This window comes from Diadema antillarum, unplaced genomic scaffold (genome assembly GCF_040938485.1).
Source record: "Diadema antillarum isolate AM-2024a unplaced genomic scaffold, OU_Dant_1.0 scf00000053, whole genome shotgun sequence".
Taxonomy (NCBI): domain Eukaryota; kingdom Metazoa; phylum Echinodermata; class Echinoidea; order Diadematoida; family Diadematidae; genus Diadema; species Diadema antillarum.
This window is the reverse complement of record NW_027270942.1, coordinates 1473824-1618002: the sequence shown is the minus strand read 5'-3', so window position 1 is coordinate 1618002 and position 144179 is coordinate 1473824. Positions and strand designations below refer to the sequence as shown.

The 144179-nt window shown below is 38.4% G+C and overlaps 3 protein-coding genes across 4 annotated transcripts; all 3 read right to left on the bottom strand.

Moving 5' to 3' along the window:
- Window positions 1-88102: 88102 nt before the first annotated feature.
- Window positions 88103-97910, bottom strand: LOC139715643 (small integral membrane protein 19-like). The gene is made up of 3 exons (XM_071627201.1): window positions 97752-97910; window positions 92540-92673; window positions 88103-88685 (listed from the first exon to the last, which is right to left on the bottom strand). Exons 1-3 carry the CDS (start codon window positions 97868-97870, stop codon window positions 88621-88623), a joined length of 318 nt encoding a protein of 105 aa, XP_071483302.1. The 5' UTR covers window positions 97871-97910; the 3' UTR covers window positions 88103-88620.
- Window positions 97911-100324: 2414 nt separating this feature from the next.
- On the bottom strand, window positions 100325-128193 carry LOC139715678 (uncharacterized). Its single transcript, XM_071627227.1, has 16 exons — window positions 128175-128193; window positions 125487-125701; window positions 124771-124914; window positions 123257-123404; window positions 121780-121950; window positions 120234-120382; window positions 118133-118280; window positions 116239-116423; window positions 115294-115447; window positions 110428-110594; window positions 109357-109503; window positions 108362-108509; window positions 103342-103709; window positions 101989-102136; window positions 101253-101575; window positions 100325-100501 (listed from the first exon to the last, which is right to left on the bottom strand). The coding sequence occupies exons 1-16, from the start codon at window positions 128191-128193 to the stop codon at window positions 100325-100327; spliced, it is 2811 nt and encodes a 936-aa protein (XP_071483328.1).
- Window positions 128194-138649: 10456 nt separating this feature from the next.
- Window positions 138650-143652, bottom strand: LOC139715641 (divergent protein kinase domain 1C-like). 2 transcript variants are annotated; one of them, XM_071627198.1, is made up of 4 exons: window positions 143508-143652; window positions 141234-142094; window positions 140690-140895; window positions 138650-139023 (listed from the first exon to the last, which is right to left on the bottom strand). In XM_071627198.1, the coding sequence occupies exons 1-4, from the start codon at window positions 143649-143651 to the stop codon at window positions 139011-139013; spliced, it is 1224 nt and encodes a 407-aa protein (XP_071483299.1). In that variant the 5' UTR covers window position 143652; the 3' UTR covers window positions 138650-139010. The 2 variants fall into 2 exon arrangements, with proteins under 2 accessions (XP_071483299.1, XP_071483300.1); XM_071627199.1 differs by lacking the exon at window positions 138650-139023 and having other exon boundaries at window positions 140686-140895.
- Window positions 143653-144179: the final 527 nt, after the last annotated feature.

Sequence of the window (144179 nt, the reverse complement as noted above, 5' to 3'; positions counted from 1 at the left end):
CCCGAGGTGATGTGAAAACCGTAACCATGCCCGAAGCGAAGCTGAGGGCATGGTTATGGTTTTCACATCACCGAGGGCCTACATAATTTTAACTGTACCCCGAACATCAAGCAGTCATTATTTGTTTTATATACCGAAAATAATTCCAGAACATAGATACCGAAAATATAGATTCTAGTCTCGTTTACGGCACTTGTAAGTTGTAATCAATGCTGGTCGACAGCGCGGCGGTCGTACGTATCATTGGTGCGTACATGAGTGATCATCTATGTGTACACAGTGTATGTACGTACGGGGTTGCGAGTTTCGACTGTCTCCAAACCAGTCCGCTAGTCTCTTTTACAGCACGCTGATAGAATCGGTCGTATCATTGGTGCGTACATATGAGCGATCTATGTGTACGGGGTCGCGACTGTTTTTAAAACCTATTTACTAACTGTGCCCGCCCCCCGGTCACAGTATAACTCAAAAATAGGGCACAGCTATTTTCATGACTCCCCTTTTAACCAATCAGATGAGAGGATTCTAGAAATGAGGTATATAATGCGTGCTGATTTACTACAATTAATATTTCACAATTTGGGGCATTTTTGTGACGGAATAGAATTTTCTCTAGAGTTCTTAGGACATGCTCTCACACCTCTTAAATTTAGATTTTAGGGTTCATATTCCCTTATTGAGGACGGTCCTCATTTATGTTTGTGCGCATCCTAGCTGCGCAGGTTGGTCAGTAACGTAACAAAGAGCGTAGAAGCGCACGCACGAGTAATGAGCTGAGCTAGCTGCGTTGAGCACACAGAAATACATCTGTGGCTGAGCAGCTGCTAGTAGATCGAGCTAGAGTGTAGGACGTATGGATACCCGACAGCTCCCCACCGCGGCCGCACTGGGCGGCCTCGCTTGGGCTCACGTGCGGACTGTATACGCGTTACAATCTGTACGTATTACGCAAGGTTCAGCGGTCCGAGCCGCCTAGGCCCTACATGGTCACTGTAGCACAGCACTGATCGACGGATTCGGGAAGCTTGGAAGTGAAACTGAGCTGTTTCCATTTTCATTCCATATAGATCTGTTTTGTGTCGTGACACGCAGTTCATTAGGCCTATCTAGGCCTATTCATCAACACGGTCAAGTCGAGTGTTAAGATGCCTAGGACCTATATAGGCCGTCGTCGAGGACTATTAGTCTACTAGACTAGTTGTTAAGAACAACAACAACAACAACAACAACAAACATAATTATGACACACATTTCATCTTTAGCTTTAACAACTAAAACAATCTGAGTATCTCTGTGAAAATTTAAATTACATCTAAACTTGTCATTACTAATACAAAACATTATTTTTTGATTTTTGGTTACAAAATACAAGGTCACGAAAGTATTGCCTAACATGTAGTTATCACTTTCACCATTCAGATATCAATTTTTCATTACCAAATCTAGTGTAACAAAAGGAGAATCACAGATATCTTTTTTCCGGAGGGGGGGGGGGGGGGTACTCAAGGTACATCTCCACAGTTTACAACATGCACTTTACCAACCACTGCACCAACCGACAAATGCAATCTACAATCAATGCCATTATATCAAGATTTGTTTTTCCTTTGGAGGACCGTCAGAGTATAATGCCAAAACTCCCATTTCCTTATATCTGTTCTTCTTCCTCCAGTATCACTTTCTGCACATGGTTACAGCAAGTGGGTAAAGCAATTAAAACAAACAAGCATGTCAATGTGGAGTTTTCCACGCTTGCGTCCACTATCATTATGGCTGTGCAAGGGAAGCAATAGCAAAAACGCACATGGACCTTCTTTTCTGAATTTTTTTCCACCGTATCACTGCAATTGTGATACGTTTTTGTTTTTGTTTTTGTTTTTTAAACATGGAATTTTGAGTGAACCGCATGAGATTCACGCATCCATTCAGGGTATCCCTGGTCCCCGACCAGATTTTGGAGTTTTACGATGATTTCTGTCGCAAGGAGGCGCTGCTAGCACAAAAACGAGCATACGAACCCCCCATTTTTACAAATTTTCTGCATTAAGTAACCTTTCTTCTACAATTTGATGAATTTTCAAGAAAATGCTATGGGTTTTGAATGTACAGCATGACATTCATGAACCCCACCTAATCAGGACACCCACGATAGGTTTATAACCAGATTTTGGGGTCCTAGGATGATTTCTATCTTATGGGGGTGCTGCCAGCACAAAAACGAGCACATGAACCCCCACTTTTCATCGTTTTTCTACAATTAGTAAGCCTTCTTCTGCAATTTATCAAGTTTCATGAAAATGACATGGGTTTTGAATGTACAGCGTGAGATCTATGAACCCACCATGTCAGGGCATCTGTGCATAGGTTGCTGACCAGATTTTGGTGTCCTAGGATGATTTCTATCTTATGGCAGGGCTCGACACTAACGGTGGCGCGGTGGCCCGGGGCCACCAAAAACGCATGTCGGGCCACCAAAATTTCAGAAATGAAGCATTTGGTGGCCTGATCGGGCCACCAAAAAAGGTTGGATGTTTGCCTTTGGGCCACCAAAAATAGAAGTTAGTGTGGAGCCCTGCTTATGGGGTGCTGCCAGCACAAAATCGAGCAAAACTAATGAACCCCCACTTTTCCTTGTTTTTCTGGAATTAGCAAGCCGCCTTCTACAATTTTATCAAGTTTCATGAAAATGACATGGGTTTTGAATGTACAGGGTGAGATTTAAGAACCCACCCTGTCAGGGCATCTCTGCATAGGTTCCTGACCAGATTTTGGGGTCCTACGATGATTTCTATCTTATGGGGAGCACATGAACACGCTCTTGTCATTGATTTTCTGGAATTAGTAAGCCTTCTTCTACAATTCTGTCAACTTTCGTGAAAATGACATGGGTTTTGAATGTACAGCGTGAGATTTATGAATCCATCCTGTCAGGGCATCTCTGCATAGGTTCCTGACCAGATACGATGATATATGTCTCATGGGGGCGTTGCTAGCACAAAAACGAGCACATGAACCCCCATTTTTTTATTGTTTTCCTGGAATTAGTAAGCCTTCTTCTACAATTCTGTCAAGTTTCGTGGAAATGACATGGGTTCGGAATGTACAGCATAAGTTTTATGAACCTTGTCCTTTAGCTCACCCCTAACAGAAAACGTCCCTCACAAGGATTTGAGAGATTTCGGTGTTTTCAGCCCCGTGAGGGCGCTGCTTGCTCAAGAATGAGAATGTAAACCCTAACCTAAAAAACCTTTTCCTCATTTTGAGTACCTTTCTCTGCAATTCTTGCAAATTTGGAGAAAATAAGGTGGATTTTGAAATAATTATGGGGATTTAAGTTTGTCATTGCAAATTGTGTTGCAAATCATGGTCTTGATCCTGTAACGCTATCATTTTGGTACTGGACGGCAGATTGTCATATTCTTCAAAGTCCCGTAGAAGAAAAACAAGTCCATGAACATGTGGTCTTATTTACATATTTGGGCTTCGGATGGGTCAAAGTTACGGTATGGAAAGTTTGAAGAAAATGACATGGACTTCACCTTAACTGAGGAACGTCCTTAAAATCCATAATTATATGAAATTCCATAATTAAAGTTAATTTAATACTTGTCATACTTTTTTTTTTTGCATACCAATAATTTTAACGATAATATGTGTGTGTATTCATCCGCAGTCTTACACCCTGTAACTTATTCGACAAAACCTCATTTACCTTGAGTGTAGTCGTATCATAGCAGCAACAATATTTTAACTTCTAGTAATGATAATGTTCTTATATAGCGCGATTCAACATAAAATAGGTTCTCAAGGCGCTTTACATACATACATAATGAAACAAAGTTACAACACTGAGAAGTGGCAAACCAAATATCATAACTTCTACTACACGACTGTAGTATGTCAAGATAGACAACGTTAGTAAAATAATAAGAATGTATACACACACTTCGGGATTCGAACAGTGGAAGTCAATTCAATTCAATTCAATTTAAATAATTCATTTTTCATTCTCATTTTTCTTCCAGAATAAATCAGGAATTATATCGTCGTGCGCATGGCAGATTGTCATTACAGCGCTTCCTTGCGCCTGGTAGATTGTCGTTACAGTGTGGGAGTGCGCATGGCAGATTGTCGTTAGGGTGTGGGAGTGCGCATATAGGGTTAACAACATTCTGCCATGCGCATGACGATATTATCATAAGCATATATCAGAATGTGCGAAAGATTTACATTTAACAAAATAGGGATATACACACATATCGGGAAAATACTGAGTTATGTTTAGAGGGGGGGGGGGAGAGAACTGACAGGTCCACTAAAAAGCGATGCGTGTATATTGTGCACCAATCAAGAGTTGTTTTTTTTTAATCCTTACTGTAATCGCAAATACTTAAAGAAGAAATTTATAGGAAATGATATCATATAGATTGACTGTTTTCCATCATTTCATGTTATTTCGATTAATTTCTGACATAAATCATGCAATAAAGTTGTCTCTGCTTTGAATATAAGAATCTTTATTTTTACCAAATTTGAGCACGGGAAAAAGTTCGATACGGCTACGAAAAGTGCCAAATCTGCGACGTCACCAAATGTGTATGCAACCCAGTGGGATTTACGTATCTATATGCAAACTGTGTGCACTTTTCAGGAAATTGGTGTGTAATTTGTTGTCAATCTAGAATAAATCGTCCGCCAAAACTATTTATTCACGTCGTGAAATTGTTTGTTTGTGTTCATTGGAATCATTTTTTACACCCATGAATTAACGGAAAACAAAGTTTTAAACGCACAAAACCTATCGTCAGCTCAAGATTCACGATCGCCGTGATCAGCTGTTCCTTCGTACAGCCATAATTTGCTGTCAATATTGACACAATGAATCGATCATTGTGGGGGAATTGCGTATAGCTGAGGTAATCTTTATACATACTCATGAAGGATAACAACTAAGTCAAAGAGCTGTAATTGATTGGAAATCATTTTTATCATTGAAATCAGCTCAAGATTCGCGATCGCCGTGATCATGTGTACGCACAACAGTACCAGCAGAATCGGCAGTGAAGAGGTATTCCTTGATGCCGTGATTTCAGCTTGATTCTTCTTCGAAATGGCATGATGAAGGTTTGTTAGATAAGTGACCTTCTTTTTCTCTTGTATGTTGGTTTAAATTCTAATTTCTACCTCAACTTGCTAAAAAAAACCAGTCTAACAAAGCGGGAAACTGCAACATTTCCGTGCTGAGCAGCAGTCACGATACACGTGTTGCATGCAAGCATGCACCGCTGCTGCAGCGATCCCCATGGTATAACACGTACGTTGCACGTATTTCGTTCAAGTGTCTTGGTAACAAGGCTGTTTACGCGTCTGGGAGACGATTTGCATAAACTTACGCATGTTTCAGACGAATTTATGAATGAAAATGAGTAGCATGACATCATGCCATGACCATATTTGGAATAAGCAGAGGTAGAGCTTTCTGTAGGTACCAAATGTGTCAGGGTTCAACGCAGAATATCTAAGACATGATCGCCAAAAGAATAGTCATTTTCGCCGTAAGCGAAGGCGATTTTGGTCTTTAGACCATGGGCGTAAATCCCGGGGGGGGGGGGGATGGGGGGATATATCCCCCCCCCCCCTGAAATGGAGGAGGGGGGATGGCCTGTACAATCATCCCCCCTGAATTTTGAAGAAAAAAAATGGAGGAAACAGAAATGTGATTGTATCAATTTTGGCATATTGCATGATGTTTGTACGCCGGCCTTCAGACAGGTAACAGAGCTGAACAGTATTCTATCTTGTAGGAAAATATACACAATTTTCTCAAGCGCTCGCTCGCTTCGCTCGCTCGCGAAGAAAGTAACATCGACATACACTGTATAAGGTAAGGCTCAGACGTTGACAACGTCAAATAGTATAGGCCTACATGTAAACATGCTATGACGCGAGTAACTGGGGACCATCTGCAAAATATGTACGAAACAAACAATAACAAAAACTATATCGCCATAATTGAACCCCCTCCATTTCCTGAATCATTCCTGAGAAACGACAGTGACTGGTGACTCAGTCAGGATACATCTATGGGCATACCCAGGGAAGATCAGGGGCGTCGAATCTATCTCGGGGGGGGGGGGGGAGGGGAGGGAGGCAAAGGGGCATTTGCCCCGCCCCTACGGAAGTGTTTAGGCAGACGAATCATTTATCCCCCAAGCAATTCCCGAGATGAGCGAACTTTCTTCACGGAAAATTGTCCAAATATCGCCAGAACTATGCACCAGATCGTAACATAAACATGCAAAAGCTCCGCTATACAGGATCCCTTTCGATAGACTTTGTACACTTTTGAGATTGACGTATATTTCCCTAATTTATCAAAGAGTGTGCAGCAGATCTTTCACTTAACAAAAGCACCCTCATATGCAGAGGCGTCGATGGGGGGGGGGGATGGTTCCCCCATAAAAGTGGGACAAACAAAAGCGAAAAATATAGCTACAAACGGCAGTTTTTGGAGTGTAAAATATCAAAATTTTCAAGCTCGCTCGCATTTAATCGCTATGCCATTCTCCTGATGTTGCTGCCAGTGTCTGACAGCAGTTGCGCCCGGTGCGCCCCCCTTAATTTCCAAAGCGAAAAATATAGCTACAAACGGCATTTTTTGGACTGTAAAATGTCAAAATTTTGAAGCTCGCTCACTTCACTCGCTCGCATTTAATCATTATGCCATTCTCCTGATATTGCAGCCAGTAATTGCCAGCAGTTTTCGCCCGATGCGCCCCCTTAATTTCCAAAGCGAAAAATATAGCTACAAACGGCAGTTTTTTGACTGTAAAATGTCAAAATTTTGAAGCTCGCTCACTTCACTCGCTCGCATTTAATCATTATGCCATTCTCCTGATATTGCAGCCAGTAATTGCCAGCAGTTTTCGCCCGATGCGCCCCCCTTAATTTCCAAAGCGAAAAAATACAGCCACAAAGGACAGTTTTTGGGACTGTAAAATATCAAAATTTTCAAGCTCACTCGTTTCGCTCGCTCGCATTTAATCGTTATGCCATTCTCCTGATGTTGCTGCCAATAATTGCCAGCAGTTGCACCCGGTGCGCCCCCCCCCCCCTTAATTTCCAAAGCAAAAAAATACAGCCACAAAGGACAGTTTTTGGGACTGTAAAAAATGTTAACATTTTCAAACTCGCTCGCTTCGCTCGCTCGCATTCAATCGTTATGCCATTCTCCTGATGTTGCATGCTGCCAGTAATTGCCAGCAGTTGTGCCCGGTTCGCCCCCCCCCCTTAATTTCCAAAGCGAAAAATATAGCTACAAACGTCAGTTTTGGGACTGTAAAAAGTTAAAATTTTCAAGCTCACTCACTTCACTCGCTCGCATTTAATTGTTATGCTATTCTCCTGATATTGCTGCCAGTAATTGCCAGCAGTTGCACCCCGTGCGCCCCCCTTAATTTCCAAAGCAAAAAAATACAGCCACAAACGGCAGTTTTTGGACTGAAAAATGTCAAAATTTTGAAGCTCGCTCGCTTCGCTCGCTCGCATTTAATCGCTATACCATTCTCCTGATGTTGCTGCCAGTGATTGACAGCAGTTGCGCCCGGTGCGGCCCCCCTTAATTTCCAATGCGAAGAAGTATAGCTTTACAAACGGCAGTTTTTAGACTGTAAAAGTATTATGTCAAAATTTTCAAGCTCGCTCGTTCCGCTCGCTCGCATTTAATCGCTATGCCATTCTCCTGATGTTGCTGCCAGTGATTGACAGCAGTTGCGCCCGGTGTGCCCCCTTAATTTCCAAAGCGAAGAATATAGCTACAAACGGCAGTTTTTGGACTGTAAAATGTCAAAATTTTCAATGTAAAAAGATTTCACCGTGGGAGGGGGAAACCCCCCTACCATACCCTCCCCCCCCCCCCACCCCCCTCGCTTGCATCGCTCCCTCACGGTGTCATAACCGCTCCCCCTAAGATCAAATCCTGTCTATGCCGGCGATAGGCCCCACTATTTAGTAAGCCTTCGCAGTGATGTCGCACAGGCGGAGCAAGAGCTGAAATACCACGATTTAGTCATTCAATAATATATTGTGAATATTTCATTTTCTACTGTTTTTTTTAAAGAAAAAAACCAACAATTTCACCAAAAGTGTGCACCAGATCGCTGAATTTCAGGTCTGAAAATGCAAAATCTTCCTCGTGTGGGAGAGGGATACCCCCCCCCCCCCATATACACACCCTCCCCCCGTTCGGTCGCTCCGCTCCCTCTCACAGATATTTCAAAAACAAAAAATGTCTTCATACTTTTAAGATCTGATTTTTCGCCGCAAGTCATCTGACAAGCAAAAAAAAAAGCAACAACAAGAACAAAAAGTCTTCATATTTTTGCTGCCACTTTCCTCCCACTTTATATTTCATGCAAAAGAGTGGGACATCCGATCCCTGTAAAGTGTGCGTGTGAGGGGGGGGGGGGCACCAAGCTTCTCCCCCCCCCCCCCCCCCCCCCCCCCCCAAGGCTGCGCGCCGGTCCGGTTATGGGCTTGTAATCGTGGTGATGGTAACCATCCCCCCCCCCCCCCACTCCTCAGTACGGATTTACGCCGCTGCTTTAGACGTAAGATTTTGGCCAACTTTTGCGATTGACATCCCACTTTTCTCTTCAAAATTCCACATTTTGTAGGTTGTATATCGAAATGTTGTTGATATCGATCAGAAACTAGAAATTTTTCCCTATACAACGTGATACCAAACTGTAAATTTGGTCCCTGAGGTCATTTTTGACCTTTTTCGGGTTGTAGCGCGAAATCACATTTGCCGAGAAGTTTCGGGTTTGGCCAGAGCGGGTCTCATATAGCCGTACGGCAAATCAATTCATACACATTTGGTGACGTCGCTCAAATCCGATGTTTGTTGTAGCGAACGGAGCTACGTGGTCATGGAAATTGGGTGTTTTTTCATTCTCAAAAACAGTTTGGGGGTAAAGTTGCATCGTCTAAAAGACATCCAGTTTTATCAACTAGCTTCTTAGCTTTCCATATCAAACTTGTCATAATCATTTCTAGATTCTCTATAAATTTCTGCTTTAACACAAGTCTAGGAAAAGTAAATCCCGCCTCTCCCTCCCCCCCCCCCTCCAACAAACTTTTACCAAGTGTTTGTCAACATGGTAAATCTGCCTGTCCAGACTTGGGTGGAGGGGGTTGGTCACGGGTGCTGTTCGTTATTCCGAAGGTTCACTATTCCGAAGGTTCGTTATTCCGAAGGTTCGTTAATCCGAATCACACAAATTCCCTATACCTAGAGGTTCGTCAATCCGAAAATGAAAAAGGGTTCGTTAATCCGAACATTTGTGGCGTTATTCCGAAGGTTCGTTAATCCGAAAATGAAATAGGGTTCGCTATTTCGAAGGTTCGTTTATCCGAAAATGAAGTAGGGTTCGTTATTCCGAAGGTTCGTTAATCCGAAAATGAAATATAGGGTTCGTTATTCCGAAAGTTCGTTGATCCGAAAGTTCGTTGATCCGAAATGAAATAGGGTCCGAGACAAACCTTCGGAATAACGAGCTTTGTGTCATTTTCGGATCAACGAACCTTCGGAATAAAGAACCTTATTTCATTTTGGGATTAATAATCCTTAGGAATAACAAACCTTATCACATTTTCGGATTAACGAACCTTCGGAATAAGAATCTTCGGAATAACGAACCTTTGGAATAACGAACCTTCGGACTAAAGAATCTTCGGAATAACGAACTGTAACCGTTGGTCACGAGTCACTAGCATTATTTATTGTGAGACGTGAGCATGGTGAGTGGGTACATGTCAACTCACAAACATCTTATGCCGATGAGGTGTAAGCGATTGCTCTCACACTATGATGCAGGGCATGAATTCGTATGGATGTTTTTTCAATCGCTTTCATATGATATCTTTTTTCGAGGTAGAAGCACTTTTAGCACACAGCATGCATAGTGCAAGGGCATTGGCAGGATAACTGCATTACTGCTATATAGACAAAGCATCTGCTCCGCCGTTTTGCACTCATAATCAAATGGGTCATAAGTGAGTGTATGCTAATACTGATGGACATGGCTGCCAACATTGCCGGTCCATGAGGATAATAAAGCATAAAGCGTACAAAAATGATTCGTTCATGTTACAGTACATCAGCCATTGGCAGGAAAAAACAAGAGGAGTAAGTATCCTTTCTTTCAGTGGTCAAATACCTTCGAAAAATAGGGACAACACATTATTTTCAGTTCAATTCATTTATTTTCATTCTTTTCATCCTACAAAACAAAACACAGAATAAATCAGGAATTATATCATAGGCATAACATTTTTATGATAGGCATTTCATTTTTGTCTTATCATCTTGATAGGAGAACATCAAGCATGTTTTATCTTTTCTTTTCTTTTTCAGGACTAGTATGATGAGCAAGAGCGGCTAGGCATGTCATGTAAGTCCTATATATACTTCCAGAATATTGTATGGAACAGTGAATACACCAAAATGTTGAGTTTAAAACATGTTTACGTAATACTGGGTTTTTTAATCAATTCGAACCTTGTTTCCGTGTGGTATTATATCGTGTGTGGTATATGGCATCTGCCATGCTGTCTTTCTCACTACGGTAGAGCTGTTAAACAAGGACGGTGTGAGTCTAATAATAAATATAACAAACGAGTGGCGATACCAAGTTATGCAGCTGCCATTATCAAGAATTTTTGTGACTTGGCGCGTGTTTGTGCGTGTAGTTTTTTCCTTTGTTTAAAAAATCAAATCTCCTATCCCATTCAATCCCGAAAGTATGCTTTTGAGGACCATTAACCAAATGGTGCGATCGAAAAGTCAATATCATGCAAACCATGCAAACACACACTCATCATGCTAACACATGCTCTCCCCGGGCAATGCTTATTTGTTCTTGTCAGGGGAAGCTGACTTCTGGGGAGCGCAAAAATAGGTGCAAAGCATTCACCTAAACGGTTGTTTCACAATCAAGACGTCTCGTCTCGTCTCCTCTCCATCATTGTCCACCTCATGGGATATTTTTCAATTAAGGCGCCAACAGAATGGCCATTGTCGAAATCCAGCTTTTCACATTGACTAGCTTGCATGGACATAATAGGCCCACTGACTGACAGTTACCTTTCTTAGGTATGGTACAGAATAACATCCTCTTATTGTTGCAGGCAGGAAGAATAAGTTTTTTTATATTTTGTCATTTACTGGACGCATAACATGCCAAACTTCAACTGAAATCCTAGCCTGGTTGCAAGTAGAATACAAGAAAGACTCACAACGCACAAAGGGTATATATTGCTGGTCGGAGACTGTCCACTCGAGATCTTGTTTTGTTTTGTTTTGTTTTTTCCACGCAGGGTTTTTTTTTTTTCACGTGAAGGACAGAGTTAACCAGGGAGGTGAGAGGACGAACATGTCCGGATGTGTACACGTCCAAGGCTGGTTCTCAAGCCGTCCTGTGGCGCACGTGCAAGCAGCGCGTGAGAGGTCAGAAGCGACCTCTAGTCGGCAACGAAAAGTCGTCCCAAGGGCACTACTTATCGTGCCACAGGGGTCCTATATCATCATCGCTCTGGCAGGGTTTGCTTTTCCGAAAAGGTCGGCCCTAGACTGGAACCAAGGAACTTCTGAAGCTCCTTGCTGGAACACTCTGAATTGCATTGAAGACGCATTGACAGTTTTACTCGCAAACCTGCAGCCACACAGACTCTACACTGTTAATACCCCAAAGTGTTTGACACGTCTTCAAAGCATTCATACCACCGAAGCATTTCCATACCACTGAAGCAAACAGAGGCATTAAAAAAATCCAGGGAAGGTATGTGCAGTAACGGCTCGTCAGGTTTTATCTCTGCGCAGACCCATGGTCTATTCATTGCTTGAAAGGCGATGGAGAAACCCATCAAGTTTGGAGGATTACAGATCATGTGTGTGTGTACGTTTAAGAGCAGACGTCAGTGTCCTGATGAATGAACCGAACATTCTTCAGTTCTGCATGTACATACAATATCAACTGTAACATGCTTGACTCATAGGACGGCTTGCTGGTAATAGGCAATGGTCACCAGCAACCAGCAACTGGGACGATTAATGTCAAGCGTAGAGCCGGAGCCAAGAGCGAGCGCCATTCCTCAATGTTGTATGACCCCCTGAATGCAATAAAACGCTGAATGTCATATCAACCACAAATGATGTAATAAGTCTTAACCCGAAGTGTAATAATGGAGTCAACCCTAAATGTAAAATCTTTGAACCCTAAAGAAACTAACTTTTAACCCCAAATGTAATATCGACACAAAATATAATAACTCTATGCCCAAATTCAATATCGTCCCTAAATGGAAAAACTTTTAATCCTAATGTAATGTTAATCCTAAATTATTGCCAAAAGGTTAAAAAAATAAATCTGTATTTCTTTATCTTGGGAAACACATGGCTCATGACCCCTATATTTTGCACAAATTTACACCATAGCAAACGAATCACTTCACTAAATAACATCTCTTGATTAGACGCCATCTTGGCTATGTAAATTAGGGTCAAAGGTAAAAAATATTTATATTTGCATTTTGCGAAGTACATGCCCAACGTAGAGCATAATATGTCAAATGAATCGTTCCCTATCTTTACATCTTATCAGAGGTCAAAGGTCGAATATTCTTATTTGATGATATGTACATGGCCTGCTGCACTCATGATTATATAACACTTTTAGACAATGTCATGATATTATTATGAACCATTTTATGATTTTATGAAATAACACATTAATTAGACGGCTATCTTGGCTATTCAAATGTTGGTCAAATGCCAATTTCAGTATGTTATAGTTTATGAAATTCTATTCTGTTCAATTCAATAACAATTTTTATGACCCTATCACTTTGACAAAATCATTTAAAGCCACTTTTTAGCATCGGGAGCAGTGATTAAAAAAAAGCTCGAATTATCACATTTGATGCATATGTCTAGTTTAGTTGTATCATAAAGCACTACCGTACAAAACAATTCGCAATAAAGCCGAAATTTAAGTAGATATCACTAATTTTCTCAATAACCCATCACGGTTTATCATAAAACCTGTTTTTGATAACACTAGCGTTCACTTTTTGAATATTTAACAATACATAACACTGATCATATACTGATTAACATTTTCATTTGGGTTACTTTTATCTGTAACTCACGTTTTAGAACTATTTTGAAGCACTAAAGCTGTTGTATTTTTTAATCTGTAAATATTAGCAAGGTGCAAGTGACGTTTGTAAAATTTGACCGTTTTACTCCACTTATGAAATAACAAAGAGTATACCATTCCATAAAGAGAAATTCAAAGTTTAGTAGATGAAAATCGGTTTTGGAATGGCTGTGACGTCCAAAAAGAAAGTAAAAGCGATCCTAATAAAAAGTGGATAAAAAAAAAGTTGTAAAAAAGGTAGTAGAAATTGAAAAAGTTTACAATTTGATTTGATTTGATTTATTGGTTTCTGTATCATCATTGCATATGCACATTTATGTACAAGCATAAGTATAAGTTGTTCACAGTATTTCTTTTCCTTCATTGCGTTTGCACAGCAATGTACAGCAAAATGTACAACAAACATACAACAACGAGTAATACAGTGGGGCTACAGCATAAGCGTGGCTTGGATATTGGATATTCCATTGGGCATGCTCGCGGTAGAGCATGGTGGGAAAGTGCAAAGGGCGAATCACAGCATTGTTTGAACCTTTTCTACTGCAAGACAAAAATAACGATTGATTCAACTGACAACACACATTGCAGTGCACATGTCACAACTTGTTAAGCCCTATACTCATGGGCTATCGCTGTTAATTCGTACAGAACGTCGGAGATGTGAAAATGACACCTGTCCCCCGAGAGCTGTAATATACTCAACCCATCCTTTTGTAGGAAACACAAACATCACGCAGTTGGTAAAAAGAGGAAACGATAACCCTGAACTTGGCCCAACCGAGTCGTCTGGGGCCCCAATTTGTAATAATTTGAGATGGAGTTGCGCATTTCTTTATAATACATACTATACTGCCCAACGGATCAATTATACGCTATTTGTATAGTTCTTCAGTGCTCTTGTTTCATAGATTGTCAGGGACTGTCATGACTGTTTGTCAGATTAAGAGTGTGCTGTTCTAGCATGGGGCTGATAAAATGTTGGTGATATACATTATCATAATTATATAAAATGTAAGGCAAAATTGAAAATTGTTTGACATTTCCATTTGATGCAAACGCTGCATCAAATTTCGTTTCATCTTCTTTGTCACTTTATCCTTTTTTTATTGGTAACGAAACGAATACAGGGCTGTCATCATAACTAAACTTTATTATAATCAATGTATAAGTTATACGTTAATGTATCAGCAATAATGACTTTTTAAAATCTAACATTATAGAGTCGTGCTTGCTAAATTTCGATGAAGATGTGATGTTTTATGAATACACTAACCACTGCAACAGTATTGTTAGGCGAAAAGATCATTACCTTTGGACAATTTGCAAAAACGATCAATGTCAACATTCATCAAAAGAATCTTGTGGTTGTATATTTTTAAACCCCTTTACACGCGTAGTCCCATCTTCAGTGAAACCTTAATGGTGCCGCATGTTCCACTTGACGCCTCTTATTAAAGTCACTAAACTTGTACAAGAAGTGGTGTTTCTGTATGAAAAGGTGTCACTAACTTGCTCTACTCTGCTGCTATTGCAACTCCAATTCCTCTGTCAAGCTGTTGCCATGGTAACAGCAGTTACTGAAAGAAACAATTGGGAAGAGGTATTCACAGCAATACGGTCAAAGGAAGGTGCGGAGATGTAACTGATACCAAAGCAAGTCCAACAATGATTAAAAAAGGATGCAAAGGAAACGCGAACTTTGTCCGTCTCTTCGAAGTACAGACGTCAAATGATAACGATCATTTATCTGTTGCATTTTATCAACTGCAATGCTGTAAATCAAAGTCATTGAATGTCTTCCAGCTACAATGTTGACATATTACACGTGTCTATGGGACAGGAATTACAAGTGTCAGACATGTTATACAATTCAGAAGGCATGGCTTACGCAACCGCTCTTTCACTTCCGCTGCTGGACGCGTGTCAACTCACTGTGGTGCGAGCGTGCGAAAATCTACTGTGAATTCTCTTTCTTCCTCGCTGGTAACTTTATCTTAAATGCACAAGATGGGACCTATGATATATAAAGGCCTAAATATTCAGTTCAATTAATTTCATACTTTTCATATCAGGTAACATAAGAAAATAATACGAGGACACATTAGTGGTAGTTTGTCAATAGTGAACACCCATAAGAATATGTTTTATAATATATGACATATATATATACAGACCACGGTGCTTTCACAATCAACACGAGTACAGCTGAGCGTCATCTCCATTTATCCATGATTTAATCTGGTTGCATCTTATTTTGTACACGATGAAGGGGTAAAAATATTACATTCAACATGTAACATATAACATACCTTTACCCAAACACCTACTTAAGAGTTCCGGATATAATTCAATAATTACTATTGCAGCAATGCCCACCATGTTCGTAGCTGAAAATTTGTGAGTAAATTGGTGCATGAGGACGAGATTCGAGGTTATATTTTAGTGAATAATAATAGAGTCCCATATTTGGAGCAAAGTAATAAATAAATTTAAGATATTACCCAAAAAAAAAAAAATAGATTTGATGGTAACCATATAACAGAAGAGATATGAGGTCAACATGGAAACTATTACGCATTATGTGTGAAAAGTAAAAAGAAAAGAAATCATAAGAGTTCGCATTGACAAGTAAGGGTAAGGATAAAAGATAAACTGGCTGAAATAGTTAATTATCATTTTGATGACACTGGTCTTAATCTTTTGAATATGCGATGGGTAAATTCTGAGTATCATTCACAAGGGAAAAATTAAGGGCCAAATAGCGTACTATCCTTTAGTATAACTTGAGAATTGAAAGAGGAAAATTCTGCACAAGATCCAATTTTAAAGTTTATATCTAACACATCTGAGTTCATGACGCTTGAAAGAGCACAGGGCAAAGGTGGCAATTGAATGACATTCAAAGACTAATGAAAAGACTATTGCAGAAACACAAGACATGTACTGCAATACTGACATTGATTTGTTGCATAGCTCAAAGTAGCGCAGTATAGAAACTGAAGTCAAAGTAGCGCAGTATAGATATGAAGTCACGCTGTCATACCACAGCGTTGAAATAAATATCCATCGAGTATAGACATCGCAACATTCCACGCGCTGCAGGTGTAAATACGTTGATTTGTGTACTATGTACACACACAGTATGAGAAATGACCCTCACCCAATCTTCTTTCAGATATTCGAGGCCAAAGCAATGTGAACTTACAGGTATACAGCAATGCTATTTTCACTGTGACTGCAGGAAAAACAGAAAGAACAACAACTTCAGGATTCCTTTACACCTGCAGGGTATTCTTAGCAGTCATCTGTCACCATGCCAACCGAGTGTACATTCTAGAGAATGGCAATGACCGCAGCAGTGATAAATATCATATCTGGCTCTTGTAGAAATATGCACAACATCATACAGGAAACTTGAAAGCAACCACTTCGTTAGGTCCTCCAATAAAGTAAGAGTATCTATATCCGAGGTTCATTTCAAAGAGGTTGTTATCAAAACGCGAACATTGAGTATAGGGAGTGAGGGACACGATCAATTGATATGTGGGGTATGGGAAGGTGCCCCCGTTTGGGTGATTATCCCATTCACTCAAGCAATGCAGTGAAACCCAATGCGATACATTAGAAAGCAGTGAACGTAACAATGTATAACAATATATGACAAATTATCCTATGACAACAACATTATTACTACGCTATTACTATTACTATGGAACTGCATAAATTATCAAAAGCAGAGTATCCAAATTCTGGTATAAAAAAAAAAGGAAAAGAATAGAAAAACATAACAAGATCTGATAACATAATCATTCCCCAGTCAGAGAATTGTTTACGGTGCGTAACAAACGAAGTCATAAAATCACAAACTGACCTTTTTTCAATTCAGGCAATACTTTAATATAAACTTTATTAACTGGCATGATTTCAGTTTTGCCAGCGGTCAATATAGGGAAAAAAAAAAAACAGGCCAAGGCTCTGCTGGAAGGAGGGGGAGTTGTGACACCGTGTCGGACGATAGTCGAAAGGACGTGGAGGGTCATAAAGTTAAAAGAAGGAAAAGACGGACAGATGACGACATTCAGCGTGACAGGAAGAAGGATGAGGTAAACAGCAGCTGCAATAGGGAACTCCTTCTGCAGTCCCATTCCAAAGAAGCATCATCGATACAAAGCTGTCTTGCTTTGGTATATTTCTTTAATTCGTAAATGGTGTCACTTACATGTAGGTTAAATATTAATTTGCATACAAACAATAATATTGCACAGGTTGCTTCTGTTCTTCGTGTCATTCTGTTCTCTCTCTTTTTTTTTTTGTGGTCTTTTATATGTGTGTTTGTTTGTTTGTTGTTGTTGTTGTTGTTGTTGTTTTTTGGTCCAATCCGCTTTCCCAAAGTTACGTCAGTGGTTATGAATATCCAAAATAGCTTGTCCTTCATCAGATTTAAGAATTATCGTATGATTTTAGATATCCATCTCCTGCCTATTCACTCATTCAACTTCTTACTTCGTCATTCTTATCTTCTTGAAAAATAAATTGACATACACCCAGCACCAGCTTGTTTCCGAAATCAAAGGCCTTTGTATAGGCCTACTATTGGGGATACAGACACGTGCGAGGGCGCCGTGAGGCATTGATACATGACTGACAGCGCATTGTATTGTACTATCTCGCTTAATCCTAATTGCGACAGATTGAGGTCATCATTCTTCTTCCCTTCTCGTAATTTTCTGGGAGGGGAAAGGTAGGTTATTCCACCCACTCTAAGTTCCGCCGCGGTAATCATGCCACTCATTATTTGACGGTCCCAATGTCACCTGTGCAGGAACGAGTGCAAACGTGATCTCGCGGAAACCTTTTGAAGCCTTGGAGGAACCAGCGCAAAACACTTTGCTCACACACGGTTCAGAAAAAAAGGCAACAATAAACAATAAAAAGTAGTATTTCTAATAACAACATTCATCATTTTTTATATCAATTGGGATAGTTAATGTACTGTGAGAAATCATTCTTATGCGGTCAACTCTCACAGAAAAAAAAAATCTGGCATACCTGAAGAACATGTATAGTCGTAGAGGAAGAAGACACAAACATATTTCACTCAGCTTTCTTACTTCAAATACATCTGTAGACGTCACATATTATTAGTCAGCTTTGTATTCATATACATACTTTTTGTCAGAGCATGTTGTGCAAATTCCATTTCATAACCGCTCTTCTTTTATCGATTATCAGCATGCATGTAATGATTGTTATTGAATCTCTGATTGATATTGAACTAATGATTTCGACAATTCATTATCATGCAGATGATTGCAGACTTACTTTCTGACCAATCGTACAGAACAAAAAGTTGTTTTGGTCTACTATTTGGATTTTTTTTTTAAATCTTAGATGACAATAGGTCACCAGACAGTGTGGGAGATGAGCTTGCGAGAGAATAGCTGTAGCCATTAGCTGGCGGAAGTGTCTCCTCGAAGGACTACCTCGCAGAGAGTTTCGAGTGTACTGGACAGCATGACGAAGAGTAATGAAATGCCGGGCAAACAGTAATTGCTGTCATCGAAGGTCAACACCAGAATGTATGATTATATTACAAAACATGTACAGTTTGTTTTAGTGTTTAAATCAACTTAAAGCAAGAGTGCACAATGATTATACTTATACTATGTGGAGTTGTGAAAAGTCATTAAGTTTAATTGTCAGGGATGGATTCATGTTATGTTTCAGGTATTAAAAATGCTTATTAGAAGGATACACCTGTGTCCACAAAGGTCGAGTTACACACACACACACACACACACACACACACACACACACACACACACACACATACACACACACACACACACACACACATGAAGAGTGCTTTGGCGCAGGATGAAATGCGAAGAGTTAATCCGATGAGTTTACATTATAGATACACTGCAATGAGGTTAAGACCAAATGAACTACAATCTAGATAAGTAAGGAAGACAACTATAATAATGTAAAGAAATGTGTGCATTTTCCAGTCATCCTTTCATTCTGTGCTTACTATCATTGCTGTATGAAGTAGCATTGTCAATGACAATGATCATTGATCATTTCGATTCAATACTTCAAGTGTTCAGTCTTTCATCCGAATCTGTAATAATAATGCTTTCCTTAAAGTTACAAGCGGGCACTTACACTTAAGCTGAATTCATATCACTTTCGACAGTTATGCTAAAAGAAGAAAAAAAAACACCGTACATACGGACAGGAACCATCCACAAGCCGAATTCTCATCAAAGTCCTCTTGTGATATACCAAGGAGGTTCGAGAGATGGAGTTACAACTGACTCAATCAGCTGTCAGTTTTCTATGGATGGACAAAAAAATTCCACAGGTGCATTGTGCTTTTGATGTTCCATGCTTGAAGCCGCCATCTTTCTAAGCAATCTGAAGATTCATTTTTAACGCTAACATAATATCGGATATATGCTGCTCGTTTATATGTCAAATGCAATGAAATTTCACCTAATGACAAAGCATATAAAACAAAAGTCAATTCCGTTCGAAAATATGTGCAAAAGTGTAAATCTGAGCTGTATCTTGTGAAAGTGTTTGAAATTTTACCCTCATGATAAGCCGATTTTATCACTTTTCTCCTTATTTCTGCCAAATGAAACTAATATGGTATCATCTTCAAGTATAGTTCTTTATAAATCAATATGTTAGATTAGCGTACATACACGTACAGTCGAGTAATTTTGATATCTATTTCAGCAATATTTGAGCAATTTCTATTCGCGCACCCCCGTGCCTTTACCATTGTCTATATACCGCCCATCGTTTGTAAGTAGGGATAGCGAAAAGTACTTACCATCACAAAGACGTATCTTCCTTGGAAAGTGGCTGGTAATTATGCAATGAGACACGAGTCCATTGTCTTCGCATCTGAGCGGCAGATCCACTTGGGGAGTGTTTATCAACTCCTTTTCTCGGCAGAAACAGGTTATCCAAACAGCTTTTAAGGAATTTTTACGAGTTGATAAACGCAAAGCTGTTTTGAAAGCCCTTTAGGAAAGCCTTTACGAAAGGGTGCGTTCATCAACTCTCCTTTCTCGGCAGAAACAGGTTATCCAAACAGCTTTCAAGGAAATTTTACGAGTTGATAAACGCAAAGCTATTTTGAAAGCCCTTTACGAAAGCCTTTTCGAAAGCCCCAAATTTGTGGCTATCCAAACAGGTTTCCTAAACAGGTTTTCAGAAACCTGTTTGTAAAAGCCTTTTGGAAGTTGATAAAAGCAAAGCTGTTTTGAAACGGCTTTGTAGTCTTGTACTTCAGTTGTACTTCTCCTCGGGTCGAATAGCGCAATGAAGCTGTGCACTGACTGGCCAGTTAAAAAATCGTGTTCGCGAAGAGAGTTGATAAACGCAACTATTTTGAAAGCCGTTTCTAAAGGGCTTTGGAAAGGGCTATCGAAAGCCGTTTAAACAGGGGAAAGTTGATAAACGCAGCCAAAGTCTCATGCCACCACTCAGAAATATTTTAAGTATGTGTTAAACTGGAGCTGCCTCACAGATAGGAAGACAATATTGATTCATGTGGCATTGCATCATGACTCGTCACTCTCAAAGGAAGAGGTCTTTATGATGGTAATTGCTTTTCGCCGTCCCTTCTTAGAAAACAAGCGGCACATTAATAGTACAGGCAGTCAGGGCTTTGGAAAGGGCTCTCGAAAGGGCGATGGAAAGGGCTTTCGACGAATATCTTTCTTTTTTTACATGAATCCATGAATAAGAGCGTGGAGTTATCCTTTATATAAAAGTTTTGTGATGGTGACTCGTATAGGGAGGAAGGGTATATAATAACATTATTTTAGTCACAGATATTCCTGAGATAATTGAGAAAATTTTGCGAACTATTCGTGCATTGTCGACAATTTACCCAAACGAGGATACACTCCTTGGTGATGTCCCTTCAAAGGCATATTATTTACGATTTGCAGATAAAACAACAATCCAGCTTTAGTACTTCAAAATAGTTCTAAAATGTGAGTTAGGGATAGAAACAACCAATGTAAAAATGCTAATCTGTATAATCAATGTTAAGTATTGTCAAATATACAAAATGGAACAATGTTGTTCTGATAAAATTGTTTCACGAATAAACCGTCTACAGTTATGGGTTATTGATAAAAATAGTGATTATATCTTCACATTTTAGGTTTATTGGAAATTTTTATAGAGTAGGATATTTCGTTATACAACTGACCTACGCATAGGCCTATACATCAAAATTTGATGTAATAGCTCGAACATTTTTTTTTTCAAAAATCACAGTTGTTGTAATAAAATTGTTTCAAGATTAAACCGTCTACAGTTATGGGTTATTGATAAAGATAGTGATTATATCTTCATATTATAGGTTTATTGAAATTCTTTTATCTGGTAGGATGTTTTGTGATACAACTGACCTACACATAGGCCTATGCGTTAATATTGTAATAACTCGAACCTTCTTTTTTATCACAGCCCTCAATGGTAAACAATACCTTTAAGGTTTCCAAAAACAAAACAAAACAAAACAAAACAAAACAAAACAAAACGCGTGGATAGTAGATGTTGTTGAGGGTTCTGGTCTGTCCCTATTCCACCTGCAAACTCATTCTTTTAAGAATGAATACGCCTTTCTCTCCCAGGGACGTGTGGGATTTGTCTTGAGAGGAAAACACGCTGGTAAATAAGATCGTTTAACGCAATAATATACGCGAATAATACATCAATTGAACTTCTCCGAATGGTACTAACAGCAATGAATTAGATCCTGCTGGAGAGAAGTCCCACAATGTCCCACAATGTGTTAACAATGTGTTCACATAGTCAACCATGTGAAATTTAACAGTGTGAAGATAATTTCACACTTTGGTGGTTTGTTTGTTTGTTTGTTTGTTCACATAGTAATTTTTTTCACACTGTGAATTGATGATCCACAATGTATTCACACTGTTAAAACGCTCGAATTTAACAGTGTGAAGAGATTTCACACTGTGTTTCACATTGTACTTCACACTGCGGGACACTATTTTCTTTCCAACAGGGGATGAAGATAGCAAAATCAGACATTCTGCCAATATCAAAGAACTAATGGATGAATGCTACGACAGATATATGTATACTGTATATATATATATATATATATATATATATATATATAACATAAATATATATATATATACATAAATATATATATATATGTAATACATATATATATATATATATATATATATATATAATACATATATGTCTGTCATTGAATGATACATATGCGAACAATCGTAAATGAGATATTTTTCTATCGTCATATGGTTTTCACGAGTTGCAACCCTGATTTACTTGGCGACAGTCAGAAAGATCATGGTAACCATAGAAACAAATTACCATCAGTGTACAACCATAACTCATCAAAAGCACTGAACATTCTGATCATGGTTGAGCGCATTCTTTATCGACACATACAGAGACACACACAAGCAGATACACACATTCAGGCACATCATACACAAACACACAGATAGGCAGTGTGGCACCTCCCTGGTTAGACGCATTGAAGATGATGATTGTAACAAGACATAATTTTTGATGACTTGAGCATTTCCTTTCTTCTTACCTGTGATCATCCTGTGTAAAAAGTGTGTACAACATGAAGTGAGGACAGTCATCTCATCAATGGGCTCTCACGGCACGGTTAGTGTATAAACACTGGTTGGGTCATCCACCTACTGTGATGTCCCGCGGAGCAGAGCGAAAGGGAGCCGTATAGCCGAACGCCTCGTCTACTTGGCGAGAGAAGCGAGGCGACGCCACGTGGTTCGAGACGACAGTGCACGGTTCTCACGTACCTATACCCACGTGTCTGCGGATCTCATTCACGATTGTTCGCATATGTATCATTCAATGACAGACATACAATCATGAACTGTATGGTGCCATCATGAATGTCTACTAGCTTAGAGGCACGTCGTTCTTATTGTAACAGTCTCCCTCGCTCCCTCTTTGTGATGCGCCGTCACCATTCAGACACACCATAAGGAGTACAGCGAATGTATGGTGAAAGGTCTTAAGTACTGGAAAGATGTAAGACCAACAACAACAGCAAACAAGTGGGGGCAGTGGAATTAACAAATAGTAACGCCTACAAATGCGGAAATTCCCTGGAAAACTGTGTGACTGCCGTGACGCATACCATGACGCCCACTCGTGTCGAGACTCACTCCATATTGGAGACCCACAGATAGAGACCTACCATCTCATCTTCCACCGATGTCAGAGTAAATTCCCACACTTTCTTCGAAAAAAAAGATGGTAAAAACGTAGGTAATCGAGAAAATAGGGGCATTTCACCGACGAGTACTGAAACGCATCCTCGCACATCACAGTTGACAATGTACCTTATACATGTAGATGTTTCCAACGAATGTAGAAGTACAGGCCTATGGACCTGTTCGGTTTGGGTGTTGTTTTTCATGTTAATGTCTATTTCATCCATAAAGGTGGAGGGTCAGTAAGCCTCACAACAGTTGATTTATTCACTGACACACCAATGCACTTGGCTCTCTGCATTTAACCCATCAAATCATATTTTCTTCTTGTTTTGGAAACCCCAGTTTATGGCCAACACAAGTTACAATGTTTTAAAATCAAATAAGTCTATACAGTTTGCAATAAATCTGCTAACATGCTGCCAACGAATAAAGAGGTGCCCGTAGTTGTCTTAAGCTTGTCTATGGATATGTTTGCTGAACTTGGATAGCACCTTAAAACGCTAATCGTTCGCTGGAGTACTGCAAAAATGTACCTATACAAAAAGTATTTCATTCTCTCTCTACGTTCCGTCATTACACTTATTTTGAATCCATCTTAATTTCCCAGGCTTTCTTAAAATGAATATAAAGTTCAACAAAAATCTTTAGGCCCTACCCATGAGCTGATATCAAGATGTCGAAATACATGTCTCTTCTTAAAGGAAACCATGCAAAACCCAAACATAAATGTGGATTGAGTGAAAGCAGCAATATCAGTTGATCTCTTCAGTGAAAGTTTGAGGAAAATTGGACATTCCGTTCGAAAGTCATGAGTTTTTAAAGCTTCGGTGCCGTCATCACTGGATAAAGAGACTAAAATACTATCCTTCATGAGATCATCATGGACAATTTAAAGAAAATAGTGAAGACAATTTAACATACTTTCACTTTTCAACATCATGAAAGAGCAGTTGGCTTACCTCTTTCAGAAAGCAGAGGGTATAATATTACCCTCGAGGTATTATCTACCATTGGGAGCAGTGATTTAAAAAATGTTCGATTTATCACATTTGATGCATGTGTGTACGTCAGTTGTATCACATAACCTTCCGCCACATAAAAATTCATTATAAAGCCTAAAATATAAAGAGATATCACCTTTTTTTCTCAATAAACCATAACTGTAGACGGTTTATTCTAGGAACAATGTTATTATAATTACTGTTCAAATTTTGAATATCTAACGATACCTAACATTGATTATACGGATTCAAATTTTTACATTGGTTGTTTCTATCCCTAACTCACATTTTAGAACTGTTTTGAAGTCATAAAGCTGGGTTTTTTCACCTGAAAATGGTAAATCATGCCTTTAACATAATGTTAGTAGCATGTCGATGGAATGTGCACTTTCCATGGAAAATGCAATTTTATAGAATTATCCATACATTTTCATTATATTGTTGTCCACAATGACGTCATGAACCTTAGTATTTTCCTTATTCAGCAATTACTGCACTGAAAATCATTAAAAAAAAATCATTACTTTGTATCGATTGACCGATTTCCCTCAAACTTCGGCTGATTATTATGATCTAATATTGCTACTTTCACTAAATCTAAATTCATATTTATAAAACTATCTATGAAATTTTATAGAATTCTCCATGCACTTTCAGAATACTGTTGTCCACAATGACGTCATGAACCATAGTAATTTCCTTATCCAGCAATTACTGCACTGAAAATTAAAAAAAAAAAATCATAACTTTGAATCGACTGACCGATTTCCCTCAAACTTCAACTGATTTATTATGATCTACTAATATTGCTACTTTCACTAAAAATCTAAATTCATATTTGGTTTTTTTTTTTTTTGGTTTCCTTTAAATTGTGTCTACCACAGAAGGAGTAACCAAGGCAATGATCTTACCATAGGGTTTGTGGAGCAAATGGCACAATAGGGAATAATTTTTTTTTTCCGAATCCACATTCTTCACGATTCAAGAGATGCTCTAATTCATTCAATCAGTCGGTGTATTATCCTCGTGACAAAAAGGTGGACTAGATAATGGCGATGTGACACAGGTATCGAGTTTCATGGGGAGCTTTTGCAGCTAATCAAATCGGATCAGGACTAGCGTAATGCGCTTTTCCGCCTCTTACTATAACCGCCCCTGTTCCGAACAGCTGAAGATAATCGCATTTCGTAATAGACGTATACGCTGTGAAGTCCACATAGCCATATAGCGTGAAGTAACCGTTAATTCAGCTGTTTCTTACGACATTTAAACCAGATGAACTGAAAAGATTTTGCAGCGGTTGGTTTATTTCCAACCAGTTTATCGTAATTATCACGTTGATCTTTATTGGATACTTTTCAAGGGATATAATTATAATCATAATACGGTGTTCGAAGCGTTTATGATGTCTTCCAGATAGTTGAAAATACTCTGTAAGGATTTCCTGTACATCATTAAGCATAGCTATTCATATCACAGAAAACGCTCACTCGTATAGACACTGGTAGAATTTTATTGAGATTGACAATGACAGGCACTACTCCAAGACCTTTTCTCTCTCTCTTGGCAACAGTCTGCCTGTGTCTCGACCACAATTCTGTTCTAACCCTCAGAATCAAAGCTGTCACACCTGTCATCGAATGTGAGCGGAAGTGAAATGGAAGTTAGGATGATGTGAATAGTCTCTGATGTGACAGCAGAGTTCGAGAATGGCCTGAACCTAGCTGCGACACCGCTATACAGTGAAACAACGGATGTTCATCGGGGCAAAGAAATTATGTGCATCACTGCCTCGAATTTAGATTTACGGAAGTGGAACATTCGATTCGTGCACCTGATAAAGCTGGATCCAGAGTTAAATATAAGTATATTATACATGTATTATACAATATACAGGTGTACATTTGGCGCACTATAGTGAGGCTTCGGGAATGTGCACAAATTGTGTTAATGTAACATAAGTTAGTGGACTGCACTATACAAGTTCACTTTTAAGCATCCCCTCAATTTTCATTTCCATCAAATCCTTAATCATGTTGATGAAACAAGATGTATTCCTACTAATCTGTAGTGATCATGAGATATACAGTACACTAAATGTTACAAGAACATACCGTCATTTTGACGTTTGCGTTACCCATGTATATTGTATGGAGATGAAAATAAAACAGGAATGAATGAGTGAATGAATGAATGAACGAATGAATGAATGAATATATGAATGAATAATTATTGTGGGAAATTATCCAACTCGCGTAAGACGACAGGACACAGGGTTCTATAAACAAATGGTTCTTGACTGCTTCTTTATAGCTAACCTTCTGGGTGTTTTGCATGGATATACAAAATAACGACAATGATCAAGAAATCTCATCTTTTCAACAAGGGGCCAAGAACAGATGACAAAACGTGCGAGGGTTTTTTAAGTACACTTTTGTCGGTGTAATGAATACAGTATAATGAATTCTTTGAAAGAAATAAAAGTTATAAAATTTCATAGTTGCATTTTAACAGTACAAATACCTTTGCCAACCACAATATGCAAGTTTTATGTCATGCTTTTCCTTTTTTAAGTTTTTTTTAATCCATATTACACAGCGGCAGAAATAATTATTGATACCATAAATCATCATGTCAAAAAGACCGCTCTTTTTTAAGAGACTGCTTATATACGTCATCTATACGGAGAGTGCCAGACATGCCGAAGTTCATGCATGCGAAAGACATCAGTTTTCGACGTGAGCCTACTCTGTGCCTGCTCTGTTAACAGCATTTCGACTGACTTTGACACGGAGTATGAAAGTAATGTGACAATTCAACTCGACGTGTTTCTGTCGCTATATTACAGTCTAAGACAAATCAATGAAAGTAAAGTGGCCGGTGACCAACTATTTTTTTTTTTTAATTCAAAGTTCAGAGCAATTACACCTGCACCTGGGAGAGTTCAATCTGGCATCTTGGGGGACTCTCCTGTTTCGTGAAAGAGCATCGCCAATTTCAACGTTATTATCATAGTTGTCTTTTTTCCATCATTGATTCATGTGATTAATTAGACTGTGTGAAATCATGTCAGCTTTTACGTAAAAACGTCATCTCTTTTGATGAATAATTGATTAAAAAACCTTCCAAATAAGGTTTGGGGTTTTTTTATCCTCGGATTCAACGAATCATCGCTATAACGAACCTTATTTCATTCTGGACTAACGAACCTATGGGAATAACACATTTTAACCGATGAAAACATGGTTTCGTGTACAAAAATCTCACGTGAGACATACTTAGGATAAAGAGACACACTTTCATTCCTGCATCCATCGTGACTGGACATGTCATTTGTTTCCCTTAACGTACAGATCAAAGCGACTGGACTGTGAATTCAACTCAGTTACCCGAGACCATATTGCGGATCTATATGAGCCTAAGGTGTTACAGGCGCTCTAGGTGAAATCGTGGTCTGAAATGAGAGCTCTCGTTCAACAAATTGTTCAAAGCGAATCCCAGCAGTTGTCTGCATCTGTGAATATCATGTGACTCACGAGGCAGGAGGAATTTTAGACGCCGGAAGTACGATGAGGTTAACGAGAAAGGGGGCTAAAGGTACAAGCGAAGTGCGAGTCCGCTGTATGTTTGAACTTTACTAAAATAGATAGTGTAAGCTCCATCAATAATATCAGTGATTAGGTGTCACTGAAATCGAAGCAACCAGAAAACACCATGAGTAGTCTTTCAATGAACCAATCCTAGCTATAAACCTGAACATTAGCTGAAGAAGACATGGTATGTTATTAATCTTTTGGCCGGAAATGTGTTACGTCGAAAATGTGTCTCATCTCTTAAACTATGCAGAGTGTTGCGAACGTACATCTAATAAAAAAAAAGAATATGCACGTACGAGCGATTCTCATTTAATATTTCTTTATACTTTGATAATAAACCACATTTTCATAGCGCATATTGATTACCACTAAAGATGCAACTAAGGATGAGTAAACATAAAACATATTATATTGTTGGCAGATTTGAGCTTTGTGTTTACACATCTTAACGTGATATGTGTTCGTGTGAGTAGTTTCCTCATGACCATACTTTACAAAGGTCTTACATTGAAATAGTGCGTCGCACAGTCATTCAGAGTCACGTTTATTAGTTTAGCCCCTCGAGAGCAAGGACCTAGTTTCGCGGGTTTGTTGCCATACTGCATTATCATTTTTCTCGGTATGCCAATAATTGGTAGTATGCAATACGTGACTGTTGCAACGGTATAAGCAGGCTTAACTATACCATTGCGTATGTAAGTACGTATTTATATTTACCACTCATTGCCCCCTGCGACCAAAAAACAAACAAACACGCATACACACATACAAAATAATCATTTCCGATAATATGATTTGTATCTTGAAAGACTGCACCTGCTAATTCTTCTGATTGAACTACAAGTAGAGAAGCACTCTTGAGAGCGCAGACCTCCGCCAAGCAGCTCATTTCCACCACTGATCTTGTTCTCCCAATGAGACCAGTGATTTCCACTCATACGTATGCATGCCGCAAAGCGCCCGACTCCCCAATATAGAAGCCTTTGTTACGTCATCAGCTGTTTTTTGTATCATTCTCAAGTTTCATCCAAATCCGTTGACAACTTTTCAGTTAATTTGCACACAGACAAGCAAACGCCTATGAAAAAGAAATGCGTGGATAATTGCCTTTGCATGAAATTGTTCGATGACTGTTTTGTTTTTTCACTGATCTAAAAATCAGAACAAAATACAAACTTTGATATTTCCGTGTTTAGCAACAGAACTCATTCTTCAAGCTTCACGATTGCATCATTCCAGAACGATTTATACAAGTACAATCATTTCAATAATTTCAAGAGACATCCACCAAGGCGAATATAGCTTCAGTGATGTATTGATTTGTTGAGAAATTGAGAAATACTATCATCATTAACTTACGCTGGACAATATACAGAATATCACAATACAGATATACATACATGTACATGTTCTACATAGGGCTGCATATACGCACACACACTCACACACACACACACACACACACACACACACACATATACATATATATATATATATATATATATATATATATATATGTACCAAAATGGAAATGAAAACACTATCGATTTCCCTACCCAGTGTAGCTTCTTCAGCTTTAGCAATACACCTGTACAGTCATTAAAATCAAATATGGCGCAACCACTGTCAACCTGCAATGACCTAGCTTCATCAGATGTTAATGGCATTTTGATATAGAGGCCTAACGAGGTGCCACCAACAGTGCTAGGCAGCCATGCATTTATACTCGAGGGCTTGAAAGTACAGTGTGGATAATGCATAAATGGCCCGAATTTACAAAGGTAGTTTATATCAACCCCATGGTTTCGATTTACATTCGGTATAGTCCATAACGGAAACAAGCGTGATATAGGCGTGCATTACTGCACTACGTTGGTACAGGCAGCTCGGGATACATGCTCGGGACGGGCATCTACGCGGTGAACACTAGGAATAATCCATGGACCTAATTTACACTACCATTATAAATTTCAGCCTAAAGATATTAACTTGCATTAGTGTTTGTTCGATTCCACCTGTAATACCTACCAAGAGTAGAACTTGAAAACAGACGCGTATACTTCAAAGAGCAGCTATATACCTTTTATAATTATAGAAATTCAAAAGATAAGCCAGTGGAGTATGTAACCTATAGCTGCTTGAATACAAAGGTTCCTAGAAACTGACCTCAAGTCATATTCATGAAGCTATCGTATAGGCCTACTAGTAATTAAAAAGGCTATACATATTGTACACGCCCATGCAGTCGTACTCTTACGCAATGCCGCATTTTAGTGAGAACGGCCCGTGTTCGTCCCATGCTTTTTACACACGATTGAAGAGAACTGCGTATTTTCCAGACTACTATCCTGCACAAGATTAGAATCGCGCCACATTTTTAAGCCTGCAATTAAAACCCTTCGCAAAATCATTGATGGGATGATACCCTAATACAAGCAGTGGAATTCGAGTTCTTCCCCTTCCCTGTGTCTTCAAAATTTGTTTATCCTGTTATGAAAAAAATGGACCCTATTACAAACATATTGTGCCCCGGATAATACTGACATGAGATCAGACCATAATAAACAAAAGTCTTATACAAATCACACATCATTATTAGATACACATTGTTATGAAATATCAACATGTCTCCACCATGCAGGTAGCTCATAATAAATGTCTCTGCGAGGGAGCTCAGTGGCTCACGGTAAAGATTAGGAAAAGGTGGGCAGGTGGGTGGGGCTGATGGACATTGTTTCCCCCTTCTTTTTCGGAGTACATAGCACATACATGGAGGACAGTTTACATCGCTTCACACTCCAATAATGATAATAACATGATAACTTTACACTCAGCATCAATCACCACCATCTCTTACCATCTTGATAACTCGCTAATTGGAACACTCTACACATTTATGAGAAATATAAATATTGCTGAAAGATACAGCTCATGTGCACACCAGAAACAAAATGACTATATGTCCAACTCTCCGGTACGACGTTGTCCTACCATTTCCAACAATAACTTACCATTGTCTTCTTTGTTCCATATCAAGATGTATAAGAAATTCAACGTTATGTTTAATTTAGATTTCATGAATTTGGATGTTATGTGAAAGTCACTCTAACAGAAACGTAGAGGTTTCATGACTCATTATCTTCAATACCTTATATTATATCTTTTCTTATCCCTTGATTTCTTTTCGGCTGGCTATTATGCTGTACAGCACTCAGTTATGCTGTTTATGAAGAGGATCAAGAATACACGCATGCACACACAATATAATTATGCTGTGTACACTGTATAAATACATGTTCATTGGCAGGTTTTCAACTTTTCTAGTTAATGTTTATTGTTACACAATTAGGCCTACCAGCGAGGGTTGGGGCGGTAGGCATACATGTACGTCTTTGCTCCCTTCGACTCTGTAAAACAGGATGGGGGGGGGGGCATGCCTCGCTATAAAGTTGACCATTTCTCTCATAATCTGGGGGTGACGTGCAATAACCAGACCGGAAATCACACTTAGCACATTTGGAGCCACGGTGTTGTGCGATAGAAAAACGCGTGGTTTTTGAAGAAGAGGCAGTGCACTTTTTTATAATTATTTGAAGTTACTCCGTAACTGGATCTCCATATAGCATGTGACTTAGCCCTGCAAGAGTGAAGGGTGCCTACAAAATGTGCTGAACACCATTGGCTTATGACATGGTTTTAGATCTGTGGGACATACTTAACTACGTTATCTTATGAAAGCTCTACTTGTTGCAGCTGTTGTTTAATTATCGAAGCAAGGTTAAATTGTCTTTGCAAAGTGTATTACGAAGGAGGAAAACATTCGTAGCATTATGACGGAGACCTTTATTCTACGTTTTAAGTTGACTTTGATAAAGAGATAATTTGTTTTTTAACTACCACCACAGATAAGAAAGTTATCAAATGTTTACCTTTAATGGCACAGTGATTATCTGTCACAATCACAGACACACGTTTTTGAGGCCATACTATTATCGCCTAGCATCTCTCTATCTGATTTGCACACAAATACAATGCGTACTGTATAGAAAAACCTGCAACTCTACATTAACAACATATGATTTCATACCAAACAGATAACATTTTCCTTTTTGCTAGAGGAGAGCAACCAGGCAGGTGCCAAAATGTGTCTCGCCCATTCTTGTAGAAGAAATTAATGTTTTTCAAACTCCCGGAAGATCATCAACCCCGCCTATGACCTTTGAACTTGTGGTGACCTTCAACTCCCCAAGGGACATTTACCAGCCAAGTTTGGTCACAAACGGACATAGAGATCAAAAGTTACGAGCCATAATCGAAACGCACCTCAAAAACTTAACATTAAGCCCTAAAAGTTCGTTGACACCTGTTTGTGACCTTTGACCTTGTGATGACCTTCAACTCCCCAAGGGACATCTACCATCCAAGTTTGGTCACAAACGGATATATACATCAAAAGTTATGAGCCATAATCGAAACGCGCCGTAAAAACTTTACATTGGGCCCTAAAGTTCATTGACCCCTGCCTGTGACCTTTGACCTTGAGGTGACCTTCATGTTTGATAGAATGTGTAACTATGTATAAACACTTTTCCCTCCAAGTTTGATTGAAATTGAAGTCCTCAGTAGAGAGCTATTCAAGTTTTTGTAGCGTTACTGGACTAACGAACTCTTAGATTTCTTGTTAATTGCAATATTCTTTCCAATTTCCAATTTGGATTCAGAAAACAACATAGCACAACTCACGCATTATCAGCCTTCATTGATAAAGTAGCTCATGCTTTAGATGATGCTTCCCACACCATCGGTGTTTTTCTCGATTTTTCGAAGGCTTTCGATACCATTGACCATTACATTTTGCTTTATACGTTAAGCCATTACGGTATCAGTGGGAGGGCTTTAGAGTGGTTTAAAGACTATCTCACAAACAGAAAACAGTTTGTTTACATAAATGGTTATGAGTCTAGTATAACGTCAATTTCTTGCGGTGTCCCCCAGGGTTCTCTTCTTGGCCCACTTTTATTCATCCTGTACATCAACGATCTCCAAAATTCGTCACAGATTCTTTCTTTTATTTGTTTCGCTGATGATACAAATTTATTTCTGTCTCACCGTAATCCCACTACCCTTGTAAACATAATGAATAATGAATTGAAATCTGTTCAGTCCTGGATTTACGCTAACAAGTTATCATTAAATGTTGATAAAACACATTATATGTTATTTAGCAATTCTCTGCAAGTTATTCCTGATGATGTTAAGATTAATGATGTTAATCTAACCCGAGTAGATAGTACCAAGTTTTTAGGACTTTACATCGATAGCGACCTCTCCTGGAAAACTCATTTTAATTTTATAAGCAAAATTTTGTCACGAAACACAGGAATCCTAAACAAACTAAAACATTTTTTGCCCAACCATATATTGCAGATTGTATATTCAACCATGATTTCCTCATATCTTAACTATGGAATTCTTGCGTGGGGTAACGCATCCAAATACTTGCTGGATTCGCTTTTTCTTCTTCAAAAGCGAGCGATCAGAACTATTAATCATGTTGGGTATTTATCTCACACAAACGCCTTATTTCTGAAAGATAAGATTTTAAAATTGATAGACTTGTTTGATTATAACTTAGGTATTTTTATGTATAAATTTTCCTCAAAAGATCTTCCTGATTTTTTTTTACAGATGTTCATGAGAAACAATTCTGTCCACCACTATCCAACTCGCCAGAGTGACGCTTATCACCTTCCACGTACTCGAACAATTTTCGCTAAAAACACAATTATGTATACAGGTCCAAAATATTGGAATGATCTCCCAACAGAAGTTAAAAGCTGTTTGTCATTATCATCCTTTAAGCGTAAACTCAGACAGCATGTATTGAATAGCTACAACACACAAGTGCACTAACATTCCTTTTTATTATGCTCATGGCTGTTCTGTTATACTACTCGGTTGTTGCCACGTGAACAGACTTATGCATATATACATTTAATTACATGCTCTCTCAAATTCCTGCCCATCGGTGTTTTTCCTTCCACATCTAGTAAGACCTTTGGTCGTGTCGCATAGCGTCCGTAGTTTCCCCTTCTTTCTTTCTTTCCTTTTTTTTTCATGCGGCATTGCAGCTGGCTGGTATATCACATATAGGAATTGCAATTGTTCATGTTTTCCATTTTTCGAATCTTTCCCCGTGTCTACGGAAGCCGGAATGTTTAAACTCTAACATTATGTCGTATTCACAACATCACTCCCATGTCAAAATTGCTATTAGAGCAACTTCTATAGTGTGCAGCATGTGGTTACTTGTTCTCATTTTATCACACACATACATATAGTATTATGTGAGAAGAATCTTCTGTACCCCCGAATATTAATAGTCATTCTCTTTTGTTTATCCTTACTTTTGGTCTTTAATTTTTCCCGTGCTCCTCATCCTGTACCCCACACTAGGCTTTTGTTGGGACCTACACTCAACAAGCTTTGCTTTTTAGTAGCTTCCATCGTATTTCTCTTTGCATCCTTTACTTTGATTGAAAATGACACATCGACCGCTATGTATTATGTTTGTATTCCTATTTCTTTATGTATGATGATCCAAGCTGGACATTCTGTATTATCATATTTTGTTATAATGTATTCTTCATCGAGAAATACGAAAAAAAGATTGAAATTGAAAAATTGAAATAACGACGGACGGACGGACGACGGACGGACAGCCGCCGCAGGCGATCCCTTAGTCTCCCCCACACCTCCGGTGGGCTCAACAAAAAGGGGAAATCAAGGGCAAACGTTTTGTGTATGCAGGTCAATGGGAAAGTTGTGAGGTGTTGAGAATGTCGCTTTGAATAATGTACTGTTATACTGGTAGGCAATGATGAGAAATTTACCAGTAACTATTGTGACTTCTTATTTTGCATGATACTTTTGAAGAAAGTAAAGAGGGTTTTGAAGATCTGATTTCACTTACTTCATCAACTCTTTCTGTGCCCGGGACTTTGAATGGTGCGCATACAATGTATACGAATGGTGTTTTCTGAGCCAATCGACACTCAAAGTACTGAAAGGATTAAGGACAATTTAAACACATAGTGAATTTTCACTGTGAACAGCACATTGCCTCCTCATTAAAAAGAACATCATCGACGTCTTGTTTCACAGTGCTGTACCCCAACGTTTCAAATCATATAAGTGACGTGTACTTTGTTTAACAGTGTCAAAGTAAATAAAAAAAAGAGACCAATTATTAAAGAAAATAACGGAATTCTAGGAATTCATAGTTATTTTCTAAGAATTGAAATATTTGTCGCCACAACACTGTATGAGATACGCATACTAGAATTAAGTACTATAATATCATCAGTATAATACGAATCTCTCATTATTTATCAAAGTTCCTCATTGCCAGGGTTTGACGCGAAATAATTTGATGAAAATGATGCCATTTATTAACTTTGTAGTTTTCTATTTGTCCCTTACCCCCCCCCCCCCCCAAAAAAAAAAAAAAAAAAAAGAGGGAGAGAGAGAGAGACAACACGAGGACTCATGTACACGTCACTCCGCACGGGACTCATTTTCCATTTTCTGTTTAATTATGGTAATCACATATAGGGCCTATGGACAGGACGTTTTTTATCGCATGCCATCTCTTTATTTGTCATCAATGCTGTGGTATGCAGAGTGACAGTACATAGAATACACATCGATAGGGACCTACTGAACTACCGGTAAAAGTAAAATGCGTGCATTGGGAAAGGAGGGGGGAAATTGTTACGAATAATAATGGGAACATTGACATGTTGCTGAATGTTTTACAAATCACCGAAATTTTACCCTTTTACCTAACAGTGGCTTGTTAGGAAATTCAAGCATGAATATCCTGCTGCTGTCAAAGCAGGACATCGTACTAGTATTATTATGATACGGACAGGAAAGACGGGGAAATGTGATTGTCTTGCTTTGTTTTTCCAAGGAGAGTGAGTCTCGCACAAACTGTTCGTTGATTTCTGAGTAACAATCCCTTTTCGAGACCTTCCATGAAGCTGCAGTAATTTTCCTTCTATAGAAACGTGGGCCTGTTTATTTTCCCCCTTTAAATATAGCGTCGTGCTACAAATATCCAACATCGTGAGTATCCACTTTTTGTACTTGGGTCACGTTGTCCAAAGTACGATGTTCTAGGTCAATGCGATACGATGCATCCGAGAGTTAATCCCATACAGTTATTACCATCCAATCAAATACTGACGGTCAGATATCAATTTCTAATCTTCTACTAAGACTTAAAGGCCATAGGTCCCATGTTGCTTTTAAGAAGAGCGTTTGGATATTGGTCATTCATTTGCGCATACTGTTCGCAGTTATGCTGTGTATATAATTACACAGGTACCTACACGGGCTTACCAAACACGCGTACATTACCCCCGCATAAAAGTGCAAGTTCACACGTTTGTCAGCCGTCTGCTGTTAGCCGCCCTGATTTTCCTGTTGACATGGTTCCAAATTACTTCCAACACAACAAAGTGTTGCTAAACACTAACGGTGAACTGCATCCGGTAGGAAACGAGAGTGTCAAACCGAGTTACTGCAGTGCCCACAAAACATATTACGACGAACGCACGGGTTAAAAAAAAAGAAGGGAAGCCTGACCTATACCCTCAGTTAGACAAGAAAAAAAAGAAGAAAGATACCTAACACAGACCTGCAGTGAAATTCACGTGAAATACCTCTATAAATAACTTAATTCCATAAACTTGGCAGTTAGTAAAAAATACAACAAAAATGCGACAAATGAATAAGACTTCAAACTTCAAGACTGTCGTTCGCAACATCCGGTTCCCACCTCCACACAAATTAAGAGAGTCCACAAATCAAAAAATCGTCTTCTGCTGTGACACTCCCAGAGTGGATGACACGAGTAATAATAATCCAGGTATACATTCGGATAATTTGTTCCGAACGTACCTGGATTAATAATCCTGCTACATATAATTCATTCACACTTCCATGACAACGTTGACGCTTTCACTCTTCCAAGCATATAAGGAACACATATAGTACGTATAATACGCGGAATTTCGTTGACAACAGTGTCATGTTTCCCTTCGCAAAATTTCTGCTCCACTTCATAGACTCCTCGTCCTTACTCAATCTCTCTCTAAAAAAAAAGGAGATAAAAAACATTTATCGCCATTAACGTCTGGGCCTGATTTCCACAGGATCGTCGATGCGCTAGTACTGTTGAAGCTGTCGCAGAGAGGGTATACTTTTCTCTGCAGAACGCCCCGCCACACGGTTGAAACCTGTATGTTCATATCAATCTTTGATAGTCTTTACCTTTTCGTATCGACAGTACGCACTGCAGGCAGCCTTTATTACACTTCTGCCATCAAGCTGTGCATCGTGTCGGAGTGTTCTTGTACTCCTGCTGTATACCTGTAGCACAATGTCATAAGCCTCCTTGGACTGAAGCCTGCAGATCCTAACACGTGTTGATCTTGGCTGAATCAGACCGCAGACACGTGGCCAGAGTTGGAGGGGTTTGGTTTAGGTTTGCTTCGACAAGCTCTTAGCATTCGTCATGAGGACTTATTTCTGGGCAGGTTCCCCTCTTTTAAGACGCCTAGGCATGCAAGCTCTAGTCTGACTAATACTTAAGCTATCCAGATTTAAGGCTTCGTGTGCACGATTCACCAGTGTCCCTTCTTGGTGTGGATTCCCGCATAGGCCTATATCATTTCTGGATCTAACTTCGGTGGCCGCAGCGTTGGGGCTTGTATGAAGAGAAACTCTGGTCTTTTTGTTCCCTGAGCTGGTCCTCCAAGAGGTCTTGACAGATCCCCAAAGCGCCCTTCTGATTATACCAACAACTTCTTGTGTATTTGATGTTTGTAGCATCTTCGTAAGTTTCAAGCTATTATAGATCGCTCTTTTTAATCTAGTGTCTGTCGCACACAGACAGTATATTAAAGTGTCGCTCAAACCTCGTTTGTCATGCAATAATGATTTCGCTGATTTACTTGCCATGGCAAAGACACTTTGTTTCTACAACATTTCTTTCATAGATACTCAAAGCAAATATTGTGACGTCGATAGTGCATGTTGCTTTGCATATGCATACAGTCAAGGTCTATATCCTTTAACACCGTTGAGCCTTTTTTCCTATTACAGTCACCGTACTATCAAACTGACACTGAACATGTGGTGCAGGGTTAGCCTGTCTTGGCTTCAGCCCAGCATTCTTCTGTCCAGGGTGAGCATTTTATTGTACCTATGAAAGTCGCCTATGAAACTCATGAGCATTTTCTCCCCAAGCCGCATGTTCTGTCAAAATGTGAGCGATCCGTGGTATACCAAGTTTTCAATCATAATACATGTACACACACTGCTACAATGTACAGTGTAAAGTGCCTGTCGCTGCCTGTGAATTACAATTCCATGTCACTTTTTTTCAATTGTTTGTTCATCTATTTCTGATTTTCTTTCCGTTTACGACAATACCTCTTAATTCCATATTCTTCAATATTTGATTTGGATAAGATATTTTCTATTTCCTCCTCCGAGAAAAGAATAAACCGTCTATCAAGAACAGGAGTTGCCTGATACCCAATAGCTATAATCAAAACTCTGTTAAGTCCCATTACAGTCGTTGAAAGAACCGCTTGAATTGTAGTTGGGGTCTTCCACGGTGTATTCATCTTTCGCACACATACGAACCGTATCGTTACTGCTTTTTTAAGATTTAGACTTTCACAATAATTGGCTTTATTTGGCAGATATGACGGCTTATAAAACATTTTCAATGCTATAGCAAGAAAACAAAAATAATGGAACATGGGAAAATGTAACTCTATACTTGGGATAGGCCCTTATCTCTTCCACGAATGGTTTAGTTGAACAAACGTGTGTTACTGCGATGAGGTTATACAATATATAAACAGTTCCTGTAAAGATATGATGATAATGAAATAATTTGTTGAGAGCAGAAAGTATGGAATATTCTATTGTGCTGCAATGCGCTCTCTATTCCTATTAGCTGCAGTGTAATAATCTAAAGAAATAAGTACTAAATAAAAATCAAATCCATGATAAAATCGATCTATTGTACCTACAATTTTAATGATGTATTGTATAACGAATAGATAAAACAATTAATTATTAATCATCAAAACATAAAGTAATATAATTGTAGTAAAGCTGTCTCGGAATATTTGAATATGTGTGGAAACGATTGCAAGAGGCTTTACAATCAATTATTAACTATAAAAACATGAAATAATCCACAGGAAAGCAATCGTAAAATGTCTGAATACGTAGGGAAACCCATGCAAGAGCCTTTACAATTAATTGAAACATGAAATAATCCATGGGAAAACAATCGTAAAATGTGTGAATATGTAGGGAAACGAATGCAAGAGGCTTTACAATTAATTAAAACATGAAATAATCCATGGGAAAACAATCGTAAAATGTGTGAATATGTAGGGAAACGAATGCAAGAGGCTTTACAATTAATTAAAACATGAAATAATCCATGGGAAAGCAATCGTAAAATGTGTGAATATGTATGGAAATCCATGCAAGAGCCTTTACAATAGTTTTTTTTAAAACATGAAATAATCCATGGGAAAGCAATCGTAGAATGTGTGAATATTTAGGGAAACGAATAGAAGAGGCTTTACAATAATTATTAATTATTCATTATTAATTATCAAGACATAAAATAATCCATAGAAAAGCAATCGTAAAATGTGTGAATATGTTGGGAAACGAATGCAAGTGGCTTTACAATGATTATTAATTATCAAAACATGAAATAATCCATGGGAAAGCAATCGTAAAATGTGTGAATATGTAGGGAAATCCATGCAAGAACCTTTACAATAGGGCAAGTCCAAGATATCGCGCACCTTACGTATGGGACATTCAGAGATTTCAAACCTCTGAAAAGTAATGAAGGAGCACTTGGATTTTATTGTTTATCATCAGGAGGACTGGTATCCCTGAGAAGAATATTGTGTTTAAGTTTGATGTCATTTGACCTTGGGTTAATGGTTTTATTAAGAAAAATATGCCAACTTACGTATGGGACCAGAGAAAAACTGGATTTTTCAAAATAAAGTTTGAACTGAAAATTCTCTGAAAGTACCTTACTGATCAAGTTCTGTTTGGAAGTGAAGAAAGGTACAATACTGAAGTATCTTTCAGCAAAGTTTCACTGCAAAAGAATAAAGCATATTTTCATGAAGTTGGTTTAATTAACGAAAGTACACCTTACGTATGGGACATGGCTTAACTTACGTATGGGACATTTGTCTTTAGTGCACAAATGCATTCATGGGAATGACTTTTAATTTCCCCATAGTGTCATATTCAGTTCCACAAATCATGCTACAACATGTAACAAATGAAATAGACTTCTAAGTGGGTACTTTCCCGGTTCAGGTACCTAGCAAAAGCTAAAATAAAACAAATAAAAGTAATTACCAATTTACAATTAAATGTCTTAGTTTGGATTCTGTCATGCATTAACACTGTCCTCATGATGTCTACACATACAGATATAGTGTACTGACACTCTATTTCTAGCCCATTTGTAATTACTCTAGTCAATATTTTTTCATCAAATGAAAAAAAAAAATGAGCGAATTCTAGCTTGTGACCTTGATATAGCATACATGTACATGTACAATAACTAATTTGTAGTCTTGATAATTTCAACTTTAGAATCAAATGTCATGTACAATGTAATTTGCAAATACAGTTCGAAGTGGGTACTTTCAGTAGCTCTAGGCTTACAATATTGTACCTTGCAAGTTGTCTAAGTTTTTATAAAGCTTTATAATTGTTTGAAATGCAGCACAAAACACAACAACAACAAGAGTACTTCATTTTGCTCTGTAATCATCATGTTTTGCCATGTGAATTTTAGCTGAACTGCAAAATCAATCAAATTTTAATGAAAGTTTTAGATTTTAAGGAGATAGAAGAATGTACATTTGTATATGTACCAATGCTGTTTTTTTTTTTTTTCAAATTGCTTGGCTTCATGTCTATGAAACCAAAGACGACAAAATTTGTGTTACTTTGTACATACATACATGCTTGTGTAGTGATACAGGAAAGATTATCATTTGCACATTCAAATCTAGATTTGAAACACTTAAGTTACTCACTGATCTGCAAATTACAATTTTGAATAAATTCTAATAACCTCATTTGATCATACACTACCAGATTGCAATGTATGTTGATAATTGTGTAGATGTGGGGTACAAAGTAAGTATGAGTTGATGAAGGTGTCTCAGAGCACATCTGTCTCTTCAAATACAAAATACATTGTAGAAAAGAATATTGAATTCCCTGTTTGTAGTGTAATTTGTGTTTTTAGCACTCCAACCGCAGAACCAGTATTGATATTGTGGTTTATGGCAAATGTAAACTATAGTCTTCATTTTACAGGATTTTCAGAAATCATGTTCATGACCTTGATAAGTCATGACATATTCTGAGGGTGAGCAGTTGAAATATTAAAAATCATATCAAAATAAAAAGTATTCTCATAGGGTTTTTCCTTTGCTATCAACTCTAGTAATAACAAAGTTACCTGCTGTCACCTTAAGTGATTTTTCTTTTCAGTAAGACCTATAATGTTGTCATTGATGAGCGCCATAAGCACAATTGTTTTGATTTCCCTTTTGAGGCTGTACAACCTGTAGTACATGCTGAACAGTGTACTGCACCTAAAATGACACTCAGAGAATCCCATTTTTGGACAAAGTCATTTTGTATAGAGGTAAAGTTGAAAATGATAACTGAATTAAGAAAATGTCCACTATCAAAATGTTAACAGGGAATGTTAATTTAAGACCAGCTGCACAGCCTGTAATGAAAATAAGAAAATACAAGTATAAATGAATATTCTTTATTTTCCTTTCTTAATCATAGAATGACTCAATAATGCTGTTCTTACACTCTCCCTGAGGTCAACTGAGTAGGAGAGGCAGATATATAGACATATCCTTCAGAGTAGGTGCAAAGATAACCATTAACCAAACAAATGTAAGGACATATAGCATCCATGTCAAAAGGCAGTTTTCCCATTCACTTTGCATGTAATGTCCCATACGTAAAGCATTTGTCCCATACGTAAGCAAACTTTAATTAGTTATAAGATGAAGGACTAATTAAATTTCCTCATTTAGTTTTGCTAATCTGGAGTTGAAATGAATAAATTAGAACTTCCTAAAGTATGATTGGTCAATGTTAGAAATCTTCAGAAAAAACTTAAAAAAACATACTCAAATCCTTACGTATGGGACACTATGTTCTGGGAAAGTGCATGATTTGCATAATTAATGTGCTGACCTTGTCTTACCAATTGCAGATTATACTAACTCATACAGGGGTCATGTCCATAAAGGAACTAGGTCAAAGACAAATTCAACTGATTTTAGATGAATATTTATAATTTGTCCCATACGTAAGGTTTGTTTTTGATTTATGCAAATCAAGGCCATATTTCTTGCATAAATTTGCATAATTCAATATTTTCTTTGCTGGAAATATATGATTTAACTCTTTGGCTACAACATGATATCAATAACTTTTTGATAAAATCAAGATGAATTTTGAGCATCTGAGGGGACATTATCTTGGACTTGCCCAATAGTATTAATTAAAACATGAAATAATCCATGGGAAAGCAATCGTAAAATGTGTGAATATGTAGTGAAACGAATGCAAGAGCCTTTACAATTAATTATCAAAACATGAAATAATCCGTGGGAAAGCAATCGTAAAATGTGTGAATATGTAGGGAAACGAATGCAAGAGGCTTTACAATTAATTAAAACATGAAATAATCCATGGGAAAGCAATCGTAAAATGTGTGAATATGTAGGGAAACGAATGCAAGAGGCTTTACAATTAATTAAAACATGAAATAATCCATTGGAAAGCAATCGTAAAATGTGTGAATATGTAGGGAAACGAATACAAGAGCCTTTACAATTTGAATATCAAAACATGAAATAATCCATGGGAAAGCAATCGTAAAATGTGTGAATATGTTGGGAAACGAATACAAGAGGCTTTACAATAATTATTGATTATTCATTATTAATTATCAAAACATGAAATAATCCATAGAAAAGCAATCGTAGAATGTGTGAATATGTAGGGAAACGAATGCAAGAGGCTTTACAATGATTATTAATTATCAAAACATGAAATAATCCATAGGAAAGCAATCGCAGAATGTGTGAATATGCGGGGAAACGAATGCAGGAGGCTTTGTGGATTGTCTAAAACGGTTACAGCTCGTTATTTCGAAGGTTCGTTATTCCGAAGGTTCGTTAATCATTCATTAATCCAAAAATGAAATAAAGCTCGTTGTATCGAAGGTTCGTTACGGACCCTATATCACTTCGGATCAACGAACCTTCGGAATAACGAACCCTTTTTCATTTTCGGATTAACGAACCTTCGGAATAACGAGCCCTATTTCATTTTCGGAATAACGAACCCTGTTTCATTTTCGGATTAACGAACCTTCGGAATAACGCCACAAATGTTCGGGTTAACGAACCCTTTTTCATTTTCGGATTAACGAACCTCTAGGTATAGGAAATTTGTGTGTTTCGGATTAACGAACCTTCGGAATAACGAACAACACCCGTCTAAAACTGCCGGGGACAGGTTTCCGATCTTCGTGCCCTCGTCACAAGCAGTTTAACCCTATAAAGCCCAAGGGGGGTGGGGGGGGGGCACATTGTGCCCCCCCTACCAGATTTCCATTTGCCACTCCTTCGCCCTTTATCCGATTTCAACCAAATTTGGTGACTTTTCCTAAAATCTTATTGCGAACATTTTGATATATAATTTAGCTATATTTGATGTTGCTGGTTGCCATGGTAACCATAAACTGACAACCATGTCAGTCAGATTTTGCATCTTTTTTCTGTTCCCATTTTATTTAACAGCATTACAATGGATGAAATGGGTGTTTCTCGGCTGAAATTTGTTGAAGGAGCAAAATTTGAAGTAATTATGGTCCTGGAAAGTTTTTCTTATTATTCCCTTTGTTTTTATGAGACAAAGGCATAAAACAATAGATATAATAGAGATAATTGAAAAAAATAATATTTTCTAAAGATTGCCCTTCTATTTTGTGTTATTTTGATTCCCTCGCCCAAGTTATGCCTCTAATATCATTAGTTTATCATATCATCAATTTGCAATCTTGAAATTCCACTATTATGCAAATATGAAGTGTCATTATTATACATGTACCCATCCGAAACATTTCATCTCAGGTCTCATAATGTATTATTATGTTGACATAAATAGCGCCCCCATGTGGTGACCTTGAGAAATTTCAACCGTAACAAATAATAACATTCCACTTGCTTATCATTTGTGACAAATATGAAAATGATTGGTCTTTAATAAGACATACATAATGGGGATAAAGAAATTATACAGAAAAATCATGTTTTTGGCATATTTCCTATGTATTTCTCTATATTTTGGAAAATAGCGCCCTCCATGGGTGACCTTGAGAAAATTCAAATGTACGGTCATGTAGAGTATGAGTTACTCTACCCATGTGCCAAATATGACGATGATACATCAAATAATAAAAAAGTTATATAGGGGGGCACAATGTGCCCCCCCCCCCCCCCTTGGGCCTGCGATGGGTCAAAATAGCTTGGGCTTAATAGGGTTAAGGAAATTGCCCATTGGGCAATCCCGGCAGGTCTATTACTCACATGAGCTCCATAATAGTTGCGCATGCAGGCCTAAGCGTATCTCTGATAAGATCATTTTGCGTTTACGCATCCGAAATAATGACAAATTGAAACTAAATTAAGACATGGTTGTATTGTAATTTTGTCTACATAATAATCTAATCAACATACTCAAATAGTCGTAGAGGTGTTTTTTTTTTTTGTCTAATAGATCATGTATATTACCTTTATCTATTCACTTATCATTTTCTTTTATCTTATCTATGTGAGTCTTTAATCAAGAATAGCTCCAAGTATGACAATAATATTTTCAGTTTTGATTTAAATCTTTCTGTTGTCTGATGCTTCCTGGTATTCTTATGTGCTGATTAATATCATAATCTACGGGCTGAAAAAAAGGCACCTAAGAGGGACGTTGTTCTTCTTTGGGGAATTTGCAATTTATCAATATGTCTTCACGTGAGGGTTGTTACCATATCCTAGGTTTGTGATATTATGAGTAGTTGAATAATAAGGAGCCACGCCATTTAGTGCTTATAACTGATTGATTGATTGATTGATTGATCGATCGATTGATTGATTGATTGATTGATTGATTGATTAATTACTTGACTGATTCATTCATTTATTCATTGGTAAAAGTTATTATTCCATGCTCCAATACCTCATTAAATGATCAACCAACAAGACTGTATGAGTTTTGCGTGCTATATCCAACAAGAAAGAGTGAGCTTCGGATTGACTTACAGTCTTACCAATCTTTTTCCGTTCACGTAATCTACTAACGCTAATCAGTTTTCCTCTTCCGTTTCTCTTTCAATACATCAGCATCTAATTAACAACGTCCACTTTGCAAGACCAAGGTGAGAGAGAGAGAGAGAGAGAGAGAGTGTGTGTGTGTGTGTGTGTGTGCGTGTGTGTGCTGGGTCATAAAATCTTGCTAGTTACAAAACCATCAGTGGACAACTCAAATAGACTTTTGACAATACATGTATATTTTTAAACAAATCAGTCTTGGGCAATTCCGTATGGGAAGGGCAAAAACAGCAAAATTCAAAGTTAAGTAAATGCTCTGAAATTTCAGTTTCCCGTACAGACGGATTGTTGTATTTACGGAAACAAAAAACCCTTTACCAATAACTTTCCTCGTTTTTGTTGTACACACTTTTAAAGTTGAAAGACTATTTATTGTATTTATCTAAAATCTTACAATATTAAATGAAAATTTAAAATGAAACAACTTAAATATCTCTCTGCTTTATCCATACTTCCACATCTTTCTTCCTATGCTTCAACAATCACATTTAATGAAGCATTCAGTCACTCTCATTATGATATTTTTTGGAGAAATGTTCAAAATCTACTGACAAATTGACGTAATTCCGTTACCATAAAATTGAAAAAAGTTTTCTCCTGAACAAACTAATCACTGATTTTTTCTCCACTTGTAAATTTTTTCTCTACATGTGACTCCCTGAAAAGTCACAAAACATTTTGTGAAATATCTCCTTCAGTTCTTCTGTAATTGTGGTAACGGAATTACATGGTAACGGAATTACACGCACATCTAATAGGGAAGAGAATGACATATCCTACTTTCGTGCCAATATGTATGTGAACTGTTCATGAAATAGCTTCAGGGCATTATTATTGAGCTTAACAGTGTTGGTGATTGGCAGTAAAGGAGTGAAAGTTGAAATATATGTATGGTATGATACACTGACATGACTCAGCATAGTGTAGCTGGATGCCTCTGACAGTGAGTCCTGACATCAGGGTACACGCTTGACAAGACTTCTTGTGCTGAAAGTCTCCTCCCTTCCTTCACATTTTCTCATGTACAAGAACTACATGTGTACATGGAGACTGTGCTAACTGATAACTTTATAAGGTTTGCTACAGATACTCATTCTCAAATGTTAAAAATCATACTGAATTTTGAGATATCAATTTGTATATTTTCTTGCTAAAAAGTCTCATGGTTTCATACAAAATCTAAGTATAGTGATGAGGGACTATTGAATGGGTGTGATGCAGCATAAATTGAACAAAGTTACAAAGAAGAGGAAGGACATAAAATTTATTTAATAGGACAAGAGAGCACTGCTACTGACAGAGAGAAATGAACAGGATAATTTTTGTGAGGAAAGATCAAGAATTTAAGAGAAGGATCATACACAATGTGATAGAAGTCATTACTTGACACGGGATGCCCACTGAATGTAACACCTTTGATCTTTCTGTATGCTAAAGGCTTTATTATCACCAAGTCGATAGTCTGACCTTTTATTGAACATGTCATGTTTTCATCCTCAAGTCGTTTATCTTTAATGGTAAGTGTATGACTATGACCTTCTTTCATTTGTTTCTTAGATCTTTCCTCCACAGAGACATTATTTTGATTTTCATGCCCATTTGATACAGAGCATCTGCTACCCTTTGAAATTTTTCTTTAATCCTTTCTTTTTAAAAGGAATGAAGACAAAAACACCATTTGTGATGAACATTTACCCAGTCAGTAATTGTGATACAGCTCTAAAATGTAACATTTAGTCCTATAGTTTCCCATCCCAAGAAGATTTTAAATATTAAAGTCAATGGGCTTCTGCTTCTACCTTTACTCTTCATGTTACCATTTGCTGTACAATCCAGTTTCCTTTCATACAAGTGCCATTACAGTGTATTTTATAATTTGCTTTCAGGCAGTCAAAATATAACTTACCGCAAAAGAGAAGATGCACACTTCTTGTGAGTAAATATATGGCAACACTCAGGATGAGAAAATAGACAAAGTCAAAGAAGAAAGACAAAGACAGGAAACTTGTAGGAAAATTATAGGCCAAGTCATGATTGTGTTTCTGAAGACGTCATTTGGAAATTTTGTGTGGTCAGAAGTAAATACTACACGATTCACAGGTTGATTAATCTAACTCTAACACAGTGAGCTGCAGATGGATAAAAGAGGCCCTCTCACCTTTCTATGAATTAACAGAATTTGGTAAACTCACTCTAATGGTTCAAAAAGTTGTAGTTTGTTAAAGTTATTTTGCTGTTTTCTATTTCCTTTTAGTTTAGTTCATTTTATTTTGGTGGGCTTAAGTAGGACTAAAGGGAATTATCAAATTATGCACTACATTATATACCAGGGGGCAACTTCAGCTATTAGTAAAATGTCACAAGTTTTTAGTGATTAATATATGCCACAACATAGATAATAATGATTAAGCACTGGTGCAGTACCATAATCATATAAGAAAATTTTCTTTTCTATTTATGATTGAATTGTAATTTGTTATATTTGTCATTGAACCACAACTGCATCTTTTCACTTAACAAATTCAAAGTTTCAAGCATCTTTAGTGTTCATACTTAATATTAAACATTGTGTTCAATGATGGGGCTGCACACTGTGCTCTTGCACTGTAAATTGGCACTTTATGATTTAGATTTAAATTCAGTGTCAATCCGGACAGTTTTTTCTTATTTTCTTATGCATGTGCACATAATATTTATGTACAATACTTGTAAGTAATTCACACATATTGTCAATTATTGGCATATTTAGGAAGAAGAAAACAGAGAAATCTGTCTTGCATGATATCAACAAAAGAAATACAAGAAAATTTGAGTATTGTTGACTGGATTTATAGAATTGTACTTGTGTAGGGCTATTCTAGCGTAATTCCGTTACCATGTGTCTTAGATGTCATTTACCTGCAGAGTGTGAAATTCTTAACTTGAAAGTAGACAAATTTTGATGGATGTGGTACTTAGAAGTTACGAGATCTTGATTGACATAGTTACGACTTCAAATCACAGTAGTTAGCATGAACATTTTATGTTTTTTGACAATAAAAACTCATTTGGCACCTATACACTTGTAGCAGTTCAAGGTCAAAGGCTAGAGAGTACTTCTTTAGTGGTTATATTATAGCTAAAGGCATAAACAATCTTTATCAAGACATTTCAGAATACATGAGTACCAAGAATGTGTATTTTTTCCAGTGTATTTCAGAAGGCGTAATTCCGTTACCATTTGTGTAATTCCGTTACCACTGACTTTACAGGGAAAAAGCGTGCTGCTTGGAAAATGTGATGAAATATTTGAAAAACAATACAACTGAATTGAAGTCGACACAATCAAAGATGAAATCAGACAACAACCTACAGTGTATGTGTTATAGATTTCAGAGAAACAACTCCCAAAGTCAGAGTTGAAGTTGTGACTAAATTCTCTGGTAATTCCGTTACCATCGCACATAGACCTCCTTTGTAACCAACCAAGTGAGAACATTTAACAAATTTGTATTTGAGGTGACAGTGTGAGTACCTCTGCATCTTTTAAATGTATCGAGAGAAGGCAAAGTAATCAATCCTGTATACAGGGTGAAAGAATATGAGCCAAAATTCTCTGATTTGTAATTCCGTTACCGCGGAATTGCCCTCTTGACTATTGTTGACAACAGATAGCTGACGGAATCAAATTTCCTTGACCTGAAAAAATGAGCTTTATACTAAATGAATTGAGGTAACACATCACAGGAAAGTAACCAGCGATCAGGCTTGAACGAGCTAAGGTTTCCCAATTACAGTACTGAGGACACCGGTATCATATCAGACTGTCCCAGGTCGTCTGTACCACCGAATCAAGTGTGTGCCTAGTATAATTTATGGGTACAGAAGTCACCCAACAATACAGAGACTCAAGATGATGATGGTGATGATGATGATGATAATGATGATGATGATGATAATGATGATGATTATTATTATTATGGTGATGATGATGATGATGGTGATGATGATGGTGGTGATGGTGATGATGATGGTGAACAGCATTTATAGTGCCCTTTATCTGCAGAACATTCAAAGGCGTCCGGTTCCCAAAGTGATATGTCACACGCTATTCGCAAAGTTGTTTTGGGAAAATAGGTCTTCAGTTAAGATTTGAAGTTATATATCCAAGGCTGTTACAACTCCGAAGTGGGAGTGGGAGAGAGTTCCCCAGATGTGGAGCAACCAAAGAGAAGGCTCTATCCCAATGCGCTTTTAGGCGCGTATTGGGCACATGACGAATCAGTCCCGCAAACGTAGATATTCCTGACCGCCGCTGACGTACACTAATCAGTACAGATACTTATAGGAAAGGACGATATAGGGCTTATTTTGGGTTGAGATGAGGATTCAGATTTTAACGTGTTGCGAGATCAACTCAGAAACCACTTTATGAAACGTTAAAGAGCATATATTTCTCAGAGTAATTCAAAGTTTATCTTATGAACTCGGTTGTGAAATGGCTGACATATCCACAAACAGAGTATTAAGTAAAAACAAAGCAATCTAATAAGAGGTGGGTTCCACCTTTTATTAGCATGAATTGGTTTGGATATCTTAGCCATTTCAAAACAATTTTCATCAAATGAACTTTGAATTCCTCTTAGAAATTATATGCTCTTTCATATTTCATAAGAGGTTTCTCATCATGAAAAAAAAATCATCAACCAGTTTACCTGAAGCCCCATTTCACCCGAAATTATTCCCACCCTTTCAATAAAAGCGGCAACATCTGAAACTGTACTCTGCGTTGCATTGTAGGAAGCCAGCGAAACTCACGGAGTGTTGGTTAGCTACGGTCATGATCTGGAGCAAAGACTGAGTTTCCAGTGATACAGGATGTGATTCTGAATGAGGAATCAAATTGGTATAAGATCTACTTGACATGTGATACTCTGCGTAATCATACTCCATGGAGTTCTTCTTATATGCACTTGTTTGAATAACATTGATTGCCTCTTCGTAGACAAACCCAGTTCCACTTCCACTGCCATTGCTCCTGCATTCTTTTGAGGTAGTGTTTTCTGATAGAGTGCCCTATAACAACTTGAAAGTGAGATACACCACTGCTCATGACGTGTAACATGTTCTCCACAGCATGCAGTCAGTCGACAGAGACTTATTGAAAGCCAAAGTTAAGGAGGTCTCATTCTGCTTCATTGGTGTTTTCGTTGTATATACATATGTAGTTCATCCAGGTGCAAAGTACATAATATACTACAGGGACTCAGCTTTCTCATGTGCACATTGTATAATGAAATTGGCCTCTTATATGCATAGGCCTATAACAACTTCAAAATACAGATTGAAATTATAAGCATATATATATATATATATATATATATAAAATATAGTATGTATATATATATATATATATATATATATATTTCATATATTTCTTAAGACAATACCAGATACATTCAAGCTACAAATACAAACAAGTAACAGCAATATGAATCCAAACAAAATTGATGCAATACAGGCATATTGACAGCTCTTCTAAAGATAAGGCAAAAATCATGTAGAACTAATGCTCAGTCAGAAATTGCTACAAACCAGGCTTGAAATTAAAACGTTATGATTAATAATAATAATAATAATAATAATAATAATAATAATAATAATAATTGACAGTGCTTATATAGCGCATAACACAAAGCGATAATGATCCTATGCGCTCAAAAAATGAAAAAATTAAAAGATTATACAAAAACATAGAATTCCACTTACAGTAATGGTACCGAGCTTCGTGTTTGCTTACACTGTAAACAAATGCGTTTTCAAGGCAGACTAATTATCTTTATAGATATTGACAAAACTGAATTCATGTATTTTAAAACTACAAAACGTGAATGTATACATCAGCCATATCAAAATGACATAAAGATTCATGGTTTATCTTTGCACAAAAACGATTTAACTAAATTCTTAGTCATCTGGTCATAATCATTGATTTCTATATAAGATTGACAAATAACGAAAGAATTCCTATATCATATTGAATATCAAAGCACTTATTGCAGAATAAATCTTTCCTGATGCTTTGTAACGCGTTATGAGTTATACATTACAGTTATATAATATGGAGAAATTGTAGCACATTTAAATTACACCATATTTATTTATACCTTGCAATACGAAGCTACGACTCTGATCTCTCTGTATCTCTAACATTGTTAATACACATTACATAGGGCGCTAGTAAGAATTATCCGCCCAATAATAAACTTCTAAACGGTGAAAATACACGAGGCCAAGCTGAGTCTGTTTTTGACTGTGCAAAACTTACGGAGAGTGGATAAAGTGCACTCAACCAAATACTCTGCATTATTTGCTTTATAAAACGGTGATATGATTTGAATTCTGCGGCAGCCATTTTCGCAGATTCCCAGCCTAGTATCATTTCCAAGCTAACTAAACCGCACACACAAACAATTCCAATGCATTCTTTTTAATACACAAGCAATGTAGCTGAGTGTAGATGAGTGGTCGTTGATACACCGATCACTCGAATGCTATACGCCAGGAAGTACAGTATGATCCGGTCCCTTGACAGCTCTCGACCAATTATTTGATAATGATCCATATAACATTTTACAATATTCACTATACACAATCTTACAATCATAGGAACCAATTTCACCTGGAACTCAAGCTCTCAACACACCTCTAACGTTAACTAACATAATCATTTCGTGGTCAGTTTACCTCCTAACAAGAAAACAAAGCGATGTGAATGACGTACAATAAACTGTCCAAACAAACGGTCCAGACAAAGGTCAGACACAGAAAATCTACTATACAAAGACAGGCAGTTACTGTCAGATAAGATGGCTTAAAATTAGTCAACAAAAACCACAGCAGCAAACAAGCAGAATAAGGCTTAACTAATAAGTCATATAAATGCTGAATCCCCTATAATCCCAGAGTCGTGTAAGAAGATATAAAAAATTCGTCAAACGACATCTTCGGGGAAACGGCGATGAGACGCGCATAAGCGCTCACGGATAATGAGAACATCGGAAGTGCGGTGATGGACCCAACAAGTAACAATTGTATCCAAATGGCGCCTATCATACTCAGATGTATCCCATCATGGGGGTCAATGAAGTACACCTACAACCGATTACATTGTGGTGACAACACGTTCATCCATGTCGTGTTCATCAGCTTTGAATACGTATGATGCATTTGGCATCTTGGAATTACAAGTAATCTGGAAAAAAAAAAGAAGCAATATAACGGAAACCGTCTCCCTTTATGTGCAATATGGGCGATCTGACGAATCACTGAAATAAACAAAGAACAATGTGTTTGAATATGATCAGTGGATAAGACGGTGAAAAAAATTGGGGACACAGACACGCAACTTCCAAAAATAGCAAGCACCCTAAGCGCATGTGGCAGGAATGAGTTAGTCAGTTATTACACGGCTACCTCGTGCTAATGTTGCACTTAGTGACTGAAAAGGGAAAAAAAGAAACAAATAACAAACAAACAAAATCATAGAACAACTGCCAAAGTCAAGTTCGTCTTTTTTAAAGTTGTGATGAACTGAAGTAGTCACGTAACCCACGCATTTAAAAAACCGATAGATGAATCGAGTTTTTCCGGGGCGTTACTGTTGGCGTCATTGTTCTTTCCTGTCACGATATTTTTTTTTTTTGACGAACGAGGCGGAAACTTTCCGAGTCTTTATTCTTGGCCGCACTCAACCTGGATGTGGCAGTATATATATAATCGCAATGTCCCAAACAGCGCCGTAGCTTTTGCAATAATGCTGGAATAATATGCTATATTATATGCAGGTCAACTCGTCGTCGAAGAAATTTAAAAGCAACAACTATCATTTGAGGAATAGCTTGAAAGCAAAACATGGAGGATTGCATGAGGATTTCGCATTCATCATAGAGTAACATACGGACACGAATTTCGACTATTGCTCAATAAAGTCTCATATTAACCGTTACATCGCATCAAAACTTAATTGTACTTTTAAAAACAAACGTATTGGGGGAAAATATGAAATGTTTCATTATTCAAAAAATGTAGGTCATATCAACACATCAACTCGAAGTTGGTCGAAAACATTTCGGTCATTATTGAAAGGGAGAAAATAATAGAACGGATGAACAAATCGCAATACGGTTAACAAGTCTCAAAGTGATCGGTCATGGCTATAAATCGGCATTTCAATCACGCACTGTACTATTTATTCATTACAACTTGCTTCATTTATACAGGCTGAAAATTTACATACCATAGGAATAACTTGTAGTTGCGGATCTGCTCTTAGTAATCTATCGTGTGATATGCCGAAGGACGATTCGTAGTTAACAAAATTGCTATACCTTGTGTCCTTATGAATTTATGGAGACACAAGAAAACATTCAGATATCTCCCTAAAACCATACATGCACTACTAGAACACGACCAAGACAATGATTTATATTAAGTGCAACGATCGGAAAATGCTTGACTGCTCGCAAAGAAAAGAGACAGCAAATGCACCCAGACACGTGACATGCCTGTGGGGAGAGACGGCATTGGCATAGAAGTGTGAAGGAAGTTTGCAGGGGATAATCTGGATTTCAATACCAGATAGTAGACTACGCAATCTTCTTAACGAAAGAAAAAAAAATAGTACTCCTGTGATTAATTGATTCAGACGTTTTCTGGCGGCGCATGAACAGTCAGCTATGACGAACTGCGTAATGAATTATGGTCAAACAATAACTTTGAGCACCCTCCATCCCCCTGCAGTGAATCGGGAGATAACTGGATTGTGCGTGAATTCAGAATGCGGTCTGAGACAAGAACTGGCATCAAAGCCGACGATATCACAATGAGAGATTCACAAAAATTATGGATTCATCACGGAAGATATTTGAATTTATGAACAAGTATAGTCAAAAGTAAAACAACGTAGCCAGTTATTTCAAATCATTCAGAAACACTGGAAACGTAACAAATTAAACAGAGATGTGTTAAACGTAGATGACAATAAATCCCAGTATAATCGTCAGCTTGGCTTCATTTCGACGTATATGCATATAAGTAAAGCACTAGCTACTGTATATATCAACATTTCACACGTATGACGAATTGATTGCTTTGTTAAAAAACAAATTAGTGAATAATTCTATCTTCGAATACTATGAAAAAAAGCGTACTATTCTTTAATATCGTAATATATGCCTCTCTCGACGTCATTTCCTAGGGATAAAAGTAAAACGCCGAAACAAAAAAAAAACAAAAAACCCCACATTCTTACTTTCAAAAATACGCATGACAAAAGAAAAAACACATTTGGAAACTTCCAACTTTGATAAAATGTGCAATGAGATGCATGATGGACAAAATCAGTTTCTGAGCTCACAGCACAAAAGTGAAATGCATTCATATTTCAGCATGTCGAGCTTGTGCAAGTGTGTAAAGTGTACGTCGTATTCGGCGGTTGTGGCAGCGTCATTGTGTGCATACAATTCTACCGCATAATCCTGATCAGCTATGAGACACTCGCAAAGTAACATCCCCTTTCTTCTTCGCATATATATAGGTCACACGCTTGAAAGCTACCACTATGAAATTAGTAGGCATATGTGTGTCTTAGATTTTTCTCTACTTAAAAGATCAGGGCATTCATGAAAATCTGGAGGGAGCGGTGACATAAATTACCAACATTGGTTTGTTCTCAAATAATAGGAAGGAATTTTTGACTGTGCATTAGAATGAGGAAGAGAAAAAACAGTATTGTGAACGCATTTCAAGGCTAAATACAGTACTTCGTCATGAAACAGGACGTTTGTGAGTCCCATGTAGTGTTTACATTAGACAAACACAAAGGCATGCCACTGCATTCGAAATGTACTAGATAGGCCTTGGTAAAAGAAAGGTTTAAAGAGCAACCATGGTCGACATGAATGCCTTCATTACTCTCTCGCGACAGATTTGAATTCTATATCCCATCCTTCTTTTTTCTATAAAGATGAAGAATGCACGAGGACACAATGGCACGTGGCATTTCACAGGATTCCCGTGGACTTACCTTCAATGACACCAAGAATGAAAATCTGACTCTTCATCACATTATTGACTATGTGAACGAGAAGACAGCCGTCCTGTAGAGCAATGTCAGCTCCAGTCCTCGGCAAGAATGCGGTCGGGAATAATCCGTCTTATTCATCCGATGGATGGTGAGTGTTTCAGCCGTAGTGGGGCACATGGATGCACATCGTCCTACTGCAATCACTTCGAGTAAGGAGGTGGGAGGGACAAGGAGTAGAAACTCGATGTCGCGATGTCGCACACGGCTATAATATCTCTGGTTAACATGCTGAGACTGATAGGTGAAATTTACACAGAAACACTTAGCAAATGTCCCTGTACAGATGTCGCCCCCTATTTCGCCAGTAGACGGTACCACTTACGTAACGACGCGTGACTAAGCGGCGGAGATCGAAGTTCTTCCCCGGTGATCGCGCCTTTTGAGGTCCACTGCAGCTTCGCCACTGATCCTCATTTGCACCGAACTAAAACTTCTTCGCCCTGCTACAGACGTTTTCTCCAGACAAACTTCAGAGGGAGCTCTTAGTCCTAAGGCTGTGCACTCAACTGTTCAGCTCTCACTCTGTGAGCTCTGTATTCCTGCGCGGCATGTTTGCATCGAATCGAACCGGGGAAGTGAGGCGAATTGGGGGGCAATAGGCGAGTTCCTTGATCCAACCATTGCAGTCACCGTTCGAACCCACGAATCTGTACAAGAACCACCGAACTTGCAGGGATAAGTTTTGTAGTCTTATAACGGTACTGATATTGATGGTAATGTACCTCCCACCTCTTTGCTTCAACCACACCAGGTTGCTCCCAGCTCACCGTCGCAATCCCGCCTCCGTGCAACATATCAACTCGCGTCAACAGGCTCGTGTACGAGCGAAAAGATCCAGGACAGTTCACGCACCTCGCGCAAACCCAAGCGGTTAGTTAGATTTTTCCGTCTGTTCTAGTCATACCCAAAAAAGCGTCTCTTGCTCAATGCGCGTTTCAATCTCGTGTTATAGGAACACTGCACGGTATGGTGCACTTCACCAGGGTATGATCAGCTCAATTGTACTTCCAACAAAACGCTTTTGACGTACAGTCTCCCTATATGACACGGTAGTGTCTTGCTTATATCTTCAGGGGGAATAGATACCATAGTTGTGCTGGGCTATGTTCAGTTCTCTGACTGAATGACCTAGCTTTCGAATGCTGTCAGGAGAAGCAGCATAATGGTACTGGTGCGTCAAAAGTTTGTCAAGTCGGATGTGTGGATCTCTCTCCCTCTCTAAGTTTCCCCTACCTCCCCCTCCCTCTCCTCTCTCATGCGTTTTAAACCACTATGATCGCGAGACAACTGTTCATTTCGATGGTTACATTGATGACTAACGTTGAGTGAACTGAAAGTGTTACTGTATCATGATCCTGTGTTTTTACGCGTCACTGTAAACCTACACTTTCTTTCTCTCTCGCTCTCTCCTTCTCCCCCCCCCCCCCTTTCTCTCTCTATCTATTATATATCTCTCTTGTGGAAGTGTTTGTTCCATCTTTATTCGTGTGCATGCAAAACTGTGCAAACGGAAAAGACCTGCAAAATAACAAACACTTTGTCAAAGGCTGTATCTAATTTGTAAAATTCTTAGTTTCCATTTTCTTTTATCTACGCAAGTAAATTCACTAGTTTGCCCTTCTAGCTTGATTTAGTGATTGCGAGAAGTAAATGCCCATAGTTGGGGGCCTAAGGGCTCAAAATCGGTTGTTTGGTTCAGATTCTTCCAAAAGCACCAAGTTTGGCTCATAGGTCCCTTGTACCATACTCTTTCGATTTTTGATGGGCGCCAAGACTAAAAACCCGTGGGGCCGCCATATTGGTGGAATCCAATATGGCCGCCATCCGGGTTAAAGGTCAACTGCAGTTACAAATTGAAAAGGTTGATTAATGTCATGAATCCGATGTGGAAGATTTTACGGGGTTAGAGAATTTGATTCTAAATATCATTTCTGAAATTCAAGGTCACTATCACCTCTCAAGGTCAATTTAAAGGTCAAATAAGGGTTAAATCAGGCATTTTGTGCATTTTTCGAAATGGTGTCTGTGAGCATTCAACTGCAATTCACTGATACCCCTATTTTGTACCATTTGTCATCTCTCCCATACTCCTTCAATGGTCAATTAGGGCCAAGAGGGGTTCCATATCAATAATGATTATGACAAATAAATGAAGAAAAAATGTTTTTAAGAGATATATATATATATATATATATATATATATATATACATAATTATGTTGAAATTTTGAGGACAGAAGATGGGCTTCCATCGGTTTCGTTTTCTTTTCTCATTTTCTTTTCTCAAAGTTTTCACTATTTATCAATTGTTTCTGGTCAGTCTTTCCTTTCTTTGTTTCAATATATATATAAATATATATATGAAGGGTTTGTTTGCAAAAACCGATAAGTCCATTTTTGAAGATTTTGAAGTACGATCTCTGTCATAAAGTACAAAATAATGCCTTTTAAATGATATATTGGTCACTTCATATAAAGGTATATTTTTTAAGTTATGGTCAAAAGAAGCAAAAATTTTCTTATTATTCTCTTTATTTTTCTTGACCTTTAATCGCAAATATCTCCATATGGCAAATATGGACTTATCGGTTTTTGCAAACAAACTCTTCATATATATATACATACATACATACATATACATACATATACATGCTTAAATACGGCCGCCATCCTATTCCAAGGTGCCGAATCAGGGTGCAATGGCAAAGAGGGTAATAAACACGCCTAATCTTATTTTGTCTTCGTTTTTCCTTCTGATGAGATGGCTGGATAGCCCGTATGCAACTAGCTGGTCAGTTGTATGTACTTTGGGTGGACCACTTTTCCGGTTTAAGCACCTTGAGTTTTCCGATAACGGAATGCCAATTCGGGATCTTTTCATGTGTCTGGGTTTGTGATTCTTTCACACACTTTTTATATCGAAGTGATGAGGTGCAAAGTGTTGTGCCTCTACTAGAGGGGACGGTATGACAACACACACCATTGCTCAGCTAGACTTGAGATAAGTGGGATTCGAACCCGCGCCGGAACACAAGTCTTCAGACCGCAAGCCATACGCTACCGACTGAGCCACCTCGTCACCTTTCATCGTCAATTATATAACTTACCAGCTGGCAAGCGATATGATTCTCCTCCTGCTGAAATTGGTGTTTGCCTGCTCTCCCTTGCTTACGGGGAATCGAGCTCCTCGATCCAGGTCAGACCAGTATTCTTGGGGCAGTTAACTAAATTCGATCATTAAAGTCCTTTAATGGCAGTATCGTATCTGAGTAGGTGAAGACAGTTCAGCTGAAGGGTTTTTCTTATCTTTTTTTATTCTCTTTTTATCAAACGAAACCGTTTCTTTAATGAAAGCGCAAATGACTAGGGAAACTGAACACCTATTGATGTTGTATGGGATACTGATCCTAAAGAAAATAATCTTAACATTTTTGCGCAGCAACACTGTGAAGTCCTCTGACAAGAGATGGTGATGGCACCACTCAAATCTCAAATTATGATTGGAAGAGCGTAGCGGCTTCCTGAAAATTAAGATTGAAAAATAAAGAACTGCCCTCATTTATCAGCGCACAGATATCCAAGAATAAATGAGCACCTGATTGGAGATGGAAATATCCAACAGGAATTGTGATCTCACAACCCTTCAGCTTTCCAACAACTTAGATGCGATATCCTTACAAAGGATGACATGATGTTTTCTGAAAGCATTTTCTGAAAACAGTATACAATCGCACAGATGAGCATAACATCACATTTTCGGTAGTGTGCTTTTTTTTAATCCCTTTGATCTGAGGGAGTTACGGATGGGTCGTGGTATTGAAAAGATAAAGGCCTTTTCAGCTCTTTCCTGTACAGCATACCTCTCTTCCAGAGCCCAACATCAGGCACTGACAGGGTGCGACATTACTTCAGACTTGCTTTGATGTGGCATGCAAAACGCCTTAGTAGTATGGGTCAGCAAACCAGAGCTCACTGACACATTAACTACTTAAATAATCGTGCTCATGTCCAGCAAGGACTGATGAGCAACAAGGTTTATGGGGCAGCCTGCGTCAACGAGGATAGGCATCATCTCGTCATAACGTGGGAGCAGATCATCAGAAACCACCCTATCTGATGTGATCCCTGACTTCAGCGAGTGGAGTTGGAGGAAAGATGGCACAGGTATACATGGCAATTACTAGTACTATCAGCCACTCTCCGGAATGCTTCAGTAGCAAATTTCATTCTTCTGCACCGCAGCTGTTCTAAGGCATGCATTGGGAGGTGGAAAACATGGAAATGGATAAAAAAAAATTAATGAAATAAATGAGTGAATGAATGAATGAACGAATGAAGGTGAAAAACACAATGTACAGCAGGTGTCAGACGAGCCATGGTCAGTAGTTTGATATTGCTGCAATCTGAAAGTGGGGGGGGGGGGGGGGGGAGGGAGGGGATTGAGGGCCTATCTGACGGGAGGAGACATTGTCGCAATGCCAGCGTCTCGAAGAAATTATTTTCGCTGTCGCAACTAACGCGATTTCCAGGGCACACGTCCAAGACGTCTTCAAACAAAGGGACAACTTATTTGCTTGGAAGTCACGGGGATGTTGGCGCAGCTTTTGCAGTCGCAGGGACTTATCAGAGACGTCTTATCTCACCGATTTCTCCCTTTCGTCGCCATTATGTTATTACGGTCTCCACAAGATGCTGGGACATCTCGAAGATGTTGCAGTCAAATTTAGTCCCCATGACATGGCCACAGTGATGGAGACTTCGCAGAGACGTCTCGGAGACAAGCTGGAAGACGGAAATAGTCTCTGCAAAAATCGGAAATGTTCGATTCTCCTGCGAATCTTGGAGATTGGGCTCGTCTCCAGGAAACGTGCGTCGTAGAGATGTTGCGGAGAGTAGAGTTGCAGCCTATAGTTTTCAGACTAACGAGATACCAACTTATAAAGTCTTGTGATATCATACCAATTTGCGTCCAAGCACTTTGGATAGAATCTTAATATACCCTAGAAGGTGTCATGAAAGTTGTACTATAGCATATCTAATCTGAACCCTTTTAATGGTGTCACTGTGGCACCTGTGAAATATGCTTGTTCCCTACATGACATCACCAGGACCGTCATGTTCTCTGAACGGCATATTATATTTAGCTGTGGAGGCACATAAATTTCCTATCGAAGGACATTAGAATCGAACTTTCTTACACAAGTTCGAAAATAGCAAATTGATGCCAACCTGATTTACTAAAATCTCTCTTAAACACGACAGATTTTTTTTTGTCATCCAGATTAGGAGTGATCTTCATAATTATTATTCCATTGAATTCAAATCTGAATTATGAATATCTATTGTGATTAAGGATCCCTGAACTGCAACAGAGAAATAAATACACTTCTCTTTTAAATGGCAACGTTAAATGCTAAAAGATTAATATATTAGGTAGCGATAGGATTCTATTTCTCATTATGCACGTTTTTATTGCATTTCTTGCAGATGAAGATGAAAATAATAATCCAATAATCAAATCTTGAAAACTCTTTTAAAGGGCATTACCCATAATTCTAACAAGCTCTTTTGGCTGTCATTAAAGCAAATGCAATTATACTGAATTCCGTAAATATGACCAGTCGGTGAGGACATTTCCTCTTAGCGCCTGTAATGTAAAAATGATTAATGGAATGATTGTGACATGAACTATGATATTCCATATAAACGCTTTGTTCAGAACCCCACTTAAAAACTTGTGTAGCCATATTATAACAGGCCATAATTGAAATGATGTAGAAAAAAAATACAGTAAGGAATCATTAAAAATGAAACTGAAGGGTTACCAAGTCTTCAAATTTGATTGTGAAATAAGGATCTGAGTAAGATCCCTTAAACCTAATTACTCTCAGAAAGGGGTTCTTATTATAATTCATGAGTGTATACATAGTGTTTGAAATCTTAACACGAAAGCAGATATATTGATGCTACTCGTGAGAAAGCCCACCTCTCCCTCTCCCATTGCCCTCAACAACTGCAATTCTATTAGCAGGGCTGATATTCCTCCTATATTGACTATAGGCAAGCCATTTTCTAAATTACCTATTGTGAATATAATGGTTTGACCGCAAATGACCTTTAGGGAGACCTTATAAGGAAAAGTTGACATCAGACCATATAAACAACTTCAAAATCGAATTCCTTGACCCATAAAACCTCTAAAGCTGACTTTTCAAATTATTGTAACACTTTAAAGGTTTTTTGTTATGGACTGGCCTTTAAACGTAGGTGACCAGCCATATTGGATTTTGCAAATATGCCGCCCCGGAGGGCGCCCTTCATAAGAAATACGCCTTTTTTTCAGCCGTCGACAACTGTAATTCTATTACTAAGGCTAGCATTCCTGGAATATTGACCATGGGCAAGCCATTTTTTCAATAAACTGTTATGAATACAATGCCTTGACCCTTAAATGACCTTTAGGTGACCTTATGAGGAGAAATTGAAACCATAAAAGCAACTTCAGATTCGAATTCCTTGACCCGGAAAACCTCTTAATCTGACTTTTAAATGATTGTAACACTTTTATGTTTTCAAATTCAAGTGACCTTTAAACCTATATGGCAGCCATATTGGATTTTGCCAATATGGCCGCCCCAGAGGGCGCCCTTCTTGGCGCCCATCAAAAATCGAAATAGTATGGTTTGGGCTACATGTGTGCCAAGTTTTGGTGCTTTTGGAAAATTTTGAACCAAAAATCCCTTGCGCCCCCCACTACCACAGATTTAGGGAAAATCAAATGGTGCGAAGAAGCTTAACAGCCTTAAAAGCCTAGGAATAATCAGAATAATAACGCTTGTATTATCTGCACAAAGCAAAAACAAAGCAAATAGTAAAAAAAAATGAAAACTAAAACAAAACAAAGGACATGTTTCTTTGTGAAAGAAATACTTCACCCCTCAGTAAATTGCATTGCCAACCTTTGCTGATCCCAATTGTATTTTAGTTTACATGCAACGATACTCTGGCTTGTCTTTGTTGTTATTTTATACGGGAAAGATTGTGAAATTTCCGACTTCCTATATGCTACCCAATGCAATCAATCCAGGGGGTCGATTAATAATTTCCAAATCCCATAGCTTAACAAGCGATGAGAAAGCGTTGATTGCTTTGTGTGGTGTGACAGACGTGCACCTCACGATAGTACAAAAGGCGTTCTGTTTTTACTCTTCCGGACAAAAACGAATAAACCAAAAATGCGTAAAAACCGAGTGATTTACAGTCTTATTCCATGTTCCCTGCAAAAAAAGTGGATGATACGAGAAAACCCTACGTTTCTTACCTTCCGATCTCACAAGACTGATGCTTAAAAAAAAGGTGAAAAGAGCGAACACAATACTGAGCGATGAAAAACCTTCACTTTTCATCATCGCTGTAAGTGTCATTTTATATCAATGATCGAAATTTTTGTTACGTTACCTTAAGTTATGTTTGTTCTGTTCTGTTCTGTTATGTTATGTTATGTTATGTTATGTTACGTTACGTTATGTTGTGTTTTGTTATGTTACGTTACGTTACGTTACGTTATGTTATGTTGTGTTGTGTTATGTTGTGTTACGTTACGTTACGTTATGTTATGTTATGTTAAGTTATGTTATGTTACGTTACGTTATGTTATGTTATGTTATGTTATGTCATGTAATGTTACGTTACTTTACGTTACGTTATGTTATGTTATGTTATGTTACGTTACGTTACGTTATGTTATGTTATGTTATGTTGTGGTGTGTTATGTTGTGTTGTTGTGTTACGTTACGTTACGTTATGTTATGTTATGTTATGTTATATTATGTAATGTTATGTTACGTTATGTTATGTTATGTTATGTTATGTTATGTTATGTTATGTTGTGTTGTGCTGTGTTATGTTATGCTACGTTACGTTACGTTACGTTGTTACGTAATGTTATGTTATGTTATGTTATGTTATGTTATGTTATGTTATGTTATGCTATGCTATGCTATGTAATAGGATATCGTCCGATCGGCTTACCCTGAAGCTATGAAGACGTTTGGGGGCATTTAAAGGAGATAACTTTGACTGTCGAAAATGAGCTTGCGCACGTCGAGGCCCCAGTGATCTATCACTTGGTGTACTCCCACTTCGTGTAGTAGCCATTTAGTCTCAACCCACCATGGTCTAATACCACTTCGTCTACACCCAGTTCATCTAAATGTCCATTTAGTCCAATTGCCACTCCCAGATGGGCTATGCCCCTTTTGTCTTATACCCACAGTTTATTAGACAAAATGGGGGGAAAAAAAACCAAATCCAATGAGTCAAAATTGCAATTAGACCATCTGGGTCCCGTTTCATAAAACTTGTTGTCGTGACAACTGCCACATTTTTATCACAAATTTGCTCTCAGCCAATCAAAAGCGAGGATTTCTGCAGCTTATAACAATTATCGCAACTTGTCACTGAGCACAACGTTTTATGAAACGGGGCCTCGGTCAATAGACGAAATGATAATTAGCCGAACTGGGCATTGGACCAAGTGAGGATTAGACCTAATGGGCATATTTGACAAAATTGATAGTAGACCAAATAAGTTAAGCCGTAGTGGTGTTAAAAGAACTGGGAAGTAGACCATCTTATTATGAGACCAAGTGGCAATAAGCCGAGGTCCCGCCTAAACATCATTCCTAAAGAGGTAATTTGCCTGTAGTTTTGTCGTTATCATGGCGGTCTACACGCGTCACTACGGAGGCCTGTAAGTGGCACCAAGAAATCGAAATAATATTCCTTGCCTTCTAGACATTTTCTGGTCCCAGAAGGAGAGTTGTTGGATCTCAATTTCTGAACATCTCGGGTCTGAGAAGGCAGTCAGTCCTGAACTTGCTTTCAAGCGGAGAAGGTGAGATCCAAGATCTCGTCTTCTTGACTATGCGGGTCCGATAAGGCAAACTAGGCGAGATGTGAGATCTCCTCTTCTCGAATTCTTGGGTGAGAGAATATGAGAATGCAATCTCGTCACTTCGACATCTCGGGTCTAAAAAGACGGGATCTAGAGTCTAACCTTCTTACCTTTTTAGAATAGTGAAGTCGAGAACAGTTATAAATCTCGGATTCTCGCCTTCTCGTACCCCAAGAGGTCGAAAAGGCAAGGAATTATCTCTCTTCTTGTGCGTATATAATGATTGAACGTTTCTTTCTATTATCAACATATGGATAATTGGTTCATGCATTCAGCAGCATGTGTTGCAAAGTTGCAGAATCTGAAGAAAAGGATCATGACAATTTTATTTTAAATGTATTGAAATTTAATCATAATTCATGTGCCAATAAGTGTACAATTTCACATCGCACGCAGATTCTGTATCGTAAAACGGTAAAAATGAATCACAGGAGATAGTAATCAGACGTGTCGATTCCATTCATTTCCCTTTGTCTTCCTTATGTTATACAATGATGTTATGATCACATTTTGAATATTCTATTCGCAATGGATTATCATTTCCTTTTGAAATCAACATTAATCTTGATCCATGTCTCGTCCTAAAAGCTAGCACAATTTGTTAATAAAGTCATCCCAAGAGTTTTCTGTCACTTTGGATATGGCACTGTCTGACCCTTTTCATCCATATGCTGACAGGTTTGTTCTTTTTAGTATGTTTGTTTGCTCCTTTTTTCACAATTTTGGTTAGTTCGTGCAGGTTTTCTCCGAAGATAAAGGAAATCTTACAATACTACAAGACAATCAGAGTTATGGCGAACATGGCCGAAACCCAGAGAAGGAAACTAAAGAGAACCAGGCTTTGACTTCGTATGCTCACACGCACGGACCCCCACCAGGCTTCCTTCCAACATTAACAACATTAGAGCATTAGCGGTAGCCTGAGTTGATGATTACCTCAAGAAAGGTTGCATTTCTTCTATAAATAGTCCTTGACTTTTCAGAGCTTTGCCTGAAATAGGTGAGGAATCCTTCAAGAGGTGTCTATGCGCTAGCTATTTTTAGTTTGTTTGTTTCTCTTACCTTGTCACTGTATATGGCGTTGTGCACTTTCCAATCTCTTCATCAAGGGGAGTGTGAACATGAAATCTACCGGTGTAGACCATGTCTCTCTAGTCGCTCCTCTTTTTTGTTTCTCCCTCTCCTTTCCTCCCCATCCTAACCCCCCCCCCCCCCCCCCGTTCTTTCTTTCTTAGCAACATCTTCTCTAGATTATGTAAGGACGTTTGCTGCAGTTGCGGGATTTCCGAGGTATGCTCCCGTTGGATACAAATGCCTGGCATAATGCTGTCTTATCCGCATTTCTTTGAAGACATAGTGGTAAGACAAGGCCAACACGTTTCAGCATTACGAACGAGTACAAACATTGATCCAGTTTAAGTACGTGGGAACCTCGGAGAATTATTAGTCACTTTTCGGTTGATATCTCCCTTTGCCGTCCAGGGACAGGTAAGTTTAGAAATGTGGAAGGGGTGCAAACTGCAATACCAAATAAATAAGCCAGTTCGGGGTTCCACTTTCCATGATCAGAAAAAAAAAGGTCAATGATTGTACCAATAGGGCATGTTGGTTTTTTAATTCACTGAGATAAGCATCTGTAGCCATGTTCAGACGTATTTCTAGTCGGAGTAAAAATGTATGGCACGGTAATTAATATTCAAATTAATGCATGTCCTACTACGACCCTTGTGTCCACACGATGGTCGTGGGAAGAAACTCCGACCAATTTATGTGCGAGGGTCGGTATAACTTCCGGAAGTGGTAGCGCCGCGCATATCGACCATGCGATTGTTTTTCACCAGTGGCATTTTTCTTCTCCATTCTTGTCGATTGAAATTTCTGCATGAGCGCTAGCTTCTTCGTCGCGATCGACTAGGTTAAAATTGCACGTGTACTCGCAAAATGTCAACATTGCGATTTGACCCAGGAAGTTTTACCTAGGTCGTAAGGTATGTAAGTTCATAGATACTCCGAGGGCTTGTCCGCACGGGCAATTTACTCCGACCGGCTAGTCGTGGTAGCGAGATACTCCTGAGAAAACTCAGGAGTATCTCGTTCGGAGGAAGAGGTCGTGGTAAGTTACTCCGATCGGAGGAAGTTACCACGACCTTGTTCAGACGGGCACTACTCCGTCCTATCCTCCGAAGTTACTCCGACCAAGCTTCCTCCGACCCTTCCTCCGAAGTTACTCCGACCAAAACTGCCTCCGTCTGAACACAGCTTGTGTGACTGTGTTGTCCTGATGATTCAAATAATCATTATAAATGCTGCTTGCTACCACATCCACATGAGAGAGTAAGTGGTATTCGTAAATATCGATGGAAAAAATTGATGCATTCACCACAAAATAACCAAATGGATGCTAGTCTGGTCACCTGGGGGGGGGGGGGCATTTCATGAAGCATTTTGTCCGACAAAGTTGTCGGACAAATTTGCTCTCAGCCAATCAGATGCAAGGATTTCAGTAGCTTGTAACAGTTTGTCAGAAAAATATCCGACCAAAATGCTTCATGAAATGCCCCCCTGGTCTACTCAAGTTATTCCTATGTTAGAACATGATTGATGAATTCCATAAAGTGTTTTATCGGGCAAGCATTATATTACGCGTGATGTCGCTTTGTAAACAGGTGACGTGCCGAACCAACTGAAAAAAAGAAAAATATACACTTCTGCAGAAGAGCTAACTCCGAACTGGCTTATTGACCTGTGTCATCGCTGTGCTGCGATATTTTCTTCTTATAGGTATTATATACCATTTGCAAATGAAACAAAAACTCATAGTGCTTCAAAACAGTTCTAAAATGTGAATTGCGTATAAGGGATAGAAACAACCTACGCACAAATCTTAATTAGTTTGATCAATTTTTTACATAATATCAAAACATGTTAGTAATAATTATAATGAAATTGTTTATGGAATAAACAGTTAACAGTTTTGGTTAATTTAGGAAAATCTTGATATGTTGTTATATTTTAGGCTTCATTGCAACATTTTTGTATCATAGGATGCCTTGTGGTACATTGACCTACAATGCATCAAGCGTGATAACTCCAACACTTTTTTTAAACCACTGCTCCCAATGGTAATCAGCATCTGGGCCCCGTTGCTAGAAACTTTGCGTTTAAACGCAATTTGCAACTGATTGTCACTGGCCAATCAAAATCATTGTTGCATGCATGTCTTCTTAATAGGGCAGGCCCTGAGCCAATCAGAATGGTTGTTTCAAAATTAGCAATTATTTGCAATTGATTGCAACTTTCTTGCAACGGGGCCCTGCTTTGTGTTTAGCTGCTCATCACTTGAATATAACTAGTGTATTTGTTGGGGTTTTTTTTTTTGTACATCACGAATACAAACTCACGATTTCGGCTCCGTTTTGCTTTATAATATTATGTTCCACTTAAATAAGCTTTTATCACCCCATCATACGACTATACCAAAGATATCGTCCTTTTGGTGGCTGGATGTAATGGGATTTATGCATAGCAACCGTGTTATTGCTAACCCAAACAAAATAGCAAACACTTTTAAAAATCCATAAATGTAAACAAAGAGAGCCAAAACAAAGACCAGAAATATAATAATGAAAACTTCGCAAACAAACAAACAAAATTCCGATGGGATTCGAGTCCGCGCGCCCACTAGACCTCCAGATTGCCCGATCGGCGCTCCATTTTCTGCTCATTTTCGCAGTAAGTAATTCGTTATAAATAATGGACCAAATTAGTAACAAAAATAAAAAGAGTGGACATTTTCCCCCAGTACCTTCCAAAGTAAAGAAAAAAAGGGGGTTCTTCATTTGTTTCTGATCCAACCAATGTCCATGAGATATTAGAAATATACGGATATTGTGATATTAGTGTGGTCTCTGAAGCAAATTATTCATGACATGTCAGTCATATCATTTCCACTCACTCACATTATTCTTATCTCTGTCACTGGGCCGATTTCTCTGTAGGCAAGTATAGGCCTTCATCTATTCAAACCTTTAATGCACTTAATAAGTCACTAACATCGGTTTGAATGTAACAAGCTCTCATATGGCCAAGGCTAACTTTGTGTATTTCAAGAGTCTGTCTGTTCGCCAAAGTTTGCCCATGATCGCTGATGATGTAATAATTGACGGTGTTGCCTTCACCAGTTAGAAACTCAACCAAATTCCAAGGTGTACTTATAGATTTGGATTTAACGCGGAAGGCGCATTTTGATAATGAAGCATCTAGATATGTAAAGGAATTTGCATATTAAACAAGCTAAAGCACGATTTCGCTCCCCCAAACAGAACTCTCTTTATACGATGCAATGCGACAATTGACTTTATGATTTAAAGTTTAGTTATCTTACAGCAAATTAGCAAGAGGAGTTTGCAGTAGAAAAAATAACTACCTCCTCCTACTTCAGAACAGGGCTGCGGATCTGTTCATTTTTGCATTATTCAGCAAGTATAGATCCGTTCATTTATTAATGTAAAAGTACAACATTTGTTATCTATCTATTCATCTTTATATCTAAATTCTCGAAATAATCACTATATACCTTTAATTTTTCAAAACGTTTTCGTATAACAGCATAACACTGAATGTCCAATCTTATCCCGCTCGTCATTCTTTTTTCTTTCTGACAATCCAAGATTACTTGTAGCACGCACAAAAGCAGCAACTACACCACCACCACCACCAACAACAACAAAACATACACATAAAACCAAACGAAGGACAAAAAAAAAAATAATCCAGATGTATTTACGGAATATTCACTATCCGAATATACAAAGACTGTTTCTTCTCCGTTTTCTTTTAAGGGCCTGCTGGAGAAGCATTCATTGCTGAAATATAACCATGAATGATAGATTTGTTGAGACCTGATTATGCTTATTTTCTTTTCTCTTCTTCTTAAAACAACTTAAGTTCCTTTCTTAACAATGGTATATACCCCGCAAGTACCAGTACATTTTGCACACACAGCAAAAATGTACGCAATTTCCTTTGAAATTACGCGAAGTGGCAATTTATCATTATTGACGACGTTTATTTTCTGAAACCTCCGCAGCCACTCTTACGAATTTTGGGACTACTATCGCTTCAAGCAAGCGATTATGATACATGCATTCTCTTCCTCTGCATTAATCAAAATTGTATTCATCTTATCAACGACTGTATGTTTTGTACGGAATATATCTATCTACCCAATAGTATTTCTTTGTTTATCACCTGATTACTCTGTCATTTAAATCATATTATTTTTTGTTAAAATTCATTTTGAAATAAATGAAGAAAATATTTGCGCACGAAGCATGCATCATGTACATTGAGCAGCCGATACTCTCTCTTCAAAACGGGATCATTCTTAACGTCTAACAAGTTTTAAATGGTCTGAAGTGTAAGAAGTCCCGTGTATGAGGGAGTCACAACTCATGCACGTAAAAGATCTCGCTTCATTCATTCATCGCAAAGAGCAGGGTGTTTAACCCGGTGAAGTGGTCCCACCTCACATCCAACTGGACCCTGCGTGGAAGACCAGCTTTGCGTAGTTGAAAATGGGCTATCCAGCCATCTTCTCAGATGGAAATGAACAAACAATCAAACACACACGCAGTCAACGTCTGTATGGGTCTGTTGACAATGTCTGTACCTATGAGTTAAAATAATGTGCGCAAATTTCACATACAAAACCTATATACAGGAAAAAAAACCTGGCACATAGAGGGTTAATGAAGTCGATTGTGTCCTGTAATGCGATGATCAGTCTAGTCTCAATACTGTCTTCGTTCACCCGTCATTCCGGATCAGTGATATGCAAATTTCCCAGATCAAACCTCCCACAAATTTTTTTAATCACATTTGGACTGCAGGCTATCCTTTCCTTCAAGAGGTTCTGGGTTCGAAGCCCCAAGTCATAAAATCAATGCTATAATAGATACTTTTGTTACCAAATAGGTTCCCCTCTGGTTACAGACCAATCTGTCCCTCGCATACGCCACGAAATAAAAGTTGTTATTGTGATTCAATGGATGACAGCTTAGGTTATTTGAGAAGGGTTATTTGATTTATTTGAGAACTTCGAAAAATGGCAAGGTTCATCATTCGTATTTTAGACCGCAAGAACTCCAATAACCAGCGCTGGGGTTCGGAAGCATGGTCAATTAATAATGTAGAGTAGTTGTTTTAATGTAGAGCAGATGTTTTAGTTCGGCGGGAAGCATGAAGGGTGTGTGGAAGCCGGCGTCATCCCACTGCGTGTGCGATGATCCTGATCTTGTGTCTAGCGTATATCACGAAAGCAGCGAAGTTCGTCCAAACATTTCTTGACCTATCCGGGAACAGTTCGCCCACTTCTTGACACATTCTCACGAACGTTTTGTGCACGTTTTTTTTTTTTTTTTTAGGATATACATCGATGATTGTGACCAATGGATAAAGCTCACGATGGCCAAGGTGTCTGAATTGTTTATGGCTCAGTTGTTGGACTTTGCAATTTCTTTCGACAATAGTTTTTTTTCGAAATGTTGGGCTTTGAAATTTCTTTCGACAGCCGCATTCTCCGCAACAGAAGCACACACTGCTTCCTCAGCAACCACGCAAACCAAATCATAAAACACTTGAGCTGTACAAAATGATAGTCCGATTGCTTGGAAAGTAAGAGGTGTCACTCTATCCAAGGCGAAGAGTAGAACTAGGTGGCAACCAGGAACATGTGTAATTCGGATAGATTACTAGGTTGATTGACCCGACCCCTTGTCATGCTTGTGGTTCATCTGAAAAAGAACTCGTTACCAAACGGTATCACCCAAACAGATCCAAACCAACAAAAGAAAGAGGTGGAAGTTGGGCTTATTCGCCTTTGCTACGAATCGCTGGAGACATTCACTGCACTCCGAGATTATCCTTGCCAACTGTTTTGTTTTGTTAAGCCAGTAGAATCCGGCTATAGGATCTGTATATGAGTGAACCAAAGTGTAGTTTATTCTCTGTTAACACAGACAGCAACAAAAACTTTCATTTGATTTGATATTTATAACTGCAAAATCACGTATGAAATCGGAATCCATCTGCCAATTTAATCTAACAATTCTTACCAGATGACATCCTCACCTTATAAAATAAGGAAAGTGGCAGTGTAGTCAGTCAGCTTGAACGGTAACAGTTAGTCACAAACATTCGATGCGATTAATTTATTGAATACGTCAGCTAATGATGTTCAACCACGAAAGAGACAACTAGATGACATGTGATGGATGATATTGTTCTCCCTGCTTTCTGAGAGAGAAAAGTGAGCATGAAATGTTGAACTCTTCATCTTTTCTTTACATTGTCGTCCTGCAGTGACAACACGAACTGCCTGTCTGTCTCTGTGTACGTGTTTACACGTGTCTTTGTACAAAAGTGTTCGTGTTTGTACATCAGTATGTGAGGTTTTTTTTTATTTCAATTTAATTACACTTGCAAAGTATCTGTGGAAAAAAAAACAGCGTGGTATTCCTATCTGATTCAATTAGTGGAGAAAGTAATTGAATTTTGATACGTTGTTATTTGATAAGAATAAAAACGATAGATAAATACCATTCAGCAATGATACGTCTAATGGCTCCGTTTATTCATCGCTACTTTATTCGTTTCTTCTTTTTTTTTAAAGCAAACGTCATGTGTACTTTGAACCTAAAAACTATAGCGAAACGGACTGCAACTGACTACCTTAGTATCAGCTGCGTTCTATATCTGGCCCTCAAACCTTAATTTCCCCTTGGCCTTGATGAAAGCATACGCCCAACAATTTTAAACGTCATTGGCATGATCTTTTGGATGGGGTTTATACGCACATTATTTTTGTTGGTGTTGTTGTTTTTGGTTTGTTTTTCAGTAGACGTAGGCATAGATTTAGACCTGTCCCACGCCCACTGCAGGTTCGGCGATATGACGTAGACAAGGAAAAGCGAACTGAAATTTCTCTGCACCGAGTTTCTGATGTTTGAAATTATCGCCGTATATGCTGAAACGGGATTTCGATTGCACCCATTTTGCTGGAGAGAGCGGATGCTGTATATAGGGACTACATGAAGAAAAGTTCAGATACAGACGTGAATGAGTTGGCGTGAATTACTTGAATATCTGGGCTTCCATCAAATTGAATAAGAGTCTAAATGTCATTCAAGGCTTGAGGTGCGTTGTCTCTACTCCCTGGAAACTACATGGGTTTTGCTTCCGTATCCATGAATTAAGTTTGACTCGTGAATTACCGAACGTAAAGCTGTCGTTGGGCTTGGCCTCTTGAATGCGCATTGCCCACTACCGCGATATAGGAGCACTGAATTGCCAACCTTTACTCAATAATCAAAAAAAGATGACAATGATATTAAAAAAAGAAAGGAAAATTCAGATACAAGCGATCTCAGAATATTCGATGAGAAAGAAGGGTATAAATACTGTACTTCCCTCCTTCAGTATGTGTATATACTTCAGCTGCAGTGGCGTATCTAGGGAAAACGGCGCCCGGGGCAAGCGCGAAAATTGCGCCCCTAATTTCTGAAAAAGTGTTCAACCCCAACCTCATCCCGGTAGGGATTTTAAACAAAGTCCACATGAAATGCTTTTCAAGCACTTAAAAGGGGTCTTTTGAGGAGGATATAAATGTAATGAATTTTGATAAATTTTGGCGAGCGAGCGCAGCGAGCAAGCCGAACATTTTTATGTTTCAGCTTACAAAACATGGAATTCTCGTCATTTTTTGCTCATCAAATCTTACAATTCTAATCAAGATATAGTGACGGCCTTATAGATAAATTTATACCAACAAACTGACGACTTTAAAAAATACTCTAAATTAGTACGCGCGAGTGAGCCCAAATTTGTATATTTCCGCGTCATCATCACGTTTTGTTCTTATCTTCTTCTTTTTTGATAAATTTGGGCGAGCGAGCGAGCGTAGCGAGCGAGCCGAAAATTGTTGTGTTTCAGGCTACAAAACATGGAATTCTTGTCATTTTTTGCTTATTAAATCTTACAATTCTAATCAAGATATAGTGACGACCTTATAGATAACGATTTATACCAACAAACTGAGGACTTATAATGCTCTAAATTAGTACGAGCGAGTGAGCCGAAATTTGTATATTTCCGCATCATCATTACGTTTTGTTCTTATCTTTTTTGATTTGTTTTTTTTTGCGCCCCCCCCCCGTATTTTCGAATCCGTTGGCGTCCTCTTTTGATCCAATCGGCGATCACTTCAGAACGAATGAAATTGCAGCCGCTGCTCCGTGTAACAATTTTCCTGCTGAATATAAAATGACATGTGTGAACACAATAGACATTGTCTTTTTGTCCGCGTCATCGTCACGTTTTGTTCTTATCTTATTCTCTTTTTTTTTAAATAAATTTGGCGAGTGTTTGGCGAGCGAGCGCAGCGAGCGAGCCCAAAATTTTTGTACTTCAGCTTACAAAACATGGAATTCTTGTCATTTTTTGCTTATTAAATCTCACAATTCTAATCAAGATAAATTATAGTGACGGACTTATAGATAACGATTTATACCAACAAACTGTAGACTTAAAAAAAATACTCTAAATTGTACGAGTGAGTGAGCCGAAATTTGTATATTTCCGCGTCATCATTACGTTTTGTTCTTATCTTGCTTGATTTTTTTTTTCTGCCCCCCCCCCCCGTATGTTCGAAACCGTTGGCGCCTTCTTTTGATCCAATTGGCGATAGCTTCAAAAGGAAAGAAATTGCAGCCGCTGCTCCGTGAAACATATTGCCTGCAAGATATAAAATGACATGTGTGAACACAATACACATTGTCATTTTACCGCGTCATCATCACGTTTTGTTCTTACCTTCTTTTTTATATAAAGTTTGGCGAGCGAGCGCAGCGAGCGAGCCAAAAATTTTTGAATTTCAGCTGACAGAACATGGCATTCTTGTGTGAACACAATAAACATTGTCATTATGTCCGTGTCATCATCATGTTTTGTTTTTATATTGTTTGATTTGGTTTTCTGCCCCCACCATTCTCCCTACCCCCACCCCCCCCCCCCCCCCGCGAGTTCTTTTTTTTTTTCTTTTTTTTCTTTTTTTTTCTTCTTCTTCTTCGTTTTTTTTTGTTTTTTGCGCCCCCAAGGAGTGGCGCCCGGGGCACGTGCCCCCCTTGCCCCCCCCCCTAGATACGCCACTGTTCAGCTGTAATTATTTTGTCACATATCAGCGAAGAATTCCATTCGACAAGATCGACGAAAGCATAATGCATACGTGATGATCGGACGTAAAACAATCTATGGATTGACAATTGGGATAGGTACGGTGTCTACACGGACAGACAAGGTAGTAAAGGTGGACCATACGGTCCTTACACGGTGGTGTACTTTGTTTGTTAGGATATCTCCCGAGTGTTGAAGGGTGACTTATTGTAACAGCAACATGGACCTCCAATAATCTTCTTATGCTCCTCAAAAAGATGCAGGTATGGTGTCTTTACGCTTCGGACATGGCTAATTTGAAGGTTGATTTGGATTTTTTTTTTTTTTTTTTTTTTTTTTTTTACGAGTGTGGGCTTCGACGGTTGTGGCGTTGTTCACCTTATAATATGGATAATATCCATATTATAGGGTGAACAAGGAGTCACATATTATGTGACTCGTTACCTTAATTGAATTTACTCGCAAGTGAAGATGAGTTCGGAGGTGGATTCATTTTTATTCGTCTGTTCTCTACAAGCTCAAAAGTACATCTCATTGATCTGTGCCCGTCACATGCAATTTGCACCGGAATTATCCATTCGTATTGGCAAAATTCACGAAATTTCACAAGCGGATAAAACCGGTGTTCATCTACGCACAGAGCGCGCCGGATAGATTCGGCAGCCCCTTGCACAGAGGTACACGGTACCTTCAAGGAAGAGTACGGCTTGCTTTTCATCGGTTATCTCCGGGATTACAAATTATTAAGCAAAATGAATTCGAAGCAATGATCCGGGATGATCCTTGATGTGATCCGTGAAAGTGTAAAACGGGCTGAACAGGTGTTCACCATGGGGACATCAGTCAACGCACTTAACGTGTATTGGAGGTAACAAGGCGTTGCTATGTCAACTGCCCAAAAGCACGGTACCTCTTTCCATAGATTAATTAAGTAGACTTTGGATGACATTCAAGGAGCAGAGGAGCACGAGGAATTCCACATGCAGGTAAAAGCAAAACCTTCTGACTTTCATGACTTATGTATGATATTATATATATAATAGCAACTTCAATGACACTCCTATTGCACCTTTATTTGACTTGACTCTTTTTATCAAAGTCACTTGCGCATCGCCATGAACTGCTGGTGTATTTCTTTGGATACAAATGATCATCAACCATGCAAAATCTTTTTTAAAAATGTACTGTGTATGAACATACAAATAAGGTAGTGTCAAAGGGAATGTTGAAAATGATAATGTAGATTAAGTAATATAAAACATGAAATATAAACAATCTACACGATACGATAACATATTAAATCATACTTAACGAGTGGAATAAAAATAATAATCATATCTCTATTAACTTAATAGTCCAAAAGATATGCTGCATGAAGAAGAAACTTTTACTCCGAAGGGTTATTGTTGTTGTTGTTTTGTGTGTGTGTGTGTGGGTGTGTGTTGCTTTGTACTAAATGGTGATATTGTTCACACCCGCATTTGCAAACTAGCTGAAGTGATGACATCGCCAATCTACAACTGTTCTCAGAGTTTGTGTATCAGACAAATATTATAGAAGTTGTTCTTTTGGTCGATAATCTGGAAACATGTTTCTCATTTGCAGCTCTAGGTTGCTTAGGTTGATAGTCGCTTCGGAAATTGCTATCGAATGTACGTGTCCGTATCTTTATGTCAAATTCGACAAAGAGGGAAAACTGAGGATGCTGTATTGATTGACGCTCGCAGAACAGAGATTATGACGAAGAAATAATTTTCGAATAGCGCCTAACAGAAGGAATAACTCCAATAGTACACAGATTTCCTGTAAACCCCTTTACCCCGGGCCCCTTCCCTCCTTTTCTTGCTATTTCGTCGGACAATTGATTCGAGTATTTGACGGGGAGTGATGGATCTAGGGTAGGGTAATGTGTATACATGTATATTATGGTCTGAAGTCTCTCTGCGTGAGGAAACGTTTTGAAAGAAGTGGACACGTGGGAATGGCCTTTGTCGCCTGTTTCCTTCTCTCGACCTATTACTCCCTCATTTTGAAAACTACTTTGATCAATATACCGTCGTTTTTTATAATTAGTTTCATTCTAATGTTCGTCCTGTGACAGACCTATCGAGTGCAATATTATCCACTGTATTCATGCGTGTGTGTGTGTGTGTGTGTTGCGTGTGCATTAGCTCCGAACATCTTTGTCAAAGACTATGCACTCAAACGCGGGATTCAGACTGATGTACGTCTGAAAACCACGAGGTTTAATCTCATTACCACTGTGCCACATTATTAAAGCTTTCTCAAGGATCTCAGCGAGAATACTATATAGGGGAAAATATTATAGGTATTTCCGGTGACATGACATCTAATGGGCACGAAAGAAGTCAAATCCTCAACTTCTTTGACCACGGAATGACACATCCACGTGAACAACGTGGCTCTCTGTGCCTTGTGCACCCACGTCGCAGAATTCTGGATTCTTCAATTTTGAACCGGGTGAAAGATCTTAAGCTGTATTACAACAGAAAGATACTTCATCTAATCGCAAAATAAATCGTATCGGCGCTTATATGATTTTACCTTGCTGCTAGCAAAGCAATATTTCGTTAATGGTTATGTGGATTATGGCTCTAGGACTTTATGCCTACTTTAATGTGTGTACGGAACATATTGTAGAACACCACTGCCCTTAATTTGGAGCTAGCTTGTCGAGGAATTATTCCTAATCAACCCCAGGAAGCCATGTGGTTTGCCTGTCATTCTTTATTTTTAGTTGGCGGATGTTTTTTTTTTTATTATCTTTGCTTTTCAATACGTAGCTGAGCCCGGTTCAGACATTAGGTCAGGGGAGATTCACTCTTTTACAGGTGTAAACCTTAAACGCTTCAGTTCCTCAAACTGATAGTTCAATCTGATATTGTTCTTTTGTAACATACTGTAAAAATCTCGCCGGCCTCATCCAGTCGGAGCAGGTAGAATTCCACTGCCAAACCTCAAGAACCACGAGAAAGTTAATCTAATTTAAGATGTAACTTCCGCGGAAGTCAGGTTTTAACTAAAAATGTCGCTCTGGCGACTGGTATGCCTCCGCCATAATGCATAGTTCTCATGTCTCGTGTTGACAATATGTGATGACAGTTTTACATAACTGACAAAATAAAGATGAAAGGTTTGTCGCAAATGTGTTGAATGTTCACTTTCCTTGAACTAGGTTTAATTGGATGAATGGCCATAATGTCTAAGCTAAGAATGTAGGTGTTTAGGGATTTGAGGATTTTTACTTGACTTTTGACCCTTTTATAAGTTTACGCATTGAGTAATTTTTAAGGTATGAAGAAAATGTAATTTCAGTATCAAATGATAGATAGTGAAATTATGAGGAGTTGACCCTGACCTTTGACCCCTGATCTTCAACCTATGACCCCCAAATTCCCTATATAAATCACTGCTATTCAGTACATGCATGTGTATGTAGTAAGTTCCATGAAGTTACCTTGCGCCAATTGCGAAATATTGTAATATATCAAATGTAGGAGTGTTGTTGCTGCAAACCCAAGCTTCGACCACTACAGACATGAGGGAAAACTCATTCATTATTATTCTCAGAATTTTGTCCAACCCTACTGGTCATCACATCCTGTGGTCAGTCCACACAACCTACCTCCCTAGGAGCATAACCTCTCCCACAAACATTTCTGGATAACCTGTCTCCCCATTGTCTACCAGTGCTAAGTTTCTTCCCCCATCATCCCCATCATGTAATATGTGAGTCACTGGTGTCAGTGACCCATGGATTGACAGTGGTCATTATTTACCTACTCCTTTGTTTTATCATAATCTGAATCCCTCTGTTTTGAATATTTGAATATTATCTAGATTAAGCCCCTCCTTCTAGTACACATCTATTATAAAAGTGACCATGTGCTTTTGGAAAGGAGTTCTCTCTTTCATCCTCTTCGGGTAGAGACACATAAAGCGTCGGTCTCCCTTGCCATCCCTCTTTAGGGGCGATATATGGCCGTCGGATAGGGAGCACCTATTATACCAAATATTGAATCTTGTATCCTCGCCTGGACTATTATTCCTGTGACTAAATAAAGAGCCCGGAATTGTATACTTTATAATATGAACTGGTCTCTTGGTCTCTTCTGTGTGCTGTCGAGAAACGTTACCAATGTAACACCGCCAATCGTACGCCATCGAAGAATAACATCAACGCTAAAACAAAAGGTGTTACAATATGAAGAAAAAAATGTGAAATTTTAACATTTTCACTTGACCTTTGCCCTTTGACCTCATGATTGAAACTATCTCCGGAGAATCTTTTTTGGTAGTACACTGTATATGTATACACTGAGTTTCAGAAGATATCTTTGAGCATTACATAAATATGGGGGAAATAGTGAAATTTTGAGCATTTGACCTTGACCTTGAGCATGTGCACCTAAAAGTTGACAGGCACAACTTTGCCTGTTCGTATCACACACTTGCCACGCTTCCTTAGGATACCTCAATCGGTTTTTTAGTTACGCTGTCCACTAAATTGATTACGGACGGACGGACGGACGGACAATCCGAAATCATCATGCCTCCGGCAACTTCGTGGTGGAGGCACAATGAGTATGAACTTATGAGGACATAAGATCAGGAAATATTCACTCTTTTTTACAGGTGTAAACCCTTAGACGCCTCAGTTACTCAAATTGATAATTCAATCTGATACTGTCCTTTTGTAACATACTGTAAAATCTCGCCACCTTATTCCTGTTTGAGCGGGCAGAATTCCAATGTCAAACCTCAAGAACCACGAGAAAGAGTCGTTTAATTAAAGATGTAACTTACGCGGAAGCCAAGTATTAATGAGCAAGAACTTACTATGAGAGGAACTCTGAACCATGCAGGGACTGTCGATCCAGTGAAGAAGAAGAAGAAGAAGAAGAAGAAAAAAAAAAGAGGGCACACCAAATGTTGCGGTACACCGCATGCGACACACAGTACTTTAACCCTTTCCCATCACCTGCCTACTTTGGCAACTGGCTTTGACTGCATGGGCAGATGGAAATCCCAAATTCTAGGAGGTGGGAGGCGTGAGTGAATCGCAGGGGGGGGGGGGGGGGGGGGGGAGGGTGATATTGCATGGAGACATCAGTAACCTGCCGGAAACGTAATTCCATTGTTGGTTAACCTATATCGCTTCACGGAAAACCGAACGTTTTGTATATCATAGCTCCGAGGATCTGCTAGGAGACATTGAGTTAATCAGGTGATTGAAGACGCGTGGAGAAAACGAGAATGGAGAGAGATACAATGTATTAGTATTTCATGTAGGGGGCCTACAGCATGGGAAGTTGCGATGAGTTATAAGAATAAGTGAAGCTACGGGAACTGTTGAAAGAGTTCCTGGCGTCTTTGCAGAGGTTTTACATCCCTATCACTCTCAACGAAACAAACAAACGTTAAACATGCATAGTGTGATAATGAAGACCACCACGACCACGTTGATTTAACTACGGAAACAGTATGTCTAAACGTGTCAACGCGTTAGACATGCTATTCCCTATGGTGGTGTGAGGCGAGTAAAGAAGGCGTTCAAAGGGAAATGCATCTAATTGCTCAATTCAATTCATAACATACAAAGAAAAAAAAAGATGAACAGAACAGTGGATGTTTCATATCCGGACGACCAATAAGAAAGTAACGAAATTCTAAAAATCCACATAAAAATGGCGATAATGACCACGTACGTGACTTCGCTGATGTAATGTCATGGGCTGTTATACATTTTCTTTTCGACATGAATTCCTGATGACGGAAGGGATTCAAATTGTTCTGCGGTTGTAGCATTCCTCCCCCTTCCCCCATTCCTATCAAAGTGACTTTAGAAAGAGGTATAGGCTAGGGTATATAATTGCTAAATTATCGATAGCGGCCTATACAAAGATTGTTTTGCGACAGAGTATCAAACATTAAAAGTTCCTGGATCTTGAAAAATACTTCTGCCTGATCTTCGTGAAACTTTCCCTGTACCGTTTGTTCATCGAAGTGAACTCAAACGAGGAGCAGGTTTTAATTTCCATAGTTGTTTTTGCACCCTGCCCGATGGAGCAACGGATGTGATGAATGGGAAATCTTCAAATGGAACTTCAACACCCCAGGGAAGCTTATCAAGTCAACATCAGAGCAGGGAGGTGAAGTTCACTTGGCCAGCAGCTACGGATACGACGGGGTCTCACAGAAAATGTGGCAATGATGACGTACTAGGTGTGCGGCTATTTAAGAAACAATGTGACATCAATCATTTTCTTTTCTTTCTTTTCAGAGTGAAGACCGTCAATGTTCGACAGAATAATGCTTTAGAAAAGTGAAACATGGCAAAAGTATGCCGTCTTAATTTGGTGGTGTGTATGAATTGAAGTTCACCAATTAAGAAGAATCGTGACGCTAAATCCTCTTGTCGCAGTTGCAAATAGACTCATATCGAGCAGAATGTATCCCATATTAAATTTAAAAAAAATCAGAAGGCAGTGGATACACACATTTACACACACACACACACACACACATACTTTTTTGTTTTTGTCAATTTTTTATACTTTCTTTCTTTTTCATAAAAACAATATACAAATTAATTCATGACAAGATAACACAAATTTCATCATAACATAAATTCCACATTGTCAATGTTACGAATGAAAAAGAAAGAATTTTGTATGCAAAAAAAAAGAAAAGAAAAGAAAAGAGACAAACACATCAAACAGAAGGGAACAAACTATCCACCCCACTAAACCCCATATCCGGTGAATCTGCCCACAATCTCACTTACTCAAATGTTTAAGTTACATAATTACAGCGCTGATACTGCCAGGAAAGCATTAATTATGGGTGTGCAAAAAATAGAAAAACAAACAAACAAACAACACCAATGCCCCAAACAATTACATCCTGCAGTCTCTCAGACAAAATGATAATGATAAAAAAGTTAAATAAAAACCAAGTGTTGTACTACACTTAAATTCCCTTAATTTTTTAATATTCCCATTTCAATAAATGTAACCCTATCTTTACACTTTATAATCATCATTAAAATTTCGTTCATTGAAAGCATTCCTTTTGATGTGGAAAATATATATAAATAAATAGAATGGAATTGCACATTTTGATTCTACAAGAATTTTCTTGGATCCCGTAAAAATCAAATTCTAGTCACTGATATCTATTTCCCTGAAATCTGACCTATTGTTTCTTGCCAAATTCTTTGAACTTGTTCACAAAACAGAAATATATGTGAATACGTCTCCTCCTCTTTTTACAAAAAGAACATAATTCATCAGATGCAAATCCAAATTCATAAAGATATTCTTTAGTATATAAGGCATCATGTAGTGACTTCTATTGAAATTCCCTGTACTTACGACAAATTATTGTATGTCTTATTCTAAAAAAAACATCTAAATAATTTCTTCTTTATCAAAATTATATTGATTGCACTCACCTCGTATTTGTAAGTTATAATCTTCCTGAAATTGTGTACAGTAATAAGATAAATATATTTTCTTAGAATTCAATTTGACTATTTTGACTACTTTGCCTATTTGACCCCCAATTTTTAATCTAATACCAGAATTATGAACGTCAACCTGTATATGGTCTCTCATTTTCCAATCGTTTGGAATAACATTAATTATCAAGAACATTAATTATCAATAATCCTTTGCTTTCAACACCTAAATTCCAAAAATAAAATGCGGTTGCATATACATACATGTATATTCCATTCACTGTATCATATATTTGAACAGCCCCCTTCTTTGATAAATCCTCACCAAATATAATGCTATTTCTTATACAAATATGTTTATTATCAAAAATAATAGGGTTATTTACATTATCTTCAAAATGTCTACATTTATCAATTTCTTGCCACTTTTGAAATTTCCTTTTAAAAAGGAGCCAAATTGTTCAAATTCCTTTTATCAAAATCGTAACCACATAAAAATATGAACCTTCTCCCAAATTCCCTGCCTCATCGAAATAATCAAATGAAATCTTCCATCCTGGATTATTTTCTCCATAAAGTAGACGCCAAAGCCACATAACTCTTTGAGCCTTAATGTGTCATAATTTGTCATTCTCATCCCTCCAAACTCATAATCCTGATGCAAAATCTTCCTTTTTATTCTGTCCTTCCCACCCCCCTATAAAATCAAAAGATATGCGTTCCACCTCCCCTAGAATAAATTTTGGAACAGTAATGAGAGGAAACGTCGTAATTAAATTTGGATAAAACATGAGACTTCAACTGTTACACTTTACCCACTATATAGTTAGATCCCTTTGTTTCCATCGTCCCACTTTACTTAATACAATGCATCTCTTTACAATTTAAATCCTCTTTTCATGTCACATTTCGTGTAAAATATATTCCTAATATTGTCACCTCTTCCACTAAATTCCCAAAACGCTGAATTCCAATTTTTTCTGTTTCTTTACCCAACCACACAAAATGTGTTTTATCTTTATTAACCTTCAAACCACTAATCTATTCAAAAACTTCAAAAACTTGTTGAACCCTTTCAATAGAATTCTTATTTTGTAAAAACCATTGATTTCACTCTGACCTAATTTAATCCCTTTGATTTTATTTCGAATACGCAATAAATAAATATGGCGAAAATGGATTCCCTTCCCGTATCCCCCCCCCCCTTATGACAAAATAACCAGTTGAGTGGTCCCCGTTCATCACACAACTCCTTACATCATAATACAAAATTTTAATCCATAAACAAAAAGTATCACCAAAATCAAAAACTTTCAAAACGTACAATAAAGATTGATGAGAAATAGAATCAAATGCTTTTTAAAATCAATTGCAGTTAAACACCCTATATAATATGTTACGGTTTAAAAAAGAATATATATATATAAATATATATATATAACATATCAGCTATCAGGCGTACTGCCTCCCGGATTTAATCAAATGTATTTTTTCTCCGAGAACTTCTTTAATGCTATTAGCTAACACTTAGCCAAAATCTTATAATCTACATTGAAGAGTGTTACTGGTCTATAAGTCTTGAAAATTATCTTTACCTTCTTTTTCAATAAGTGTTATTACCCCTTGCTCCTGTAAACTTGATAACTCCCCCTGATCAAAAGCCTCCTTCAAAGCACTTACCAATGTTCCTCCCAACACTGGCCAGAACGTACATAAAATATTCTAACGGAAAACTATCATTTCCAAGTGATTTGTTACACTTTGATTTTTTCAGAGCATAACATTCTGCATTTGTCATTTTACCTTCACAAAAAGCTTACTCTCTTCACGTAGTTTCTGTATTCAAATTATCTCCAAAAAAAAAGTCCATGCACCTTCACTCATATCCACATTTTTCTTTGAATCATATAATTTTCAAAAAAAATCCTCATTACTTTTAATATCTTATTTCTATCATTCATAATACATGTATTTTTTTTTCTGGAGGCGCACACAGTTATCAATTATTGTACCATTGTATCACATGTATTTTTCTTTTCTTTTCTTTTCTTTCTTCTTCTTTTGTTACTGTTAACGTTAATTTTGTTAATGTTATTGTGTTTTCTAGTCTATTTGTATGAGTAGCAAAGTGCGCTTAGAAACGTCAGTATGAAGCGCCATATAAATGCAATTATTATTATTATTATTATTATTCATATCATACATTTCACAAACATACACCCCCTCACACAAACATATACACCCCTCACACACACACACACACACACACACACACAAAGTGTGCAAGAGGTGCGCGGCAGTCATTCTCTACAGATCAGGAAACAGAATGAAGCATAAATGAATACAGATACCCAAATCATATTTGAAGTTGAGCATTATATTTTGGTCTGAAATGGGAAAAACATTTACAGACATACATGTACATGTTTATTTGAATTTCAGAAAAATGATTACAGCTATATTTCAAAACACATGCTTAAAAACACCAAATAACGTAAAAGCATACAGTTGGCTGATGTGAATATGACCTTGATATGTTTTGAAATGACTACATTCCACTTCTGCACAGCGCGCCTTTAATAATCGTACAAAAGGACAAGGATACGAATCCCTCATACAGATATAAATATATCAATAGACAAAAGAGGATAGGAATCCCCCAATACAGATATAAATATACCGTATCAATAGACAAAAGAGAACAGGTGAAGAGGTTTCGCACCAGTATATGCCTAATGCGCAGACCAAAGGCATCAACGTCACATACATGTATGTACACTGAAGTGTCACAGTGAAGCTTTTTTTTTTCCACTAACAAAAGAAGTATTAAAAAAAAAAATGTTACTTCTCTAACGCCATTATACACTAGTTACATGTATTCAGTCCTTTCACACGATATTTTTCATCAGTGATACATTTGTATATGACCATAGCAATACCCAAGGATACAAGCGGTAGGCCTAAAATTTGATGTCAATCCTTGCATTGCATAGTGCAAAGTGGACTTAGTTGAGAGTGGAATTGAATGGCAGCATGCAGAATGCGTCGGCAATACATCGATGAAAAAACAAAAACGATAGTCTTTCCTCAAAATGATACATTCTGATACAAACAGATTAATTTGATTGTTTCACATAGCTGAGCAAAGGATGTTGACCAAATTACTGTACTATGAATAATTGTATCTCTTCAAGGATTCTACTCGCAGTGCGTTAACGCCTAACGGTAGAAATTTGGTTTGGCGTATATATCATTTATACATGGCAATAATACTAGTATTCAATTTTGATGAGAAGTCGATTCATGATAAATTCATACATCAAAAATATACACATTTGCAATCATTCATTGAATATCAACAATCCTGGAGGAAATCAGAGAAAAAATTGCGACACTTTGATAAGCACATGACAAGTAATGACTAAATTGTAAACAAGCTACATGTATGTGATTGCTTCACGCTTGTTTCATTTGCACTGTCACGATAAAAAATTTAAATAGATGTACAAAGAAAAGATCTGGACATATTTCCCTGATTCCATGTGACCTAAGCTGTACTACAGTGTGTAATTTATTCAGCAGATGTCATGCCACATAGTGTTGAATCAAGGTAAAAGAAAATGTTTACACTAAATGAGCACAGGGGAGATGATACATTGTACCACAACTACAGCTTTATCTCCATTTCATGCCATGTCATCATCAACCACACTGTCAAACTCAATTCCACTCCACCTCCAAGTGACATGCACAAGAATGCAGTGTAGCACCTCGGGGCTTCGATTCGCGCATATTCCATCGGTGATCCCCAGGGTGGAAGAAGGGTCCCAGCAATTCATTTTTTGTTTCCTGTGCCCCGTTGACGAAACAAACTAACAATCTGTCACCAGAAACTGATTCTGCGTGTGCGGTAGAATGTGAGCAACATGGCTATGGCCAAGGCTGGTATACACGTAGTAAGCAAAGGGCCAGTAAACACTCAATATCAATCAAGATCAAGAGATCTGATGTAACGAATTACTTCCCGACACTAAAACAAACTGTTTTATTTTCTTTGTTGCTATTGGTGGTCGTGTGTGTGACATCTGCATGATTGAAATCCACATTACGTGCACAAGATGAGATGTGATCAACTCGATCAGAGATAAATCTCTGGTTTCTCTCTGGAAGGAGAACTCATTACACTTTGTATTTCCTTCCATGAGGCGTCTTTCCACCACACGCAAACATTTCTCTCTTTACGCTTTGTATGCTTCTCGTCCAGATCGGCACAGGAACACCTATAACATTGCACATACTGTCAAATACCCCTGGCACTGAAAAGGGTTAACCCTATTCTAACTGGGCTATTTGAGACCAAGTTTTTACGGGGGGGGGGGGGGGGGGGGGTCAATTTGCCCCCCCCCCCCCCCTTCAGATCTCAGCCGCCAATCGCGCGATCGCGGCAAAATTTTGCCTGTACATAGAGCCGGGTGTCAACTACAAGATTATATGGTCATACAATAGAAAAATTTGATTTTATACTTTTTAATAAATCAATTATGCAAATTTATGCATGAAATCATATTTTCACCTATAACTCCATTAAAAAGATTGAAGGAGTGCTACATTTTTGTGTCAGAGTTCCTCAAGACATATCGAACAATTTTCCTATAAAAAAAATAGCGAAATCAAAATCAGTTTCTTTTGTTTTGTATTGTTTTGTTAATTCTTATGTATTTTATTGTTTTTTCGACCTTTTGTTTTCTATTGTTTTTTGGCCAAAATTTGTTGCAGGCACTTTTCCAAGCTGATCTACATTAGAATTGATTAATTTCAATGGCTAAAAGTTGAAATAATCTAATTTATATCAATTAAACAAAAAAAAAAAAACAACACACAATTTGCATTGGATTTGCACACAAAATCATGAATTTGAGCCGTTTTGGGGTTGACATGCATACTATTATGCAAAAAATTGCGTAACTTCAGAACGGGGTACCCGGACGTTGCAAATTTGGTCTCAAAATATGTGGGAGACTTAAATGAAAAAAGTCATGAAACCCAGCGGCAAAATCTTTGCGCGTTACGGAATTGTGGTGCGAAATGTTGAGGGGGGGGGGTCAATTTGACCCCCCCCCCCCCCCCAGTTAGAATAGGGTTAATCCCATGCCAAGTGGCATGCTCCATGCAGCCACATTATACATGTATTAACAAGTAAAGTGTCTTGCTGAAGTACATTACATGTAAATTACACAGGGCTCGCAACTACATGCACAATGTGCGTTGTGGATTTTTTTTCTTTTTTCTCTCTCTCTCTCTCTCTCTCTCTCTGCTGGCCTGTTCGAGCCATTTGAATTTATTCAAATCTGAACGTTTGGTGGCACCAAATAAAATGAAACATCACAATCACTTTTGAACCTTAGTTGCCTGATTGGGCTGCCAAGAGGTAACCTTTTCAGAAGTTTGGTAGCCCGACATGGTGTCTCCAGGCCACCTGGCCACTGCTAATGTTGAGCCCTCCAATACAAAAGATGTGGATTCCAAGTCACAGTGCTACAATATTGCATGGCACAAACACACATGCACTAACCTTAACTTATTCATCAGTAAATCTTGGTTGTTGTCATAGACACTTTGCACTTCCTCACTGCTTCCATAGTAACAAAAGCTACCATGCAGTCTGAGTAGTATGTGTTAAAATTAAGTGAGTTGTAGCAATTTATATGCAATCATAGGATGTCAAAAAATATATACATATATATGTGCACAATCTTATACATGTACAATCAATGGATCTTACAGTATAACACAGTAGTCTAAAAATGTCTGTTCTTCCTGATGCTCTGCAATTTAGCAAAGTGGACTCATACCCAAACTGGACAAAAGAGAGCATAACACAGCATCATGAATCGGACGCCGTCTCACAGAGTTCAGTTGTTATTTACTCCACCTTTGCCATCAAGGTGTTTGGTGTTTTGTTTCTTTTTCGTCTTACACACGGTCAAATTTTCCCCACACTTGCAGGATTTTGTGTCTCTTAACCATGTTTCAGCAACTGAACCCACACAAGTGAGCCCTCACGCTGCTTTATGAGGATCACTGTCCAGCGAATGGACCGTCGGACCCATCAGATGCGCCTCTCTAGTACTCAGACACAAGGCAAGGAGGTCATAATCCACCCAGGTTGATGTGGTGCTCATTTTTGATGTTCTGTCCTTGTTCCCACTTCCGAACTGCAAGACATGAAAATGCACAGAAGAACAAGATTGATAGCACTCATCCTTACATGCTTACACAACACACACACACACACACACACACGCACACACTGTACCCAGGGAATCTATATGTGTATGCTCTTTCCTAGCGTGAGAGCAATAGAGTCATCTTAAAGACACTGACCGATATACATGTAATATTGGTTGCTGAATTTCAAAAAACGTCAATTCCACTGAGTTGAATAATGAATTAACGATCATGGAAATTGGATAAAGAAATGGTGAACTTATTAAACTGTTCTTCCTTATTTATCATTAATTATGCTGTCACCATTCAGATTTTTATGCATACGTGTCACAATGCCAGTTAACTGTGATTTTTTTTTTGAATTCTCATCGTCGCTGTCAATGGGATATCGGTAAATTAAGTTCCATAGTAAAATGACAAACAGGCACGGAAAGCAAACATGTAAAAAGGACTACACACAACAAGAACAGTCAGGGGAGGGCTAGGGACACAGAACAAAGAAAACAAAGGGGGAGGGTTGGAGGTCATGGGCAAGGAGCCCAACAAGTGTAAAGGGATGGGGATAAAAGAGGGTGGACAGACAAAAGCAGAGGAGGGTCAGTGATGATTCCGAGGACAAAGGGGGCAACCTTTGAAGGATAATGATGAATAGGGAGGCAACATCAAACAAGATAAGGAATGACAGAGGGATAAAGAAAAGAAGAGATTTCTTTCATTTTTGGCGGCAGTGAAAATAATTTTGAACCACTTTTTGTCTCCACAGCTTCATTCAGACAAAATGTGAGAGAAAATAGGTAGCATGAGCAGACAATGCAGCTCTGATTTTTTAAACTGAAAACATTCTTCACTTTTAGATTGACACTTTGCCACATCTCTCACTGTGCCAGCACATGACTGCACAAAGCAACTGGCTCACGAATGAAGATTTCTAAAGTTCCCATCACACTTTTGGAATGCATGCAGGAAGTACTAATGATCTTAAACCAAGATTTCCACATTATGCTATTACCTCCAGAGAGGGCTAGTAATGATGAAAAAAAAAAAAAAACAAACAAACGATGTCACTGTGGCGACTGGTATGCTTCCGCCATTTAAAATGGTTCTCCCAATAAGTCTAGGCAGGGAGGTGTCTCACCTCCCTGGTCTAGGGTATGTCTTGACAATGTGAGCTGACAATTTCACATAATCATTAAGTGACAAACAAGGCAAGTGCCATAATGTGTCTCGCCCATTCGCGTAAAAGAAATTGTAAAAAGAAACTGTTCATAAATGCAATGACATGTTTTGAAAGAGGTGTAAAAAGTATCATTATTGCTATTATTGTGATTACATTAAAAAATTCACAACAGGGATGGCAGGATGAGCATTCAGATCATTATCGTCACTGCCAGATTTTTGTCCTCAGTGATGGCAGTGTGCAAATACACATCTTACCAACACGAGACAGCACCACACAATAATGTACCCCGGGGTACCACGTGTTGCATCATTTGCAGGCCTATAGCAGCACCGGAAGTTTCCATGACCAATGTTCAGTTCCTGGCCAAAGCAGGATATGAGGGCAACTTCTTAGAAACATAATAAAGAGACATCTACATGTACATTGTAAACCCAGCTAGCCTATTACAATTATCCCAGTCTTCACTTTATACATGTACTTAGGCATCATTATGACCAAATAGGTACTGTATACCTGCAATGGTAAGGGAGAAATGAGAAAAATGACAACAGAAAGACAGAACCGACAAGCACAAGAGATGTATCTTTTAATAATGTGAGAAACAACGCAGAGTATATACGAAACATCCACAAAACATTAACCCATTAGTAACTGAACCACCCAAAAACTGCCTGTCTTATTACTCCCTATAATAAGGCCCGAAACCTCCCGTAAGTTTTTTAAAAATAGTTTTATGCTTTCATATGCGTAGAATATGATCATGTAATTTCAGAGGTCAAAGGTCAACAAAAGTATGTCTGAATTCTTTTTGTGGCGCACCATTCATTTAATAGAGTCTTAATAGGCTTTGAAATGAACATACCAGTAATGACAGACCAAAACAAACATGCAGTGAACCAATTTACATGAATTAGAAAAGTTGTTGAAGTGAGAGTAATATTGTTGTACCTCTAGGAAACCATAGGCCATTAATAGTTATATGGAATCTTTAGTTGCTAAAGGGTTACTAGTAAATAAATTAAATCCTCTTGGGACCATCATATCAAAGCCCTACTGAAATATACAAAGTTTACCCACAGGGCTGAGGGATTAAAGCAGAGAGAGAGAGAGAGAGAAAAACAACAACAACAACAAACAAACATTGGTTCCCAGTACTAAAACAGACTGCGAGGTAACTGGTGCATGGGTTTGTACTGCACAGACCTACATACAATGTACCTGGCAAGGACACCTCAACACTCACTGTCTCCGTGTATCTTTGTCTCCACCACAATCTGTCAAATGATTCATGCTGCAACCTAGTCATACTGGCATGAGGCAAGAAACACTTTTTCTTCTTTCCTTTTTTTTTTTTCTCTTCAATTTCTTTACTCCTCTGCCACAACACTGGGATTTCAAAGACCATGCCAGATGTTAAAATCCCATGTGACCCACCACCATGCCGCCCTACCAAATTCACATGCACTGCAGCTAAATAAACTTGAATATATTTGATCATATTACATAAAGGTCATTTGGCTGATATAAAAAGATTTGGTGTCAGTTCAAAAATTGAAAATACCTCCTGTTCAAATCTGTAAAGCTAAATGTGACCCTGCATCACAAAACCACCCAAAAGTTTCCATATATTATGGATTTCAAGTGAACGGTGCGCAGCTTTCCTGCCTAACCTATCTAAAAAAAAAGAGAAAGAACGTACACAGTCGAAAAGAGTGTTTACTCAGAAAAGAGGCTCTGAAGTTCAGGGTCTATTTAAGTGCTTAGACTTGCACCAAGCTGTGCTCAAAGTTTTCGTCACTTACATCACAATCGATACAAAATCTTGGGATGGTGGTTAGTATTAATAATGATAACCTATGAAACATAATTTCAAGAAAATGTGACAAGAAACAGGAAAGAATGATAAGAAATAAGTAAGACTAACACAAAAGCTTTAAAAACCACAAGAACAGGTATTGAAAATTTCAAGATGATTATATTAGACTTCAGCAACAGCTTCTTGCTTTTAAGGTAACTAAAACCCATTATAAAATTAATCTGGATTAAGTGAAAACAGCAAATATATATTAGAACACATCAGTGAAAGTTTGAAGAAAATAGAACAATCAATTAAAAGTTGTGTAACTTTATGAGGTTTTGGTGTTGTTAATGTTGGACAAGAGACTACAGTTCATAATGTCTAACATTGCTGCTTTCACTCAAACCACATTTGTAGAGTTGATATCCTTTAATCTAAGTTCATGATGCCAAGCAACTGATCTTGTTCTGACAGTAGAGACTCTCATATGTATTAATTTCAAGATCTTTGTAGTAATTTGCCAAATAAATCAACTCCTTTACTGGACCCCATGTATCCTTTGTGACTCTGAGAAGTATTTTGCCGCTCACAAGTCTTGAATACTGTATAAGCTGCCCACAGATATTTTTGTGCATTAGGAGGTCACAGATTTTTTTTTTGCGAGATGTTGTTTTCGTGAATTGATACCATTGTTATTTTAAATGCATTGCTACCCTATCTTATGCCAACATTTTCGAGTGTGGTTAAATTTGCAATCCAACTGCGATTCACAAAATTTGCGAAAATTAAACCCTTGCGAAAATAACAGCTTATACGGTACAAAAGTTGCGCAGTCTGACTTCTACATTAATGACAAAACCTACCATTATAGTACGATTCTAGTTGCTGCCTCAGTCGGACTTGCTTCAACTCCTCTTGGTATCTTATGTTGGCCTGATCCTGTTGGTCCTTGGCAGTCTTCTTCATGGACAGCATACGCACGATAAGCCCCTTATTTCTAAGTTAAGCAAGGGAACAGATGTGAAAGCATGCATGTAGACCACATTAGTGTTTACCATCATAAGTTTTTGCAATGCACATTAAAAACACTTCTGGAGGACAAAGCAATATTTTGTTATGTATCACACATTCTGCTGGGACTGAGCTCAAAATGTATTAAGAACATGTGTATTAAGAACAAGCGTTAAGTATACTGACAGCCACAGAATGATGCTATCGTCAACACATAAGTACACATAGTACTGTAAGGGGTAATACTCAATGCTGATGACAAATGAGAAGTCATCTCCTTTAATAATTTGTGCAACATCTGTCATGCCAATACTGGCCAGATGACATACTGTCTTGTTCTACCTAAAACTATGCTTATACCATGTTCCCAACAGCCATAGCATTCTGGTTTCAGGCCACAGTGGACAAAACAGGATGGACGTGAGACATCACAAGGGGACGGAATGAGCAAATGTGTCAGGCCATGACAGCAGTGGGTGCCGTGCCAGATCTATAAACTGTCAACAAATATGCCAAAGCAGTCACTGCACATACGAAACACAACAAAATGTGACAGCATGTAATAGGCCATGAAAAAACTTGCAGGCAGTCATAGCGGGATTTGATTGGAAAGACATGTAGTCTAGCCAGACCAGATGTCGTGAGAACATCATCTGATAACTACAGTGTACATGTTCACTGAACTGAAGATTAGAAAGGACATGACTAGAATGCAGAGGGGAAAAATAAAGGAGAAAATCCCAACCATGTCGCACTTCATTTGGGGCAAACAGGGCTGCTTTAACCACTGGGAATATGGTGTAGTACAAATTTAAGACTTCTTGCTCAAAATTTGTTGACTGCAGTAGTTTTCCATATCCCTATTACAAACATACAATTCCACAAATTACCTTTAGAAATAACTCTTGTGTTAACATCTGACGCTAGTTCCATGGTTTCATTTGAAAACATTTGTTTAAAAATTCATACTGTGTTCAGTGTTATTATATTCCTACACTGAATAAATAGTATAAATTTTGTCTAGTACTGCTTATCACTGGGTGAAGTACACTGGAGTGAATACCAACAGTATTGAAAGGGTTAAAAGATGTACTTCTTTAAAAAGGGAGCAAAATCAGTAAATCACCTATGCATCATTCACAGTATTTTAACATATTAATACTACAATTGTATCCTTCTTTTCCCCTCTCTAAAGTGCTTACTTCACCTAGAATAATAGCCACTGTCCCCTGGCAATGACATTACTCTGTAATTATTATTTCTATCATCCTAAAATCTTTAAATCTTTTTCAAACATATTGGCACAAGTCAATTCTTTATTTTAAGTTGATAACTATGATTCAACAGTGCAGAAATATTAATAGGACACTTACTTCTAATCAGTCATACTCACAGTCACTGCATATTTGGTTAGATTGTATGCATGTACAATAATTGTAAAGACAAGCTTAAGTATTATGCATTCATGATTCAGCTAAGTACGAATGATACATTTACAGTGGAGGGGAGACATGTTTGTTCACACTCATGACTCATGATTACCTAAAGTTGGGCTTCAGGCAAGTTCTAGAAAATACTCTGATAAGTAAAGTACATTACTTGGTGAATTGGACTAGGGTGACACACACACAAGGCCCCCCTCGACGTTCCGCGCGATGTATCGCAATCACAAAAAGCTTTCGCTGCGACGTTTCATGACTTTTTTCTTTCGAGTCTCGCGCATCTTTTGACACCAAATTTGTGACGCCCGGGCGCGCGATTCCGAAGTTATGCATAAATATGTTCATGCATGTCAGACCAAAAATTGCTCAAAAATGTGAATTCGTGTACAATTTCAATGCAAACTGTGCTTACAGGCAAATTTCATAAAAGCATGATTATTTTGGTGTTTTATTGATTATAATCAATGACTAACATATTTTCTTGTTCGGAGCGATGTCGCGGACAAATTTCATCGAAAAAACAATGAAAAACATAAAGTCGAAAAAACAAAGAAATACATAAGAAATTCAAAAAAACAATAAAATACTTAAGAATTTTTTCTGATATCACAATTTTTTTAAATTACATTTGCTAAGGACACTAAAAAGAATATTTACACAAAAAATGTGCCTGTTTTGAGCTTTATTTTGTGATTTATACCAAATAGTCTGATTTCATGCATCATTATGCATAAATTAGCATAATTGAGCATAAATGATAACTTTTTGAAAAATTAACTTCAAGGTATTTTAGATTACATCATAGGCAATGTGTGTGCCAATTTTCGACGGCCGAAATCTGGAGGGGGGGGCCTGGGAGGCCCCCCCTCTCTATCAATTACCTAAATAGCCCGGCCTAGTTAGGGTTAACAATAATTATGTGTATTACTAAATAATGAGGATTTTCTTCAGTTATGTCTCCTCTTGTTTTCTCAGGTTATTTACCTGTATGCCCCTAATTTCTCTTGTATTCATGTTTGAGTATTCCAGCATATTATGCCATGTCCCACGCGTACTTCTGATTGTATACACGAGAAAGTCATTGCACAAGGGTGGTCGATCTAAAAATACATTGTAGGTGGTCGACGAGTAGTAGACTTACTATACTGGGAGTTAACCTTATCATTGTACACCATTGTTGTTACCTAGGAGTCCTCTTCTCGAGCAACATGTCATTGAGCAACCATGTTAACCAGATTGCAAATGATGTCAATAAAATATCAAGATTAGAAAGTAGAAATTTATCTATTTGTGCCATGCTCTGTAAAGATGGCTGCATATCTCGCCTCAGTCCATCCAAAATTAAGAGTACATATATGCAGCATCAGTGCGGGATCCTCATCAGGCTCACCTACATGTACTGGTAATCAACAACAGAAATAGTCTACAGGAGAGCACCTTGTTTTTAAACAAGTGATTACTCCTTTGTCATGTTAAATGTGGCCATCAGTGGACATTGTTGTGCCGCAGAAGACAACACAGTCGACTCACCCATTTCTATAAACAATCCACCAGGAAAGTGTAACGCTTGTACCACTTGTAGATACATTTGTATCCCTCCTTATGTCAAAGAAGCCAGTCATGCTAAGCGGAGATGATGACAACAGATTCATCATTCATCCCACTGCAATGCAGAACTCAAGCATACCTGCATAGTTACCTGCCTCAAACCACAACATAGTCAACTGGAACAATGGTTGCATGAATGTAAAAAAGAAAAGAAAAAATCAAAAAGCATAAAAATGAATTGGCGTAGCCACATTGCACAGTAGCAGCACTAATCTCTAAATGACAGAGACTCCAACTCTCCCGTTTCCAACGGGAGATCTCCCACCGAAAGATCTCCCACCGAAAGCCCATTTTTGCAAAATCTCCAGTTCTCCCGCTTGAGATTTGATTTCTCCCGCCCTGGCTCTGTGTCTCCCGGTGGAAAGGATTTCTTACTTATTGCTATCGTATGTTGAAAAAATAAGCCTTTAGATAGCACCAGAGAACATCAGAACCCTAGGAACTTCACGCTTCGCACACATCAACTTGGAGTCTCCCGTTTACAAGGGGTTTCGGGAGGGAGAATCTCCAGATCAGAAGGTGCTTTGGGTTGGAGTCTCTGAAATGATGAGGCTGTACAGTGATATCTGGATAAAATCCTGGGTAAAATCCTGAGAAGACAAATCCCAAGGCCAAGATGCAGCATGAAATCACATGCAGAAATTGAGGAAAAGAGACAGGTTGCTGGTTAAAAAAGGGAATTAATTAGATCTAGATGATGTATGTCATTGAGAGTAGATCCTGGTCATGATGAAACAAACAATGTAGCAGTGGATGCACCCTTTCTTTGGAATTTCTGTCAACTTCATAAATTCATTTTCTTCTTTTTTGCAGGTACGTGTATGTAGATGTGCTGTGTCTAATGACGATTTGTTTGCCTTGATAAGGAATTTCATACAGTCCTCCCTCATTATTTAAACTTTTTCCAGTCTCCCACTCACAGAAAGCAGGCGATCACAGATCTGTTTCTACTTCATTTTTATGTAAGTAAAATATGCACATGTAGCTGACAAACTTGAAGTTCTGAAGGACATAAATTTGGCGCCAATGCACTTTCGACCTTAGTTTCGTACTCCATTGGCATTGCCATTGGCCATCAGAACAATCACTGAATCAGATTCTCAGATTTGATTTGGCACAGCAACCCTATACTAGTATAAACCCTAACCCCGAGCATTTGAGGCGCTCCTTGTACACAGTTATACTGTGGGAGCTTCGCGTTGGTGTGTGGGGCTGGTCGCAATTTATATCATAAACCTAGCTATATTGCAGTACTAGACTATCTAGTAGGACTAGCTACATCTACAGCTCTTGACTTGAGCTAGGTTAAGAGTAGGACTCTGGTCCGATCCGGGAGTAGAACCCCTACCCGCATGCCAGAGAGTAGGTTCCTACATACTCTACCAAAGATGTGTTTAAATACTCTTTCATGCCTACAGCTGTAAGGCTGTGGAATGATTTGCCGGTAGACGTCATCACAGCTCCATCCGTGGACGTCTTCAGGGCACACATCTCATCCAACTAGCTCAAAGGGATTTTTTTTAACTTGCACTTGTACATATTATGCACCACCGGCTTCACATGCACTCAAGTTACACCTCGGCGTAATATATCCAGTTTTGGACGTTGCCGAGTATCCACGTAGAAGTAGAAGTAGATGTACAATTTTTACTACAAAACCTTGACAATCTTGTTTGTTTATTTCCGTCCTACAGTAACTAGAACTAGTAACAGTTAGACCCGTCCTCTAACTGTTACATAAAACAATCAATAAATTTACAGGAATCAGGAATAGGATGAATAAGATGATTTTGTCTATTCTTATCAGGCTTAGCTATAAAAAGACAGGTGGTAACTTATTTTGCTTATTAAACAGAAGTAGACCTAGGCCACCCGTCCAGGTAATAGTAGAACTTCTTAATAATCCCATATTTTGATTGATGAGTTTTGGTGAGCGGAAGAAAACATGTCATCAATATCTATACGTGGGACTGTTAATGAAAACGTCTTAATGCTCGTCTTTTGTTATGCTTACTTGCGAACGTAGAAAAAGAACCAAAGTGAAACCACGATGACAACCATGTAAATATTTGTAGCTTCATTCCAGTGGTCTATATGGACTTCTGGAGGGAGGCCATGGTTTTCTTCTGCCATGTCGAATTTCGAACTGATGTACGGTCTGCGGAGCGGAGGCAGATACTGTACCTAGAACCTGTAGAGTCTATACGCTAACAATCAATGCCAATATACACGTACACCGCGTACCGCAGCCAACCTTTGATCTCTGTTTTGATCGCGAGTTCTTGAGTTCGTGTTCGCACGCACCGCATCGAACATTGATCAAACGTGCAACGGGGTAACACCACATATTGATAAGGACACAATACATTGTGCTACAAACATTGCCTGTTAGAAAAATAAACACCAACTCTCCTCAAAACAATCCGGAGTGATTACTATAGTATAATCGCAAGTCTCTCTTTAAGTTTGTCATAATATAATGTCCTGCCTTTTACGCCAGTCGCAGTACTGTTGTCTTTACAATAAGTATCGCCTTTTGCTTTAATTGCCAATATGCTTTGATAATACTTATGGGCTAGTTTACCATATCGATTCTACGCCAACAGAGATGTCTTCATTAAAAGATGAGCACTTTGTTCGAATTATCAGTTTTCAGAGTAGTAAACCAGTTTTAATATCATGTTCCTCTATTGGTAAGTTCTTTGTGAGCCTACCACAAGATGATGATAGGGGCCTACAGTGATAAATGAAAATATCTAATGTTAATCATTATGATATTCATTTAATAATGATCGTAACCATGGTAAGATAGCGAAACTGATCATGCTGATATAATTCAAGAATTCCATTGTTATGTTTGTTCAGTATCTAAAGTTTTTTTTTTTCACTTTGAACACACTAATGAATCCTTAGAAATTTTTTTGAAGTCAACTGAAAAATTTTACTTTCTTTTAATCGAATTCGGAAACATGGTTGAATACAGTCACCATGCAATATGTTCAATATTTCAAACATATACAAAGTACTCCTAATGATCCAGGAAATCAATGTGGTACAGAGGCAAAGTGGCTGTTTTTTTTTTATTCACTTTATTCACGCAATCCTTTTGTACGTGTATTCTTGTCACCTTGCACAATATTCATCGACACTGATATCCTGCAAACATAACCCGAAGCCTAATCCTATATCTCACATGAAACTAAACTTAAAACCCTACTAACACAACCCTAACCCTAATCCTAACCCTAATCCTAACCCTAACCCTAACCCTAGCCCTAACCCTAACCCCAACCCTAACCCTAACAATAACCCCAACCCTACGTCCTTGGAGAAGATAAGACAGGGGAGCAATTGTGGCAAGGGCAATTTCGTAAATTTTGCACTGCCTCTCAAAGGGATCACCTCCAAATTTACATGATATTAAAGGAAAAGGGAATTGCCTTGGGATATCTAGATTTTCGTATTTCCTCTTTATGTATATAAAACACACACACACACACACACACACACACACACACACACACACACACACACACACACACACACACACACACACAAACTAGAAATGCCCCTATGACGACTGTGTTGCAAACCGCCATATCGCATTATTCTCCATCTCTTTATCTTGCCTGCCTGTGTGAGACAACAGATTAACAAGTTTGGCAAAATAATTGCACACTGCTAATACATGTAGATCTACACTAAGTTTTGTGGCAACAGTATGAGCCATATTAAAATCTAAAATGAAATTTTGGGACTTGGCCCAAATCTTTCCTTACAGATCATTGTGCGATAAATAATGCCTATACAGTAATACCAAGTTTTGATAGTGTATGCACTAAGTCATTTCCAAGGCATATACTCATGGCCAGTGTAATGTCAGCCTCAGAAGTGTAATTATGGCATTTCAATCCGACCTTTAACCCTTGACCATTGACCTCATGACCCAAGACTTTCCGTAGAACAATAAGTTACGGTATTACATGTACACTACAATCGTAAAAAATACCTTTAGGTTTTCATTCAGAGCTATGGTGGAATTTTTTTCCATCTTCTCTCGCTCTCGATATCAAAGACAATCAAACTAATTTATATGTCATCTCTGAATGATAACTGTACAACACATTTGAACGTAATTATAGATTTTGTATGGAAATGATGGGTTAAATTAACTATATTGAGATTATAAGTTTCTAAAAACATACATGACGTAGTGGTCATTGATCACGATAGTTGTTAATGCAATTATATATTTGCACGTATCCATGATTCACAGAAGATTTTTTTTTCTCAAGTCAAACTATAAAAGATTGTCCAGTTCTCAGCTTTTGTTGCAATCCGATTTGCAAGTTATACTCGAAATGGGTTTGTCTATAATAGTAGGCCTACAGAATATTATGATGCGAGATTAGGATTTCATGTTATCTTCTGTTCATCCTGCTTATAGGGAGACATTCGATTAAACTATTATACTGTGTTTGCCATTATCAGTGTCTATTCTATGCAAAACTTCATCAACTTCTCTGGTCTCTCCTTCTTCTCCTTATGAATGAACAAAGACATCTTGAGTCGAGGTTATATCACCGATTAGTTGCCCCATCGTACAGGAAGTAGGAATGGGCCATCCCCGAGGAGCTCGAAGCGTATGGCGATGTTGTTGTGCCACCTGAGCGGGGCGATCAGGACGTAGCGAGTCATGACAGGCGAGGGAAAGATGTTCGTCATCGGTGACCCTCCGTCCCAATTTCCACTAAATATTTTCGCCTGCAGTGAAATTTGATAAAAGAAACCAATCGGTTATACAATTTGTTTTTCTTTTTTGTTTTTGTTTTTGTTTTTTGTTTTTCTTACCGAGTCATAGCGGGAATGGCATTGAGGATGACATTTATAACGGTATTAGTGTCAATGAATGACATAGGCCTATAACAATGATGAAGATGTTGATGAACCGCTGGAAATCTGAAAAGTAGTATTAGGCTATAAAGGGCCTATACTATATTGCATATGATATCATAAGTGTGATTGATATCTTTATTCTGAGGACACATGTAGTACCTTATGTAGCCTAAAAATCCATACACTCTTATCAAAAAACAATTGGACCATACGTACCTGCAGCGGTTACGCGAGGAAAGCGATATTATTATTATTGTAGACAGGATGTAAATCTACTCAGTTTAATCATCATAAACAGGTGTTTTGCGGTAAAAATCAATAAGTCCACTTCTCGTTTTGTTGCAAAAGCCCAAATGCACCGAGCGTGACATAAGTACTAGTAGCTCATCAGAGTACATGCCGAGCTATGTATCTCAAATAAATTTGCGCAGGAATACATTTCAGGACCTTATTATGTAACGTGAACGTATATATGTTTACAGATAGGGGAAGAGAGAAAGAGGAAAATATAGCTTGGAGTTTATTTCCCCTGAGAGTGTTTTATGCAATAGTTACTGTTCTCGACAAGAACTGTTATAAAGGTGTTCCTTGGTCGGTGAAGCCATCAATACAAACTCACTTTAGTCGTGTCTCCGCACACGGGCTCCGCGACAGAGCTCCATTTGCCGCCGCCCTCTACGCTGAAGAGAACCATAAAAGCCGTCACCCAATCCCGTGATGCACCGCGCCCTTGCGTCACCACACCTGTTACGCGATAAAGCGCGCGTAGATCAACCTGGATCCACTGCGCGTCGTCGCTAATGCGGGGCATCCACGCGTTGGGGTGGTTTAGCCGCGCTTCCTTCGCACAGGTGTCGTGAGTGGCACAGGACGAAGCCGCAATGAACTCATCTTGTATTCGATGACTTTCCATCCCAAGTTTATTGACGTCTATTCCGATTTCTACAGAAAATAATGACAGAAAAACAACAAGTCGCTACTTACAATTTCATTTATCCGATATCACTGATTGTTACATATTTTACAACTTATAGGTATGTGTTTGAAATATCAGCAAAAAAAAAAGCCTCCTCCATTTTAATGGATTTGCTAGGAGAATCAAAAAGTTTCTTTTGTGTGTCATTCATGTATTATTTGTCTTGATTTTTTTCATTTTCTTTTCATTTGTTAATCTTTTTTCACTTAACACTGATGTTATTTCATATTGTGTAAAAGTGTCTCAAACTTGGAACACACACACGTATATACAACAAAAGTCGGATCTAAGCAGACGAGGCATGCGAGCAACGTCAGAAAGTGTTGTCAGTTTTTTATGACTTTTAACGGGAATACACTTGTTTAATACTCTTGCTTACCCGCAGTTGGTCCATTTCCAAGAAGCTCAAATCTTAGCGCGATATTTCTCATCCAAGTTTTAGGATGTATCCGCAATGAGCTCGCTGTTAAAGCGACAGCGAACGCATTTACAATGGGAGTCGATCGGTCATAATTTCCTGTGAATATCTAAGGCAAAGTGAGTATAAAAAAACAAACAAAATACTAGTAATAGAATTACATTTTGCATAAAACTGCAACTGCTTACAGTAAAAAAAAAATGATAATAATGATAATAAATTTGAGTTAAAGGGGTCGTACACTAGTTTTGGTTGAGACCTAATTTCAGGTTTCTAACATTTTTTGGTGAGATAATGAGAAACCTCTTATGAAATATGAAAGAGCACGTAATTCTATGGGGAATTCAACGTTTATTTGATGAAAATTGGTTTTGAAATGGCTGAGATATCCAAAAAAGAGCGATTCTGATAAAGTGTGGGACCCACACTTGATTACGATTGCTTTATTTTACTTTGTTTTTTGGATGTTTCAGCCATTCGAAACCCGATTTTCATCAAATAAACTTTGAATTCCTCTTACAATGGTATGCTCTGTACTATATCATAAGTGTTTTCTTGGTATCTCGCAAAAAAGTTAAAGCCCAATTCTCATCTCCACCAATACTGTACCATCCCTTTAAATTCTCACTTGCGCATTGCAATCCAGCTCAGATTCTTTGTATTTGGTTTCATTTTCACATCTGGTTTTGTTTTATTACAAACATGGCTGCAAGCAAAAGAATATAGACTATTGAAAAGAGTACAGGCACAACACTCATTGAAAGTGAAAGTGAGGTAATGGAAATCTATAAGATGACAATGATGTTGATTGATATTTATATAGCGCCTTCCACAAGATGCAAAGCCTTTCGGGTATATACAGCTCTGATGGATTTTTACAGTATTTGCAAGTTTGTAACTTTGTAGGGTGAAAAGCAGCTTTCATCATAGACACGACATAATAATTGTTATTTTTGCTTACTTTGTATCATTCAAAGGCATGTCCGGTTTCAATCATTACTTTGTTAATTCTGTCTTTAAAAAAATGAAAATAAAGTTTGCATTTTGAGCTTTGAACTTGCAGTCTTTCATAGTCCGTATTATTGAGAATAATTGATAAAAAGTAAAGCTTCTTCGTTCTATACCAATAGGGACTTCCATAGCCATATAGCAAATTACATCATTGTGCAAAATCACACAGTCCAGACTATTGGACAACAATTCACGGAAGGGAGAAGTATATATGATCCATTTTGTTCGTTGTTATTTCAGTTGTGGCCTGCTCTTGCTTTGCTTTGGTTTTCATTGTTCTTGATTCTTGTGGAAGCAGTTCACCTTTTCATCGCCTTTGCAGTCCCCGACAAATGTCCACTCGTCGTTGTTGTTTCTGTATGACACGGTGAAGGAAGTCACCCATTGGTCAGCGTCCTCTCTCCCCTGAGTGATGATGCCTGCCACGCGGTGTTTGTGTCGAAGGTCAACGCCGATCCACTGATTATGGTCGTTGAACTCGGGAAGCCAAGCTCCCGGGTATTCCCCTTCCTGTGGATTAGCAGGGGATTTCCCAAGTTGCTGGGCAGCCTCCGAACTGCGCAGATTGAGTCGTGCACGTTCTGCACAATGTCTTTCACTTCTGCAGCTTGATGCGTGCAAATTGGTATCAGGAATGCGAAAATCCTCTACGCCCAGTGCGTTTGGTATTACTACGAATGAATACAGAAAAACACAGAATAACGTGTCATTGCAGCGAAAACCTACACAAAATTCATAATGGGTTGTAGAACTACAGCATTCGTACATTAACAATGGATGCAGGTAACTCCACAAGAGTCCTCTTATAGTAGGCTTACAGGCGGCATCACTGGATGCGAGGGCAAAGGGCATGTAAAGTATATCGCGAGGGAATTGTGACGGTTAAGCCTAGCTCACACCTTTGCGTTTCGAGCTTGCGTTCAGCTGCGTATTGCCCGAACGCAGTCTAACGCAGCCCAACGCAGCACTACGCAATGAAACGAGCTAATACGAGGTTAATACGCAGACTAACGCAGAGGCTTTGCGTTCTAGCTCGCTAGTTTGAAATTTTTTTCAAACATCCGCAACTGAACGCAAGATCAAAATTCATACGAGCTAAGACGAGGGACAACCAGCTAGTGCGAGCAAGGACGAGCAAGGGCGAGCGACAACGAGCTGCTTAACGCAGGCCAACGCAGCTTTACTTTGAACTGCGTTTCACTGCGTATGGTTACGATACCTGCTCGCTTCACCTCGACTTACCTCGCTTTCGTTCGCGTTACCTCGCTTTACCTCGCATCACCTCACGCTACTCCTAGTACTCTGCTCGCATTATGCCCCAGTCACACAGTGCTTTACGATGGATTACGTTCGCCGCGGATAGATACGAATGAGTGGACGCAGGGGGACGCAGCGTGGACGCAGGCATCCGCAGGGACGTATGTAGACGTAACTGCCCGTAACTCATCCGTAAAGAAACGCAAAATGACGTCGCCGAACCTGCGAAATTTTGAAATGTTCAAAATTTCGCAGAGGGACGCCACGGACGCAAACTTACGCAAGTAACCGTAACCAAACGTAACTATCCGTAACTGAACGTAACTACCCGTGACTTGGACGCAGACCATCCGCAAAAAAATTACCTCCCGTCCGTTTGCGTTCGCTTACGTCCACCGTAAGTATCCGAAATTAACCGCAAGTTAGCGTATCACAACAGTTTCGTCCGCTTACGGATATTTACGGACAGCTCCGGATGTTGCGGACAATTACGTCCTTCGACGTTTTCCGTTTTCCACTCGCATGGGAACACCGAGACTCGTGGGAAGACACACAACTCCTGTTGCCAAGCTGCAGCGCCTTTACCTGAAGGAATGCTACAACACAGTCGGAGCGGTGGAGAGGCAGAACTGCATGGTCAAATTATGAAATTTCTCCCACAATGTATGGTCATTTTAAGTGGCACCCAAATACCATGTATACTCATGACATCGGTTGACTCTTGGTGCTGAACTTTTTTTCTTGTACTCTTCGAATGTATGTTTTTCGAAAAAAGCAATATTTTGGGTAGGGGGTGGGGTGACAGCATTTTATTTACTTTTCTGGCCGGGGAAGGTGTGGGACAGGAGCAACTATATAAAATGAGAACGAATTTAGTATTTCTCTATAGTCTTACCCATGCACTTTACGCTCCATCGAATATGTATTACATTTTTTTGATGATGATAATAATGATAATAATGATAACAATAATGATGATAATAATGATAATAATAAAGGACATTCATATTGCGCAGCTACTATAATAATATACTCTACTGCGCATTACAAAATGACATGCATATAAGAAATTCAAACAGAAATTACATTACTTCAAGAGATGACTTGATATTGTACTTGGGTGTGGGAGGGGTGTTTGAAGGTTTTGATGTCTTTTTTCTGTAAATTTAATAAGCATTGCTTTATCATAAATATCTCCTTAACATAACCCAGTAAGTCATGAATATCGCTGAACAACGACAGCGTAACCACAGTTTGTCTATTCCATGACTGCAAGTAATATTTTCTTACTCTAATGTTTAACTTTTCGATCTATATTGTATTTTATTTGTGGTGTGGTGATGTTATATGTGACCCTGCACCACAAAACACACAAACAGTCGCTACACATGACATTTTAGTTGGGAGCATGTTCTGAAAGAGCAGACTTTAAGCTTTAAAATGATGCATTACTCAAATCAAGTGGACTCTCGTAACCTATCTAAATATTGGAAAGAATGCGCACACTCAGAAAAAGTGTAAACTGAGAAAAGAAGCTCTGAAGTACAGTGTCTATTCAAGCGCTTAATCTTTATCAAGCCGTGCTGGTTGTGCGATGAATGGGACAAAAAACAGGATGGAAACCACCGAAGTAACAACAATAAGGGGATTATCAGATTAAACTGAAATTGATAATAATAATAATAATAATAATAATAATGATAATGATAATGATGATGATAATAATAATAATAATAATAATAATAATAATAATGATAATAATAATAATAATGATACTGATAATATTAATAACAATAATAATAACAATAATGATAATAATAATAATAATAATAACAATAATAATAATAATAATGATAAGGCCTTATTTACCCAGGGTAGCCAAGTCAAGATCGGCTCGGTTGACCCATTTCACCTATTTTCAGTCCTCACACAAAATCAGTGTGTGCGAGTTTTTGTTCGTTTTGTGATGCACGGTCACATACATTTTTTTACGTTTATGACGTTTATTCATATTTGAGTTGCACAAACAAAATTCAAACTTCAAGTTCAAAATTTCATATATCTTTTATTATTGTAAAGTAAATTAAAGGATTACGATTTTTTCACAACTTGTACATAATTCAATTTCAGTTTTCCCTAGTGTACAATGTAAGACAGTCCAAAATGAAATATCCTTGCTGTCATAATACACTGACTTACCAGGGATCGTAAGAGAAAACCAAATTGTCCATAATTATTCATAACAATCTGTAACTATCCGTAACTATCCGAAAAAATGCGCAACTCTCCGCAAGTGTTCAGAACTATTATGTGCCAATTCGTAAGAATATCCGCAAGTGGACGCAAGTATTCGCATCTGGTCGTATCTGTCCGTATCGCCCGCATTTCTTGCCCGCATGTTTTGTACACATTTCTGGTGACGGCAAAGGATCCGCGGGGGTCCGCGGAAAAAATGACTTTTTTGGACGTAACGCCGGACGCAGAGCATTATGTGACTGGGGCTTTAGCAAGGACCGTTGCGGATGTAACTCGCTTCATTGCGAATCTAGCTCGACCGTCGCTCGCTCCCCCTCGTTCATCCTCGCCTTACCTCGTTCCTCCTCGATCCTGTTCGATGCTGCTCGCTTTAGCTCGCTATGACTGCGTATATATCTGTTCATACAAAATCTAGTTAGATTTAATTAGAATTCACTTAGTTGACTAAGAAACACAATATGCTTATCAAATCATGAAGCTTTTGGAATGATTGTGTGCTTTCAGCAACATCAGATTCAAACATATCAGTTTTTAAAAACACCTCAAACTGAGTTTCCCGCTGTTATTGTAGGTTTTGTGGAAAATCTTTTTTTTTCTCAGAATTGTATTACCACACAATGTATATTGCTGAAAAGTAATTTTTTAACACAGTAATATGCTCTGTTTAGTCCTCAACAACTGCAGGTAATGAGCAAGGTTGTCATTCCTGTTACAGTGACCGTAGGCAAGCCATTTTGAAATGACCTGTATAGTGAAAATAATGTCCTGACCCAAAGCGACATTAAGGGTGACCCTATAAGGAAAAGTTGACTTCAGACCATGAAAACAACATTCAGAATCGATTTCATTGACCCAGAAAACCTATAATACAGATTTTGAAAATTATTGTGAAATGTTTACTTCTTTAAACAATGGAAGTGACTTTTGAATTTCAGATGGCGGCCATATTGGATTTGGCCAATATGGCCTCAGGGTGCCCCTCTTGGCGCCCATCAAATATTGAAATACACTAGTATGCTTTTGGCAACTCGTGTACCAAATTTAGTGCTTTTTGAAGAATTTGAACCAAAAAGTCCTTGTGCCCTCCCCCCTCCACCCCCCCCCCCCCCCCCGTATCTGTAAAATGTCAAAATTTTTATACCAGTGAAGCTCTCTACGAGTTTATACGCAGCAGGGCGAATTGATACGCAGCGGATCGAGCCGGAACGAGTAACAGTCGAGTGGATGAGCAGTGAAACGAGGAGAAGCGAGTTCATGCGAGCTGCTACGAGCTAGTGCGAGATGCCAGCGAGCAACGAACGAGTGGCGAACGAGGTACACGCGCAACGGGGCGAGCAATCTTCGTTCTGAATCGTACTGTTACGAGCAAAAGCGAGCTGGAGCGAGGTGAAAAGCAAACTAAGGCAACCGTAGGCAACCATTTTGTACAAAATATACGAGCTATAACGCAACAATGTGACTGCTACAAAATATTTTGCCGCGGAGTGCTGCGTTAGGCTGCTTTAAGGCTGCGTTCGACTGACGCAGCTATACGCAGCTAAAACCGCAAAGGTGTGAGCTGGGCTTTACGGAGAATTCTGTTTCCGCGATCATTCGACATCATCGTTTCTTCCTTCACAAAGTGTGTGAAAGGCCAGCATTTAGCACTAAAAGAACGTGACAAATACAGCTAATGCTTGGAAACGACTAGAATTTCACATTATGTGTTTCGACATTTGAAGCATCCCCCCCCCAAAAAAGTTGGCAAAACAAGGGTACGACAACCCCCTCCGGATCCCCCCCCCCCCCCCCCCCTGGATCCCCTACTTACCTGGTATCGGTCCAGCTCCGAACAGCTCGAATCTGAGCGAGATGTGCCTGTGCCACGTGAGGGGCTCAACGCGAACGAACCGAGACACAAAGGAAGGATGGAACTGATTGATAGCCAGACTTTCACGGTCCTCATTACCGCGATACACCTGTGTATGCGAGTACAAAAGAGTCGAGTCCAACTGTCATCATCTGTAACTAGATTCATCAAAATCATCGTAAATATTATAGAAGGTCATGGTAAAATAAAAACTTGATGAGAAGTACAATTTACAATGAACTGTCCAATTACCTTATAAGATTTATTAGGGAGATAAATAGGAACAAGTCTTACTGAGTGATGCATCGGCAGGAGTACGGAAGTATAAAGGGCATGTTCCATCATCAATGTTGTTAAACAATTAAGGCCACAACTTGGTCCTTGGCCTGTTGTCACTCGGATAATCTAATAAGATCGCATCTTTTATCTGGTTTCTGTGGCACAGGACATGTACACCCGATCCCGAGTTTCCAGTAGGGAGAGTGACAATAATTATTGACTGCAATCAAAATCGCATGGATGACAGTTTTATAGATGGCACTCTTACGGTTTAAGGCGATATCACGGCACTCACTCTTCGCTCCATGCTCCTCACCAGGTAAAAATTTTCATCAGAAAACGGAATTTAGTTATCTTGTAACGTAGGGAATGATGAGAACTTTTGTTTGTTTGTTTGTTTGTTTGTTTGGGGGAGGCATTACTTGTGAGTATAATCTCTCAACAAACAAACGTGACAGCATCTATGGTATTCATTGTATCGGAGGTCCAAAGGACAACCTTTTGGCAGAACCACAGAGAGCTTTATACAGATAGCGATGTCGGGCTTTCATTGTTACTCTGTCTGCCATTATTGCTGGTAAACTCGCTACACAAAGTGCCTTCAACTATATCGTATAGCAGCAACTGTTCAGAGAGCGTTGAAATTGTTGCCATAGAACTCTCCGGGGGCCACTTGCCTGTGGTAAACCATCGTCATCTCGATTCCGTGTCCACGAGTAGCCATCGATGCTATAGGAAATTGAAAAGGACGTAACCCAGCTCTCGGCACTATCTCTGCCTTGCGTCATTATAGCTTCCAGGCGAAAAGACTGCCGAAGATCGATCTTAAGAGAGAGAATGTTCAGGAAATAACATGGGTGCGGTCAGAGCAGACGTCTGCACTTTCATCATACCAAGTTTAAATCAAAGAGGTGCAGGGGTGCTTGGTTTACATTCATCTTCTTTTCAGTGGCATCGATTGATGCATTTATATCCACGGAAATGTCATTACACAAACCGTTGAAAAGTGAGGGTCATATCGAGGTCATTGCATCGAAAAGCATCAATCTAAACTTTTTGCATTGGTCCATAAACTTGGCAAAGTTTGGACTGGGTCAGATTTTCAAATTCTTATAAGAGTTAAGAGAAAATGAGAAGAGATTAAAAACTTCTTCTTTCTTTTCCAGCAAACGTAAAGGATTTCTATTTGCTGCCTTAAACCATGATAATGATAAAATGGTTTGTGCCTACATCTTCCACTTTATTGTATACAACATCTTAAAGGGACTGTACAGTACTGGTTGAGGTGGGGATTCATGTTTTGAACATTCCTAAGTGAGATAATGAGAAACCTCTTATGAAATATGAAAGAGCATGTGATTTCAAGGTTTATTTGATAAAATTGGTTTTCAAATGGCTGAGATATCCAAAAAAAAAGTGATAATGATAAAAGGCGACAGGCCACGCCTTTTATTAGGATATCTTTCAGTGTTTCACCTTGTTTTGGGATATCTTAGCCATTTCAAAACCGATTTTCATCAAATAAACGTTTGATACCCCTTAGAATTGCATGCTCTTTGACATCTCATAGAGTGGTTTCTGAATATCTCGCAAAACGAGCTAAATCCTCACCTCGACCAGAACTGTACACACCCTTTAATCCGTTGTCTCAAGCAAATGAAAATCACCATGGATTGAAATAAAACAAAAAATCAGTTATCTTACAGTTTCCCGGGCGGGTAAGGGTTTGTTATAGTTCCTCTGTATACCTGAATCCACTGCTGGTTATCCATGGTCCTCGGTGACCATGCGTGGTTGATCATGAAGAGCCGTCCCGCGTTCGCACACTGAAATGAGTTCCAGCACGACGAGGCAGTCAGCTGGGCATCGGCAACACTCCGATCGGACAGCCCCAGAGGCCGCGTCGAAAGCACGCCTTAAACGGAGACAGTTGAAAGGGGGTAATGAAATCAAATGGAATTTACAGCCGAAATTGGCTTCAGTGTATCCGTAGCAGTAGTAGCAGCAGCAGTGATAGGAGAAGTACATTTTGAAGTAAGTAGTAGTAGTAGTAGTAGTAGTAGTAGTAGTAGGAGGAGGAGGAGGAGGAGGAGGAGGAATATAGGTTTTCCCATCCATTTTCGCACTTTTGTCATTCAATTTCAAAGATTCATTATTCAATTTCGTCCCGAGAAGCAGGTGGAACGCAAATCCTAACTTCACTTTCGTCAATTGTCATTGTAATTCGTTTTTCGTCAAACATTTTCGAAGACATAGCATTCAAAATCGTCAGTTGTCATTCAAATTCGTCCCTCCCGCTGACGGATCGCAGAATGTGAAGATCAAATTCGTGTTTGTTCACACAATTTCATGAATTTTTCATTCAAGTTAGTCAGATGTTGTCGATTTTTTTATTTTGATGGTGAACCAACTTTAAGCCGACATATTTTTAGTCTCTCTCGTAAACTGTATCGTTACACATTATTCCCTAACCATTTGCTTTAACAATACACAAAAAACAAGACAACCAACGAAAATGATTGAAGGATAAACGACAGTTAAAAGTCATAACCCAGGACAGTATGTCAGTGTCACATTTTGAACTTTAACTGGTAATGTTCAGGTTAAAAGTTTAAATTTTATACCCTGGAAAGCAGCAAACATAATTATGTTATCCATTCTTTGACATTAAACAGGCGACAATTCTACACTTAAATTCTATCTTTAATCATGTTTGCCTAGAAATTGTTTGTCAGTGTTTTCGTTTACGAGACGGTATACGTACACAAGGTACATGTATGTTTGTTTCAGTGTGTACTCGGATTGCTTGTGTGTGTCTGTATCTGTGGTTCTGTGTGTGTGTGTGTGGGGGGGGGACTTAGGTGTATGTTAACTCCTGAATGTAAAATGTGAACGGTTACAGGAAAAAAAAAATACATGAATGACTGGAAAATCCCACCGGGTAGAGATATGAGACGAATATGAATGAAAAATTAACGAAAATGATTGACAAAAGACGAAATCGATCCTGCTGTTTTGAATGCTGCGAGAGAGACTGACGAATTTGAACTGTAAATGACGAAAATGTATGCCAAATGACTAAATTGATAGTAGTAGTACAATGTAGTAGTAATAGTAGTAGTATTTGTAGTAGTGGTAGAAGTAGTGGTAGCAGGGTCGGCCGCGGGGCGACCCACTTTTTTTGCACCACACAAAGGAACACATTAGATGTCACCATTTTGCCCCCCCCCCACACTTTCTTTTTTGTACCCCGGAAGTGCGGAAGTGGCACTAGAAAGAAATAGTGTAGATAGAAACCTTGACGTGTGAGCGCGGTAAGGCTTTGTCTTTGCGCTGAAGACCTTTCTTTTTTTTTTCTTTTTGCTTGTCAGCTGAAGACCCGAAACCCGGAAGTGGAATGAGAAAGGTGAGCTGAAGAGCTTTTTATTTATTTGTTTATTTGTTTATTTTTTGCTTGTCAGCTGAAGAACCCCGGAAATTGCACCAGAACTTGCGCTGAAGGCCTTTTTTTTTTTTTTTTTTTTTTGCTTGTTAGCTCATGAAACCCGGAAGTGGCCCCCACTTTTGAAAACGTGTCGCCGGCGGTGAGTAGTAGCAGTAGAAGTAGTAGTAGTAGTAGAAGTAGTAGTAGTAGCAGTAGTAGTAGTAGTAGTAGCAGTAGCAGTAGTAGTAGTAGTAGTAGTAGTAGCAGTAGCAGTAGTAGTAGTAGTAGTAGCAGTAGTTGTAGTAGTAGTAGTAGTAGTAGTAGTAGTAGCAGTAGTTGTAGTAGTAGTAGTAGTAGTAGTAGTAGTAGTAGAAGTAGTAGTAGTAGCAGTAGTAGGTAGTAGTAGGGGTAGTAGTAGGAGGAGCAGCAGCAGAGTGGTAGTAGTAATACTAGTAGTGGTAGCAGCAGCGGCTTAGTCGTATAGTAGTAGTAGTAGGAGGAGGAGAATTAAGGAGGGGGAGAAGGAACAGGAGTTTTTATCCAAATCAAATGATAAGTGTATCGGAGCTATCATAAGTGTGGCAAAGATAATAGAGATTATCATAATTCAATTACTGTTACTACTATTAATAAAACAGCAATAATCCGAAACCACACACACACACACACACACAAACAAAATCTATTATAGCACCTGTATGAAAAACAAGGAGGAATGGTGTTGAAAGACAACATCCTTCAAGAATTGGAGCAAAAATTAGAGCTCATACATTTGTCACTTTGTTTGATTGAAAGATATGGAGAATGGATTAGGTATGAATATATTTTTGGAGTCTTGACTGAAGTGAGTCAAGAATAACTTACGATAAGTGACAAAAAGATGTAGCATATCGAGTTTGAATGCTTAACACATAGACATTTAAAATTTTGTCCATGATTTTCCACCAACTACCAGTAACTTAACAGGGAGTCAGACTGAAGAATAAAAACATTAAAAAAAAATCACCGTTTCCAAAACTGACACCAAGCAACTCCAACCGCAAAGCGATTCGACCAACCCAAGACTTCGGTAAGACACGGACATATCGAGCTGTGATTGGTGGACGAAATGTGTTGGTCACACGTGTGTTCCTGTCGTCATTTCCAATGAATTCCTGCGAAGGTCACGTGGGATATAAAGGAAACTCAAAATCTTTTGTTGTTGTTGTTTTTTTTTTCAACTCTTCCTTTCTCTCTCTCTTTCCTCCTCCTTTCTCTCTCATTGTATTTTCTGTATCTATCTCTCCATCCATCCATCTATCTATCTATCTATCTCTCCATCCATCTATCTATCTATCCATCTATCTGTCTATCTATCTATCTCTCCATCTATCTCTCCATCTATCTATCTATCTATCTCTCCATCCATCTATCTATCTATCTATCCATCTATCTATCTATCTATCTATCTATCTATCTATCTATTCATCTATCTGCCAGTCTGTTGTTTTCTTGCTTTCTGTTGTGTCTATTTCTTGTCTTATTTTTCAGTGTCTTTGCTCCAACGCATACAGAATAACGTACATGTATTTTTATGTGTCATTGCTAACTCATAAATCATTCTGTCAGACGTCGAGCGATCGTAACTAAAATTCTTTGAATGAGAATTTTACGTTTAGTTATAAATGTCATCCTTGCAACATTTTCTGAACTACGGCAACCCTGTATGGTAGTCATTTATCGCATCTCGAACAATAATTCAGTTATCAACCTTCACGATTAATGCAGACTTTGCCCTTACTGACACAGCACGTAGGATATAAAATATACGCAGAATAAACATATAGTTCTTTGAAGGTAGAAACGAAATAAGAATTTAACTAGAAATGTCGCTATGGCGACTGGTATGCCTCCACCATAATGCATGATTCTCAGGAGGTCTATAGTACATGCGGACAATGTGTGATTACATTTTCACAAAATTGGCAAAATATTAAAATGGCATGTTTGTCACAAATGTGTTGAATGTTCACCTTAGCTTGACCTGTATGGTTTAATTGGATGAATAGGAGAGCATGTATTTGGGGATTTAAGGACTTTAACTTTGACCTTTTCATAAGTTTATGCATTGAGTAATTTTCAATGTATAGAGAAAAAGTGCAATTTCTGTATTGAATAGTAAATTGCTACCATTTTCATCTGGCCTTTGACCCTAAAATTCATAAGAGGATCACTGTCATTCATAACATGCATAAATATGTACTAGGTTTTAAGATAACTTGAGCCACTCTCGAGGGATGGAAGAAGTAAGTTCAGCACTTTCACTTGATCTTTGACCTTTTGACCTTTGACCTTTGAACTTCCCAGAGAATGTCTATTGGGTTATACATGCATACACCAAGTTTTAAAAAAAGATAATCCTGGTGGCATTGCATAAATATGAGGGGAATAGTAAAATTTTGAAGTGTTGTGCTTGACCTTTGACTCCTGACCTTTGACCCCATGAACCCCAAAGTCCCTAGATAATCACTGCCAGTCAGTACATGCATATATACTATGTTCCATGAAGATACCTTGAATAATTTCCAAGATACGGAGAAAACAGTGAAAATTGAAAATTTTTACTTGACCTTTTGACCTTTGACCTTTGACTTCATGACCCAAACTTTCACCAGAGAATTTCAATTGGGTAATACATGTATACAGCAAGTTTCAAGAAAATATCTTCGGTCATTGCATAGATATGGGGGAAATAGTGAAATTTTAAGCATTTGACCTTGACTTTTTGACCGTTGACCTTGAGCATGTGCACCCAAAAGTTGATAGGTACAACTTCACCCCCTAATATACATACATGCCAAGTTTCATTAGGATACCTCAAAAGGTTTTTTAGTTACGCTGTCCACAAAATTCATTACGGACGGACGGAAGGACGCCTTATTTGCCGAGTGTCTATAGCTCGTGGACCGTATAGCTCATGGGCCTGGTACTCTACTTTATGTCGAGCTCGTGATCTGTATGACTCGTGAGCTGTATGGCTCGTGGACTGTATGACTCGTGAGCTGTATGGCTCGTGGACTGTGTGACTCGTGGGCTGTATGACTCGTTGGCAGTATGGCTTGTGTTCTGTATGACTCGTGGGCTGTATGATTCGTGAGTGGCTGTTGACGTGCACCGCCCCCCCCCCCCCCCCCCCCGCCCGTGTGTCTACCTACTTCTGGATCACTGCAGCACTGGTTTCTCACGGTCTCGAAGTCGACTCCGTTGATGCCGTGGGTTACGATGAAGGACGCCACCCAGTGGTCGGCTTCCTGCATACCTTGGGTTACGACACCAGTGATGAAAGAAGGTCGAGCTAGGCTAACCTATATACAAGGGAGGAGGCATTTTAAGCTTCAAATCTTGGCACGTAACTGTAAAGAAACATGTGATTCAAGCCTTGTTGCTTTAGTCTGTGACTCATACGAAAGTCGGAAACAATTTTGTCGTCTTTGTTATCTTAATACTGACCAGTTTTAAAGGCATAATTTAGCATTTGCAGATGAAACAAAAACCCTAAAATCTGGGTTAGGGATAGAAACAACCACTGTAAAATTTTGAATCTGTATAATGGATGTTGAGTGTTGTTAAAGACACAAAATATGAACAATAGTTATAATAAGAATGCTTCCAGACTAAACCGTCTACAGTTATGGTTTATTGGGGAAAATGCTGATATCTCCTTATATTTTAGGCTTGATTGCGAAAATTTTATATGGTAGGGTGTTTTGTGATACAACAGACCTACACATAATGCATCAAATGTAATGTCTTGAACATTTTTAAAATCACTGCTCCCAAAGGTAAACTGTACCTTTAAGTGTTGTATTCATATCTGTGTGGTGATAACGAAACAGGCGCCAAAAATGCTGACCAAGTTGACATTCCCTGGCGAAAAATGTGTTTGCCTTAGAGATATCATAAATCTGAATATAGAAATTTTCTCTTCTCTTTCTCTTTCCCTCTCTATCTATCTATCTATCTATCTATCTATCTATCTATCTTATCTATCTATCTATCTCTATCTTTTTCTCTCCCTCTTCAGCTCGCTAATCTAATCCTCCAATGAACTCACGCGGGAGCGAACCTCGTATATAAATGAGAGCGAGTGAGTCACCTGAACCCACTGGTTAGTGGTATCTTCAGCCGGCATCCAAGCCCCTCCCAAGCCGTTCCAAGCAACTTGGTTCAGCCTAGCCCTGTCTGCGCAGTGCCGGTTGTCAAGGCAACTCGATGCCGATAAGCTCTCTACTCCAACCAGACGGTTCTCGACTCCCATTTGCATGGATTCGAACATGAACTCTGTCGTAATCGAGACAACCAATCAAAAGAATAGCCAAAATGATAATGATGATAATGATGCGACTAGTGTTAGGACATGACAAGGGAAACTTGTATCACACAACATCTTGGGGTGCTGTGGCATAGTGGATAAGACTCTAAACTCCCAATCGGAGGACCGGAGTTCGATTCCCGCCCAGTGCTTACGTCCTTGGACAAGATGTTTTTACCCACCATGTCCCTCTTGACCCAGATGTACAAATGGGTACCTGGCAACGCTAGGATAATAACAATGGCAGCCTCCCTCTGGTAGAGCAGTGGCAACACTGAAGATGCTACTTTGGATAAATGAAACATTATCATTTTTCGTTTTTCATTTTTTCTTTCTTCTCATTGTATATATTTTGATTTGTTATTTAATTGAAGAAACTGTATTACTTTAATTTATACTGGACCCTCCTGTAAAACAGCAGGACCATAATGGTCCTCTTCGCTGAGTGAGGCTATCCAGCCGTATTATTTATGAGTTCTTGTATCACATGATTTGTAATGTTGATTTTTATATTTACGGAAATAGATTACCATACCACCATACCATCATTATTATCATTATCATCATCATCATCATTATCACTATAGTTGGAGGAGACGGTAGTTTTGCGAGTGATGAGAAAGTGATAGTAATACATGTATCACGTTTCCGTCCATGAAAATGAGGGAAAAGTATTGTTGATCCCTTTTCTATAAGTGCAAAATAAATAGTCTCCATCCTTATTTGTCTCGATACAGAAATTACAGCCTTACAAAATCTTATTACACCGTAAAAGTCATAGTTATGATTTTAGCGTTTGAGCACAAGTTAGTGTGTATTTGAAGAATTGGTTATCATGAATACCAATCATTTCTTGAAAATATATCACAATATTATCTGTGTTTTCTGTGTTAAAACATGACGTACACCTAACCAAAGAGTAGTAATAGCCCATTTTCAAGTTTATGTGACAAAAGTATCTCATTTTTATTTGTTCCTCCTGGAGCAGAAATAACGAAATCGCAGAATCATTATTCGAATTCAATTGATCACATTATTACCTTTCTGATTCTACATCATGTATTACATGGGAGGAGTTGTTGGGAGGACATGAAACAGAAAGAGGTGGCGTGAGATAGGGGCTCATATCATGGGTGTATATGCAAGGGGGGGGGGGGTCGGGAGGGTCGTACGACCCCCCAAATTTTCAAAAGGTCCACTTTTTGTAAAAGACATTTTTGTTTTTCGAGAGCTTATTACCCTATATACAACAGGAAAAAAAAGTGACCAAGTGGTGTTCCAGCAAATTGGCAAAAACCTCGTAAATTTCGTAACTTAGTTTTAATATGCAATAAAAGTTTACCTTATTTCTAAACCGCACTGCCATGCCGAAAAAGTCACTTTTGTATGCACCAAATGGCCCCATTTTAAGATATAAGATTCAAAAACTCCCTACCGTGGGAGGGGGGACACCCCCTCCCCCTCGCAAAGGTAAAGGTCCAAAAATTTTGATTACGACCCCCCCCCCCCCGAAAAAATCCTGGATACACCCCTGCTTAGTTAGTCATAACTCCTTACACATGAATAATCTACAAGCATCGACACCACAATGTGTAATACTTTTGCTGATCTGAATAAAATATAAACACAATATTATGTCCCATCGCTTGCTGTTTGCTGTTGTTCTTGCTGGTATTACCTGCCACGGGGCCCGTTCCAAGGACTTCAAATCTCATGGCTATGTGTCTGTGCCAGCTCTTAGGTTCCAGCCGAATAGAACTCGCTCTCAGGGGATGCTCCAGGTAATTCACAATCGGCGTGTTTCGGTCCTTGTTACCGACAAAGACCTGCATTACGGCGTCAGAGGTGAATTCAAAGATTTTCAGAATCCAAACTTTCATCAAATCTGCATCATCCCCACAGTTCAAACTTTACTCTCTTTTTTTTTCAAGAACAAAATTGGATTACGCAACTGTCGGGTAAGTTACATGCTTGTATTTTTGAAACATATCCAAAAATGTGTTAAGGCAGTTGAGTACATTCGTAATTACTGTTTACCGCAATTCAGTGCAGCTCGGAAGCGCAAACTCTATATCCATGAACATTTTTATTCCCGATATTGTGTGTGGATGTGAAATTTTGTGTGATTTGTTTGCCTGTGTATGTTTTAAAGATCTATGATGAAGTATGATGAAGAGGTAGAAATCCTTTTTACATAGGGATACTCATCACATTGTTTCTTTTAAAGAGGGAATCATTAGTAGACAAAATCTCTCCTTAACTGTGCGATCGTTAGATAAAAGTTAGCCTTGACAAATCAAATCAATGTTGTTATTAATTTGTTTTTATTTTATTTATCATGAGCACAAAATCATCACAACGTGCAGGCGGTGCGGGATGACACAAGCATTAGTCCTTGATGTCTGTTTAATTTATTTCATCTGAAAAGTTAAACGTCTTTCCAGTGTCCTTGCAGTTCAACCAATTTTTGACATCATAAAATTTCATAAAACATTTTCTCCCAATATTGAATTGATAGATTATCAAACAGGCGGTCACATTAAAAAAAATAATAACGGTATGGTCCTTCTTGCTCGAGAGCTTTTCGTTCACCGATGGCTGTAAGTCGGCCGTTGAAGACCATGAGGACACTCTAACTATGGACCTATACCAACAACAATCCCCCTATCGAGAGCAGAGGTATAAATCATGCTGAAGTTGTGAAACCTCTATAATTCTTTATGAATTGCTTACAGAGAAAACCCAAGTGGAACCACTCAACACTTTGGAAGATAATGACTCTGCGACAAATATCCCAACATGACATTGATAATCTATGTACGGTCACCTGAATATAGAATAGCTGATATTACACAAAGGACTTATCACATAATCATATCTATTCGTATATAGAGTCTAGAGTAGGTAGATTTTTTTTTGCGACTAAACCAATGACTTAGTTGCAGGGTCGACTTACGGGAGGTTGACTGTATATCAATAATTCATCGAGCGGTTTATATGTCATTAAGCACCTCACATGTATGACCTTTGTTGTGTTTGATTTGATTTGATTTGATTTATTCTCTTTATGCCATTCTTCTTAAAAATACATCAATTTGCTGCAATTTCATTAACGTTGTACAAAATAACGGTAATATGAATATTTTCAGCAATTATCATCATTTTCGTCAATTATGCAATACATTTTTTACAATTTATGATAACATGAGTTACGTCTTAATTTGCATACAGAACGATTGCCAAGAATAAGCTCAAAGCTTGACTGTTTGGCAGCCGATATATGAAGAACATTATACAATGAAGAAAAACAAGGGGGTCAAACATGATGCTCGTGGATTAAGGGTTAAGGATTGTTATCTTGTTTTGTATTGGATAGTATACATCTTCGCGCCTCGCGTGTCATTATCCTTTGGAAGAACACGGCTGTTACTACAGATGGCGACGCCACCCTTGGATTCAGGCAACTGGCTGAAATATAACAAATGGCATCTGAATTGGACGCCTCGTCCGATTGGGGAGGAAGTGCCGAGATTCTCATTAGACATGTTAGATGAGCAACAAGTTTTCCAAACGGAAGGCGCACTTTCGATGCTTTGCTCTTGGAACTTCTAATTGGGGAAAATCCCTTTTCTTCCGATGAGTGTGCATCGGCACCTCTCCTCATTGTTTGTCAGTACATGTGATTGTTTGGACGTCGCTCAATTAAAATAGGCGGAAGACTTGTTCTCGAACGCATAAACATTGCGGATTAATTGCAGCGGAAGTGACGCCCATCTCACCTTGGGCTCACCTGTGCAGGAATCCAAGACGCTGTCCCACTGGTTGTTGCTTACACTGTGCGATAGTGTGAAGCTCGTCACCCATTGGTCCAAATTCGACTGGCCCTGTGTCATGACACCGCTGATCGAATACACTGCACCAAGGTCCGCTGTGTCCGATAAAGGAAAGAAGGAAACAGCGTCGCAGCATCAGCGTACATTGAATGATTATGTAAGATTATATGTTTATGATTATTTCCGACATTTCGATAGCACATGCCAACTCTACCAACCCCATGAACAATAAGATATGTATTTTTTTATTATACTTATGAATGTTCAACTTGTGTGTATATATGATTCATTTTGATCAAAAACAATGGCTAAAGAATACGAAATACATTTGGTGATCACATGTTTAATCTTTTTAATGTAGGCCTATATAGTAATTTGTGGGACTCACAATTTACTAGAGTCGCTTTTTTTTTTGGGGGGGGGGGTCCTTCCTTCCATCTCCATTCCAAAATTATTTATCACTCATAATATTATGCTTCACTTTTCTAATTCTCCATATGTGCTGGGACTGTGTATTTAGAGGTAGACGTAACGGATTGTGTAGATAAAGAATAAACCCTTCCCTTTGCTAAAGATCAAATTGACAACTCAAATCTACAAAATGATCTGGGCGAGAATTAAAGGTCTGCATGTGCGTTTTAACAAGATAAGTCTCCATCACAAGAAGCCGAAATACGATTTATCGTGAGACCGGTTGCACTAGCTTATAGTGTTGAAGACTTTTGTTTGAGGTTTGTAAGCCGACATAATGAGCAAAGTGCTAGACAGTCATTTCTTTCAAAATGATGAGTATAGACGCTGTGATACTTCAGTATACGATCACTACTAGGGTTTAGCTTTCATCAGCGGAGACACGCCCTTCCAGTTATTCATCCGTCGTGTTTCCCCATTAACATTTAGACTATGTTGGAAACCAAATACTCTTACACACGCACGCACACACACACACACACACACACACACACACACACAAACCACACACACACACACACACACACACACACACACACACACACACAACATCCCCACTTCCCTTACACAGGGTGATATTCTTTATTCCGAAAGCTCTTTAATCCGAAAATTGAATAAGGTTAGTTATTTCGGAGGTTCGTTATTCCGACACGCACAAATTCCCTATATAGATATCGTTTATCCAAAAATTAATAAGGGTTCGTTATTCCGAAGGTTCGTTAATCTGGAAATAAAATAAAGTTTGGTATGCCGAAGGTTTGTTAGTCCAAAGATGAAGGTTCGTAATCCGGAAATAAAAAGAAGCTGCATGCGTACTAACGAACCTTCGAATTTCGTTCCCGGATTAACAAACCTTCGGAATATCAAACTTTGTGTGTGTGTGTGTGTGTGTGTGTGTGTGTGTGTGTGTGTGTTTTGTTTTCATTTACAGACCAACGAACATTCGGAATAATGAACCTCATTGCATTTACGGATTAGCGAACTGTAACTCTTAAAGTTATACGGGCGCACAAACACAAACCTCTGATCCACTGACTGTAGTCATTTTTGGCTGCTAACCAGCTGGATTCGGGGACGTTGAGCCGGGCGTGGCTGGCGCAGAAATAGCGAGAATAACACGACGACGACGTAACGGAGGTATCGGGAATCTGTCCGTCCATCATGCCGAGAGGCCGAGCGGGATCGAGACGATCTATTCGGCAAAGAACAGAACAAAGGGTGTCGGGAAGAAGAATATAGTTATTTACAGCGCTTGCAGTGGATCTGATAATGGGCGGATAAAACAGCGCCTAAAATGATGTTGTGCCCCCCCCCCCCCCCCCAAGTTTTCGTACATTACATACTCACTTTGATTTTATCAGGGTTTCATTATCACGATGTTTCACTGATATTGTGTATCCCGTTTATTTCACAATGTTTTGTTTACATTATTCTTTGTTACAAAAAAACCCCGAAGTGTATATTATTTTGTTTTGTCGAACGATAAAAATAAAATCAAATTGAATTATATTACGTAATGAAGTAACGACTTAATCAATATTGTTTGAGGTCTTTTTTTCTTTTTTCTTTTTTGTTGCTTTACTACGTCTTTCTTTCCTGGTTATATTCGTGTCATACAGTATGTATTAATATTATGTGTATGTATGTATGTATATATATATATATATATAGTGAAAACTTTGAGCAAAGAAAATGGGTTTTCATCATTTTCTTTGCTCAAAGTTTTCACTATTTATCATTTTTGTTTCTCCTCAGTTTTCCGTCTCTTTGTTTCATATATATAAATATATATATATATATATATATATATATATATATATATATATATATACATGTACATTCAAACATACATACATACATAACATTTGATATTTGGCAGTGTTTGCGGAAACTGATGCTCTGTTTTACCATTTGGCCCACTCCCTTTTTTTTTCATTATGTTTTCAAAACCTTCTTCAGAGAGCTCTCGTGCGAGGGAAGAAAAGATTACGCTTTTTGACGTCATCACGAATGCTATGAAAAAAAACACCCCATACAAACAAACAAACAAACACAAAAACAAAAACAGACACTGCTTATCGTCCTATAAAAGGCACTCGGAGTGATAAAGTTCTCATACGCAAGATTGCTATATAGTCAAAGTGTCTCCATGTCAGAGTATGTTCTGCGCTTATAATAGTGATTAGCATACACACACGCACATATCATAGATACACACATATACATACACATACATACATAATTGTGTATTCGAGTGGATGACAATTTTAGGCTTCAGAGATGGAGATATGATATCAATATATATATATATATATATATATATATAATTATATGTTTAATGAAAGCAAACAAATGGAAAACTGACCACAAACAAATTATTTTTTTAATTAGTAACAACTTTGAGCAAAGAAAATAGGATTCCATTGGGAAGAGAGAGAGAGAGAGAGCCATCTCTGATACCTTAAATCTTTATCCACTTAAATTAGCATTTCTCATACCTGCGATGGGCCCTTTAGCATAAAACTCAAACCGCAAGGCGACGTGTCCATGCCAGGTTCGAGGTTCGAGTCTCACGAAGCGTGCAACAAACGGCGGGTCGAATTCATTGGCCACCGGTATTTCGTTGTCGAAATTCCCTGTAAATGTCTGGATGACATGCAGAACGTGAGTGCAAGTCTAACTGCTGATCAATATGAATTGGCAGACTAAATTCTGTTGATATTGCCACCTTCCAATCGCACGGATATTATATTGGTGATGTACATATACATAATACTGTACGCGCATCTCATCTTTGGTTGATTGATTGATTTGATTTGTAATTTATTTCCACTTTGAGTTCACAAGCAATGTATGAAACTAACATAACTGAGTTACAATGATATTTACAATTATTACTATACAATAATATTTTGTCTGCACTTGAAAAGCCAAAGACCAAATATGAATGTGGATTGAGTGAAAGCAGCAATGTAAGTAGAACACATCAGTGGAAGTTTGGGGAAAATCGGACAATCCATTAAGATGCGAATTTTTGAAGTTTCGCTGCCGTTATCGCTGGATGTTAAGACTACTACACTTCATGACGTCATTATGGACAACAATATAAGGACAATGTAAAGAATCTTTTTTTCACTTTTCTAACATAATGCTACAGAGTACTTGACTTACCTCTTTCAGAAAGTACGGGGAATAATATTGCCTTTAACATATGTCAGTAAAATAATAAAAAAGTCGATGGAATGTGTATACTTTTCATGAAAAATGAGATTTTTGGATTTCTCCTTTTAATTTTCTTTTTATATTGTTGTCATGACGTCATGAACTGTAGTAGTCTTCTTATTCAGTAATCAGTGGCAATGACGGCGCCGAAATTCTGAGAATTCATAACTTTTGAATCGACTTTCCGATTTCCCCCAAACTTTCTCTGATGTGTTCTGCTAGTATTGCTGGGCTTTCACTCAATCTACACCTATATTATTTTTGTCAGTAGTTTCCTTTAAATTGATTTCTGTCTACATAGCTCTTTTGTACTCGAGATTGGTGAGAATTTGGAAAGAACTAAACCTCATAGATATCTTGATAGGTATGGTGTTATCAGCGATTTGCAGTTGATCACGAAATCGTTTATGAAATGAAATATAAGTATTCCACTGTTGGTAATATTATACACAATATATAACGCAGGTGTATAAATGGTAACCACACTCTTAATAATAATGTCTTATTTATCCAGGGTAGCCTCTTCATTGTTGTGCTCTACCAGAGGGCCCTGCCATTATTATTACTCCAGCGTTGCCAGGTACCCATTTATACACCTGGGTCGAGAGGGACATTGTGGGTAAAAACATCTTGTCCAAGGACGTAAGCACTGGGCGGGAATCGAACTCAGGTCCTCCGATCGGGAGTCGGGAGTCTTATCCACTATGCCACAGCGCCCCACTCTTATACAATGCTATGAAACAAATGCAAACACGTTTATTTAGTTCGAGTATACGAATTATCCTCTTACCCTGCCTTGCTGCGAACTGAAGACTGGGAGCCAAGTAAGACCGTCGTTGCCATGGGAAACCGTGTATGATGTCACCCAGTTTGGAAAAATGTCTTCTCCCTGGGTGATGACAGCAACCACGTGGTGCTTGGCCGAGAAATCCACCTTGGACAATGGACAGCACGTGATAACCATGCATATGCTTAGGTGCAGGAGTGCACAAAGTTAATGACACAGCCATCATTAAGCCATACACAATAATGAGGAATATTCAACTATTTTGGGTAAATATTATGTAATCCTCTATTGATTTGTTGAAAGATGTTATTATATGTATTTTCAACGGTTTCAGAATGTTGGCCTGTTTGCCACTCCATGGTAAACTTGTATACTCGAAAGTATCTGGAAATGGTGGAAAATGACGTCACTGTTCAATGAAGACATTCTAAAAGTGCACTACTATTTGTGAAAAGATGTCACAAAGCCATTGTGACATTACGAAGCAATTCTGACTGTCTGACATGGCGCGCCCTGCTTCGTATACCACCACTTTCTACGTACCACACGATTTCTCGCCTCATATCTTCCCCTTGCTCTGTCTGAAATTCATTTTTATCCAAAATATAAAACAATTCACCTCCACCACCACCACCATCATTATCATGATCATCACTTCCTTTGGCGTTTCGCAACAAATACCATGCTGCAGTGTTGCGTAAAATATAATGTATGTATACCTGAACCCATGGGAGTAGGTCGGTGTGACCCGCCAACCATGCCCCATGGTACCTGCCCAAGGTACGGGTATTGAGATGTGATTGAGAGACGCAGGAGAAGGCATCGAGACAGGAGGAGGCGCTTCTTGAAGACTCGCGCACGAATCCATCGACGAGATCGTCTTCGAGTTCGATCGACTCGACGCGATTCAGCGGCCACTCGTACGACCTGTGTCCTGGGATGGAATTATTGATAGATCACCATGCTTTTCAGATCCACTCATAATTGAGATTTACTGACATTAATTCATCGCAGCGAACTGTGTTTTGTTAATTTCAACCTGAAGAAAGGGAATAAATAATAAGTTAATTCGTTCTGACTTTTTAGACATTGACCTGCAAATCAGTTAAAGGAAAATGAGGCTCGAATATCATTATGTGAATAGAGTGAATGCGGCAGTATGTAGATCTCTTCAGTGAAAGTTTAGGAAGTGTAATGGGACAATAAATTCGTTAAAAATGTATGAATTTTTGAAGTTTTGATGCTGCTATCGCTGGATGAGAAGATCACAAAACTTTGTGACATCCTTCAAAACGACACAAAGAAAATATACAGAAAATTTAACTGTTTTCACTTTTCTAGCAATCACTTGACTTACTCGTACCTCTTTCATACAGAAAGCAAAGGATATCATGATATTATCCTTAAAGGACAAGTTCACCTTGATAGACATTTGGGTTGAGTGAATGCAGCAATATTAGTAGAACAGATCAGTGAAAGTTTGGGGAAAATCCAGCAATCTGTTCAAAAGTTATGAATTTTAAAAGTGTCTGCGCAATCACTGCTGGATGAGAAGACTACTACAGCGTTTGATGTCAGATGCGTATAACGATATAAGGAAAATAAAAAGAGAATTCCACAAAACTTTACTTTTTGAAGAAAGTGCACATTTCTTCAACTTGTTACTGACGTATATTAAGGGTAATATTATTACCCCTGCCTTTTAAAAGAGAGAAATCGAGTGACCTTTTGTTACGCGAGAAAAGTGAAAATAATTATGTTGAATTTTCTTTATACTTTCTTTATATCGTTGTACACATGCGACATCACAAGCTATGGTAGTCTTCTCATCCAGCCGTGACTGAGCAGAAACTTTAAAAAATCGTAACATTTGAACGGATTGTCCGATTTTCCTCAAACTCTCACTGATGTGTTCTACTGATATTGCTGCATTCACTCAACCCTCATGTCTATAGAGGTGAACTTGTCCTTTAACATAATGTCAGCAGCAAGTCTAGAGAATCTTTACTTTCCATAGAAAATTAAATTTTGTGGAATTCTCTTTACATATAATTATCTTTATCTCGTTTTCCATACGTGACGTCACTAACTGAGATAGTATTCTCACCCAGCGTCGGCTACTCCGAAACTTCAAACATTTATAACTTTTCGATGAATTGTCTGATTTTCCTTGAAACTTTCACTCACGTGTTCTACTAGAATTGATGCATTCACTTAATCCACATGTTCATTTGGGTTTCATTCCACTTTGAAATCATGCCCGTTGCACACGTTTTCATGGTAAAAACTAGGAATTAATTACAGTCATTCGACAGAAAGAGAGGGGGAAAGGGATGATTATAATGCATGCTCGTAACTTGCTTGATATATACGACTAACCCCTGCAGGCATCTGTTATACTGTACATACTACCTTAACTCAATGACATACAGCACGTATAACTAACTGAATTCAAATTGACTGATGTGCAAATTATTCAAATTAGGCCCTACTGACACTTCGGAATGAGTGAAAGGATTTTTTTTTTTTTTTTTTTGAGTACAGCTCAGCTGGTGTTTCTGACGATATTAAGCACTTTGCGTCACACACACTTGCACCAATACAAACTCAATATCACGAGCAGTGTTCCAGCATTGCCGTTTTAATCCTCACTCTTCATGTTTCACCTATATCTATTTGTGAATTCCTGAGCATCCAGTCTCCTCACATCCTGTCGAGCGGACATATACGTCTGGAAAGATCTTACACACACACATACACACACACACACACACACACACACACACACACACACACACACACACACACACACTAATTTGCAGCTCATTCCTGTCATTTCAATCACCAAAATCAAATATTAAAGTACCATCCTTAAAGAATAGAACGTTCGTCTTATTTGAAATATAAGGGTGATACGTCTCAGTGCAATTTTCTCCTTCGTTACTTCCTGAATAAGAATGACAAACACTATAGAAGGTGAACTGTCCGATATTCTCCCATTCATTTCTTCCATCTTCAAGCACAGATGACCTTAAACAAGTACGTGACGAAAGACAAAAAAAAAAACTTCCCAAAAACAAACAAACAAACAAACAAAAACATGACTCATTCTGCTATCATGCAGTATTCGGTGAGAGTAGACATGCTCGATCTAATACAGAGAATTCCGCCACATACAGTATGATTATATCATTCTTTTCTCTTCATTTCACATAGAGAAAGAAAATAATCCCTTTAAAGAGTCCATTCATATGATAATGGAAGGCATGATAATCAAAAGATACACATTCCTTGCCAGCCTTGAATTTGTTGATACACAGAAACGCAGTTGACAGAGTGTTTGAAACTATACGATTCTAGGTGAATGAACTTTTTAAGCAAAGTATAAGGTTGAAAGGTCGACTCACCGGTGCTAGCAGCAGTCATGAGCAACAGAGGCAATGCAAATAGACAGGCATTTCTAGCCACATCTAAACAATCCGGGTGAAGCATCGTCCAGCAACAGAGTTATCAATATATTCATCCGCTAAAAGTACAAAAACACAATATAATGAATTAAGTATACCTTCAAGAAGTCTGACATGACAGTGTGAGCTGCTCTGTCAATTCCACTGGGTGGGACAGGGATTAGTCTGTTGAAAATAAAACAAAACAAAAACAAAAACAAATGCAGTAATTCATACTACAATGAAATAGGATAAAAGTATAACGACAATACGGAAACGTCGTACATGAAGATGCGTTTTTGTAAGAATGACAAAAAAAACGAACACGAAAACGCACTCAGTTGTTTGGAATATTAAGTTTCTTAAAAGATTTTGCCCATCGAACTGATAAGATCTCTGCTCGGAGATTATGATTCACAGGGTGAATAACGAGAATAACGAGCTTTGTTGAATCCAAGATGATTTTTTTTTTCCTCAAGACAATACAGGAAGGCATGACGTCCGAAGTAACGATTTAAAAGCAGTTTGGAGAGATTTTTTTTCTGGCTCGGTAATTATTGATCAAAAAAGACTACTTACTGATATCTTACAACAATCATATGATTATTCACTCTGTATCTATAACAACAAGTTTTGCCTCTAAATTTGATCGTCAGTGGATACTCATAAAAAGTGCTTGGTAACGCCCTATTTGTTTCATTTACATAAAAACAACTAGGCGAAGTCATATTCTCGAATTTGGGATTGACAGTAGAGTACAGGATAAAGGCATGCATCACACAAATAAATCTACAGTAATTTCAGGCCAGTTACAAGTTATTTCAGAAGAAAGGGTAAAATGTTACAAGCACAGCAGTCAAAGTTTGATCAAAATTTGATTAAAAGTAAGGAATTTACGAAATTTCAAAGATTCGCTAACTTTTGCAAAACAGTCTTCGAATAGATGATGTGAATATGCAAATGAGTGAACATAACTAATGATGTCATTACCTTACAATTTTTCATTGATCGTGTACAAAAAAAAAAGATGACGAAAATAAAAATTTTCTTCTATCAAAGTGTAAAATAAAGGATTATAATTAATCCTGGCTGAATAACTTCAAAATAATGATCAGTCAGATATGTAAGGATTGAGACTGTGGCCTAATCGCGTTTGATAAAAAAAATAATAGTAATGATAAATTTCAAGATTTTTTGTACAAATTATACTTGTGGTAAGTCATGAGGCGACGACATCGACTATTTGCATACGATGTTGACTGTTCAAGAAATGTTTTCGTGAAAAAAAAACATTTTTCGTAATTAACTTTCGTAATTTTCCTCCAATTTTGATCAAATTTTCACGGTTATGCTTGTGTAAAATTTTACTCTTTCTTTTCAGACTAACTTTTGACTGGTCTGTAGTCCCCCTTTAACGTTTGACATGGGTATAGCGCCCTTTGTATTACAAGTGTACTAACTTGGTGTTCGTTTGTGATAAAAGCTGATGCTCTTTCCTCAACTACTCCTACTCCTTGTGCCAAAGCAGAGCGTTGTCTGCGAGCCACGCTAATCCAAACCAGATAATTTTGAAATGGGCGTGAAACTGAGATTTCCGGTCAGATTAATTAATAATAGATCTGAGTTTATCTTCTTACTCCCTCTCTCTCCTCCTCCTCCTCCTCTTTCTCCTCTTTCTCCTCCACCTCTTTCCCTAATCCGTTCTCATTTCCCCTCCGTCCCGGGGCACCCTCTCTTTGATCTCCACCCCCCGTATAATCACAAATAAGTATGGATATTGTCATACGCAAATTAACTTGCAAAACACGCACACGCGCGCTTCCCTCTTGCTGTTTTTCTCTTTCCTTCTCCCGCGTTATCTCCTCTCCCGTCTTTCCTTTTTTTTCTCTCTCTCTCTCCACTAATCTTTTTTTTCCTCTCTTTGCTTTTTCTTTCTTACGCTCTCTCTCTCTCTCTCTCTTTCTAAGCTGATGTGCTTGTAGCATCAGGGAAAGGCTTCCTAAAGTGAAATCTGAACACATAAATTGGAAACAGTTATAACTTCTGCATATCATTAAAAAACATAATTATTTATTATCACATCGCTAAGACGGCAAAACCGCATCACATCAATACTGCACGTTTTTAGCTATTCTTTTCTCTCTTGCTTTATGGGTATACAAAAGTTAAATCAACACTGCATGAGCACCATCTTCACTATTACTCAGCCACCCAAACTTCCAAGATAATTTGCATTAAAAAGTCATAGATGGGTTTTAAAAAAAGTTCCTGATACAACTTACCGTGCATTTTTCTAACATCATTTACCGCGTCACAGTCACATGATGGCACACATACTTAATTCAAGACTGTAGCCAACGACTACCACCAATGACATGAACAACATAACATCGAATAGAAAATTACTAGAGTCGTATTAGGCCTAATTCTTTCAACTACCAGTACATAAACTCATTTCTCTTTACGGATCAGAATGCAAATTATCAAAAAGGCATGCAGCCTTCATAATTTTCTTTCTCAGCTCATAACCCTCTCATGAAACACATACATGTAATTGCAGGGCTTAACATCAGAGAGACCCACACGTGTGATGTCGTTCAAAATCAAACATCAATTTTGTTTTGTTGGGTTTAAAATGATTCCAAACATCATAGCACTGACGCTGCTACAACTGAAAATTGTACAATTATGAACAATCAAATAACTTAGACCCAAACATATGCAAATGTATAAATACTTCACGTCTGAACATTATGGAAACCGAAGTAAAAGATGGAAATTCTTGTCATATTATTGCATAAAGAGTGATACAGTGTATCTCAGGGTGGTCCACGAGGGGTTTTAGCATGTCGCTGCAACATGCTAAAATTCTTGTGCAACATCCTAAAAAGCCAGCAACATGCTATGCAACATCCTCAAGAATTTGCAACAAGCTCAAAGTAAAAGTATTCAAAAATGTGCAAAACATGTGCATAACATAAGAAACATCAAACTACCTGGTACTTAGATATTTGTGTGCAAAACATGAGAGAGAACATTGAATGTAAGCAGCACAAAGAGATAAGCAGCAAAATATTGAGTACTATGTACTCATTGTGTGCGCTCCGCGCATATTCAATTTCTGCAATATTCTCAGATTCTGAGCTTGCAACATGCTCAAATTTCAAGTTGTGGACCACCCTGTATCTACAAACTTGATTTCGACTTTTTGTGCACAAATTGATAAATTCATATACATCAAGTGAAAATACATTTCATGAACACATGATTTTATTTTACAAATCGTCTTCGGTTGTTGTTGTTTTTGGAAGGGGTGGTTTTTTTTTTTGGAAAAAAAAACAATCAAAACAGCTGCATGTGACTACCTTATAACAAAGTGAATAAGGGAGAAAGAGTGGTAATACCACATAACCCTGATTTGCGATCCAAGGGTTTTCTTTTCATCCTTTTTACTATAACAAATGTGATAATTGCATGGAAGATTTCAAATTTGTTGGTATGTGTTTGACTATTGGAAAAACAAACATCAGAGCATGCACATCAAGGCAACATAATTAATGCAAAATCAAACATGCAAGCAAACAAACAAACAGGATAAAGAAAAATGACAAATTTCAAAAATATACAAGAGGCCTGTTTCATGAAGAGGTTTGACTGCATGTTGCAATGATTGGTAACAGTCAAGAGAGAACCATTTGGCTTTGAGCATTGTAAGTCATGGCTGTGTAGTGACTACAATATTATCAATACAGTGTACTCCCTTTAAAACGAAGTCCTCGGGACGGACACTTTTCTTTTGTTATGTTGAAAATTCATCATAACCAAACAAATAAACAATAAAAACACTTAGAGTGGATAATGTTGCGACCTGAACTTTTACTTCGTTGTAACCAGAATTTTGTTATAACCATGTTTTTTATATGAGAGTGCACTGTACTTAATAGCATAAGAATGTTACTATGGAAAATAAAATTCCCTGCATTCCAACACATTATGTGCCACAAGTGGGGAAATTTCACCCTAGGAAAACAACATGGTCCAGACTCTATAACATCCTGTTTGAATTTGATTCCATATAAAATGTACTGAACAGCGAACATCCATAAATGTGAACACAAAATCTGTATTGTCTTATTTTAAACATCTCTCTTTTTTTTTTATGGGCAATACTAGTCACATTACACCATGACAAAAGAAAAATGACAAGTATAAAAACCTGGGGCTTTTTTTTTTCCTCATGATGTTGCACAGAGCTGTCAGGCTTCGTGCTTTACATTAACATCATAACATTTGATAATACAGCCTCATTTTCACACTGTCTATAAACTACACAGAACTCCTACAATTTCAAAGTGATAATCTACAATGTTTATTAATTTGTGTCTATTGCACCAAGTCCATGTCAGGCATTCAGTGTTGACTGTACGATTTAAAACATAAAATTCTGAATGAAACACTCATACAATGTTGGCACTAGTTACAGGCAGACGCTGAAATACATGTACAAGCCACATTCCACCCACCCCTCACGGGTTAAGCATTTTCTATTGCAAGTCATCATCTGTGAAGTGTGATTCAAATACACCTTGATGCCTTCTCCTCGATACCTTTTGCTACTTCCTGTGACAAAAGTATGAAGAAAATGCTGTTGCAGGTTCAGGGGAATTTTCAAAACAGCAAACAAAAGCTTAAACAAACAAACAAAGGATTAAGGTATGACCCCAAAAGGAGGCCATATTTTGATAAATGCCTTTTGTGATGATGAAAAAAAAAAAATCCATCATCAATACGCCAGTGATGATCATTTATCTCTTTCTCCCTCCTATTCTCCCGCGCCCCTCTCTCTACCTCTTTTTTTTTTTATTGTTGTTACAGTACAATTTTTTCACAAAGTCGAAGTTTTTATCACTGAGTCATGACTAAGAACAAGCTGTCCTCTAGAATATATGACAAATCATCATCTATTCACCAGATGAAATCAAGTGAAACCAAGAGCAACCAGAACGTGGTTTCTTTTTAAATGACCCAATCACAAACACAAAACTGAGCTAGATGCTCTGCCAAAAGGTCGTTTCCGCTCTTTGTGAAGACAGCAGTAGTTCATCCATTGACAACTTGGGGGGGGGGGGGGGGACAGAGCCGGGGTCATATGTGGTTTCCTCTCTCAGAGGATGACACTTTAAAGTCATCTATTCGCAACATGACCACGAAATGACACCCCTATCAAGCACCGCCCACATCTTTTGAAAATGATGTTCTGGAATTTGAGCCGCAGGAGAGGGAATAGCCTCAGAGTGAGAAACTACCATGTCATCTGGCAAAAAATTGGAGGGACTGGAATGAACTCTACAGATCGCTCAGTTTCTCTGCACAAAATACCCTCGTAACACAGCCCTTTATATTGAACCTGGAGAGGTGTAATATACATGTATTACAAATGTGATACCACACAAAGTGGCTTGCCACTCGCCCAGCAATCACTTCTTTTTTGTCACCTTCTAAATACAGGCTGCTTCATTGATTACAATGTAGGTATTCACAGGATACAGTGGATACTACCTGTAGAACTCAAACTTTTTTTTCATCAGTATTCAATATAATCCCTGCAAACTTGACCTACAATGTAGTTGTAAGTTTGATAGCAAACCCATGCATGCATTATGATGTACACTATGTCAGTCAGACAGGAAATCCATGGCAACATAATAGGGATTAGGGGGATTACAAAACTAATTTCTAACCATTGAAAATCAGTTTTAAGACAAATTTGACAATCTGCAAAGAAAGCTCTCCAGCGTGCGTACCGAATGGAGATCAGAGCACAGAAATGGTGAAAGATGGAATGTTGGTCAAATTAATGCTGTGTGCCGTATGGAACAGCACAGTCTGCTTCGGCAATGTAGCATCAGGAACATTAGAGCCATACTCTATGTGTTGCTTATTGTACAAAAATCTTACAGGGAATTACACTTCACATCAAGCATTGAATTTGACTCTATGGGTGCGTTCGAGTGCTCTAAAGCGAACAACAGTAAACTGAACCAAAGCACACCGTACTGAACTCTGCCAGATTTGGAGCGTTCGAGCACTCTGTTGAGAAAGCGTAGCATACAAGTTATTTTTAGAGGGGGTCACACATCTTATAGCAAGAGGGTCATTCACCTGACATGCTTAACCCGTTTAGGATGAGTCCTGAGTATACTCAAGCAGGTGTCTATGGGAAATATGTGTTGCAGCAAAATTAGTCTGTCCTCAACAGGTTAAACTACTTACAGATGTCCAGAACAAAGAGAAGGAACTCTTTGCATGATGATGTACATGCATGTTACACACATTCTTCACATGCGATCTTTTGGTATGGTTGTGGTTCCCTTTTGGAGCACATTGGGAAGTGGTCCATCATCTTGGCTTGGTTCAGTTTGGTACGGTACACTTTTAAAGGAGCGTTTGAGCGCTCCTCTGGCACAGGTACGGTACAGTTCAGTTCGCTTTAGGAGAGCGTTCAAATGCACCCTGAAATAGCAGGTCACAAATTTGTAAACATTGCTTGCTTCTTCTTTTCTTGTCCCTACCACAAAACAAGTTCCCCTTGCACTGTACATCATGCCTACTTTTGTCTTTACCTTGTATATATCAGAGAGTGCTAGCATTTGACATATTGCTTACCCTATGTTGACAACTGATTTGTGTTTCTTGTTGAGTGTGTTTCCAGTTCAGGCAATATTCTGCAATATCATTACTATCTAATCAGCATGTTAGCTACACAGTATAAATGCCAGAATGTTGTCTCTACTTGACATGTTTGTATCCCATAGAGCAGATACAACATTTCTAGGTACTGTACAGGTAACAGTTTTCCCATGGGCTACTACATCAGAGCAGACGCGATCGTTTCTTCACAAGCACTTGTACAGACGTCATCAACTTGTTACGATTACCTCTTCTCCGTGTGTTGTTCCTACTATACTCTGTGAATCTCGGACAAAAATCTTAAAGTGACATTGTACATGTGACTTGTTGAATTTGCCAAGTCACTGCATAATGACCTCAGTAACGCCACCTACTGCACACTGCACCTTGCATAATTTGGCTGTGTTGTAGCAATCACCGAGGCAGCCTCCATTTTAAAAGCCTCAAGGTTTGCATCAACAGGTGGAATGCAGACAGAGGGATGAATCATTCCACCTGCATAAAGTAATTGATCACATTGCATGGCCTTTAATGATTGCTTCTAATGAATGATTCTGCTGGATGGCTTTACTTCATGGGATTTCCTGAAATGTTCCCTCACTTTATCTAAACATTTTGTGGAATGCATCATAAGGTCATCCAATATAGGCCTATAATGCAAATAGCCCAATAATGAATGGCAGCAAGCACATACAAAATGTAACTTGTGAATACACAAAGTGATTTGCATAAAGGAGATTCCTGCTCATGACAAACAAACAAATTTACATATAACTGATACGCCTAAACTGTACCCCCCCCTCCTGTCTACACACTTCCACTAACATAGATTCAAATTGCCAGAAAGTGTCAATACGACAAATAATCACTCGATTTTGATGGTGCCTTTCTACTGTACTTTGAGGGTGCTTTCTCCAAAATACCCATCCACAACCCTTGCATCGCTGTAACAAAAATAAGTGATTATAAGATTCAACTTTCCAATATTCCATCCTACAATGTGTGGATTAATGATGTGACCATGATCTTCCATGGTCGACCCTGTCCATTGTCTGTCAACCTGCAAAAAGAATCTTGTTTTTGGCATTGAAGGCTCTCAGAGAATTGCAGGAGGAACAGGTTAACGATTCCCTCTGCTTCTAAGCATTCACATCAGACAGTGCCAGATGGCAGCAGTTTTAAAAATTTCTGGCCATAAATGATCCAAAGAAAAGCAAAAGTAACATCTCAATACATCTGGGAAACACCAATGTTATTATGCTATGATATATCCAACCTGCCGCAGTCTCAAATTTATCTTACAACATCCCATTATCAACAACACAGCCCTGTTATACACAATGAAAATAAGTATCCTTTATTTGAAGCAGTATATGAAATAAGATTGGCGACTTGAGTTTGATGTCACAACAGTATTTGAAAACTTCACATCACAAGATTAATCTCTTCATGAATGTCAATGATGATTGTATTGCACATCTTTGCTTGAATTCATAATTGAAGTAAACAGTGCTGAAAAAGACACACATTGTATCACACGTTATAATAGCTGCCAACCAATTCGATTCAGTGGAATCATTTTGACCTTTTCAAGCAGATTTCGAGTTCTCAATCTGTGTGAAAAGAATTTGTATTTTCCATCACTTTCTGTATCAAGTATATTGAATGAAAATAGCTGAAAAAGAGGAATTAGTGAGCATTTAATGAATGATTTTAACTAGAGATTCATCATGAAAAGAGTGAAGCTGACATCTTCATTTCATTTCTTTTTTGGAAACCCATTTGAGGGTCAGTCAAGTATTCAACACTGGAATCCACTATAAGTATAAGCAACAGATATCCAAGAGCATTGCTGAGACATCACAGAAAAGTCTAGTTCCATCAAATCTTAGAGCTCCGCTACTGAAGTGAACCATTTTATAAGCAGCAGATCTCTACATTAGCATTACGGAAGGGACAAGTTGCAGCAACAAAGACAGATTAAAACTTTTACAGTGCAAGTGTATGTACCGGGTCGTCACGGTAAAAAGTCTCATTGAATCATCTTCTAAACAAGGGATCTGATTTGATGTCACCTCTCTTCACTTGTTGATGACATTGAAGGCTTTTAGTGCCCTTTCCTGCCATAAATAATACCCAGTTATCGGAAAGCCAATATCCTCTCGAACAGAAAGGATGACCTATGCATCCATCAACAACTCCACATCAGACTGTCAAACAAGCTACTTTCACTGGCCATCAAACATACGGAGCCAAGTGTCATAGTGAGTCAGGGTTTTGTCCCAGATGGAGTGGCAATTTTTTGTATTCCATACAAACAATGTTCTGGTTCTAAAGCACTACATTGGATGTCTAACATTCCTCTGCAAATTTGAGGTCATGATAGGCACTGCCCTAGCTCCAAGACGAAAGTTTGAGGTGCAGAAAACATTTCATATTTCATTTAATCATAAGTTGTATTTCATTGTAAAATTTTGAATGATACGCTTCTTTTAGAATTTTTTTAGGACAATAAAGGAAAGAATCAAATGTTATAAACAAGTATTTTAGTTCTCCTCATAATGCACAAAATTCAAATAAATGAAAATTAGGTCCTCTTGCTACATGTAGCTCAATGTATTTCCACATTGCGCACATTTGCGCATGCAGGTTTCAGTGTGGCATACTTGATCTTTTAAATGAAGTACACTGCTAAAGAATGTTTCAGCATGTTTACCACTTTTTGATGATAAAAGTGTAATTTTTACATTGCAGTTTGATTAACTGCTCCAATCCAAGGCACACACAGTCATTGCTGCCAGAACATTGACTGAGAGAGAGAGAGAGCAAACTGCTGCAGGGGGAAGTCTCCTCTGCTGCGACAGCTCTAGTCCTGCTTTAATACCGATGCTCTCTTTTGCCAAAGCACCTGGGTACAACCAGCCGTTGAGTGAATAACTTCTCGACGGTGCCGAGCATGACTTCAAAGGAGAGCAGGAGTTCTTTCCCGATTCATAACACATTCCTTGTCAGGTCAATACCGATAATAACCATGAGACAAACTTGGAAGAAGCAGACAGTAAGAAGAATGATGATGAGTCATGCGTCAATCAATCAGCCCAAAACTTCCTTGGAGAAAGCCAAACAAGTGATGAAAAAGAAAAGAAAAGAAAAAAGAGTTCCTATCAAGGGAAGGATGTGGGGGAAGTCCTCATCTCCCTCCCTCCCCTTTTATATGAGGGCACTTAATAGCCCTTAACCCATAGAGGATGAGTCCCAAGGATACTCGGGCAGGTGTCCATAGGAAATGCGTGTTATAGCAAAATAGGTCTGTCCTCAACGGGTTAAAAAAATTATGGATTCCTTCCTCCCATATTAAAAAGGTTGGCGGCTACGCTCAATGATTATTTCAGTTTCAACTGCAATTTATTGCTACGCAATATTACTACAATAAATCATTTTTCCTCACCCTTGCAAAGCAAAACATCAGATGTATACTGTATCTGTGAGATGTAAAATTTCAGTATTGATTTTGTCCATCACATGGCTCTGTCAATGAATTATCATGTATTGAATTTCAGATTAACCCTTAAAAATAATGAATATGAACTGATAAATGCACAAATTCCCTTTATCTCCATTTACTGTTTATAACATATATTTCCAAGATATGAAATTTCTCTATAAAGTGAGACATGACAGACATTCGTGATTGAGAACCACATGGATAGAATGAAACCTACAAAGTATTTTTATATTTCAGGGGAAGAGTTAATGATTTCTCACATTGAAGATCATAAACAGCACATTTGCTATATAAAGAAGGCAGTATTTTTTGCAAGGTTGTTAATTTTGCCTATATCAGCACACTTGCAAAATTCATGAAAATAAACACTATGATAAAAAGTATCCATAAACAGTGTTCTCTCTATGTGCCTTCAAAGGCATCCTCAGGTTACTATGAAATATAAAGTGATATGCTCAATCAAGAAACTGTTACTTAATCAGCAACTTGAATAGTCATCCGAGTGTTGTACAGATCTGGTTCATCATTATTCCTGTTTCCAATGGTTGAAGATACATCTCCCAAATTTTCTTGATCGGATGGCCAGTCAAGATTGTGCCATGCTACGAAACATGCCTAGGAATATGCATAGTAAGAACAAACACATATGTGGGTATATGGGACTAATACAAGTGTTGTTTTTGCCGGCGAATAAAAGTACTTTGTAAGATGAACTTTCATGTGAACATGCAAGTCTTATATACCCAAAGCTTTGCATCAATTTAGTCTACTGCTCTCTTGAAGTGTACATATCGGTTTCTATCCTCCATAATCTAATAAATTACAATGCTTTCATGGTTTTGTATCATATCAAACATGTGACATCTACATAGTTCTAAAGATGTATTATACTGTAATCCATCATTACACCTGATGTTATTTGTCTTCTTAACAAGGCAGTAAAAAAAAAAAGAAAAAGAAACTAGATATATCGCTACGGCTACTGATATGCCTCCGCCATAATGCATGGTTCTGGCCTATAGTACAATGTCTTGACAATGTGTGATGACAGTTTCACACAATTGGCAAAATATTAAAATGACAAGTTTGACACAAATGTGCTGAATGTTCACTTTCCTAGAACTAGGTTCAATTGGATGAATGATTAAAATGTCAGAGTGCAGGTATTTGGGGAACTGATGATTTTTACTTGACTTTTGACCCTTTTATAAGTTTATGCATTGAGTAATTTTCAAGGTATTGAGAAAAAGTATAATTTCAGTATCAAATGGGAAAATAGCATTATCTAAACCTGGCCTTTGACCTTTGACCTCACAGTTCCAAAGAGAATCACTGTTAGGTTGAACATGCATAAATATGTAAGTTTCATGATGATACCTCGAGTTACTTTCGAGATATGGAGGGAAAAGTGCAATTTAGCACTTTCACTTGACCTTTGACCTTTTGACCTTTGACCTTTTGGCAAGAAACTTCCCCAAAAATATACATTGGGTAATACATGCCATACATCAAGTTTTTAAAAAAAAAACCTTCAGGCATATTGCATTTTAAGGAAAGTAGTGATATTTTGAGGAGTTGACCTTGACCTTTGACCCCCCTGACCTTTGACCCATGACCCCCAACTTCCCTAGATAATCACTGCCCATCGGTACAAGCATATATACTAAGTTCCATGAAGATACCTTGAACCATTTGCGAAATATGGAGAAAAACATGAAATTTCAATTTTTTTTTTCACAAAATAACCTGTGACCTTTGACCTTTGACCCTGTGACCCTAAAATCCACACAAAGTATTATCCCCCAAGGATATACCCTCATACCAAGTTTGATGTAAAACCACCACACGGTTCTTGAGATATTGACAAAAACAAAACAGGACGGACGGACGTACGGACGGACGGACGGACGGACGGACGGACGGACGGACGGACGGACGGACGGACGGACGGACGGACGGACGACCCGAAAACATAATGCCTCCGGCCACTTCGTTGCGGAGGCATAAAAAGAAACCCTGTCCTTTCTGCAGCAGCTGATTTCATGATAATGTACTACAAAAATTCATTCAGAGCACACGATAGCATTCCAGATATATTGGTACAGCAGCTAGTGAACATTCAAATTCACAAACCTTATAAATTTATTAATCTCCATCATGACAGTGACCATTTTTATTTACCTGGAGACTGACAATGCTTCCATGAGGTGCTATAAAGCCTTTAAAACCACAAATGAAATTTTACACTACCTGAAGCAATTTTGATTTCCTCTAGTGTTACCTTTCCACATATTTGAGACTTTCTTCTAACAGCTCAAATAGTCTCTTGAAAACAGCTGTTTCGGAAACTTTCATTCTGGATGGAAGCCTTGTTTGGTGTAGACAGTCCTGGAGAGCCAAGTCTAGCTGGTTTGCAACTTGTGTGGGTGGATATCTGAGCAGGCCTGGGGTACCAAAATGTCGACTGAAGATATCTGAACATACAGCCTGGGACAAGAAAACACAAAACAGAACAGAACACATTCAGATGATGCTGAGAAAATGCAGTAAGATTCTTGTGTATAATACAGGTAAATCTCTGCACATAGAAATCATTTCCCCTTTTTATAGAAGCAGTCACTACAAATGCAACACATCCCAAAGGATCATGATGAAGCTCATAATTCAACTAGTTCAAAATGTGCATGGAAAATTGTCAAGATATTTTTCACAGGTTCTAAAATTTGAGCTCACCAAAAGTTGTCTGAAATATGCAAAAATTAATGTACTGTGAAAATTTCCCCATTTACAGTATCACATGCAGTATTGGGTAGGAGTTCATATACCTGGAGATTTGTGTTTTTCCTCTGGGAATTGCACTTCCCAGCAGCCATGTCACATGTGCCCTTGCAGTCGAAAAAATGGCAGTCTGCATCACTGGTGCAATCTGGCTGATTCAGCGTGATGTCCAGCTGATTTTGGTAGAATGTTATGTCGACGTCAATGGCCTTCACCACAAAGTCTGCGCTGACGCCAAAGTTGTCATGCTTCACATCGCACAGGTGGAGCTTTTCGGGGAAGGCGCCATCCATCGCCGCGACAAAGTCCATCATGCCAAGGGCGATCCTGGCACGGTTCAGCCAGGGAAGTGAGGCCAGCTGTTCCTGGACACTGACCACACCCGGATTAAGAATAAAGCCCGGTGGCACGTTCTCCAAGATGTAGAAGTGGCCACATGTGCCGTGCACCTGAGGATAATGGTGGAATCCATTCCAGTACTGGAACGCGACAAATTCCTCCTGTTGCAGCAGCGCCCACAGACTCACAATCTCCGGCTCTGTGAGGTCCTCCATGCGACTCTGGCCCGCACCCCTCCACATACGCTTCAAGAGCTCTTCTTCTGAGAGTTTAAGGTCAAAGCCAAACTGCCCCTCAACCGTGTGCCGCACCATGGATTTGAAAAGCCCCATGTCGGGAACAATGGTTCTCATATCACCATTCTGACGAATAACGGAAGCATACGGCTGAGAGTAGTCCGAAAGCTGGCTGAACTTCGACTTGAGGATGACAGGCTCACCATTCCATGTCCCCTGAAAGACGACTTTGCCCTTGAGATAGTTAAAGCAGGATACATACTTGAGAGCTCCGCTTTCACAGAGGTCTGCACACAGGTTTCCATCCACGAGGCTGTTTTTATACAGGAGACACTGTAGGAAGAAAATGAAAGTGACAATTTATGACATACGAGTGTAATCCACAAATTTCACCCTTTAAGTGTTCTTGCAAAACTTTTCTCACATTCAGATCTTGAGCTCAGCTTTCTGATGAAGTGTGTTTCAGATATCTATTCATTTCAGCCATTTCATGATTTTGTTGTTTTTTTTTCTTTTTGTTCAAAGTATATTTAATTCTAATACAATGTTGAAAAGTCTAAATTAATGACATAGGTTTTGTTAAAGACCACGGACAAGCAAACTTTGAATTATCTAGAAGTTAGTGTATTATATGACATACTACATTGTAGTTCAAGAGAGAGAAAATCACTGTAATCAGAACATTTAAGTTAAGAAAGTTAAGTTAAGCAAGGACCTTGTGCTGAGATAAGAAGGCTACAAAACAAGCTGTGAAGTCACAGTGGTGGAACAACATAAAACTTTGTAAAGCAAGTATAAACAGAATTCCACAAATATGATAAATAATGTGAAATGTACATGTAGATACTCCTTCCACTTACAGGTATTACTGACAATAAGTGATAAAATTCATATAATATTATTCCCCTTGCTCTTTCAAGCAGTAAGTCCAGCGCTCTTTCATTATACAGAGTTAGTAGAAAAATTTGTCGCAAATCAGGAATTCTTTTCACATTTTCTGATAACATTTCACTACTTTGACATCAAGAACGGTTATACATGTAGCCTTCTTATCCCGCAACGGTGACACCGAAAGAAGAAAACTGTTAGAAAGGAGTCACATGTGCAAAATGTATTGAGCAACATGTGACAGTGTGTGTCTGCTTCATTGTGTTTTGTTGCTTTGTTTTGATTTGCAGTTTAAAGGAGACCTCTGGATGATTTTCAGACTTTAACTTTTGAACATCTATAAATTAGTTATACCGAGTACAAAGTTTCAGAATTTATAGTGATCGGGAGGTGGAACTAGAATTTTATCAAAAATTATAACAAATTGTAATGAACAACGATGATTACATGGCAGCCTCCCCATAGGAATGCAACAGTTGCGGCTCAAGCAAGCAGACCAAAAGAAGAAGACACGCATAGATTTAATTCCACACAGGTGAACTTGTTAAGCAAGCGGTAATGTAATAGAATTACACTGCTAGTGCTACATTGCTAAAATAGGCGAGTGTCCTATGTCATCATCATTGTTCAGTGTAATTTGTTTTTAAAAGATTTTTCAGAGTATTGGTTTCCCTGCTCAAGGACCACAATAAATTCCACAAATCTATACATGGAGTTGTCGATTTATGTACTACATGATGTGAAATTTTGAAAATCATCTAGAATTTTACAGTATTCTTTTAAAACAGTGGATGGCACCCTTTTGAGTATTGAGTCAGCTCCAGCTCCTGCCCTCTGACTCAACAAATGTGTACTCACCAAATTTTGGACAATCTCTTTGCCCTTGTGGTTTGGACACTCATAGGAGAGCAGACGTGTCAGCTGGTTGCCGAGGTACAAGATGACAGAGACAGCTCCCAGCATCAGGCTCCTGAACAGGAGTTTCTTGGATACCCTGCGCATGGTGCCTCCCTGGGAGTCCCTAATTCAATAAGACCCTCTTGCTGTGTGGTCCATACTCTGGAAAGAATCAGGATACAAGTTGATTCCAGTTAGTTATCATATTTGACATGATCTGATAATCACTCTTGGTATCAGTTTTGATTGTTTTTTTTTAATGTTAAATAAACAGACTAATGAAGAATTCTCGATGGCAAAACGAACTGGCATTAATCTGAGCAGTCAGATATCAAAGACAGATGAAAAATTATGCAAGCACATGGAAAGCCCCCACAAAAAATACAAAATAAAACAAAACATGCTACCACGTACTTCCTTGGCACACAGACATCAAGTCTTCAAGGCTTAATTACATTTGTACATAGACCGCCCTTCAGTGTCAATGCATCAGCAAGTTGCTAAATATCTACAGTGCCATGACAAGAAAGCTTCATCTGCATTCTACACTAGCTGTGAAGACATTGCAAAAAACAAAAACAAAACAAAACATCCACTGTATACTATTAGAATTTCCTGTCTATACTCTTGCAT

What these genes read in the sequence shown, in the direction of transcription:
- LOC139715643 (XM_071627201.1), bottom strand. Translation starts at nt 97,870, where the DNA reads ATGGCAGAAGAAAACCATGGCCTCCCTCCAGAAGTCCATATAGACCAC. An exon ending in TTCTTTTTCTACGTTCGCAA is followed by an intron (nt 92,674 to 97,751) that starts GTAAGCATAACA and finishes TGCTTAACTTAG; the next exon opens with AAATAAGGGGCTTATCGTGC. An exon ending in ACTAGAATCGTACTATAATG is followed by an intron (nt 88,686 to 92,539) that starts GTAGGTTTTGTC and finishes CATGTCTTGCAG; the next exon opens with TTCGGAAGTGGGAACAAGGA.
- LOC139715641 (XM_071627198.1), bottom strand. Translation starts at nt 143,651, where the DNA reads ATGCGCAGGGTATCCAAGAAACTCCTGTTCAGGAGCCTGATGCTGGGA. An exon ending in AAGAGATTGTCCAAAATTTG is followed by an intron (nt 142,095 to 143,507) that starts GTGAGTACACAT and finishes TTCTTCCTACAG; the next exon opens with TGTCTCCTGTATAAAAACAG. An exon ending in GGAAAAACACAAATCTCCAG is followed by an intron (nt 140,896 to 141,233) that starts GTATATGAACTC and finishes TTCTTGTCCCAG; the next exon opens with GCTGTATGTTCAGATATCTT.
- LOC139715678 (XM_071627227.1), bottom strand. An exon ending in CTACAGTCAGTGGATCAGAG is followed by an intron (nt 120,383 to 121,779) that starts GTTTGTGTTTGT and finishes TATCGGACACAG; the next exon opens with CGGACCTTGGTGCAGTGTAT. An exon ending in CCACTAACCAGTGGGTTCAG is followed by an intron (nt 115,448 to 116,238) that starts GTGACTCACTCG and finishes CCTTGTATATAG; the next exon opens with GTTAGCCTAGCTCGACCTTC.